Source organism: Pleurodeles waltl, chromosome 7 (genome assembly GCF_031143425.1).
Source record: "Pleurodeles waltl isolate 20211129_DDA chromosome 7, aPleWal1.hap1.20221129, whole genome shotgun sequence".
Classification (NCBI taxonomy): Eukaryota; Metazoa; Chordata; class Amphibia; order Caudata; family Salamandridae; genus Pleurodeles; species Pleurodeles waltl.
The window spans coordinates 1,287,723,831-1,287,868,009 of NC_090446.1; the positions used below are offsets into that span (position 1 = coordinate 1,287,723,831).

General features: G+C 46.4%; 1 protein-coding gene across 1 annotated transcript; it reads right to left on the reverse strand.

The window, feature by feature from the left end:
* Positions 1–215: 215 nt before the first annotated feature.
* LOC138247040 (extracellular calcium-sensing receptor-like) lies at positions 216–118,417 on the reverse strand. The gene is made up of 8 exons (XM_069201790.1): positions 118,311–118,417; positions 90,778–90,866; positions 48,762–48,894; positions 39,508–39,799; positions 33,687–34,514; positions 24,188–24,415; positions 2,706–2,829; positions 216–1,138 (listed from the first exon to the last, which is right to left on the reverse strand). The coding sequence occupies exons 1-8, from the start codon at positions 118,415–118,417 to the stop codon at positions 216–218; spliced, it is 2,724 nt and encodes a 907-aa protein (XP_069057891.1).
* Between the last annotated feature and the right edge of the window lie 25,762 nt (positions 118,418–144,179).

Sequence of the window (144,179 nt, forward strand, 5' to 3'; positions counted from 1 at the left end):
GAGGTGCAGTTGCTTATCATAAGTGACCTGTTCGTCCAGTAGAAAGCTTAGCTTATTTTATGTGGAGATCACACGTATTTGAGGCAGGAACGGAGCCTTGTGGAACTTAGTGCTAACCTGCATGTTGCACATGTTTATTGAGTATTCGCTGAAACTATCGGGTGCATATATTTTGTCATATATTTTGCTATATATGTATAATCCATATTGACAAGTTATTTAATTTTTTTACATCTTAATGTTTTTCTCCCCATGAGAAATTCCTTAGTGTTCATGTCAGGTCTCAAAAGAATAATGTAAGTCTTGGGGATGAAGATGCAGGCCATCAATCCACTGCTGGATGCCAAGATGGCAAAAATCTCTACAGCCACCAAATATTTTCCAAAAGCACTGAGATATGCAGGGATGAAAGACAGCCACACACTCACAAACACCAGCATGCTGAAGGTGATGAACCTCGCTTCATTGAAGCTGTCGGGGAGTTTTCTGGATAGAAAGGCAATGATGAAGCTCACCACGGCCAGCAGGCCCATATATCCCATCATGCACCAGAAGGCCACAATGGAGCCCTCATTACATTCTAAGAGTATTTTTCCTGGAGTGGTATTTGTATTCTTTATTGGAAAAGGTGGAGACATTGTAAGCCAAAGAGTGCACCCTGCAGCCTGAATAGAGGTACAGACAGTTATGAGGATTTTTGGAAGGGCAGGACCAAGCCATCTTTTAAGTTCACTCCTCGGACTCTTTATATGAAAGGCCAAAAGCACCATACAGGTCTTCCCCAGGACACAGGAGATGCAGAGTACAAAGCTAATACCAAAGGCTGCCTGGCGAAACAAACACTTTGCCAAACTTGGTTGACCAAAGAAGAGGAGCGATGAGAGGACGCAGAGAGAGAGAGCAAAAAGCAGGAGAAAGCTGAGTTCTCTGCTGTTGGCTTTCACAATTGGGGTGTCCATGTGCTTCACGAAGATAAGAAAAATAAGGAGTTGGACAAGCGAAGCCAGTGCAACCAGAATTGCCAATGTCATCCCCAGTGGTTCCAGGAAAGAGAGGAATTCTACTGCTCTTGTGCAACAGAGAGTATGTGCCTCATTAGGCCATTCATCTTCATGGCACTTGGTGCAGTCTAAAGCATCTAAAAGAGAACAACAGTAGTTAGCCAAGAAGATAAAGATCAGAGATGAATTTTAGTGAATTGTGTTATTGTGTGTGGAAAGGACCTGTGGGAGTAAATCACATTAACAGACATAATGAAAACACTGCTAAAACTCCAACAAAAGACGGTTAACAAAAATCTCACAATATTCAAAGAAACCAACAGTCCTATTTCTAAAAGGGAGGCAATTTCAATTCATTAGTAGTATGTTTCTAACTACCTGAAATATTCCTGAAAAAAATCAGTGTTTAAATTCACATTTAAAAGAATTGTGGCTGGATCTAGGGGTCCTTGCAATGGCCATAACCTTAATATTGCATTGGAGATGGCCTGGCTTAATACACAATCTTTTTTTATATGGAAATATCTAGCTAGACACTTGGTACGGCTCAGATGAAACATGCAGGAGGTCATTGGCTTAGTTGGCAGAAGCTCTACAAATATAGGGCTTACTGCCTTCCGTAAGCGAACACACTGCTGGCTGTACGAATGTCCAAAACACAACCAGGGGTAAGAACGTGTTTTGAAGAATGTCGGAGAAAGGAGAGTTGAAATTCATCTGTGTGGCTGCAAGATGCACCCGCAATTACTTCCTCAGCGTTCACGAGTTAATCCCAGTCATGCCTCTAAGAGATACTGACATGCACAGGGCTGCTCAGCCAGCAGACATCAGCTCAAGAGGTGGAGTTGTAGGCGAACTATTGTGTCAAAAAGGATGTGGATCCGGTGGTAAAGGGTATCGTATAATCAAACTGTAGGAGTCATTGATGCAGTATGGATGATACTCTGACAGTGATGGGACGTCACTGGTATGATAAGTGAGGAGAGGCATATATGAAACACAACACAGTTAGAAACTCACCAGTGTGATTGGAAATTTCACCCTCTGAACATGGCAAGCATTTGAAGCAGCAGTGAGGTTGTCCTTGGAGCACATTTTTCCAAAATCCCGGAGGACAGTCATGCCTCTAAGAGATACTGACATGCACAGGGCTGCTCAGCCAGCAGACATCAGCTCAAGAGGTGGAGTTGTAGGCGAACTATTGTGTCAAAAAGGATGTGGATCCGGTGGTAAAGGGTATCGTATAATCAAACTGTAGGAGTCATTGATGCAGTATGGATGATACTCTGACAGTGATGGGACGTCACTGGTATGATAAGTGAGGAGAGGCATATATGAAACACTACACAGTTAGAAACTCACCAGTGTGATTGGAAATTTCACCCTCCGAACATGGCAAGCATTTGAAGCAGCAGTGAGGTTGTCCTTGGAGCACATTTTTCCAAAATCCCGGAGGACAGTCATGCCTCTAAGAGATACTGACATGCACAGGGCTGCTCAGCCAGCAGACATCAGCTCAAGAGGTGGAGTTGTAGGCGAACTATTGTGTCAAAAAGGATGTGGATCCGGTGGTAAAGGGTATCGTATAATCAAACTGTAGGAGTCATTGATGCAGTATGGATGATACTCTGACAGTGATGGGACGTCACTGGTATGATAAGTGAGGAGAGGCATATATGAAACACAACACATTTAGAAACTCACCAGTGTGATTGGAAATTTCACCCTCTGAACATGGCAAGCATTTGAAGCAGCAGTGAGGTTGTCCTTGGAGCACATTTTTCCAAAATCCCGGAGGACAGCTCTCACTGCAGACCGAGCGTGGGACCTGGAAAGAAAATGTGTTGTGTTACAGTTAGAAGCATTGACCGCAGTTATTACCTATGTTTAGGATTATCTGTTCGACCTACCAATCCACTGTCAGTTGTTCTTAACCTTTTGACTCTATGAGCCCCAATGGAACACTGGGACCCCCAATGAATCACTATTGGAAGCAGGGGACACCCACTGAGTCATTACTTTCAGCAGGAGACCTCAGCCAAAGCATTTTTGATGATTTGAACCTAAACCCAACACATAAAAATACAGAGCAAGCTTTTCTCAAATAAAAAACAACATATTTAATCATTTATTCAATTCACAAACACATATAAAATCTAAATTTTAATGGGAAGGTTGGACCTTTTCTAAGTTCAATTGTGCCCTCTATTTGTTCATACTACATTCTGTTTGACGCACTTGGACTGCTTCCACTTATCAAAATGATGGTTTAAGTTTAGTAGGAAATTTTCCATTTTTTGCTTCCAGGAAACTTGGGACTTGGAGATAGTCAGTGTAAATGGGCGTTTGGAAAAATATACCTGTTGGAAAATGGGTTATTGGTAAGGGCCACTAACCTCCACTTAGGTCCAGTTAGGTCTTAGTAAATTAAACCCAGCCCAACCCTTGGTAGCTTGGCAACTGGCGTCAAGGCTTAACTTAGGAGACAGAGTGTAAAGCATTCAAATATCACAAAACAGTATTTAAATAAAACACAGGAAACAGTTTAAAAATCCAAAACCAATTTATGAAAATAGATTATATTTTATCTTTAAAATGACACCAAAACAAATAAAATCGGATAAGGGGAACCGGAGATATGAATTTTAAAAAAATAATAATTTTTTTAGCACCTAGAAACAAAATGCGCCAATCGGTTCATATGGTTGCACCTCGACCGGGCCAAAGTCAAAGTTTCAGGCCGACCACGATGGAGTCCTGCTCGGCTACAGGCCGCGGGAGGCCTCGGTTAAAAGTTTACCTTCACACTTAGGGGGTCATTCCAACCCTGGCGGTCGGTGTTAAAGCGGCGGCCAACCCGCCAACAGGCAGGCGGTAAAAAAAATGGAATTCTAACCCTGGCGGGAACTGCCAACACAGCCCGCCACTTTAACACTCCGACCGCCATGGCGGGACAAACAAACAGCGCGGAGGTCACCGCCAACAGACAGGCGGCAGACAATGTACCGCCCACCCTATCACAACTCACCAATCCGCCACCTTTTCCGGGGCGGGAGCCCCGCCGATAAAAACACGGCGGAAACAGACAACGAACGGGAAAACGCTCACCTCTATATACTCCACGAGGAATCTGGACAGCATGGAACCCGAATTAAACATCCTACCAGCTATTGTCTACCTGCTCCTCTACCAGGAGCACGAACGCCGGCACAGACGACAACGGTGAGTACTGCACCTACGACACAGGGGAGGGGGGAGGAGAAAAGGTAACGGGCACACACATACGCGACACACCCACCCCCCGCCCCCCCCAAATCCCTACACACCAATGCAGAGCAACAAGTCAGAGTGACACCCCCCAAACCCCACGGAATAATGAAAAGACAAAATAAAATGATCATTAAAATTGAAGTATATTATAGCACATTTGAAGTTAAGTGAAATATGAAATATATAAATAAAATAAATAACAACATGAACAATATATACATAGCCCAAAAGTCCTGCACATTTTGGCAACCTTCCATTGTTCGTGGGCCAGTGTGCATAAACACATGGGCAAAGCCCACACACGAGACCCGATTCCATTGGAGAGAACACTGCTGGGGCATCAGATAATAAAACTACAGGCACCTCAGGGGAAAGGGAAGGGGGGGCACCTCAGCCACATGAGTCCACGACGCCAGATCCATGAGGGGCCTCCATGCCCACTGTACCATCCTGGGAGTGCAAAGCCACAGTCTCTCAAGTCTCTACAGTGGGTGGCTTGCCCACTGCTCCATCCTGGGGAGTGCAAAGCCACAGTCTCTCAAGTCTCCCAAGTGGGTGGATTGCCCACTGCTCTATCCTGGGGAGTGCAAAGCCACAGTCTCTCAAGTCTCCCAAGTGGGTGGATTGCCCACTACTTTATCCTTGTAGTGCAAAGCCACAGTCTCTCAAGTCTCTGCAGTGGGTGGGTTGCCCACTGCTTTATCCTGGGGAGTGCAAAGCCACAGTCTCTCAAGTCTATACAGTGGGTGGGTTGACCACTGTTACATCCTGGGTAGTGCAAAGCCACAGTCAATCAGGTGGATTACAGACTCCACTGGTTATGGAGGAGGCATGTTGGCCAGAGTGCTTCGTGAAGCCCTGCCCGACACAGATCCGGCCCTGCCAATGGGCCAGCGGTGCTTGACAGGAAGGGCCCAGCAGAGCAGTTCATAGACGGCGGTGCCCAGTGGAGCGGTGCTTGACAGGAAGGGCCCAGCGGAGCGGTGCTTGACAGGAAGGGCCCAGCGGAGCAGTTCAGAGACGGCGGTGCCCAGCGGAGCGGTGCTTGACAGGAAGGGCCCAGCGGAGCGGTGCTTGACAGGAAGGGCCCAGCGGAGCAGTTCAGAGACGGCGGTGCCCAGCGGAGCGGTGCTTGAGATGAAGGGCCCAGCGGAGCGGTGCTTGAGATGAAGGGCCCAGCGGAGCGGTGCTTGAGATGAAGGGCCCAACGGTGCGGTGCTTGAGATGAAGGGCCCAGCGGAGCGGTGCTTGAGAGGAAGGGCCCAGCGGAGCGGTGCTTGAGATGAAGGGCCCAGCGGAGCGGTGCTTGAGATGAAGGGCCCAGCGGAGCGGTGCTTGGTAGGAAGGGCCCAGCGGAGCGGTGCTTGAGAGGAAGGGCCCAGCGGAGCTGTGCTTGACAGGAAGGGCCCAGCAGAGCGGTGCTTGACAGGAAGGGCCCAGCGGAGCGGAGCTTGACAGGAAGGGCCAGCGGAGCAGTTCAGAGACGGCGGTGCCCAGCGGAGCGGTGCTTGAGATGAAGGGCCCAGCGGAGCGGTGGTTGAGAGGAAGGGCCCAGCGGAGCGGTGCTTGAGATGAAGGGCCCAGCGGAGCGGTGCTTGAGATGAAGGGCCCAGCGGAGCGGTGCTTGAGAGGAAGGGCCCAGCGGAGCGGTGCTTGAGATGAAGGGCCCAGCGGAGCGGTGCTTGAGATGAAGGGCCCAGCGGAGCGGTGCTTGAGATGAAGGGCCCAGCGGAGCGGTGCTTGAGATGAAGGGCCCAGCGGAGCGGTGCTTGACAGGAAGGGCCCAGCGGAGCGGTGCTTGAGAGGAAGGGCCCAGTGGAGCGGTGCTTGTCACGGCGGGGCCGGTTCAGCGGTGCTTGTCACGGCGGGCCCTGTTCAGCGGTGCTTGTCACGGCGGGGCCTGTTCAGCAGGGCCTGTCTTGGCGGGGCCCTGTTCAGCGGTGCTTGTCATGGCGGAACCTGTTCAGCGGTGCTTGTCATGGCGGGGCCTGTTCAGCGGTGCTTGTCACGGCGGGCCCTGTTCGGCGGGGCCTGTTCAGCGGTGCCTGTCTTGGCGGGGCCCTGTTCAGCGGTGCTTGTCACGGCGGGGCCTGTTCAGCGGTGCTTGTCTTGAAGGGCCCAGCGGAGCAGTTCAGAGACGGCGGTGCCCAGCGGAGCGGTGCTTGAGATGAAGGGCCCAGCGGAGCGGTGCTTGAGATGAAGGGGTCCCGCGGAGCGGTGCTTGAGATGAAGGGCCCAACGGTGCGGTGCTTGAGATGAAGGGCCCAGCGGAGCGGTGCTTGACAGGAAGGGCCCAGCGGAGCAGTTCAGAGACGGCGGTGCCCAGCGGAGCGGTGCTTGAGATGAAGGGCCCAGCGGAGCGGTGCTTGAGATGAAGGGCCCAGCGGAGCGGTGCTTGAGATGAAGGGCCCAACGGTGCGGTGCTTGAGATGAAGGGCCCAGCGGAGCGGTGCTTGAGAGGAAGGGCCCAGCGGAGCGGTGCTTGAGATGAAGGGCCCAGAGGAGCGGTGCTTGAGATGAAGGGCCCAGCGGAGCGGTGCTTGGTAGGAAGGGCCCAGCGGAGTGGTGCTTGAGAGGAAGGGCCCAGCGGAGCGGTGCTTGAGATGAAGGGCCCAGCGGAGCGGTGGTTGAGAGGAAGGGCCCAGCGGAGCGGTGCTTGAGATGAAGGGCCCAGCGGAGCGGTGCTTGAGATGAAGGGCCCAGCGGAGCGGTGCTTGAGATGAAGGGCCCAGCGGAGCGGTGCTTGAGAGGAAGGGCCCAGCGGAGCGGTGCTTGAGATGAAGGGCCCAGCGGAGCGGTGCTTGAGATGAAGGGCCCAGCGGAGCGGTGCTTGAGATGAAGGGCCCAGCGGAGCGGTGCTTGAGATGAAGGGCCCAGCGGAGCGGTGCTTGACAGGAAGGGCCCAGCGGAGCGGTGCTTGAGAGGAAGGGCCCAGTGGAGCGGTGCTTGTCACGGCGGGGCCTGTTCAGCGGTGCTTGTCACGGCGGGCCCTGTTCAGCGGTGCTTGTCACGGCGGGGCCTGTTCAGCAGTGCCTGTCTTGGCGGTGCCCTGTTCAGCGGTGCTTGTCATGGCGGAACCTGTTCAGCGGTGCTTGTCATGGCGGGGCCTGTTCAGCGGTGCTTGTCACGGCGGGCCCTGTTCGGCGGGGCCTGTTCAGCGGTGCCTGTCTTGGCGGGGCCCTGTTCAGCGGTGCTTGTCACGGCGGGGCCTGTTCAGCGGTGCTTGTCTTGAAGGGCCCTGTTCAGCGGTGCCTGTCTTGGCGGGGCCCTGTTCAGCGGTGCTTGTCTTGGCGGGGCCTGTTCAGCGGTGCTTGTCTTGGCGGGGCCCTGTTCAGCGGTGCTTGTCACGGCGGGGCCTGTTCAGCGGTGCTTGTCTTGGCGGGGCCCTGTTCAGCGGTGCTTGTCTTGAAGGGCCCTGTTCAGCGGTGCCTGTCTTGGTGGGGCCCTGTTCAGCGGTGCTTGTCACGGCGGGGCCTGTTCAGCAGTGCTTGTCACGGCGGGCCCTGTTCAGCGGTGCTTGTCACGGCGGGGCCTGTTCAGCGGTGCCTGTCTTGGCGGGGCCCTCTTCAGCGGTGCTTGTCACAGCGGGGCCTGTTCAGTGGTGCTTGTCTTGAAGGGCCCTGTTCAGCGGTGCCTGTCTTGGCGGGGCCCTGTTCAGCGGTGCTTGTCACGGCGGGGCCTGTTCAGCGGTGCTTGTCTTGGCGGGGCCCTGTTCAGCGGTGCTTGTCTTGAAGGGCCCTGTTCAGCGGTGCCTGTCTTGGCGGGGCCCTGTTCAGCGGTGCTTGTCACGGCGGGGCCTGTTCAGCGGTGCCTGTCTTGGCGGGGCCCTGTTCAGCGGTGCTTGTCACGGCGGGCCCTGTTCAGCGGTGCTTGTCACGGCGGGGCCCTGTTCAGCGGTGCTTGTCTTGAAGGGCCCTGTTCAGCGGTGCCTGTCTTGGCGGGGCCCTGTTCAGCGGTGCCTGTCACGGCGGTGCCTGTTCAGCGGTGCCTGTCTTGGCGGGGCCCTGTTCAGCGGTGCTTGTCACGGCGGGCCCTGTTCAGCGGTGCTTGTCACGGCGGGGCTAGTGTCCTTGGGGGCAGCCGTCTCAGACCTGTCACGCCGGCCCTTCCCTGAGGTGCCTGGGGCGAAGGAGATGCCCGTCTTCCTGGCCGAGCGGGCACGGGGCGAACGCTAAGGGGCTGCTGGGAGGGCGGAGCTGGTGCGCTGGGTGGTGGCTGTACCTGTTGTAGCGGTGGGCACGGATGTTGCCGCCACCACAAGGGAGCTCCCTTCCGAGGACGTGTCGGTGTCGCTGACGTCTCCACGGGTCCCTGTTGTGGAGCTCCCCTCGCCCTCCATCTCACTGGTGAACTCGGAGTCGGTTGCATGGCCCTCCGGGGCCCTGTGATATGCAGCTCCCTCGTGCGCCGATGCCACTTCTCCTCCGCCTGATGATGTTAATGCACACATGAACAGGAAAACCAAAAAAAAGGGGGGGGGAGAAGAAATAAAGACATGTTGAGTGCATGCATTGGCGACACCGTTGGCGGAGAGGACAGACACAGAAGCCCCCTGCACTACGCTGCGCACTTGGGGTACACTACTCAATCAGTGGGACATGGCCTACAAGCCTATGGACGACAACTGCACACATAGATGACACAGGGCCATGAATAGCTGTACTAGGCACCCTACAGAGGTGGGGGGCGGGGGCACAGGGCCATGCCTCACGGAGGGGCCTAGCCTACAGAAATCGCCCTGGCCTAGGGATACCCACAGCCCTCCTCCCCCACCCAGGCACCTCCACTGCGCGCAAAGATAGCAGAATGTGCTTGTACTCACCCCCTTGTGTCTGCTGTGATGTCCTCACGCGCCCATCCAAATCGGGGTTGGCCACCGCCAGGATCCGGGACATCAGGGGGGTCAATTGCCGTGTGGCACCCCTCCTAGGTTGGGAGGCCATCCCCAGCAGACACTCGGCGGTCTTTCTGCTCCCGCATCGGATGTCCTCCCACCTCTTGCGGCAGTGGGTGCCCCGTCTGTTGTGGACCCCCAGGCCCGGACGTCCTTGGCGATGGCACGCCAAATGTCGATCTTCTGATGGGCGCTGACCTATGTGACATGTACAGGGTGGGAAAAGAAACATCATCACTTTTCTGCATGGTCGATGTGAGTGGCCCCCCCTCCCCAACCTTGCCATGTGGCACATGTTCTCATCTGTCGTGCGATGCATTCCTCATTCGCTCCCCTCCCCACCATCATTCATTCACCCCACTCAACCCAGGCATTGCCCACTAAGCATGGTCCCAGTGTACTCACCTGTTGGTCTGGAGGACCGTAGAGTAGCGCATACTGGGGGAGGACCCCATCCACGAGTGTCTCCAACTCTTCTGAAGTGAAGGCAGGGGCCCTTTCCCCAGTCGCAGCAGCCATTGTCACTTCCAGACCGAGGTCACAGCAGCACTTGCAGTATAGGTCCTCTCCTGTGGATGATCAGGTCTCGAGTGATTAAGCAGATAGAAAATGGCGGTCACGCCCGCGGCGGTGCGTACCGCAGCGGTGCGTACCGCGACCGCCGGAACACATCCTCATTGGCTCCTGAAACCCATAGGGTTCAATGTTAACCAATGCGGCTTTGCACCGCGGTCTTCGACCGCCTACCGCCACGGTGTGCCACGCCATCGCAATGAGCTCACATCCCATTGTCACACTTCACAGGTCAGGCAGCTGCCATTTCAAAGGCCCACCTGGCTTAATTTCTACTGCGTCACACAGGCCTAGGCCTTGCATTGCCACTCATACAAGCCATTCAATGCATAGAGAATCGTGTACAATGCAAGCTGTGTGAACGTACCTGTGGGTTGATTGACTCTGTGCTCCATGTTGTCCTTCCTATGCACCGTCCGCAGGGACTTCTGAGGAGATGGAGGGCTGTTCCCGTGTACAGACCGCTGGTGGACCTGTCGACAATGGAAGAACGACATGTCATACTCACCTACAGACTTGACCGTGCCACTTTACAGGAACTGTGTGCCCAGCTGGAGCCAGACCTGATGTCACCCATCCGCCAACCCACAGGGATTCCCCCTCTAGTGCAGGTTCTGTCAGTACTCCATTTTTTGGCAAGTGGATCATTCCACACAACAGTGGCCATTTCATCTGGGATGTCTCAGCCTATGTTTTCTAAGGTTTTATCCAGAGTGTTGTCTGCCCTGATGAAATACATGCGGAGCTACATTGTTTTCCCTGAGGTGGAGGATTTGGCTACAGTGAAGGGTGATTTCTATACCCTTGGACATATTCCCAACATCATTGGTGCCATTGATGGGACCCATGTGGCTTTGGTACCCCCCAGAGGAAGTGAACAGGTGTACAGGAACAGAAAAAGTTATCGTTCGATGAATGTCCAGGTGGTCTGTTTGGCAGACCAGTACATCTCCCATGTAAATGCAAAGTTCCCTGGGTCAGTGCATGACGCGTACATCATGCGAAATAGCAGCATCCCTTATGTGATGGGACAGCTACAGAGACACCGTGTGTGGCTAATAGGTGACTCTGGTTACCCCAACCTGTCCTGGCTACTGACCTCAGTGAGGAATCCCAGGACCAGGGCAGAGGAACGGTACAATGAGGCCCATGGGCGTACTAGGAGGGTGATTGAGCGGACCTTCGGCCTCCTGAAGGCCAGGTTTAGGTGCCTGCATATGACAGGTAGATCCCTAATGTACTCACCAAAGAAGGTGTGTCATATCATCGTGGCCTGCTGAATGCTTCACAACCTGGCTTTGCGACGCCAGGTGCCTTTCCTGCAGGAGGATGGTCCAGATGGTGGTGTTGTGGCAGCGGTGGAACCTGTGGAGAGTGAAGAGGAGGAAGACAACGGGGACGACACAGACAACAGGGACACAGTGATACTACAGTATTTTCAATAACACACTGGTAAGAATCAACACCAGCATTTTACAGTTACTTACAGTCTCCTGCCTCTCTACTGTCTGTCCTATTCCCCCAGTGTATGTTAACTGAGTTGTGACTTTCCCTTCAAATTTCAGAGATGTGGCCCCCACTGCGTGACCTCTGCTTTGTTTCCCCATGGACTACAGCTGTATGTCAGTGGTATGTTTTCATCACTGTGTAACTGGACATTTTGGCAGCATTATGTTTAATACATTTGTTCACAATACAGGCAGACTCCAGATTGTTTTTTGTGCAATACGTGTTTTTATTAAAAATCTGAATTTAGGGACATGGTGGGAAATCGGTGATGGGTGATGGTGGAGGAATGTCCATGGCAGAGTCCAGCTTTTCAGTCTCACAGGTGCATTGTCCATATGCCTGTAGAAGGTGGAGCAGGGGCAGTTAAAGGTTGGACAGGGTGACAATGTGGGACAGTGGGATAACATCAGGGGGTATCCTTTGCTGGCGGGGGTCTTGACATCCTACTGTCTTCTTACGAGATCTCAGGCCCCGCTTGCGGGGTGGTTCTTCTTCTGCAGGAGGTGGGGTTCTGGTGGCCTGTTGTTGTGTGGGGGCCTCCTGTCCACTAGCGCCGGCGGAGGTGGTTGCCTGTTCTTGGTCCATGCTAGTGACAGGGGCCCTTTGTGGTGCCACATGGTCCCGCAATGTGGTGACAATCTGGTTGAGTGCCCCTACAATGGTGCCCATTGCGGAACTGATGGTTCTTAGTTCTTCCCTGAACCCCATGTACTGTTGCTCCTGCATGACCTGGATCTCCTGGAACCTGGCCAGTACCGTCGCCATCGTCTCCTGGGAGTGGTGGTATGCTCCCATGATGGAGGAGAGGGCCTCGTGGAGAGTGGGTTCCCTAGGCCTGTCTCCCCCCTGTCGCACAGCAGCCCTCCCAGTTCCCCTGTTTCCCTGGGCCTCTGTCCCCTGGACCGTGTGCCCACTACCACTGCCCCCAGGTCCCTGTTGTTGTTGGGTTGGTGGGTTAACCTGGGTGCCCTGTAGTGGTGGACACACCGCTGATTGACGTGTGCTGGAGACAGAGGCATGGGCCCGCTGGGTGGGAGCTGTGCTGGTGTTCCCAGAAGGGGTTGGGTCTGCTGTGGCCAGTGGCTGTGTGAGGGGAACCGACTGTCCAGAGGTCCCCGATGGTCCGGGCTGGTCATCTGGGTCCAGGGAGACAGAGCTGCTGTCATCACTGGTGGCCTCTTCTGGGGGAGGGATGGACATTTCTGGACCCTCCTGGGTGGTGTGGTGGCGTTCGGGTCCTGCAGGGGTATAGAGGTATGGTTATTGCTTCAGTGTGTGCCATATCGGTCAATGGGTGGGTGCCCGTGTACCCCAAGGCTGGCATTCCTGTGTGTGGGCGTTTGTGAGGGTGGCTTGTGGGGGAGATGTGTATGTGCAGTGGGCATGCTTTGGTGATGGGTGTCCATGCTTTGTGGACACATGCAGGTCTAGGTGTTGGATGGGTGGGTTGTGATGGTGAGCCATTTGCAGGGAGTAGGTGTGATGGGGGTGGGGGTGAGGGTGGGGGTATGATTTGGGATGCAGGTGCGGTGGGGGTGGGAAGAAGTAGTTAAGATTTGACTTACCAGAGTCCATTCCTCCGCCTACTCCTGCGAGGCCCTCAGGATGCAGGATGTGCAAGACTTCCTCCTCCCATGCTGTAAATTCTGGGGGAGTAGGTGGGGATCCGCCGCCAGTCTTCTGCACCGCGATGTTGTGCCTTGATACCATGGAACGCACCTTCCCCCGTAGGTCGTTCCAGCGCTTCCTGATGTCATCCCGATTTCGTGGATGCTGTCCCACAGCGTTGACCCTGTTGACTATCCTTTGCCATAGCTCCATCTTCCTGGCAATGCTGGTGTGCTGCACCTGTGTCCCGAAGAGCTGGGGCTCTACCTGAACTATTTCCTCCACCATGACCCGGAGTTCGGCGTCTGAGAACCGGGGGTGTCTTTGGGGTGCCATAGGGTGGTGTGGATGAAGTGTGGGGTGGTGTATGTGTTTTAGAGTGTGGTGAGTGTGGTGATGGATATTGTGTGGGTGATGGTGTGGTTTGCCTCTGTGTGATGGTGTTGTCTAAGCAGTGCTGTCTATCTCTGGCATTCTGTCGTTTTTTTTTTTTGTAGGGGTTTGTGGTTGATGTGGGTGTGTGTTTTATATTGTATTAGGTGTGTGGGTGTTTTGTTTGTATGTGTATCAGGTGTGTGTGTTTCAAATTGTCCAATGTGGTTGTGTTTTGTAAGGGTGTGTGTATTTTGACCGCGGCGGTGTGTACCGCCAATGGAATACCGCGGTTGAAAGACCGCCGCGTGGATTCGTGGGTCGGAATGGAATGGGCATTTTTCTGTTGGCGTGACGGTGGAGGTTTGGTCATCGCCAGTTTTTCGCTGACCTTTGGTGTGGCGGACTTTTGTTGATGTCGGGTTTTTGGCGGTTTGCCAGTTGCGGGTCAGAATGACCGTGGCAGTTTACCGCAGCCGCGGCGGTGTTATGGCGGTCTTCTGACCGGCGGTAAGCGCCTTTTACCGCCGAGGTCAGAATGACCCCCTTAGTCTCTTTTTCGAAGATTTTCTTCAGCGGAGGAACCTGCCATTCCAATCCGACCTCCTGGAGCCCTTCTCCGGATACGCTTCGTGGCAATCCTCGGTGGAGATTTTTACCTTCGGACTTAGTCGTTTTTTTGAGGTGAAAATCCTTTGACCGGGGTAAACCTTGATCCGATGTCCATGGAGCCCTCCTCTGATACGCTGGCTGGAAGGTCCCGGTCAACTTTTTACCTTCGGACTTAGTCTCTTTTTCAGAGATTTTCTTTACCGGGACAAACCAGCAAATCAGGCCGGGTCGCAGTTGAGGCAAGCCGGCTAGAGTTGCTGCGGCAGGGCCGGTCCCTCTATGGAGCATTTTTTCAAAAGTTCTCCAAACTTCTCCAAACTTCTGGGGCTTCTCCCAGATGTCCTTTTAAGGTTCTTTTGAGGTCCGCAGCTCACCCCAAGGGTCCAGAAGTTCTGAGATGGTCCTTGGGGGTGTGGACTACAATTCCCAGAATGCACCAGGCGCGAACTCCTTTTTGGCCACTGGACAGTGGTCAGCTGGTCGCTTTCTTCAGGAGTTGGTGCAGGGGACTCTGGTTAGCAATTTTTCACCTGCAGCAAACAGGGAGTCCCTCCTTGAACCAGTTGAAGCCAGGCAAAGTCCTTCTTGTGGTGAAGCCCAAGTGTGCAGCTGGTGCAGTACTTCTGACTGCAGGTTCCAGGTGCAGGCCAGGGGTCCAGCAGGGCAGTCCTTCTTCTTCTGTAGTTCTTCCTTGTTGGATGTGGTAGGGAACTGAGGTGTGGGTGCAGGTCTGCCAGTTTTATCCTTGCTCCCGGGTGAAAAGCAGGGGGGTCCCGGTTCTCCAACCAGGTGCAGGGTTCTTCCCCCTGTGATGACCACTTCCTGGGAAATGTGACAAAAATCAATCCCAGGAGGCAACATTCTCCAAAAATCCATCATGGCTGAATCTGAATTTTGGAGGTTACATCTGTCTGAGCCCACCCACTGGTGTGGCTAAAAATCATAAACACACCCCTCTCCTGCCCTCTCCTAATCTAATCAAGGGGGCACCCAGTTGTCTGGGGTTGGAGGATGCGGGGGGGTTGCTGGTTGCTCCAAATGTCCTTCTCTGCCTTTGAAGACCAGTTTGGCAGCCCTCCCCCTTCCTGCCTCACCATCTGCTGAGGGGAGATTCCCTCCCACAGGCACATTCCTTTGTGTGAAGCCAGGCCACTTCACACCTCATCAAGGGAGCCTGACCAGGCTGCTAGAGACTGGCCAATCATGGCACAGCAGCAAAAACAATGCAGGGCTGAAATTGGCAACTTTTCAGGAAAAGTTTAAAACTCTTTACCTGATCAAGTTATATTAAATCCAACAACTGGAAGTTGTGGGGTTTACTATAACAATTAATATGATACCAAACTCTTGGTATCCATCATTAAAGGGGACTTTAAAAATTAAAATAAAGTCTCCCCATTCTAGCCTATGGAGGCCAATCACTACAATGAGGGGAAAAACGAATTTGGCTGTTTTTACCTCACCAGGGCTTATAAAACTATTTTTAGAAGGTCCCTGCTTATAGTTACATGGCACCCAGCCCTAGGGGTTCATAGGGCACACCTTAGGGGTGACTTATATGTAAAAATAAGGTAGTGTAAGACTTTGGAACTACTTTAATTCCAAAGTCGAATTTGCATATAACTTTAATTTAAAAGCAGCCAGCAAGGCAGGCCTGCCTTTAAAAATGACACTGGGCACCTCAGCAGTGCACCTATGGGTGCACCACCTATGCTGTGGTCCCTAAACCTACATGCCCTCCCATATACTAGGGACTTATAGGTAGGTTAACTTAGCCAATTATAATTAACCTAATTTGCATATACATTTTACACAGAGCACAGGCCCTGGGACTGGTTAGCAGTACCCAGGGCACCATCAGAGTCAGGAAAACACCAGCAAAAAGTGAAAAATGGGGGCAAAAAGTTAGGGGGCCTCTGCAATCAGCCCTGTTTTCTCACAATACCCAGGCTGCGAGGACCAAGAAAGGACAGGCCTTTTGGGGGCTTTCTGTGTAGGTATCCCATAAACTGAAATTTAGAACAGAACAACTGAGGGTAGCAACACCAACATTTAATGCCCAGCATGTGAGAATTGGATTGTCGGACTCTGTAGATAGAGTGATTGATATAGTGAATGTTTACATTCTTCCGGAATGGTCCCCACCTCTCCAAGGTATATGGGAAAAGTTAGTGTCATATAACAAGAGCATCAAGGAGGAGGCGGCTAACTTGAAGCGACTAAGGGAGGGCAAAACAGTAAAGTATCTGCTCCTGGCCTGCAGTGATTTCAATCCACAGTCATCCGAGGTGATCATTAATAATGAGGTTTTAACTGGAAGATTGCTGGCAGGGTGTTCGACCTGGCCCTTTTTGCAAGGTCACCCTCAAACCTTTTGCCTCCTTCATCCTAATTTTTCTGACCAGTTTTTGTTGGCTTTGGGACTCTCTGCACTTTTATCACTACTAGCCAGCGCTACAGTGCATATGCTCTCTGTGTAAATTGTTTTTGTGAGTGGGTTATGCATTATTGGCATATCTGATTTACTAGTAAGTCCCTAGTAAAGTGCACTAGAGGTGCCCAGGGCCTATAAATCAAGTGTTATTAGTGGGCCTGCAGCACTGATTGTGCCACCCACATGAGTAGCCCTGTAAACATATCTCAGACCTGCCACTGCTGTGTCTGTGTGTGCAGGCTTGCACTGCCAATTCGACTTGGAAAGTGTACCCACTTGCCAAGCCCAAACCTTCCCTTTTTGTACATTTAAAGCACCCCTTAGGAAGACCCTAGGTAGTCCCATGGGCAGGGTGCAGTGTATGATAAAGGTGGGACATTTAGTGATGTGTTTTTACATGTCCTGACAGTGAAATAATGCCAAATTCGTTTTTCACTGTTGCAAGGCATAGCTCTCTCATAGGTGAACATGGGGGCTGCCTTTAAATATCCTTAAAGTGCAGTTTCCCTGTGAGAGCAGATATAAATATGGAGTTTGGGGTCTCTGAACTCACAATTTGGAAATACATCTTTTAGTGAACTTGGTTTTTAGATTGTTAGTTTGAAAATGCCACTTTTGGAAAGTGGGCATTTTTCTTGCTTAAACCATTCTGTGAGTCTGCCTGTTTGTGGGTTCCCTGTCTGGGCCAGACTGACAGTTGGGCTGTTTCTGAATCTTCTCTAGACATTGACACAAAGGGAGCTGGGGTGTAGCCTGAACATCCTGATGAGCCATCTGGGCTAGAGTGGAGGGAGGAGTGGTCACTACACCTGAAAGGGCTGTGCCTGCCCTCACACAATGCAGTCTCCAACCCCCTGGTGTGTGTCTAGAACCTGGCCTGGGCAACGCAGGATCCTGTAAACAACAGAGACTTTCCTTTGAAGTTGGGCAACTTCAAAGGTAGAAAGGGGTATAAGTATTGGACCCAAAACCCCAAATTTGTAGATCACTTCTGGATTCAAGTGGAACCTCTGCCAAGGAGAGGAGCTGATGAGCTGAGGAGAAGTGCTACCCTTGCCTGTGACTGTGCTTTGTTGGGCTATCCTGTAGATGCTGTTTCTGCCTGTGAAAGGGGACAAAGACTGGACATTGTTGTGTATTCCTGCTTGAGAAGAACTTGGACTGTTTTGAAGTATCAGGGCCAACAATACTTTCTCTGCCAGCACCTTGACTCTCTACTGAGACTCCTGCCCTGCCAGGTGGTGCCCCATCCAGTCCCTGGGACCTTGAAAGGGGAAGTTGGCAGAACCAAGACTGAAATCCACACACAGAACACCATGCAGGGACATTTTTGATGCACCACCTGTGACACATCTGATAAACGACGTGCCACCAGCTTTGCAGCTAAAATCAACGCTCCACATGCATCTCAGCTGGGACATCGATGCATAATGGCTGCTTGTTGCTGCTGATAACGATGCAAACCCCATGCAGTGCGGTTTTCCAACATGGTGTCAAAGTCACCATGAACCTGTGCGGATCCGAAGTGCCCTGTCCGAAAATCAACGCATCACTCTCTTGTGAGGGAGATAAACAATACATTGCTTACCTGACTGGAGAAGAAGTGACGCACGCCTGCGTGTGTGGCTTTATTTTTGACTCAACCCAGGTACTTTGTGTAACAACAAAGTTTCCAGTTTTTTCTATGAAGTAAGACTCTTAGGGCCAGATGTAGAAAGTTCAGAATTTGCGATTCGGATGCAGAACGGTGTCTCAGACACCGTCTGCGAATCGTTATGGGGTCGCAAAGACCAACCTCATTAATATTAATGAGGTGGGTCGCATTTTGCGACCCCACAGCGAGTCCCTGCATTCACAGGGATGGTGGCCTGCTGAAGACAGCAGACCTCCATGTCTGTGACTGCTTTTTAAATAAAGCTTTTTTTTTTTGTATTGCAGCCCGTTTTCCTTAAAGGAAAACGAGTTGCAATACAAAAAAAATAACGAAAACATTTGGTTTTGTTTTTTCAGAGTAGGCAGTGGTCCACTGGACCACTGCCTGATCTGAAAAAAATGTTTTGCCAACATTCACAAAGGGGAAGGGGTCCCCTGGGGACCCCTTCCCTTTTGCGAATGGGTTACCACCAGTGTGACACTGGTGGTAACAGCAAATTGCTTTGCGACTGCGTTTGCGGTCACAAAGCAATTTGCATCGCGATGCGAGTCGCAAATAGGAAGGGGACACCCCTTCCTATTTGCGAGTCGCATTCACATTTTGCTAGTCGGTACCGACTCGCAAAATGTGAATGAGCATCGCGATGAGCATTTTGCATGGCACAAACTGCGATTTTCGCAGTTTGCACCATGCAAGATGCTTCCTACATCTGGCCCTTATTCTTTTGAAAATTCATATCTTGACTTATATATGTTGGATTTTTGTCATTTTGGTCTTGTTTGATTCAGATAAATATTACCTATTTTGCTAAACTGGTGTGGTGACCATTTTGTAGTGTTTCACTGTATTACTGTGTGTGATGGTACAAATACTTTACACATTACTTCTGATTTCAGCCTTTCTGTTCGTGCCAAGCTACCAAGGGGCTGAGTGGAGGTTAACCAGGTGGTTTCTCCTTTGCCCTGACTGGAGTGAGGGTCCTTGCTTCTACAGGTGGTAATCTGACTGCCAACCAACAACCCCATTTCTAACACAGGGTATCCCCAAAACAGCCATGGTTAATTTTAAACCTAATAAGAAGGGGGGTTGTTCCCTGATCTTTTGATAAGTCATCATCTCGTTTTATCAATGGCTGCACCCCATCAGACTGCAGCGTCATGGCCACTTTTGATAATGAGAGAAGCCTGACACCTATCGATTATATCCTAATCAACGTAGAGGGGTGAGAATGTGTTTACAATTTGACTATTGTGAGAAGGGTGGACAGCGATCATGACCCTGTGGTACTATGTTTAAAACTTTGCTCATGGTGAACAGGCAATGTGGACAAGTCCAAACGGGTTACTTTTGGTCTATTGATCACTCCATCGAATAGTAGATGAAGAATACAATGGAGCACTGAGAAGTATCAGCATGATCTCCCTCTCCATGATGACATTTGAGGCAGATTTGGCCCTATAAATCTGGACTCCTGTTGTACCGGCAATGCGAAAGTGATGGTAGCTTATGAAGAGATGGTGAGGGAGCTGATTGCCCTGTGGTCCATACCCCATGCTTTTAATATTATGGGTTATAAGGGAGGGAGAAGAAGTGTTGGGCCTGTTGGTTTGATGATGAATGCTATACAATGAGGAAAGCTGTTTCTGTTGCCATGGTTCAGTGCCACTCCGGTAACAAGTGTGAATTGTTGTTTCAGGACCTCTGGTGAAAGCACAAACACCTGTTGAAAAACAAGAAATCACTGTACAAGCTGGCACTCTGGGAGGAATTGAGGGGGCCTTCGCACAGGAAAGATTCCAGAAGGTTCTGGGAGTTGGTTGCACGGGCTTAGAATGGAGTGGTTACCAGTGTAGAAACCCACATCGGTCCAGTGGTGTGGACCAGGCACTTTAGTTCTCTGTATTGTATTAACCCCACAGCCCCATCAGACCTGCACACACCTCAGGAGAGTTTTCGTACTGACCCCCTTACAATGATAGTCATTCTGGTACCTGAGGATGAAAGAAATGAAAATACACAAGGAGCAGGGCCCTGATTTAGTGCCTAACAATATATATGTGAGGAATCCTACCGGTCGACTAGTATCCTCACTAAGGTGTTCAATGCTCCATTAACTGGCAATGCTGTGTCCCCATCTTGGAGCGCCACTATTATTGTGCCAATCTTCAAGAAGGGAGATCAGGATTGTCCATCCACTTACCACCCGATCTCCTTTCTTGATGAGCCGGGTAAAGTGCTAGGGAAGGTTTTGTTAAATTGTCAACAGGGATGGGTGGATGTTCATAACATCCTGACGGAGTACAAGCTGGTTTTCGGTCATGACTAGGGATCATTGACCAGGCTCTTAGGATTTATATGATCGCCTATGCATTTACGATAGTCAGGACGTCATCACTGTACCTTATTTTCATATATATTAAAGTGGCCTTTGATCAAGTGGATAGAGAGAAATAATGGAGGTCCCTGCAGGACTTAGAGGTAGACTCATTATTAATATCAGCTATAATGCCCTCCACATTATAAATGCAACCAGAGTTGGGTATGGCCTTGGGAGGATGTACCGACCCTTTCCTGGTTGAGAAGGGGGTGAGGCAATTGTGTGTGGTGGCTACCCTGCTCTTCAGTCTGTTCCTAAATTATGCTGCAGAATATTAGATGGAGGACCCTCAAGATATCCCCATTACAGATGGAAAAAACGGTGCCATTATTGCGGTATGCGGATGGCATAGTATTATTGGTGGGTACTAAGAATGCCACCCGTAGGCTTTTGCAGCAGTTTGGGGAATACTGTAGTAGGAAATCCCTGACTATCAATAGTAGCCAAACAAAAAGTATGGTACTCAGACCGTTCCCCAGCTTTAAGCAGGCACCTCTGATGGAGGAGCCCATTTAGAAATTGTTAAGCAGTTTGATTACCTAGGTATCCGTTTCTCAGAGAACTTGCAATGGAGTTATCAGGTGCTTAAGTCGGCTCAACTCCTATGACAAATGACTGGTGGGGAACTGAAATTTAGGTGCACTGCTGGCACCAGAAGAATCAGCATATTTCTGCAAATATATAAGCAGTGGGCAGTGGCGGCTGCTCTAAATGTGGAAGAACTCTGGTGGTTTGCAAATGTGTGCCCACTCCAGGTGGCTGGGAACAACCGTCTTAGAGCCCTGCTGAGTTTGGGGCCGGACACCGCACTGGTGGCTCTAAACTTTACTCCAATCTCTGAAACTACAATGTTAAGACTAATCATGTATTGGGTCAGACTGATAAGAAACCCAAAGGGGGTTCTTTATTTGGAAACCCTGGAAAATGCTACCCGCAAAAAGGAGTGCTGGGGAGAACAAGGTCAGCTCATGTCCAGAATGTTTTAAATGATTTACAGATGGGGTCCCTCTGGGCTGCTCCCAGCAATGTCAGGCAAAACACTGCAGACGTAATTGAAGAGTGATACCATGTGCATTTGATGATGAAGACATGCCGGGAGCTCAGGCCTGTTTCCATTACACATTGAATTGCTGTAGTGACACCTACAGTCCCATGTGTAATGATTACTTTGATCTGCTATATCCTCAGTTTAGAAGAACTGTGTATATAAAATTCTGGTTGGGCATCCTGCTGACTAGGAACTACCTAACACACACCCACAGGCTTGCCGTGGGAGGGCACCGCTGCAACTGTAGCTTTGGTGGGATGGACATCATAACCCACCACTTTCTGTTCTCTAATAAACATGATTCCCCCCGACGGTGCTAGCTGATCTCATGATTTTATGATTGTTGTACTGGGACATAATGTTGTATTTATTATGACAGTGTTTTTAAATGAATCATGTTTAGTATGTTCTCTTTCTCTCTTTTTAATAAATTGTATTGTATTTATTGTATTTTTTTAAATTGTGTTTTAATTAATGTGTGGCTGGCTGGAAGCTGAAACAATAAACTTAACTTGACTAATCAAAATGAGGACACTAACCTAATTTTTAGCCTCCATTTATAAATTCCTTCACATTTATAGAACATTTGAAAATGTTCAGATTTGCATTTTTTTTTTTTTTTTAACAAATTATATACCCTTTATTAATCTGATAATATTATTTAATTTTCTAACCAGTTGCAGACCCCATGAGAAGGCTTCCTGGACCCCCAGTGGTTTCTGGACCACAGGGTGGGAACCACTGCATTAAGTATTACCATGCATCACATGGTATCAGCACAGTACACATGAGCACTCAATAAAGGAACTTACCACATTGTGAACACCAAGGTTATTTGGAAACCATTATACAGAGTAGATTCCGTGTTGGTGTGTGGAGGCTTAGAAGAATCAATCCTCTTTTGGAGAGTTTAATGGAGATAGTATTAAATTCCTGGCTACAGAGTTCAGGTTTCCAAATGAGACCAAACACCTTTTTTTCACAGCATACTTTTCCAAACATATTGGTTATTAAGCTGAACCTGCCCAGGTGGAGAGCAGAGATAGAATAATAGATAGAAGAATAATTGACAGCAGGAATAACCAGATGTTGCATTCACCCCCAAACAACCAGCTACCAAGGAAAAGCAGCGAACCTCAATAAAGTGCACACATCAGTGGATAAAATTTCTCCAACGTAAAGCAATAAGGATTGATTTTTGGAAAGGCATGACAAAAGGTGGGGGAGGACTCATACACAAGAAACTTGCTTGAATGACACAGAGATTTAATGGTTCATTGCATAAGTGATATGGATGATGGGCATGACTTCCATATAAGCTAGAAGAAAGGAAAAAGCACCCTCAATGTACATTATGGGGATACTGCAAGTCTTTTCATAGTTCTGTGGCCATTAAAGCCTTCAAACTGTTAACGCTTTCTGACATAATGTTCAAAAGCTTATCTATGAACAGTGGTTCATGGACATTAGCCATAACAGTATGTAGAGTTGAAATCAGAGTCCTCCAGGGCTCCATTTAGAATCCATAATTTTATATAAAGTCTCATCATAGAGCCTGATCAGGAGAGTGTTCTAAATGAAGAAGTACTTTCTTCATCTGCTTACTAAAAAACTCTATTGGGGTACTTATAAAATAAACAGTCAGGACCTTCCAGAGTAAGGCTGTCATTTAAAGTTTGGAGAATAATTTAGAGTTTCCTGCCGGGTCGACAGTAAAAGCTCCCACCTAGATTGCAGGAGCCATTTTGAATTATGAATTGATATTATTTGGGTTGAAACAAGTATTTTGGTAAATAATAAATTATATATTGTTAAATTATCTAGGCTGTAGCATGCATGTCTACTTGTGTCTTCTGTACGCTTGCGTAATCTAGTTGAAATCACATATTCTATTGTGAGTGAAGGTTCTGAAAAGGGTTTTCTCCCTAGTATCAAAATTATAGGTGGGTGAAACTGACTCAATTCTCTCTTGTGTAATTACCCACAATTACCTCAAAATTACTCATAGTTATGTGTAATTCTTTGAGAAGTTTAAACCAGAATTTAATACTATTTTCTTAGTGCAAAAGACACCATTGCACCCAAAATGCGCCAGAGGATGCATTTTGCATTAAGGAAATGGCACTAAGCCCCTCATTACGAGGGCCTCAGTTGAGGTCAGACCGCCGCAAATGTGGTGTTTCAATAGCCCAATTACGACCCTGGAGGTTGTGCCACTCTTGGACCACAAGCACTGCCATTTCTCATCTGCTGGCGGTCTTAATCCTGCATCAGAGCTGCTCTGGGGATTACGAGTCCCTTCTCTGCCAGCTTTTACATTGCTCTTTTCACGGTCTGCAAAGGGTGCACCCTACACATGCAACATTGCAGCTGGTTTGATTATGAGCCAGCATCAATGTTGTGGCCTGCTTCCCGCTGGGCCAGCGGGTGGAAACTCTGTTATAAGGGCCGCGGGAAAGGGACCTCACTGGCAGTAACGCGACCTCAGGACTTCGGCAGACTGCCTTTTCCGTCCGTCGAAGTCTTAATGAGGAGCTAAATGTTAAAAATCATGAACAGCAGTAGCCTGCAGCAACCTGTTTTCTTAGTTCGTTGTTTCCGTGCTGCTGTGGTAGAATTTCTGCCCCATACTCCTAATTACTCATCACAAGAATATTGCGTAAATTAGTGAAATTACTCTGACTACTCCAGCGTAATTAACATTTTGCCTAGGCCTATTCAAAATGCATTGAGCTAATATCATAACATAACATAACATAACATTGGTATTGTACTGAGAAAACCAGTGGGCAGGCAGATTTATTGAATACATCATCACTAGAGACAAAAACTCACCTGTCTAAGTCCTGTATTCCACATAATGGCTTCTTCATCGAGCAGTAAATCCAGTCCTAAAGGCTCTCTAGAATTGAATTGGCCAACTTTGACATACACAAAGGAGCCTTCAGTAGTTGGCTGCCAGTTCAGAATTTTAAAGATCGCTGGTGGGTTTCCATTGGCATCAAAATAAACTTCGTCACCCACACTGTTCTTGAAATGGACAGCTTTGATGTACTGGAGTAACTTCAGTGAGAGGATAGAGGAGTTGGCTGTTAATGCGCTCCACATATACATGAACGTAAGAGTGAAAACTGATGTATACAAAAGCCATTGAATGACCCAGTATTTCCAGGAACCTAGTTAATATGCGTAAACAAAGCACATACATTTTTCTAAGACAATACTGAGCAAAAACCCCTTGTTTAACTAGTCAAGTCATAAAGTGTCAGCAGAAATAATTTATTTATGTTGTTTGTACTTAATGTTAAATTTATCTAATACACTTGGAAAATTAGATGACTGCATGATATTTTGAACACTAGCTTTTAGAAGCACTTCATTCACACCAGGTCACTTATCCTGGCTTATGGATCATTGTATCTCTAAGGTTAGAGCTCTCACTTTTTTAAATTGTTCAGTACAGTGCACAGGTTTCATTGTTTAAACCATCTATATTACAATACAGATGTATTTTAGTTTCTGTATGCCTTCTCCTTTTTTAGGGTTCTTGATGTGGATAATCTCCAATTTTCAATCAACTTACCCTGTATGGTAGGGTTGGGTAACTATCTCTTGATCTTGCATGGAATGCATGTGCATGCATAACTCCTTTTCAGTATAGGTTAGGAGTACAAGGGTCTAAGAGCTCCTGATGGAATCTGCAAATTTTGCGAAGTCGATGAAGCTTGCTGCTTGGAGTAGACACACTGGCTCAATAAATGCTCTTTGCATCATGCTATGTTTTTAACTTTAGCACAAGGCCCCTCTTATTAGAAAAATGGGTTAGGGTTCCCTGGAGATATTTTTGGCACTTTCTGCCCTAAGATCCTACTAAGAATATAGAGAATATCAAAGTGCTCCCTCCCACCGTGAGGTTGAGCCCACCTGGTGGTGAGTACCTCGCAAGGTAAGGCCCTGGTGATGAAGCATGCCACATGATTAGCATGTGGGTGAGGGTCTTGTGAGAACATATATAGTATGCCTGGTGAGCACTAAGGAGTAGGCCAAAGTGACTGCTTGGTTTGGGGGACACTCTCCGCTTTTGGTTTATGTGTATCAGTTTGGGCATACTAAAGGCCTTTCCCACATAAATATTCCCTTCCCCTCTCACTGGTTTTGGTAAGTTAAAATAAGCCTGTGTTTTCTTTTTTTTTTTTTAAATGAAATGTTGTTTAAGTATTATTTTAAAATATAAAACATTTTACTGTAGACATGTGAAGTACAAATATATTTAAATTCATGTTTACACAGGTTTTTAAAATAATATTGTTTACCAGATTGCTCCTTGTCGGTCTCCAATAACAGGAGATCTATAAAATGGTCACATGTAATAAGCACTCTGAAATTTTTGCTAACATCTTCCTAACATCTGGATGTTGCAGATATTGTGGAAGTACTGCTACAGCAGCAGTGAGTGAACATTCATGGCTTACAGTAAACCCTGCCCATTTTAAGTTATTTACAGCGCTTGAAGCACACCTCACCTGAGCTAGCAGTCCCAATCAAACAAAGAGGGATACAAACCCATGGTTCTCCGGGGAATGCAGAAAGGCAACATGGCTCATAATTAAGTCAATAAAAAAGGGGGACTGGGACTAAATAGAACATGCCAAGGCAAACTATAAAAACTAATTAGGCTCAGAGTAGAACTGTTGTGGCAGGTTGTGGGAGAAAACGAATTGGTCCAAACTTATTGAGGGGGCAAAAAAGTGTTTGGCAGCTTATAGCCCATGTCAGTGGCATGTACAGCAGCAAACACAGTGTTAAATACAAACACACTGCTGGGTGAAACACTTTGGTGACCCCCAGATAAATGCAGGTGTGAAAGAATTGTCACCTATCCGAATGACAATGTACACTGTCAAGGGCCTAATCTTCACACTAGAAGACACTATGGGGCATATTTACAAGGAACTGGCGCATCAGCTCCGATGCGCCAGTTCCTTGCGTCACCCTGTACCCCCCTAATGACACGATAGTTATGCTGTATTTACAATACAGCACACCAAGGTGCATGTTAGCACAGTAGCATCAAAATTTGTGATGCTATTGTGGCGCTTTGCTGGACTAGCACAAAACATTTTGACGCTAGTCTAGCAAAGTTTTGAAAGTCCCATAGAAAATAGCATAGCGTCACTTTAATGCCTGCCCCAGGCAGGCATTAAAAAATGACGCTATAATGATGCAGTGAAACCTTGTAAATTTTGCTCTGCCATTTCTTGGGGTCTCCCTATAAGGGAATGCCCTCCTTGCATACATTATACCTGGCACAGGTATATAGCGGCGTAATGATTTATAAAGTTGTGCAATGCTTGCCTTGCACCACTTTGTAAATATGGTGCAGGGTAAAAGCCTATTTAGCTCTGCCACAGCCTAAAAAAAATGATGCTACAGTCGCACTAAGGATACTGATATATAAATGGTATAGAGTAGGGAAAGATACACAAATATTAAACATCACAGTGAAGACATTAATTAATCACTAGAAAAATGTTTTAATTCTAGCACTCGCACTTTGTGTGCACAAATGTATACTCGTCTCACTTTGTCTTGCTCCTCCTCCTAAAAAAATGCATATAATATATAGAGTTGACACAATGCATGACACTAAACTAAAATATATATATATATACATTACATCACAAAAATATATACATCACAATTTCCAGACAAAAAGGTACTGGGAGCATAAGCACTCAAAACTTTCAGCGCTATTCGGAAAGGTGGGCTGCCAAACGCTTTTTCCAGGGACAGTCCTCTGTGAGAGGTAGTGATGATCTATACTGTCACTGATAGCAAAATGTTCATACTAAGTAGGAACGGTATAGTACTCTGTCTTAATCTTTCAGCTTATAAATTCATTGCACTCCTTGAGTTGTTGGTCATTGCGTTTAGCCCTTCATCTATGGGCCTCATCAGGACATAGGAAGTGGTGCATATCTATAGAATAGCAAATATGTATATTCATTCTTATAGCTGTGCCTATGTTATCAGCAATACCACCAGGGTCATATAACACCCTGTTCACCGACAACTATATTCTTCACCTAGTGGGCAATTCCATTTTGTTCTTAAAACTCAAGATCCTGTGATGCTTATTGACAACTTAACATATGAACATACTTATTGAACAATAAAAGAATTTAGAGAGATATAGTGAGGTAAACACTCATAAGAGTGCACGTTATAAGATATGGTGAGGTGAGGTAACCACTGCGTTCCCAAAAATACCAAATCGGGGAAACATTTGTTCAAGTGAATTACCTAGAGTGAAGCATGGACCCTAAAGAGAACCTTATTCCTCCATAGTGACAAGTACAAACTAAATATCAAGCGTGTGGTTTAGGGACACACACTGACCTTTATAGCGGTCATGAAAATGAATCTGACCATACAAATGTAAATGAGTGAGACCAGCTGAAATTCTTCTAAAACATATATCTATGTAAGCGCAGGAAGGCATCGCTATCTATCATATCCTGACGTGAGCTCCAAAGGCTTTTTGTGGGAACCTGATTGTACATATCAAAATAAAACAAGTTATCCCATATGGAGTTTTTGATTCTGCCTCTGGTTCTTTGAGAATCCTGAATGTAACTAAAAGAGATGTATAAAGTCATGGTATTTGGGGCACAAGTGAATCTCGCGCTCACGTGTGCTTGGCAATAAAGTTTAAATAAGGGTCATAAAGGGCAATTACAGAAAAATGACTCATCTTGTAAAGCCCTGACCAGCTGATAGCTGGCGGCAACATTTAACTATACATTTGACAACTAAAAAAGGAAGAAAAACTACAATTACAAAAAATAGTTTTGAGGGAATGAGTATTAGCCTTACCGATATTTACACACTGTCTCAACATTTATGCTGGCAGCCATGTTTGACTATGCATTTGACTATTAAAAAAGTTAGAATCTTAAATTGAAAAAACGTATACACCATAATGGTATTGGGGGAAAGAGTGTTGAACTCACTGATATTCATCTTATAGCTATTGGAAACATGCAGCAAATTACTGAGAGATGTAAAATATATTAAAATTTACATCAGGACACCCCAATAGGATGCTTTGCCTATATAAACACCAAGAACATTTTCTGAGGAGATATTCAGGAGTTTATCAAACCTCACCCATTTGGGAAATCAAAGTAATACATATACAAATCATGGACATTTACAAATCTGAAAAGGAATACAAGAATATATCAGACCAGACCCTGTAGGGTACACCAAATGTATGTACACAACCAGGCCATTTGCATATCTATGGAATCCTGATTTCTAACATTGTATCAAGGACCACATATCATTAACATCATTCAACCCATATCTGGCTGTGCCATGTTTTTCAATGAATCTGGCCTCCATTTTGTCTAGAATAGATATGCCCTCATTCCTTGGTTCTTTGTCTCTGCCACAAATAATACTGACCAACAGATGTCATCCTCTTTATGGTCTCTGTTCATATAATGTTCTACAAGAGGGGCGCCATGTACAGCGCATCTGATCCTAGATCTATGCTGTAGAAAACGTGATTTGACTGGTTGTACAGTCTGACCAATGTATGCTAACAAACAGGGACATCTTATGCAGTATATAACAGATTTTGTATTGCAATTAGAAAAACTGAGTTGTTTATGTATTTTGCCATTGATCTCAATGCTTTTTGTGTTCTCTGTGAACCTGCAGGACGTACACATGTTACAACTGTAGTGTCCAATTACAGAGGGAAGATTCAGCATTTCTATAAGATCTTTTTTCTTCGTGCCTGGGGTGGAGGCATGAACCAACGAGTCTCGTAAGTTGCAACCTCTTTTGAAACAGAAAAGTGGTGTCGTTATAAAAATTAACAGTGGAGACATTAATTAATCACTGGAAAAATGTTTTAATTCTAGCACTCGCACTTTGTGTGCACAAATTTATACTCGTCTCACTTTGTCTTGCTCCTCCTTCTAAAAAAACGCCAACAATACATAGTGTTGACACAATGCACGACACTAAAACATATATTTACACATTACATTACAAAAATATATACATCACAATTTCCAGACGAAAAGGTACTGGGTGCATAAACACTAAACTTCCAACGCTATACAGAAAGGTGGGCTGCCAAACACTTTTTCCAAAGACAGTCCTCTGTGAGAGGTAGTGATGATCTATATCGTCACTCATAGCAAAATGTTCATACTAAGTAGGAGCAGTATAGTGCTCTATCTTAATCTTTCAGTTCATAAATCCGTAGTACACCTTGAATTGTTGGTCAATGCTGTGAATCGGCCATTCGCCATTCACAGCCCAATTTGGAGAAAGGTAACTCGACCTTTCTTCATGTAAGCATTGCTACAGTGCTCAGAAATAAATTACTGTACAATAAACACAATTTTGCTTGCTGCCAGTCTTTCTACTGTAATATTATCAAAACGTGGAGAAGTCCTTACTGGATTGGAACGCATGATTTGGGTTACATATAGATTGCAACTCTTAACAATCCCTTGTAACAGTATGCACACTAAATAATACCACATATGTCTTCGATATTCAAAGGTAGTTGATATTGTGTGATATTATTGTCTGCTGTACATGAAGGAAACCCACCAAGGACGTAAATTACAAGCACCTTGCCTAGGATAAACCAGTGCACAAAAAGTTTTGTGAGTGTTGCATTGACCCGGCGGTTGTGCCTATTCCCAGTAATGGACAGAGAGTTTTCTGATGAAGTGAGCCCAACACACACGCCCCAAAGCTTACTATCTGACCCAGCTAACCATGTTTCACTTCCATTTTCAATCTATTTGTAACTACCACTTTGTTTATAAAATCATTTTAAATCAACCAGTCTGTCCAACATTATATATTCATTATATCAAGAGAACGTGTTGGGATTAGACTCCCACTTTCAATACAAGAGGGTTTTTTGGTCACATCTCAGTTGGGAATCGTCTAGCTTCACTACAACAGGTACAGCCAACCCATTTAACCTCTTCAGCATCACTGATCAGAATATGTGTCCCTCTTTCATCCAGTAGAACTAACTTTTGGAAGGTCTTGGCTACAGCACAAGCTTTCCTACTGAGATCTTCCACGAGCGATGGCCAGCCAGAAATGTGACATTTTCCTGGTATAGTCACAGCTGGTCATACAACTTCAAGAACTTCGGTCAGAAAGTCATCCCTGTTCCTTATGAGCAGAGTGCAATATGCAAGGACATTTATCAGATTTTAATAGACAAAACTGGGGACACTGGGCATCCTAAGTGTCACTGTTATTGAGCAAACGACTCAGGAGATTGTTGGGGTTTCCCACAAATAATCTCTTTTTGTATCCAGGATATATTAAAGATAATTGTAGTGTTTCAGAGTTCACAGTTGCGAGAGCGGTAGAATACACATATTTTGGTCACATCAGGGGCGGCTCCTCCGCTATGGCAGATGAGCGTTGCCCCACCCCCACCAGCAGCAGCAGCTGCAAACCTTTCTCTATCAAATTTTAATAAATGACGTTTCTTATTGTTTTGTAGTGAAAGGGGCGGGCCATGTGGCTGTGATGGGGACAAGGGGGAATGCATAGCACTCCCTCTCATTGCCCATGTGTGTTTGGCAGGCCGTCTAGGGCCGGCCAAGCACACATGTGCACTGGGCTCTCTCCAACCCAGAATCACAGGCACTGCATTGCTGGGTTCGAGACAGCAGGCAGAGACTTTCACTATGCCATGGAGCGCCCTGGATGGGCACTCCATTCAATCCTAATGCTGCTTTGATGCTGCCAGCAACATGAAAGCAATGATAGGATTGGACCCAGGGCAGGCTGGGAGCCTGTGCCTGCAGTCTAGTATAGAAGCGGATGGGAGCAGCGAGGTACAGCGCGGAGTAAAACGGTACATTTTCTTTTCATTATATATATATTGTTTTATGCCGTGTTCCCCTTCGCCCATCATGCACCACACCACGCCACCCCCACCCCCTTTCCCTCCTGCGAGCCGCTACTGAGTCACATTATTCTCTTGGAGGTTGTGCTATAACAAGCAAGCTGTGGGTCCATATTTGAGGGCAGGCTGAGAGTAGTGTCTTTCGTAATGTCCCCAAAAGCTGACCTCCCTCCAGTCCTGAGGCGGGTAGGTGATGCCCCACAGCAGCAAATTGAAGTTCCCACCCAGCGGCCTCACTTAGAGGGTTACCAGATCTTCCAGGTCATACTTCACTATAAAACCATGCCTTCAACACCAGATGGCAGATCCAGAACCCCTATCTTTCCAGCACTCAACGGGTTCATCTTTAAACTCATCATTGGTATGACAGTTCTTGTGGAAAACTAATAAACACTTGTGTTCTCCCTCTCAGTTGGCAAAACTGTGAATGCTTTTTGGGCACTCCATAATATTATTTTTGCTATCCTAGATGATTACTTTTTTATTATCACTATTATTATTATTACATTTGCTGTAGAAACAAAGCACTATAATCCTGTAAACAAATACACATCTAGTAACGCAGAACATGTCTGGTCAATCCAAAAACACTGTCAAAACAGAAAAAAGTAAACTGACTTGAGGCTGGCATCTGACTACTAACCTGTGGAATAAAATGTTGAGTGCTACCAACCTGTTTAGCATACAAAGGTGTGCCATTCCATTTATGTGATATTCTCTTCCTGAGATGCCTTTGAAAACATAGCCTAAGGATCTTGCCCACACCTCCGAAGGAACACAGTCAATTATTTATTGCCAAACCATTTACTTACTCACCTGTACTAGATCATTGAGGAGACCGTTCATACTTGTTAATTCACTGGATTATTCACAAAGGTGCATTTACATGTGAGTAAATCTACACGTGTAAATTTATTCTCACAATTTGTAGTAAAATTGCTATTATTGGTTATTCACCTCTTATGAGTATACATTTACAACAAAGTGTAGACTTAAATATGCATAACCCATGAAATCAGGGGGTGGAGCCAGCTCTATTAGTGTTAGGTTACTACTAATAACTTTGCACATGTAGTCAGAGATCTCAGCCACTGCCACCATGTCAACGTTTATAAAACTTTAAAAAAAGCAAAATGACTAAATATTAAATATGAATTAAAATGAATGACTATGTAGCTATATTTTCCTTTTAATGTAGAACACATGCTACAGCACTATTAATTTAATTTTAAATTCTAAATAAATATTTGAGTAATCTATATTCATAAAATGAATTAAAATTGTTTTTTAAAGTTGTTTTTGAAAATCTACCTAAAATAACATTTATTTTTTTGTATGTATTAAAAGGTAATAAAAACAAACTATGTATAGAATTAATTTAACTTAACTTAATTAGTTTTAAAAAAGAAAGATACCTTTGTTTGCCATTTTAAAAGATTAATAAAATATTACAAATTAAAATACTGTTTATGTTTTATGTGAACATTTGTTAACATTACATCACATTTACATTCATTTTTAAAAAGTAGAAATACATTTATTTATTTATTGTTGAAATATTTCCTACGGTATTCTATTTTAAGTCGCTATCTGTTTTTTTCTATAGGAGGGTGTTGCAGCACCAGTAGCTGGGCCATGTGTTGTGGTCAACTTACTCAGAGCGTGGGCATACTTATGTCTGTTTTTGATCCTTTTTGATGAATTGCAGTTTTTAAATATAAATGGGCTTGCTCTTTTGTTTGTTGGTATATGGCCCTCCTGGAACCTCTATATGGTATTAATTTGACACCCTCTTACTCTGCGTAAACACCCGCCCTCTTAGTTGTAAATATTCCCCATTTTTCAGCCACTTCCCCTGTCCTGCCTGCATTCACTACAAAAATGAATACCTTTATGAATGGTGATCTCTGCAGTCGGGGTGAAGCTCTCTGCACATAAAAGATAGGAGAGGCAGAGACCTCCGCTCTTAGGTTTATGACAAGCATTTGTAGTACTACTACACATGCTAAAAAATACAGTTCATGAATAGGCCCAGGCCCAGCAATCTGGTTTTAACACAGCATGACCAATTTACCACAATGACTTCTATGCCTGTATATATATTTTTGTGTTTTTACACATACAAAATATATTTAATATGCACCAAACACAACAATATCAATGTTATGATTCACCATATCTATTGCCTTGGTTTGGAAAATTACCTTCTTGTAAACTTTAGTATGTTGAGGTGAAACTGGCACACAATTCTTTACTATGAACAGAGCATTCAGTAACCCTTTGGAATAAGACTGGTTTTGATATATATTTTCAAAGAATGAAACTTATTCTCGGTTGATTATTGAGCTAGTAATGTCTCCAACTTACCTTCCAAGGTTGGAAACTGCACATTTTGCTACTGCCATTGCCTACCTCTTTAATGTTACAGAGCTGCATTTCATGCACAGCGTGTGCTATGGCATAAACTGCATTATATATATTAAAAGCTGCCCATAGCTGATCTGCGCTGTAGAAGCTGTCATTGAGCACTTTCAAATCCTCCTTTCCTGTGCAAGCTTTTGATTTGACTGCAGCACCAATATTTGTTTGGTTTCTGCCATTGACATCCCATCGACAACCAAAAATCTCTTCCCAGAAGGCTTTAATGAACTTATCCTCCGTAGCTCTGAAAGGATGGACCTGGTAGAGAAAATCATCAAGGCCTGGAATTTTGCCTGATATTGGTGATAATCCAATGGTGCCTTGGAGGGTGTTCTTTTGATATGGCTTATTTAGAATAGTGTTGATGGTCCATCCATCACTGGCTAGCCAGACTTTACCTTGAACTCCATCTCTGGCTAAAGCATCCATGACAGGGGCAAGAAAATAAACTGTTGCAAAGACCATGATAACAGTAGCAGTGGATGTTTTGATGATTTTCACCAGACTATATGTAGTTTCTCTTGAGATTACCATGGGCAGAAATTTGAAGAAATCCACACAGTGTCCAGCTTCTTGAAGCTGGTTGTAGAATACTTGGCTCCCTTGCACACCATAATCACTCTCTTCTGCCAGAATTCCAACCCACGTCCATCCAAAATGGATAACCAGCCTGGCCAACCCATAGGCCTGATCGACATCACTCGGCGTGGTCCTCAGGAAGGAGGGGAACTGGATCTTGTCACTCAGAACTGGGACTGAAGCAGCAAAGCTGATCTGAGACCAAGCAAAATTAATTAAATTTACCACTGACCAGCAGCTAGCACGGCTGGAACTGAAATCATTATCAAATAAATAATTCCCCAAAATTAAAAGACTTTTTAGTGCAAAGTTGTTCCAAGAAGGAGGAGCATTGTAGATCCATCAGAACTCCAACTGTACTGTTTGTCAGGAAACTTAGGCTGAGGAACACGTGTAATCAATGGTGTTTTAAAACATCAATGAAAGCACGCAAACATTCAAACAATAATGGTGAAACTTTCTTCTATCTCACCTGGACCCCTGTGGCTAATGTTTCCTCAGTAACAGTTGTAGTAGCAACAATGGAAATCGTTTTACTATCGGCTTCCTACATGAGTACCATATCCTGATTATCATCTTTAAATGGAACCTAGAGGTGTGGGCTAAAACATGAACTTTAATAATTTCTAGTAATATATTTAATTATGAAAACAACTGAGGGATTTTAGTGAGACCAGCATCTTTACTCTAATAGCGTTTTTACCCTCAAGATGAAACATCTTCACTAAGGTAGTGTTGCATAAAAAAAAGTTCAAAAACTGACAATATAATGGGTTTGTCTTTGGGAACTATAAAGGCAAAAATGGAAAAACAACAATCTATTTACCTGTATTATTAATTAAAGTACAGCACATTATTGTAGTCCCAACTTACATTTTGGGGAACTTAATACCAACAATTTGGTAATATTTGATTCAACCTCTCATGGCCTAAAGAGACTTCAGACTAAACTTTAGATTTATAACTTGGTAAAAGTTGCATTGACTCTAGTTGTGAAATGTACTGATTTTCTTGCCTTTTAATTTGTGCAGATTATGTATTAGTAAACAGTTTAAATCTGACATAGTCTTTATGTTAATATATCATTGACACCTTTTCAATCGAAAGATGATTATACCTTAAATCACATTTCACAACAATTGCAAAGGATACATTTGGAAGTTTTTGTCTTTTGCATACTCCACTTCTCCATTTTAATGCTTTATGGGATGACATTTAAAAAAACACATAAGTAATTTTACTTTATCTGTGGCTAATGTTGAGAAACAATCAATCACATTCTTTGCTCATGTCAATAATTGTATCATAAAAACACGAAGCTCCTGAGGTAGATCTTTGCAAAGGCAGATTGTCTCCCAAACCGGATGACTAGCAGAGTGGCCAAGTTACATTTTCAGAGTTTGATAAGAAAAACAGAATTACTTTGAGTGGGAGATTTTACTTCATGGGCTTCCCATGACTACATATTATTTTTAGTTCTATGACTAAGTTCAATGATCAACATGTTGAGGGGAAAGTGTTCAGCATTAATATTTCCAAAATTACCACCGCAGCAATAGGCCGCCATTTTGTTACATATCATGACTAAGAAAATGATCTAACGTAACATGATTCTAGGGTTTGCATTCACTGGAAATATTTTTAATTGCATACATTTTAGATCGATGAGCATGTTGCAAATACTGCAAGTTTATTCTCTACAAATGGGTGAAATTTTTGCATTTTAGGGAACCATTAAAATAGGAATTCTCCCGTTGTGAAAATTCCATGATAAAACTTTATTGATTCAGTCTACAGCTACCCTTTACCATAACCTTAATCTTGATTTCATCATCTATCCTTTATAATACAAAACAATGTGCCCTAGACATGTGAATGTGACCATGCTACAAACAAAATGATGAATTATTCCACACAATAATCAGATAAATGTTTCTTTATAAACACATTCCATTATGGTGCAGTGGGTGTGAGTAAAAAACATGTTCAGTGCTCTCCCACCAGTGATGCACAGGTGACAATAGTAATTAAAAGTGTGTATCTAAAAAGAAGAATAGCACAGCCCATTTTCGATAATCAACAATATAGATAATGGTCCATGATTCCAGTCGGCATTTCGATCCATAGGGTCATAATGGGATCACCATTAGTACTCTAGATATAACCAAGCTAGAGAATCATAAGTACATTGGGACCCTGCAACAGACTCAAGAGGTTTTGGGTGCTAGTCACTGCAAGGACCTATTAGCTGTACATTTCTACATGCCCTACCTTTAAATATCAGACTGCAGTGGCAGACTTGGGGTATTGCTCGCCTGGTCAAACTAGGGGTTGGCACAGTAGTGCTGTAGACCATACGTGACATTTATCTTTCCATGCCCTGGATACATTTTGGGGAACTATACTACAGACTTATAGAAAAGTTAAGTAGGCCAATTAGGTGTTAGCCAATTTTAAATGTTCTAGGGACCAGAGCAAATACACTGAAGCCTGGTTAGTAGTGTACTAGTTCACAGAGTCAAAAAACCAGCAGCATCAATCCACAAAAAATATGGTTGACCACACAAAAGAGGCACTTTCTCCCAATGCCTCTTCGGAGCCCTCTTCTCTTGTCTATTTGCTAATTAGCTTATTGATGATTCAAGCCATACAAACCATTGTTTGCATGCACTCACTGAATACTCTGGTGTGCATTTGTGTTTATTAATCAGCAGAAACATTTATTGTACATTCTGATAGTATGCTTCTCATTCATGTATTCAAGTATTCATTTAAATGGTTGATTTTTAAGGAAATGCATAGTATATTTAGGCTGAAACATGAATGTATAAATATATTATCACTACCATTATGACTCATGGAGAGGGCTTTTTTAAAGTGATCAGTTTGGTTGATGTAAATTGACCATTCATATTCCTCTCAGGGAGAGAGTGGGACTTTGATCAAAAGTTAAGCAGAAATAAGAGCAATTGCTTTTGAGATTGTCCCGTCCATTGTCTTAGAAAATTCTAATTCACACAGAAATAATTTAACCTTTATCTGGGAGACAGGCAAGGGACTGGAAAAATAGAGGAAGTTCAATAACACATGTGTGATGATAATACTGAAATGCTGAACCTCCATAAAACAGTCACTCTGCGATACAAATATTCAACATGTAGGGATCCTTAAAATGCACCAATCTGTTAATTAGTGCACTCTGTGTATTTGCTACAATTGTTTTGATATTGGCAGTAATACTCTTGTATTTAGTCTGCATTAAAATTGGCTTAAAATAAAGGGCCTGACGTAGAGTGTGATTACTCCATCATGTCGAAGATGTATTTTATTTGACGGAGTAACTGCACTTCAAATTTAGAGATGTCCCTCCCTTAGTAGGCTTCTCTTGCATTGGGGGAAACCACCATCACAGCTGTTCCTGTCAATGCATTAAAAGTGTGTGGTACATACGGCACATATTCAATTTATATTTTTATATTAAAAAAGACAATCCCAAAGCGGGATTTCCTTTTTGAAAATTAAAAGACACAATAACTCACCTCCCTATGGGAGATTTTTCCATTAGGTTTGCGGGTTATTGAAATGTTTTGGATGGTGGTAAGTGAAATTAAGAACATGCTTTTGTTTGCCAACTCTAAATAGGGCAGGCGGACAAATGTCAAAACCACCGATGTTTCATACTCCATTGGGCCACCGGAAGAGTATGTCAGTGGCAGGCACAAAGTACTCTCTACTGACATACTGAAGGTCACCAAACTTTAAATGAGGCAGGCGGACCTTCAATATGTCAAAACGGATAGTCTCTTACCTTTGCATTCTAGTATCCTTTCTACTAACCAGTAAATTAGGCCCAAAGCCTTAAAAATAAGGATCCCATTACACCACCAGACTTGAAGTGGCAGTCCCACAGCCAATGGGCTGGCGGTGAGGACCGCCATATTATGACCATGGCAGAGCCACCTCGGCCGGACCGCCAACACCGCCAGGCTGCCGGTCCCGGTGGTTGTAATCCATTGCGGTTACACTGCCATGGAAAGGCTGGAAGAATAGGGGTGTTGGGGGGCCCCTGGAGGCCCCTGCACTGCCCATGCAGCTGGCATGGGCAGTGCAGGGGCCCCCATGCACAGCCACGTTGCGCTTTCCACTGTCCGAATTATGGGCAGTGGAATGGGTGACGGGTGCTGCTCCACCCACCGCACTGCCACATTGCCGCCAGCTCGATTACAAGTCAGCTGCAATGTGAAGGCCCTGTTCACCTCAGGCCTATGGGCAGAAACGTCGTTTGGGCCCGCTGGCCCTGCAGTGAACCTGTAATAGGGTTGGCGGTGTGCTGCCCGCACTGGCGAGCAGGTGTCAGCAAAGATTTGGAGGGCGACTGAGGCCACCCACCAAACTCGTAATGAAGGCCTAAGTGTACATTTCTTGTCTGTAAAGTGGTTGTGTGAGGGTTTGATAGTATAACCCTTTCCAGAGTTTGACAGTTAGAAAGTCTCTTAAACGTATGGATGTGTGCGTGTGTGCACTTGAGGTAAGGGGTTGCCAGAACTCCCAACAATAAATCAAAATGCATGACAGTTTCTGGCAGGTTTTGTTACAAGCCTAGCACATAGTTCCTACAGGTAAGTTGACAGAGATGTGTGGGCCTTAGCTTATCTGATTTTCCTGTCCAAACTGGTAACTTGGCACATGCCAATGTTTACCTGGTGGCTTTAGGAGATGTAACTTGGTAATGATCATGTGAAGGTTTTGATAGCAAGACACTTTCTAGTGTATGACAGCCAGTGTCTGTGGGTGTGCGTGTTTAATGGCATAGCACAACAGACCTGAACAATCACTAAGCTGTGATTGACTTCTGAGATTATTTATCTGAATCTGAGCTCACATACACTCCAATGTAATTGTATACTAGAAGGCTTCTTTCAATTGGTGACAGGAACCGGTATCTGCCACAGAAATTATATTTTTACTGTTAGTACAGTGATTTTGGCTATAGTCCATACTCAGTTGTGCATCTTTAATCTAACAAGGTTGTATCAAATATATCCACCCACATTATTTTTTTGCAGCATGGCACTCATGTTCAGCAATAAGCAGGAGACATATTGTTTTAATTAATAGGTATCAATGCAAGATTAGTGAGCACATGTTAGAAACCTCTGATTAAGATATACCAGATGATCTCTTTTACCTGGGGAAATCTGTAGATTCCAAGTAGTCTGGCGACAGGGATTGTCATATAGGACTTGTCATCTCCAACTATGGCAGCCAGTGGAGGATGTGCTTTGCAGCAGAAGTTGGCTAAGGCTTGCTTTCGGCCTGTTAGAAGCCGCATTACACCCCTCAGTGCTTGCTCCACTGTGTCACACGAGTCTACGATACTGAAGCCCAAAGTCAGATTTGGTAAGAGATGAGGGTTTCTGTTGATCTCCTCCACAGAGAAGACCAGGCTTTGAGCCATCTGGTAAAATATTTTTTCAAGTCTGTAAGATTAACCAAGAAAGTTAAATTTCACTCAAAATAAGTTATGTTTTGAAATGAATGTTGACATTGTAAACAAAATAAAAAAAATTCTCTCTATACATAGGGTTAACATCATTGAGGCAGTCTTGAGGGAATGAGTTCAGCACTCACCAAGAGAAGGTAAAGTGGAACTTCGTATGGAGGAGACTGTTTTAATTTTCAAAATGCCAGCAGGGCTCCAGGGTTCTATCAAAATGCTTTGTCTCTTTGAGGAGCAGTAAGAAGCGTGGTGTAACAGCCTGATCTGCTGACTTTGGATCTGGGAGAACCAGATTTGAGTCTCGGGGTTGGCTCAATATTGTGTTTCTGGCCAAATCACCTAATCTCCTATAATTCAGCACCTTGAGATCCTCACAGTTGATATCCTACACTTTACAAATCCAGGATGTGTTATTTAAGTTTCACCACACATTTACTGAAATCCCAAATGGTGTTTATAGTCCCTAAAGTGTAACACAATGGATATTAAAGAGGCATCATATAAAATAGTAGAGGCCTTCCGATAACATTTTATTCTTTAATTAGGCCAGGTGCTGACTACAAGAAGACAGCAATTTATGCAATCCTTGAAAACAGTTTTCAGATTCACAGCTAAATTGGGAATTACATCTTTTCCCCAAGTGTTTAAACACAGAGCTTAAAAATAATAATCTACTAATATAGTTTGAGCTGTGAAAAGATAACCATACTTCAGGAGCAGGGCAACAGATTTCCTCACCCGTTATTGGGTGTATCCCTGTTATCAGTGCAATAAATGGGAAATTAAAAAGTGGGTGACAGACAGAAGCTTGTACCAGGAAAAAGAAATGATATTTCTGATGGAAACTCTATCTAACTGCAGCTCCCTCACCTTTAGAATTTTTCCTATTGTCAGGGTAGCAGTGCTTTGTGAACAAGTGAACAAATGCCTGATTTGCAGCCCAGCAGATGTTTAAACTGGTATCCCTCATATCAATGATGTTGTAGCAGCATTGTCTTTGGTGGAAAGAGCCCACAGACCTTCAGGGGGGTGCCTTGAGGCCAGTACATAGCAGATTTTGATGAAGAGGATTATCCACCTTCATAGGGTCCTTTTCTTTAGCACCTTTCCTTTCTTCGCTCCAGAAAATTCTGGGCATCCACATAATGGTAATTGTTTACAGTTTCATATACTCTTTTAGAGAGGAACCAGTGGAACCTCTGGTGGAGTAAGAAGCATTGGCAGAGTAATGGATTAAGACATAAAAAGGGATCAGAACATGTACTGAAAAAGCAGTCAGGTCCTCCACACCAATTTGCCTTGGAAAAAGGTGGTGTAATGTAGCTACGCCAAAAGTGCATACAGGGTCACTCTTGAGGTGATAACAAATAAGGAAGACAATCTTGAGTGTCAAGAGTTTCAAAGGGCAATTCTGCATTAGTTCAAGGTGTGTGCAATAACAAACGTTAAGGCCAGATTTAAGGCTCATTGGGGTATGACAAATGGCTTCAGGGAAAACATGGGAGTCAGATCTTATTTTAAAACACATGACAAAAGGCAATATGAATAAGGAGAGGTGGCAGGTAAAGAAAAAGGGCTGATAAGCAATCTTCCACAGTGTTCAGTGGAAAGCCCTAGTGGGACAACAAAAGACTAAACATTAACGCATCTAAATGTTTGGCATGCAGATGGTCAGTGTTTCTTTCACCATGATTCCATGGCAGGGCCTGCATATGCAATCTGCTATCCAGCACCAGGCCACAAGACCAGGCAGTCCTAGAGCCATCTTCACCGACACCCAGCATTGAGCACAAAACTTCAGAATATATCCTACATGTTTTGAACTGTATCCCCTGTTTCTTCCAGTTTACAATTTCACCAACGTTATAATCAATCACTTTTTCTGATTTACAATTAGTTCAGTTTGCCTTTACTTTGTATTCAATGAGACCTAATATGGATTGCAAGTACATATATACCTATCTTATGTGATGGATCATCAGGTGGGAAAGAAAATAGTGTTTTCAAACATGTGAAGGTTTTCTAGGTTTTCCTCTATGCCTGCTGAGTTAGGGCCCAAAATTCACAGCTACCCACATTTTAAAAAAAGGGTGAGTTATCAGTGAAACAAATGTGAGATGTTGTGCTGTGTTTAGGGCCTTTTCTTTTCACGAGTACTAGGACTACCCCACACAAGCAACATACTATTTTTATGGGAGACCTGTGGGAAGACAGAATAGTAGAATATTTGTTATCACCAACTGCACTTCTCTGCATTTGTGCCTTCCAAATGTAAGGCAGTGTGTAAGAAAGAAAATGTTTGGATAAATGCCCTCTGAAACATGTGGTAGTATGGGCATCCACAAATTTAGAGATGTACGAATAATTACTACTCATAAACTCTGTATCTGGTGTTTATTTCAGAATTATATAGGTTTCCTTGCTACCTATTTTTCACACTGTATTTTACCATATTAATTGCTCTATACCCAGTACACAATGAAAACCCATTGTAAGGTCCGGTTAAGTTGTTGGCTCTGGGTAACTCAGGTTCATGGACAACCTACAAACCCTAGGTACCCCGGGTTTTTGGAGAACCTACAGACCCTATATATCCCCACAACCAGAAGGAGCTAGCAGTTGTAATGGTGCACTGCTTTTGTAAATCAGCCACTGTGACAAGAAGTTACAAATGAAATTGTCTCAAATCGCCATTTTTTCAACCTCATTTTTTATTTTATTTTATTTTTGAACAGTTCTTTTGTTTAGGAAAACCATGGAGGATCAACAAAAATGACCACTTGCAGAATTTAGAATTGTGTCTACATTTCATAACGTTATAGCTTTTCCAGATCACCCATGGGTTTCACCTTAGTTTCTATTACAACTGGAAGTAGATTGAAAACACAAAAATGAAGAAAAATGGGCTACCTCTTTTGAAAATGCCAAAACTGTAGTAAAACATAATGTTTTGATTCAGCTCTGCATGTTCCTGATAGCTTGGGAAATGGTGACTTATAGCACAGCAAACATTTACTTGATGCTATTTTTAGAAAACAAAAATGAAACTATTTTGTGAAGCACTTTTTCCTATTTTACCCCAAAACAACCCTAATTGTGCTATAGTTTGGCTATCTTCATAGTTCTCTCCAGAGAAATCCACAAACCCTGAGTGACTTTGGATGTTGGAAAAAATTGAATACATTTGGCAAAGCTACCTTATGTGAAAAAAAGTTATGGATACTTAAGTTCGAACCAATCTCAATAGCCAAAATGTGCTAAGCCTGGGGGTAGGGCAGGGGATGAGGTGGCAGAGATGGGGGGGGCAGGTGAGGTCCAGCAGCAAAAGGGCTAAAATAGAAGTTTTAGGAAATGGTTTATTTTGCCAGGTCTAAATCATGGACTCCAGTTTGGCACAATGCCAGGGACAGCGGAAGTAACATCACACACTGTTCGGTAGGAGGATGGGGGCAGAGGGCAGGTGATGTGAGGTCTAGCAGCGAAAAGGTTAACGTGGACGTTTTAGGCCTAGCAAAAGGTTTATTGTGCCAGGTCTAAATCATGGACTCCAATTCGGCACAATGCTAGGGGTAGCTGAAGTGACGTCACACACCGTTCAACCTTCGTTTTCACATGCAGACACATACACACTATGTCACATCAACATACTCTCACCTGCAAACGTGCACACAACATACATTTAAAAGCATTTTTACTTGCCTCAGCAGCCAGGGAAAGTTCTATTCTGGTTAATTGTACTCCATTTCTATTACAATAATAATAATGAGAAATGTAATTTTCTTCACTATTAGTGCAATAAAAACTTGATAGAAAACAAGGAGAATGGCGCCCCATCAGAAATCCATAAGGACCTGCTATGGAGGTGCTGATGCTCTATTCCAGACACTGATCTTGTCCAATCCTGAGGCCAGGGCTCCCAAAGGAAGTGCCAAGGGTATCAAGGGCCAAGCCAGGTGTCACGGTTGTGACCACAGGCAACCCCTCAATGACGTTCATGGTCTAAATGGCAGTTTAAAAATGCACTACAAGCTGTACTGGCAAAAAACGATTATAGTTGGTGGCACAATTTGTGTTGCTGCCCACCAGTAGCAATTTGTACAGACCCTGGATACATGTAGTACCATTTCCTAGGGACTTATAAGTGAATGAAATGTGCCAAATTAAGTGTGGACCAATTACCATTTTTAAGGGATAGTCAGAGGTGGTACCTCCATTTGGGCGGCGAAGCATCACTTCCCTGCAATTGTAACAGCAAAAGTAAACAATAAAATGTTAATAAAGTGGCTTTATTATCATTTTATTTTTTGCTCTGCCAGCCGGAGCTGCGTGTGACTACTGTGACTATTGTGGGCTACTGTTGCAGACTGGGAGCAGGGAGGAATGGTGCATGGCTACACCTGGTTTAAACTGAGCATCTCACTTTGGACGACGGACAGCATAACATGCGCAGTTTAAACTTCTCCTACCCGAGCTGCCTTAGACAGCCAGGTGGATAGACAGCACAGGCCCCTAATGCCAGTACGAGTGCTGGGCCAGACCTCTCCAACAGTTCCTGGTGCTTCTTTCATTCTGGAGAGTTGGCTCTAGGGACCTGTGCACGGAAAACTGAAGTGGAGAGAGCACCAGAACCGGAGTGCAGCCAGAGGGCAAATTCGGTTAGCATTTATTTTTTTTATTTGTATATTTAAGTAATATTCCACGAATTGAATTTAAAAAGTCCAAGGGTGCTAAATATGTTCCGTACACACTGCCAATAGCACTGTACATTGCAGGGTGAGCAGGGAGCATCTCAGGCTTTTTAAAAACGTTTTCTAGCTTTTTTAGAAACACAGAAATAGAATAGTTGAGGAATAATCACACAGGTGTAGTAGTGGCGTATCTTCCATTGCTGCAGCAGGTGCAGAGGCACCCGGTTAGAGGGGCCCACTGAACCCAGATTACTACTATATTTTATCATAGGGGGAGGCTATTTCCTCTGTGCATTAGGGCCCATGAAATACGGTTGTTGCAGGACTGGACTGGGACCCAAAGCAACTCTAACAATTTTGTCAGACCAGCCCCAGGGTCAGAGGGGGGAAGACAAAGCACTGCTGCTTTTGTTTTTTTGTTACTGGGGCTGATATTGCAGCACTACTGCAAAACCGCCCCCACCCCCCCAGTAACAAAACAGGCCCTCAAAATTAAAAAACTGGTCCCCACCCTTTAAGGGAGCCGATATTGCAGTACTGCTGCAAAACCAGCCCCCAATAACAAAAACGCCCCCAATCATTGGAAAATCAGCCCCACATCCTTCCAGCCTACCGGGAAAATGCCCGATGGCTGCTACAGCCAGTATAGCCCTAAATTGTCGCATCGGAGTTTTGAAAAAGTTTACTAAACACCTACTGCATGACCCAGGCACCTTCCACTTCATCAGTGCAGAGTTGTACTGTGTCCCTCTGTCTTTGGCAACTGGCTCCTGAGCTGCACATCATTTCTAGAATTGGAGCTGCAGACAGAAGGCTAAACCAGGCAGCCAGGAGTACTGGAGCCACTGGAGCTGGGGAGTATGCCCAAAAAGAAGAGGTGGACAACCGGCATTATTACCCATCAACAGGCAGCAAGAAAGGACAAATTGCACAAACCATCTGCAGCCAGGGAACGTGAGTGACACCACTATACATCCAGTAACAGTGTAGTTACCCATACAGCCTAACAAGGACCTTGTCTACCAACAGACACTGTGTGGCTCATCAGTCATTATCCACAGCCCCAACAGAAAGAGGGGATTGTGCACAGGCCATCAGACAGCTAAGCACTGTACCCCCAATCCTTAGAAAACACATTTAGTTGAGAGCACAATGGGAATCATCAAACAGTAACTAAGTCATTGACATGTTTTACATTAACATTTTAACTTTAAAACATTACTTTAATGCAAGACAGCAATTTAGTTATTTATTGCATACACGTGTTTTATTTAATGCTGCAGGGGATGCCAGTTGACACTTTGCATTTAGCCTCAGCTACAGAGTTCTCAGTCATGGCTCGTTATAAACCCTAGGGTATATTTACTAAGTTTTAGCATGTGTTTGCATCACAAAAGTGACACAAATCGACGCAAAATCTGTTTTTACTAATTTACTTTCCAGCGCTAAATTTGTTTCATGCAGGAAAATCTCTCAAAAGTAGCACAAAGCAGTGCATAGTGCTGCTTTGCATTACTTAGCATCATAGGTGGTGCATGGGCAACCACATAAGGCTTCTGATGCTAACCTTATTTGCTTAAAAAAGTAGAAGGGTTTCAATTGTGTCAGCAAATAGCGCACACTTCAACCAGGCGCTATCATGGAGAAACGCTTTCATTTCTTTTTTCTATTTCCACTTTGCATGTGTGCTGTACTGTACAACACACATGCAAGGTGGGAAAAGGTTTAAGGTCAGTCTAACCATGGACTTTTGTACTGGAAGAATATCCTTTCAACACAAAACCTATGCTAGACTCAAGCGGACACCCTGGCACTATGGTGCAAAGACGTGTGTGTGTGGCGCACAGCAGCTAATTTCAGTGCCGGCGCTAGGGAGAAGGGAAGGGAGTGCCATATTCCTGTAAAGATGGTGCTCTCCTGCTCTCTCCTTCTCGTGCAAAGCAGCACAGCACCGCTTTTTAGGCTGCTGCGTTGCGTGAGATTTTTGTAAATCTTCCCCCTGTTCATATTGAGCCATGAACACTGAGCCTAAAGGCATTTCTGGGTTCTCTCAGTGGAAGTTTGATCGCCCCGGAGCCTTGAGACCCCCCACGAGTGAGTAGCCACACTTTACAAAAACAGATTGATTGTTTGCTTATTGGTTGTGGCAATTGTCTTATCGATTGTTGCACTTCACATCAACTGCCAAGAACTTCAGTATCGAATGGGTGAGCATTTAAGGAGTAGTCTAGAGATGAGAGTTTGGAAATTTGATTCAGTAAAACGCAAATACATAGCACTCAAAAAAAGTTATTTTCCAGTTACGGCTATGTAGAAGAGATACTTATAGAGCAACATGTAGAACAGCAAAAGTAAACAGACACTCAAACAGAAGGGCCTGCTGCCTAGAAAGATGGAAATACAACCTTAAACATTTAAATAGTATTTGCACAGCAATTCAATGCAGTTCCAAAGAACATGCCCAGTGTTATTTTAATGTAGGAGATGTCTTGGATCTCATTCTTAAACCTATTTGCACATGTAAGAACAATGTCAGTACAATGAGCGTCATTTATTGTCTAGAACAGTTAGAAGATTTTTTCATTTTTAAACAATTTAATTTGCTGCTTTGACAAAATGTTCTTGTGACTATGCCACAGCTATATGCCCAGTTGAAGTATATATGCCCCTTGAGGTAAAGGCCCGCCAAATGGCACCATGCAAAGGCTGCACCACTGCATAACATGGTCACTCATAAGTTAGCACATGGGTGGCGCTTACACAAGTTTTTATTTCATTAGTAGTTTTTTTACTTTTTTTTATTTTGTGCTTATTAAATCATAGTGATGTCACTTCCTGTGATCATGTTCACAGGTCATGTGGAATAATTTCCTGTGATGTCAAGAGAAGGTCCACATGGTGTATGACATCACTTCCGCTATCCCTGGCATTTTGGTGAATTGAGATCTGTATTCTCTGGTTGGAAGTTTGGGCACACGAACAATTGGCAACTTCTTGAGAATAGTTCTGTCTCTCTTTGGTTTGTACTTTACTTTGGACCTGTCTATTTAAAGCCTAGGGTAGTGACACATTCCTTCGTAGCTAGGGCTGCAAAGCTCCAAAGGTTATCTGGAGGCATCAAAGCTGAAAAGAAGGGGCTCAGCCTCCAATGCATCACCATTCTGTAGAAGTAACGGCTCTCGGCCTCAATTGTGAGTAAAAAATCGGCTCACACGCTCGCCCATGCGGTGTTGTTTTTGATGCGAACCAGGTACTTTGTGTAACATCAACGCATCCATTGTATTCTATGGAGTAAGACTCTTTTTAATTTAAGAATTCATATTTTTACTTGTGTATGCTGGATTTTTGTTGTTTTGGTCTTGTTTGATTTCAATAAATATTGACTATTTTTCTAAACTGGTGTGTGTCCATTATGTAGTGTTTTCACTGTATTATTGTGTGTGTTCGTACAAATACTTTACACATTGCCTTTGAGATAAGCCTGACTGCTTGTGCCAAGCTACCAAGGGTGTGAGCAGGGGTTATCCTAAGTGAGTATCTCCCTTGCCCTGACTAGTGCGAGTGTCTCTGCTTGGACAGAGTGCAAACTGGCATGGACAGAGTGCAAACTGGCTACCAACCAGAGGTTCCATTTGTAACAGGACCAGTTGGAATTTATGAGTAAACTAGCAGGAAAATTTTACATAAACCCTACCCTTCTGATAGAACCTGCTCATGGAGCACTTTAACTCTCACTAGTGCAGGCCCTGGTAGAAAAGTAGGAACAAACATAGGGGAGTAAAGGAAGGCACGACTGTTAAAGGATGTCATAAGCTCTTAACTAGCAGAGAAGGATACTTCAGAATATTACACAGTGTCAATAATTGAATACCTAAATACAGGATATGCATTCACTTACCAGTTGGTCAGGCTGTGACGAACTCCCTGGAATACTAGGACACTTCCTGCAAATTGAGCATCAATGGAGAACACTAGAACCCTAAATAGTAATGTAAACGTCTCCACCATATGAAGTGCCGCAAAAACTATTCCTCTGTCAGCTCAGACTTGTACTTTGGTTGTACACACTTCCAGCTTAAGCCGCCTTGACTACTATGTCTCTCTTTTCTTGGACTCAGGCACTGGCCAGTTTTCTGGAGGATTCGGATATCAGCAGCAAATCTTGCTCTTCAGAGTCCATTAGATCTGGATGCTCTGCAGTGGCTCCCAGTATCCATGCATATCATATCGGAATCACTTTATCCCGTTTCACACCTTCCAGCAATATGGCCCTCCATTTGCAGCAGAACTTCAGCAAATATGTTCCCACGAGTATCTTCCTTCCATTTCCTTGTAGTGCCCAGCTTTAAGTGCTGTGGAATTGCTTGTCCTTTGTTCTCTGTCAGGGCTGCAATATTAATATATTAAAAGGAGCTGTCTTCACATTTGCACCTTTGCAACCAGATCTTGCCTTCCAGAAAAAGCCTGAAAACTTGGCTTGATTCTCTGTAGGCTAGGGCTGGCTCATACCTTGGTTTTTGCTAGTGTTTTATCATCACTTAGACACCTTTTAGGTAACCAAGTGCTTTAAAGAAACCTATTTGCATTAGATTACAAATAAGTTTGTTAAACACATATATGTGGTTGTAGCTTTTAACTAAATAGACTGTGGTATACTTGATTGATCAATCGGGTTGTGTGTAAGAATATCAAATCAAATCAAATCAAATCATTAGCATTTATAAAGTGCGCTACTCACCCGTGCGGGTCTCAAGGCGCTAGGGACAAAGGGGGTGGTTATCGCTGCTCGAACAGCCAGGTCTTTAGGAGTCTCCGGAAAGCGGAGTGGTCCTGGGTGGTCCTGAGGCTGGTGGGGAGGGAGTTCCAGGTCTTGGCCGCCAGGAAGGAGAAAGATCTCCCACCCGCCGTGGAGCGTCGGATGCGAGGGACGGCGGCGAGTGCGAGGCCAGAGGAGCGGAGGGGGCGGGTGGGGACGTAGAAGTTGAGCCGTCTGTTGAGGTATTCCGGTCCCTTGTCGTGGAGGGCTTTGTGTGCGTGGGTGAGAAGTCGGAAGGTGATCCTTTTGCTGACTGGGAGCCAATGCAGGTGTCTCAGGTGTGCGGAGATGTGGCTGTTGCGGGGTACGTCGAGGATGAGGCGGGCTAAGGCGTTTTGAATGCGTTGCAGGCGATTTTGGAGTTTGGCGGTGGTCCCAGCGTAGAGGGTGTTGCCGTAGTCCAGGCGGCTCGTGACGAGGGCGTGGGTCACGGTTTTTCTGGTGTCGGCGGGGATCCAGCGGAAGATCTTGCGGAGCATGCGGAGGGTGAGGAAGCAGGCGGAGGACACGGCGTTGACTTGCTTGGTCATGGTGAGAAGGGGGTCCAAGATGAAGCCGAGGTTGCGGGCGTGGTCTGCGGGGGTCGGTGCGGTGCCGAGGGCCGTGGGCCACCAGGAGTCGGCCCAGGCGGACGGGGTGTTGCCGAGGATGAGGACTTCAGTTTTTTCAGAGTTCAGCTTTAGGCGGCTGAGCCTCATCCAATCTGCGACGTCCTTCATACCCTCTTGTAGGTTGGTCTTGGCGCTGGCGGGGTCCTTGGTGAGGGAGAGTATAAGTTGGGTGTCGTCGGCGTAGGAGGTGATGATGATGTCGTGCTTGCGTACGATGTTAGCGAGGGGGCTCATGTAGACATTGAAGAGTGTCGGGCTGAGTGATGAGCCTTGAGGTACGCCGCAGATGATCTCAGTGGGTTCTGAGCGAAACGGAGGGAGGTAGACTCTTTGGGAGCGGCTTACGAGGAAGGAGGCGATCCAGTCCAGGGCCTGGTCTTGGATCCCGGTGGAGCGGAGGCGGGTGATTAGGGTGCGGTGACAGACGGTGTCAAAGGCAGCCGAGAGGTCGAGAAGAATGAGGGCGACTGTTTCACCGTTGTCCATCAGGGTTCTGATGTCGTCTGTGACTGAGATGAGGGCGGTTTCTGTGCTGTGGTTGGTTCGGAATCCGGTCTGTGAGGGGTCGAGCAGGTTGTTGTCTTCCAGGAAGGTGGTCAGCTGTTTGTTGACGGTCTTCTCTATTACTTTGGCTGGGAAAGGCAGAAGGGAGATGGGGCGGAAGTTTTTCAGGTCGCTCGGGTCAGCCGTAGGTTTCTTTAGTAGGGCATTGACTTCGGCGTGTTCCCAGCATTCGGGGAAGGTAGCAGAAGAAAAAAAAGAGTTGATGACGGTCTGGAGGTGCGGGGCGATGATGTTGTCGGCTTTGTTAAAGATGAAGTGCGGGCAGGGGTCCGAAGGGGCGTCGGAGTGGATAGAGTTCATGATGGATTTGGTTTCTTCCGTGCTGATGTGGGTCCAGTTGTTGAGGGTGATGGTCGGGGATGTGGGTTCGGTGGTGTTAGGTTGGGTCTGGTGTCCGAAGCTGTCGTGGAGGTCGCTGATCTTGCGATGGAAGTAAGTGGCGAGGGATTCGCATAGATCCTGTGAGGGCGTGATGGCGTTGGCGTTGGCGCTGGGGTTGGAGAACTCCTTGACGATGCTGAAGAGTTCTCTGCTGTTGTGGCTGTTTTTGTCCAGTCTGTCGGTGAAAAAATTCCTTTTGGCAGTGCGGATCAGGTGGTGGTGTTTGCGGGTAGCGTTCTTGAGGGCGGTCATGTTGTCAGCGGTGCGGTCCTTGCGCCAGGCTTTCTCAAGTGCGCGACAAGTTTTCTTTGATTCTTTGAGGGTGTCAGAGAACCAGAGGGGTTTCTTGGTGTTGTTCTGTCGCTGCGAGCGTTTGAGGGGAGCAAGGTTGTCTGCGCAGTTGGAGATCCAGTTTGTGAGGTTGAGGGCTGCGACGTTGGGATCGGTGGTGAGGGTGGGTTGGTTGGCGGCGAGTGCGGCGAAGAGTTGCTCTTCAGGGATCTTGTTCCACTGTCGCGAGGGATGGGTTGAGTGCGGAGGTGGCGGGTCTCGCGTCGGAATGTGAAGTGGACGCAGCTGTGGTCGGTCCAATGAAGGGCGGAGGCGTGGCTGAAGAAGACGTGTTTGCTGGCAGAGAAGATAGGGTCGAGTGTGTGTCCGGCGATGTGGGTGGCAGTGTTCACCAGTTGTTTGAGGCCGAGGTTGGCGAGGTTGTCGAGCAGGGTGGTGGTGTTGGGGTCGTTGTTTTGTTCCAGATGGAAGTTGAGGTCGCCTAGGAGGATGTAGTCCGGTGAGGCGAGGGCGTGCGGGGAGATGAAGTCGGCGATGGTGTCGCTGAAAGGGGCGCGGGGTCCGGGAGGACGGTAGACGAGGGATCCTCTGAGGGTGGTCCTCGGGTCGGTGCGAATCTGAAAATGCAGGTGTTCAGCGGCATGAGCTTGGAAGCAGGTGTTGGGGTGAGCTTGGAAGCAGGTGTTGGAGCGTCCTGGGTTGAGGGCATGGAGGGTGGTGGGGTCATAGCGGATCATCGGGGCTTGGGAGAGCTGGGGACCAGGGGTCATGGCGCTGGGCGCGGGCCAGGCACGGACGGGCGCAGACGGGCTTGCCTCTGGCGCGCCAGTGCCGCAGTCGCGCAGCGGCCGCCATATGAGGTAGGAGGGGGGGGAGGGGTCAGCTGGGGGCGAATGGGAGCTGGGGGGCGGGGGCGTGCAGGAGGTCGCGGCGGGAAAGCGCGAGGGAGGGGGGGGACAGGTAGAGTGAGAAGAGCTGGGGGAGTGGGGTTTAAGGGTGGAGGGGGGAGAGTGTTAGGAGGTTTAGGAGATTAGGGAGAAAGATAGGTGTAGGGTTGTGAAGATAGGGGAGGGGGGGTTGTAGAGGTGGGTGAGGGTGAGAGGTAGAGTGAGGGGATAGGAAGATAGGTAATAGAGGGGGTGGCGGGAGGGGGGGAGAGATAGAGAAATAGGTAGAGAGAAAAGGTAGATAGAGAAATCGATAGATAGGGAAAAGATAGAGAGATAGGAAGATAGGAAGATAGGAGGAGGTGGAGAGTGAGGGAGTTGGATAGTGGGATCGAGAGATGGAGAGATAGGTAGATAGGAGGAGTGAGGGAGGTAGAAAGTGAACGGGTTAGATAGGGGAGATAGAGGGGGGGATGCGAGTGGGGGAGGGGGATGAGGCAGGAGCAGGAGGGCAGGCGCGGGGAGAAGAGGACGGAGGAGGCAGAAGAGCCGAAGGCAGAAGACAAGAAGACAAGAAGAAAAGAAGAACAGAAGAGCAGAAGACCGGAAGGACTGAAGACCGGAAGAGCAGAAGACCGGAAGAGCAGAAGACACACAGAAGAACGCAGAAGAACACAGAAGAACAGAGAGGAGTACAGAAGAACAGAGAAGAATACAGAAGAACACAGAGGAAGACAGAAGAACACAGAGGAAGACAGAAGAACAGAGAAGAATACAGAAGAACACAGAGGAAGACAGAAGAAGACAGAGGAAGACAGAAGAACAGAGAAGAATACAGAAGAACACAGAGGGAGACAGAAGAACACCGAGGAAGACAGAAAAACACAGAGGAAGACAGAAGAAGACAGAGGAAGACAGAAGAAGACAGAGGAAGACAGAAGAAGACAGAGGAACACAGAAGAACACAGAAGAACACGGAGGGAGATACAAAAAACGAAGAAACAGGGTGCAGAATACCACAGCAGAAGATGAGGAAGAAGAGAAGAGGAGAGAAGACGGGGAGAAGAGGAGTACAGAAGAAGAATACAGACGAGGAGCGAGGAGGAAGAACAGAGAAGAAGGAAAGAGGAAAAGAAGCAGGAGCAGGAGAGAGAGTGAGTAGCGCGGGGCAGAACGAGGGGCTGGGAGGTGGGGGGTACTTACTGTGGGGTGGGTCTCAGGAACTCAGGAACCTGGAGGAGCTGCAGCGGCAGGGGGAGCGACCTACCCTTGGGTCAAGGGTCGCTACCACTGTCGCGCAGCGGCCGCCATATGAGGTAGGAGGGGGGGGAGGGGTCAGCTGGGGGCGAATGGGAGCTGGGGGGCGGGGGCGTGCAGGAGGTCGCGGCGGGAAAGCGCGAGGGAGGGTGGCGACAGGTAGAGTGAGAAGAGCTGGGGGAGGTGGGTTTAAGGGTGGAGGGGGGAGAGTGTTAGGAGGTTTAGGAGATTAGGGAGAAAGATAGGTGTAGGGTTGTGAAGATAGGGGGGGGGTTGTAGAGGTGGGTGAGGGTGAGAGGTAGAGTGAGAGGATAGGAAGATAGGTAATAGAGGGGGTGGCGAGAGGGGGGGAGAGATAGAGAAATAGGTAGAGAGAAAAGGTAGATAGAGAAATCGATAGATAGGGAAAAAGATAGAGAGATAGGAAGATAGGAAGAAAGGAGGAGGTGGAGAGTGAGGGAGTTGGATAGTGGGATAGAGAGATGGAGAGATAGGTAGATAGGAGGAGTGAGGGAGGTAGAAAGTGAACGGGTTAGATAGGGGAGATAGAGGGGGGGATGCGAGTGGGGGAGGGGGATGAGGCAGGAGCAGGAGGGCAGGCGCGGGGAGAAGAGGACGGAGGAGGCAGAAGAGCCGAAGGCAGAAGACAAGAAGACAAGAAGAAAAGAAGAACAGAAGAGCAGAAGACCGGAAGGACTGAAGACCGGAAGAGCAGAAGACCGGAAGAGCAGAAGACACACAGAAGAACGCAGAAGAACACAGAAGAACAGAGAGGAGTACAGAAGAACAGAGAAGAATACAGAAGAACACAGAGGAAGACAGAAGAACACAGAGGAAGACAGAAGAACAGAGAAGAATACAGAAGAACACAGAGGAAGACAGAAGAAGACAGAGGAAGACAGAAGAACAGAGAAGAATACAGAAGAACACAGAGGGAGACAGAAGAACACCGAGGAAGACAGAAAAACACAGAGGAAGACAGAAGAAGACAGAGGAAGACAGAAGAAGACAGAGGAACACAGAAGAAGACAGAGGAACACAGAAGAACACAGAGGGAGATACAAAAAACGAAGAAACAGGGTGCAGAATACCACAGCAGAAGATGAGGAAGAAGAGAAGAGGAGAGAAGACGGGGAGAAGAGGAGTACAGAAGAAGAATACAGACGAGGAGCGAGGAGGAAGAACAGAGAAGAAGGAAAGAGGAAAAGAAGCAGGAGCAGGAGAGAGGGTGAGTAGCGCGGGGCAGAATGAGGGGCTGGGAGGTGGGGGGTACTTACTGTGGGGTGGGTCTCAGGAACTCAGGAACCTGGAGGAGCTGCAGCGGCAGGGGGACCGACCTACCCTTGGGTCAAGGGTCGCTACCACTGTCGCGCAGCGGCCGCCATATGAGGTAGGAGGGGGGGGAGGGGTCAGCTGGGGGCGAATGGGAGCTGGGAGCGGGGGCGTGCAGGTGGTCGCGGCGGGAAAGCGCGAGGGAGGGGGGGACAGGTAGAGTGAGAAGAGCTGGGGGAGGGGGGTTTAAGGGTGGAGGGGGGAGAGTGTTAGGAGGTTTAGGAGATTAGGGAGAAAGATAGGTGTAGGGTTGTGAAGATAGGGGAGGGGGGTTGTAGAGGTGGGTGAGGGTGAGAGGTAGAGTGAGGGGATAGGAAGATAGGTAATAGAGGGGGTGGCGGGAGGGGGGGAGAGATAGAGAAATAGGTAGAGAGAAAAGGTAGATAGAGAAATCGATAGGGAAAAAGATAGAGAGATAGGAAGATAGGAAGATAGGAGGAGGTGGAGAGTGATGGAGTTGGATAGTGGGATAGAGAGATGGAGAGATAGGTAGATAGGAGGAGTGAGGGAGGTAGAAAGTGAACGGGTTAGATAGGGGAGATAGAGGGGGGGATGCGAGTGGGGGAGGGGGATGAGGCAGGAGCAGGAGGGCAGGCGCGGGGAGAAGAGGACGGAGGAGGCAGAAGAGCCGAAGGCAGAAGACAAGAAGACAAGAAGAAAAGAAGAACAGAAGAGCAGAAGACCGGAAGGACTGAAGACCGGAAGAGCAGAAGACCGGAAGAGCAGAAGACACACAGAAGAACGCAGAAGAACACAGAAGAACAGAGAGGAGTACAGAAGAACAGAGAAGAATACAGAAGAACACAGAGGAAGACAGAAGAACACAGAGGAAGACAGAAGAACAGAGAAGAATACAGAAGAACACAGAGGAAGACAGAAGAAGACAGAGGAAGACAGAAGAACAGAGAAGAATACAGAAGAACATAGAGGGAGACAGAAGAACACCGAGGAAGACAGAAAAACACAGAGGAAGACAGAAGAAGACAGAGGAAGACAGAAGAAGACAGAGGAAGACAGAAGAAGACAGAGGAACACATAAGAACACAGAAGAACACGGAGGGAGATACAAAAAACGAAGAAACAGGGTGCAGAATACCACAGCAGAAGATGAGGAAGAAGAGAAGAGGAGAGAAGACGGGGAGAAGAGGAGTACAGAAGAAGAATACAGACGAGGAGCGAGGAGGAAGAACAGAGAAGAAGGAAAGAGGAAAAGAAGCAGGAGCAGGAGAGAGGGTGAGTAGCGCGGGGCAGAACGAGGGGCTGGGAGGTGGGGGGTACTTACTGTGGGGTGGGTCTCAGGAACCTGGAGGAGCTGCAGCGGCAGGGGGAGCGACCTACCCTTGGGTCAATATCTAGCGCAAAATCATTGTTCTAAAAAAGTATCACAGCGAAAGTATCGGCTACCAAAATATATTGAAGGGAATTATAAATAGGTAAGAATAGCTTTAATATTTGTATGTCACTATCTGCATACTTTGAAGATATATACATCTACAAGATAGATATATGCTGTGTTAAGTATAATAAACCTGTAGTCAGGATTGTGTTGATCAGGTATATGTTTGGGCAACCTAGAGGTTCTCTATATAGCACATGAAGCACATTTTTTTTCAGTACTATGGATGGTTATTTAACCATTCTACATCCGGTTAGAAGGCTTGCTGACCTACTTGTCATGCATACGTCTGCCCACCTTTCTCCAGCCATGCTAATAAGTGTTCAATAGTGTCGCCCGTTCAACATAATCCTTTTTTGTCTAGCCGGATTCACCATCACTTTTTTACTGGCACTCATGCATATTCTTCAATACGCCAATCTTCTACAACCTCAACAAGCTCTGTTGACCACCTTGCAGTACTACCCCCTTTATCTCTACAATAAAGCCTACCATCTTACTTGAATTAGAACAAACCACAAGAGACTGAACTATTGTTGCCTACGCAAAGGGGTTGGCCGCTCACCAGTCTCTCATCAAGTAGGTAATCTAACATGAGATTGTGGTATATTGAAGTATGCTGTTATGTTGATTGAACTTTGAGACACACCTATTGAACCCAGGAATATTCTGGTGAAACTTCCCATTTACGCCTCTTAACTATAATGAAAGTAAGTACGTAGTCACAGAATGTCCTTGATTACAGTATGTTTGGACTTAAAAGGTGGCCTTGGAAATTCCCACCTCAGAGTTCAGACTACCTACGAGTTAGTGGTCAGGTACCAGAGTAATGATGCTTAAATATGTTCTAAAAAAATGATGGCTAAATATCGCTGGCAAAAATATTGACCCTTCACAATCAATAATAGAAAATCTATACCCAACGGAGAAATTTGTTGTTAAACAATATTTAAGTCTCAATATGTATTTTAGATATCATTATTAACAATATTACGACACACAACCAAATGATTTGTGAAATTGTTAACGGAAAAAGTTACTGTCGCCACTCACCACAGTTATGCCCCACCTCAATGAGTATCCTTCAGAATGTGTATGTATGTAATGAACACTTGTTTGGAACTACAAGATGGTAAATAGGTATCTCTCCAAAATGTATTGAGGGGCAGATTTAATAACCCCTAGCGCTTCCTTCCGCCACATTACCATCATTTTTATTACACTAACTTGGCCCAACAAGGCCAAAATCACAGTGCCAAATTTACAAAGTGGGGCAATGCATGCATTGCACCACTTTGCAACCCTTTGTGCTACATTATGTGTGCACCAGGCATAATGTATGCAAAGGGGGCATTCCCCCGTTAGGGGTGCCAAAAGAAATGGCACAAAGAAGTCTATGAGATTTCTTTGCATCATTTTTTGGGCACTTTAAAAGGAGACCCTATATGTTGTGCACTTCAGACCCTACAAGAAATGTGCAGCTTTTTACCGTACTCTTGTATTTGCAATGACAGTGGTATTTTCATTTATTTTGTTTTGGCTCACTGATCCATCTTGGGTGTGTATACTAATTAACTTCTTGGGGTCAGAGAACATTAGAACATTTCACCAGCATCAGAGACGGGGAGGACGTTACATGCAATGTCTTTGAATAAACTATGGTGTACTTTGGGGAAAACAATCGTGCTAAGGAAATACCTCTTTATTGAAATTAAGTGGCGTACAAGTACAATAATGCCGTGCAGGGGGGTGGGGGCTACTTCATGGTTCACATGAATTAGAAGAAACACAACGAAAGACAGAGGCTATCGGTTCACATTTCAGTTGTGCTGGTTAATTTAGATTAATTAAATAATGTATGGAGTGGAAAACGCCGAAATGAATATGGAAATTGATTCACGCGGTGGTAATTTGTGAAGTTTTTCAATGTGCAGAAAGTGGGGCAGCGCCAGGGAAAACAGAGGAATGGAGAGAGAATCCAGAAAATGTAATCAATGCTGAGGGTTAGGAGCAGAAGCCACAATTAGAAAGAGAAAGTTTATACTCTCATTAGAAGATGGTTGGGTGTCACAATTTCACTATCAGAATATAGACCTGCAACTACTCAATTTCAATTCTCGCTTTATTGTCAAAGAAATAATATATATATAAAGAGAGAAATATACATTTAGGATTCACAACTCTACATGTACTTACTTGGCTAATACAGTTGTAGTAGATATTGTAGAGTTGCTATTGTTGCAGGTCCATATTTTATTTTGACCACAACATTGTCATCCCCACCCTAAATACACTGAATACACTGATAAAAGAGCTGAGAGAGAGACAATGTAGTCACTGAAGAGGAGGTGGAGGACCAATAAGAGGATAAGGAGGACCAAAAATATAACACGGAGGACCAGTAAGAGGAGATGGGAGGACCAATAAGAATAGATGGTGGACCAGTAAGAGGAGATGAAGGACCAGTAAAATGAGTTGGAGGACCAATAAGAAGAGATGGAGGACCAGCAAGAGGAGATGGAGGACCAGTGAGAGGATGTGAAGAAAAGTGACAAATTGCGGCGATTGTGACAGTGAAGCACGTTGTCCTTTCTAGTGCTGCCAAAGGTGGAGGTGAACTGTTTTGTGGGTCTGTCGAGGCTTGCAACCTTATTCCCAATTGCATGTTAGGTTGAAGTTTGTGGAGAGATCCTGCCATAAGAGGCAAACTCAAAGCTTATAATAGTAGTAGAACTGTGGTGGATTCGTGTTTTTGGGTTGCTTATAATGTCTGGTTATAGGGCTCCAACAGGGAAGTTTTTTTGTTTTTTAGGGAGATCTACATGCACTAGGTCAGTGGACAGAGTTTACACAGACAATGGTAACTTGCTCATAAGTGAGATGTAAATAGGATAAGAACCAAATTTGGTATGAGAAAACTGGGAAGCAGAGTTCATGGGGGGGTCATATGTTGAATGATTGGGAGAGGAAAGGGTAGTGATGGTTGTAAAGGTGTAGTACTGGGGGAATATGGAGATAAAGTGAATGGCCCCTGGAAGACTCATGTCCTTAATGTTGTTGATCCTTCTTTGGTTGCTGGTCAACCCATCTGGTAAACATCTAGTGACTGAAGGTTCAATGCAAACGCAGCAGATGCTGTGAATCATCTACTAACAGAGTCATTTTATTCACAGAAGAAATCTTTGTCAATAAAGGAGAATCAGGGGTTCCACGACTGGCTTGTGGATGTCACCCTGTAACTGCTCCACTGTGCTGATTTTTGTCTAAAATAGAGCAGGATAGAAAAGCAGCAGCACGGTCGGCATCAAGGGTAGATTGTTAAAGAGAGTTTTGTGCAATGCTGCCACTATTTTGTGAAGTTACTTACAAACTGAGTACCCTGCTCAACATGTGCTGGAAACATCTAATGTCACCGTATATTCCGGGACAGGATCAGGACCGTAGAGTTCATGGCTGAGAAGAGTAAACTCTTCCACCAATTGGAGCAGAAGAGATGGCGCAAGGAGAGGACTCCAGCTCCTGGTGGGAATGAACAATGAAACAGTGGTGTGGGTCCTATAATGTCAGGTGCAAGCAGATAAAGATTGGCTTTGGGTAATGGGGGCTTGAGGGAGCAAGAGAGTGTTGCTAAATGTACCCTCAATGCTGCTGCCTTTTACGTTGTTTGTTTCTCAAAATGTGTTAAATTTATGATGGCACGTTTTTTTCCTAGAACTATTTATTTCTGCCCTCTTCTGCCCTTCTTTAAAGAGGGGAGTTGTGTTACACCTAAATGAGGATCAAACAAGTATTGGAATGGGACGTGTGGGTGTTTGATTAGCTAGCTGCCTCGCAAGGCCAACCTGGCAAGCTGATTTGGATTGTGGAGAGTAAAACTTTTCTGAAAGTTCTCTTTGAGCACGGCATTCTTCACCTGATAGACAGGAGCACTTGTAGCTCTGGAAGGTGTTCTTTTCGGTCTTTGCTTTCTCTTCTTCATTGTTCCCAATTGTTTTTGTCTCTCTTCTGTGCGATCTAAAGCGGCAACTGAAAACTTACTCCTGAGAAATTACCAACGTCCGTACAGTTGGCGGGGGTGCTAGGTACATCAGACACAAAATATCTACTATGAAGAGATTGCACTCTTTACTACGATTTCAGAATTGAACCGGAGTGCGATTAAATACAGAAGAGTAGCGAGAGAAGCTGCTACTGGACACAGAGTACATTTTTTTTTTTAAAGTTACAATGCCAAATTTCAAATTTGTTCATGAATGTGTTTATATGAAGCACTTAATATAAGCATTCTTTTTTATCCAGTAGGGGAGGCTGTTCTAACCCCAGAATGCTTAGGGAGATGCCTATTACGAATCTGAGTCTTCAGTTGTATATTTTTGTAGACATTGACCAAACACGTGAACGATAAGCAGAGAGCTGTCCTACCTTCCACAGGGTGCAGGGTCCGGGGGCTCCTTGAAGCCGGTGTCTGGTGCATCACCCTGGTAGTGGATTGGAAAGAGACCTCCAATAATAATATCCCCATCGCGAGAGTAGACGTCGGGAGTTAAGCTAAGATCCATGCATGGCCAGCCCTGCACAAAGGAGCCTCTGAGAATGAGCACACATAGACAGCCGGCTGCAACTGCAAGGGTTATCTTACACTTTCTAAACTGAAGAACCATCACAATCAACACCACCATCATCATGCCTCCAAGTCTATAGTGATGCTAAAATTCCAAAAGTGTTATATCCCATGAAAGCACTTTATGTGATGAGAATATTTACATTTAAGGTCAAGTTCCCTGGCATTCACAATAACCATTCATAACGTATAACTTTGGGGAACAGCTGTAAGAACATTCTCTTCAGGCCATATCTATTATATATTTATATGTATTTTTCCTGTGGAAATAAATATAATTAGAAATAATTTTGCTATAAAAACATACCTCACAAACTCCAAAAACTCTCTCTGGATAGCGTGTTTTGCAGTACAGTCCTTTTACAATGGAGAATAACAGAGTCGAAAATGTTTCTGAAGAACAATATTCAATTTCTGTTTCCCTCTGCTTGAAGGTCATCTCTCCCAATAAAATCACCTGGTTTAGAAGTATTCATATTGTTATTGTTAACTGGCACATGTATAGCACTCAGTGTGCCAATGAAGTACAAAACCTCATGAGAAACACATCATTTGACAATCTCTCTACATAAAGCTTCATTCGTCCTCTACAATCATCTTCTTAAATAAGACCATTGCCTGAAAATACCCTTTTTGCAAAGATATTTGTTGGGTACCACAACACATCCCCACAGGATACTATTTCTTAGAATGATACTTTAGTTCAACGCGAGGCATGGATTCTCGTTTCTACTGAAAAATTGACAAATTCTGATTGAGCTCTCAATGGTTGTTGAAAATTGTTGTTGACCTAAGGTGAAGACTGTGATTCCTATGAGCAGATCTAGGTGGAAATCCTACACACCTGTGTGTCAAAGAAGCATCATTAAAAAGAACCACGTTTCAGTCCTCCACATCTAAATAGTGCAGTCCTTTAGGGCTTTCCTGCAGTCACATTTTCATATCCTTAATCAAATTAATGAGTTCAGCATTCACTCTACACTCAGTAAGATGCTCACCCTACCTTGACGCTGGCCTGAAATTTCACACCTTTTACGAAGCTCATTCCACAGACAGACGTACATGCAGGAACTTATCTCACACACTATACTGTTTCCCTACTCTTGGTCATCATTTGATGTCTATGTATCATTTGGCTGGCATAAAACTCTGTGGTCATGGAATGATAGGAATAATGGTTGCTGCACTGCCAACCTCAGAGAATGAAATGGTTTGTTTGATGCGGTATATATAGAGCTGCATCTTTTCCTTCTCTCTCTTTGCAGCAGGCAGCACATTGTCATTTCAACAATTATTTGAAAATTACTTTGAGACTGTTGATTTCTCATAAGAAGTTAATGGTAACTAGGGAGCCTTTGCATAGAGAGGCAGTGGTCATGATATGCCAGCACAGCGGGTTAGTCTTCTAATGCATTCCTCCCAGTGCTCTCAGTCACCAGGTGGGTTCTTATTCTACAAGGGCATTTCTGATGTGACATCTGCTGTCACAAGAGAAGTAGGTATGAGGTCCCTATAGAGCAGTAATCGCTCAGCTCTAGTAAATGCTGTGAGAGCAACCACGGATCAGTAGGGCAATCAATCACTGAAGCACCAGCTGATTTAATCAAAAGAGAATATGTGTTTTAGCTGAATTTGCTCAAATATTATCTAAAGTAATACAAAATGACTTCTCCTTTATTGGACACCAATTTAAAGTTGGATGTACCACAATTATGTTGAAAAAACAATTTCATTATTTATCATCAACGCACAAAGCCACTTGCCAATGCTTGTGCCGTAAGATCCCGCATCTACTATATTTACTCTTTCTTAAGTATATAAGGTCATATGGCTAGGAAAACAGGGCCAGATGTAGGTAAGTTTTCGTTTGCGACTTGCAATTTGCGAGTCATAGCGACTCGCAAATTGCAACTCGCAAACGTGCATGCAGAAAGGTGTCTCAGACACCTTCTGCGACTCGCTATGGGGTCACAAAGACCCACCTCATGAATATTAATGAGGTGGGTCGCAATTTGGGGCCCCATAGCGAGTCTAGGCACTCACAGGGATGGTGGCCTGCTGGAGACAGCAGACCACCATGTCCGTGACTGCTTTTTGAATAAAGCAGTTTTTTTTTTCTTTTTGCAGCCCGTTTTCCTTAAAGGAAAACGAGCTGCAGAAAGAAAAAAATCCGAAACCATTTGGTTTCAGTTTTTTCAGCGTAGGCAGTGGTCCATAGAACATCTGCCTGCTCTGAAAAAATATTTTTAATGGCATTCACAAAGGGGAAGGGGTCCCATGGGGACCCCTTCCCTTTTGCAAATGAGTTACTATACACTTCAAGTGGATGGTAACTGCGAGTTGGTTTGCGACCGCATTCGCGGTCCCAAAGCAACTCTACATGACGATGCGGTCGCAAATAGGAAGGGAACACCCCTTCCTATTCGCGAGTTGCATCCCCAAATTGCGAGTCGGTACAGACTCGCAATTTGGGGATGGGCATCGCGTTTGGCCTTTTGCGCCTTGCAAACTTTGTTTTTTACCGTTTGCGAGGCGCAAAAGGCTTGCCACATCTAGCCCACAGTTAGTTCTGTATTTTTTGTTAATTATTTATTTAGTTATTGCTAGACCTGACAGCCTTAGGGTGATCACCCCTAACTTTTTGCCTGCCTCCCACCACTTTTTGGATACAGTTTTCGCTGGTTTTTAGACTCTGCGCACTTTACCACTGCTAACCAGTGCTACAGTGCAAATGCTCTCTCCCTTTAAACATGGTAACATTGGATCATACCCAATTAGACTATTTAATTTACTTATAAATCCCTAGTAGAGTGCACTATGTTTGCCCAGGGCCTGTAGATTAAACGCTACTAGTGGGCCTGTAGCACTGATTGTGCCACCCAGTTAAGTAGCCCCTTAACCTTGTCTCAGGCCTGCCATTGCAAGGCCCGTGTGTGCAGTTTCACTGCTAATTCGACTTGGCATTTAAAAGTACTTAGCAACATCACAAAACAAAATAAAATGAGTGACGGAGTGTTGAAACTTTTCAAACACTCACCCCCAGTCACAGATCTGGGTTTAATATATTGTTATTTTGCTCGCCACATCACCCCGGTTTGGACCCAGCCATATGCAAATCAGTCTTGACCCTGTTCCCCATGGGAACAGTCCAGCCTGAGCTGCTAGGCCAGGTTCTCCCTGGACAGGAAACAAGCATCCTAGGACCAGTTTAAACCCAAACTGGTCCAAACTGGGGTGGCGTGGTGAGCAAAAAACGATGGATTAAACCCAGATCTGTGACTGGGGGTGAGTGTTTGCATTCTTCAGCCCTCCGTCCCTCATCCTTTTGTGTTGCATTTAAAAGTACTCGCCAAACCTAAAACTCCCCTTTTTCTACATATAAGACACCCCTAAGATATGCCCTAGGTAACCCAGAGGTCAGGTTGGTGTGTAGGCAAAAGGCAGGGCATGTACCTATGTAGTTTACATGTCCTGATAGTGTAAAACTCCTAAATTCGTTTTTACACTGCTGTGGGGCCTGCTCCCTTCATAGGCTAACATTGGGGCTGCCCTCATACATTGCTTGAGTGGTAGTTGCTGATCTGAAAGTAGGAAGGTCATATTAAGTATGTCCAGAATGGTGATACAAAATCCTGCTGACTGGTGAAGTTGGATTTAATATTACTATTTTAGAAATGCCACTTTTAGAAAGTGAGCATTTCTCTGCACTTAAATCTTTCTGTGCCTTACAACCTACATCTGGATTGGTTAAGTTGACAGCTCCTTGTGCATTCACTCAGACACACCCCAAACACAGGATACTCACTTGCATACATCTGCATTTTGAATGGGTCTTCCTGGACTGGGAGGGTGGAGGGCCTGCTCTCACACAAAGGACTCCCACACCCCTACTGGGTGTCAATATCAGGACAGTGCACGCTCTACAGGCGACTAAAGTGCAAAAACCCAGTCTTTATGCAAAGGCATAATTCATGCATTATGTTTATATGCAGTTTGTTAACCATTTGCATTGCAGATTTTAACCTTGAAAACCACTGTTAATGATGTTAATACCTGTACATTTTCAAGATATTACTGCAGGCTTACCAAGTGTTTCAGGGTGTGGTCTCTTTCTAGGACCTTCTAGAAGCTTTCCCTGCCCCATGACTGGGTTTGGTCTGTGGGCTGGGCTTGACTCTATATAAGGGAGTCAGCCGAGTTCCACATGCTCACTATTCAGAGGTCCAGGTGCAGAGCAGCAGCAACTTCCTCAGCTCCGGTCCCAGAGGCCTACAATGATACTTCCAAGTCTGCCCTCATTATATTGACTATCCTTTAGCAGGGCAGTCAGGCGGAGGTCGGGCCGATCCCCGACCCCTGTTTTCAAAGACATTCGAGTTTTTGGGCCTAGTTGTGAAACTCCTTGTGTGTGTGACTGTGTTTTCATGACATTTACATATTCTTGTTTGAATCGGCAAGGTGCGTGATTCAATTCTGAGATATGATTCTTGACATTCAGATCGGCAACAGGGTGCGCAATAATTTTGTGATATTTGCATTGTGTATTTTGAATCAGCAAGGTGCGCGATTCATTTCCTGGCATTAAACTTTGACATTCAGATCGGCAACAGTGTGCGCAATCATTTCATGATATTTGCATTGTGTATTTTGAATCGGCAAGGTGCGCGATTCATTTCCTGGCATTTAACTTTGACATTTAAATTGGCAACAGTGTGTGCGATCATTTCATGATATTTGCATTGTGCATTTCGAATCAGCAAGGTGCGCAATTCATTTCCTGACATAAAAGCTCTTGACATTCAGATTGGCAGTGTGCGCGATCCTTTCATGACATTAGCATTGTGAAACTTTGAATCAGCAGCAAGGTGCGCAATTCTTTTCTGCAGTAAACTCTTGATTTTCAGATCGGCTGTGCGTGCGATCTTTTCATGGTATTGAATACTTTGGTGTGCAGTGTTTGTTGAGGTGCACACATTTATCCTGCGCTTTTGGTTTTCTCGAAACGCTCAATTCAAAGTGTGGCATTCTTTGTGCTAATTAAGCTCCTAGTACATTTCCTGTTGTTTTTTCATGGAATGTTCATATAGCCTTTGTCCTCCTGTAAAAATGCAATGTTTATCCTAAACTATTTTGAAGAAGGTTCTTGTATTCTAGACAGTATATGATATTCCCTGAAAAGCTCAGATGAAACATTGAATTAACTCATTCTTGATCCAGGTACCTAGATTTCTTGAGGCCTAGTTATAGTCATGTCCTAAGTTATCCATGATTACAGTACAAGAATTCTTAGAACCATAGTCTATTGAAAGTCAATGTGATTATATCTTGACATTGTGTTGTTTAACCTCTTGCTTCCTACAGGTTTCCTTCCCAGCTGTTCCCTACTTAATCCCCTTTTCCCCCACTTGGACTCTCAGGCTCTGTGGTGTATCTATTGGAGTTTTGGAGCTGTCTGGTGGTGGACATGTTGGGAACATGCGCAGGCCCCAAGGATCTGGTCTGCCCCTAACAGCACACGCTTGACCTTGAAGGTCGACTCTTTTCTGCCACAGAGAGATTTTAAGTGCTTATGCACATGCTTGTAGTTCTTCAGATAGAGGCACGGTTTGCATTTGATTAGTCTTGTGAACAAACCAGTGCAGCAATGTATTACAGTAGCTGTGATTTTGCAAGCACTGTAATGGTTGAATTATAGTACTGCAGTAGAGGAAGTAACTTCTGCAGCATGCTTGGTTAAGGCTCATTCATCTAAGACTTTTAGAGATGAATGTTAACTGTGTTTCAAACCTGATGCCCAAGATGTTCGGTCTTAGGTGTTAGAATTGCTTATCAACCAGAGGCTTGGGCCATTTGCTTTAACATTATCTTGCTTTACTGACCAAATTAAAAACCATTCACTACCAAGCCTGAAATCTCATCTCTACAACACAAATTACTAACTACATGCTTTCTATCAGTGAGTCCTAAACTAGAAGCTAAGGGCCAGATATATGAATCTGGCCCATTGCGATTCGGTAACTGCGATTTTTAAGAAATCGCAATTACCGACTCGCAAAGGGCCATGTATCACATTTGCGATTTGGTAATTGCGATTTCTTAAAAATCGCAAATGCAATTACCAAATCGCAAATTGCGATACTGGCCCCATTTGCATTTCCTAAATTGCGATTTCTGAACCAGAAATCGCAATTTGGGAAATGCAAAAGGCCAGGGTGCTGGGGGCCTAAGGCCCCCTCTCCTGCACCCCCAACATTTTTTTTTTACCATGTAAAGTACACACATGCCAAAAGGGCATGTGTACTTTACATCTGAAATTTAAAAATGCAGTTTTACTGCATTTTTAAATTTTGCACCAGGTTACCACCTGGTTGCAGACAATGGTATTTTGCATGTGCAAAATACCATTCTGCGAAAAATTGCCATTTGCAATTTTTTGCAGAATTGCCTTGCGACCTGGATTTTGCAAATCGCAAATTGCGATTCGCAAAATCCAGGTCGCAACGCCGAAAATCGCAATTTTTTCGATTTTTATTTTGTGGTCTGCGAATACCTTTGATGCATTGCAGACCACGATTTTGCACTCGCAAACGGCCGATTTCGCCGTTTGCGAGTGCAAAATATTTTGATACATCTGGCCCTAAATCTCTAAGCATTCATGCACTGCATCAAAACCACCCGACGCCCACTAATATAATTTTCTGCCTACAAGGTCAAAGCCATTAATAGCTTCTTCATCAAATAAATCAACAAAACAGGTTATCTCTTAGGAAGAGGATTTCATCCACTCTTCAATCATGACATTTATTTCTGGAGCATGCCCACAGACCCTTAACACAGTAAATGTCATCCTTATTCAGTGCATTGTATGTTCTCTAAAGCTCTGAAAAATGAGCAGATCCCACCGTACAAAAACAACTAGACTTGACCCGGATGGCCACAACTACTAATGCCATATCAAATATTGACTCTGTCTTGGCACGATAACCAAAAGAATAGTTTCAATCCAGTTGTACAAAAAAATAAAGAACCATAAGCAAGAAGTAACACCAAGAACAACTTGAAGTAGTCCCACAATAGTAAACAACCATCCAGTAAGTCCAGTAGGTACGTGAGTCCAGTATTGTTAGAAATGGGGTCTCCAGTTGGCAGTCAGTTTGCACTCTGTCCAAGCAGGGACACTCACTCTAGTCAGGGCAATGGAGATACACACTCAAGATAACCCCTGATCATCCCCTTGGGAGCTTGGTACAAGCAGTCAGGCTTATCTCAGATACAATGTGTATAGTATTTGTATCGACACACACAGTAAACAATGAAAACACTACCAAATTGACACCAAACCAGTTTAGAAAAATAGGTAATACTTATCTAAATCAAACAAGACCAAAATGACAAAAATCCAACATACGCAAGTCAAGATATGAATTTTCGAGGTAAAAAAAATCTTACTCCATAGAAAACAATGGAAACATTGATTTTACACAAAGGCCCTGGGTTGTGTCAAAAATAGAGCCACACGGGCGAGCGTACATCGGAAAAGTCAGCGATGCAAGTGAAGCCATGTGTCGTCCCTTCTCGGGTCCGGTAGGCGATGTGTCATTTTTCTCCCTCACAAGAGAGAGATGCCACGATTTCCAGACAGGGAACCTGGGATCCACGTAAGTTCACAATAACTTTGAGGCCCAGTCGCGATGAGTGAGAAATCCGGTTGCATGGTGTTGGAAAATCACACTGCGTGGGGTTTGCATCAAGAGGGTTTCTCCAACCACGATGCGTCAATCTCCCAGCCGCGACGCAGGTGGAGTTTCGATTCTAGCCGCGAACTTGGGTGGAGCGTCGTTTTTCAGCCGCATTGAAGGTGGTGTGTCGAAAATATCCCTCCACGGTGTTCTGTGCATGGATTTCAGTCCTTGTTCTGCCAACTTCACCTTTCAAGGGTCCAGGGACTGGATAGAGCACAGCTTGACAGGGCAGGGGCCTCAGCAGAGAGTCCAGATGCTGGCAGAGGAAGTCTTTGATAGCCCTGAGACTTCGAAACAAGGTGCAAGCTCAGTCCAAGCTTTTGGAGATTCTTCTCAAGCAGGAATGCACAACAAAGTCCAGTCTTTATCCCCCTCCACAGGCAGAAGCAGCAACTATAGAATAGTCCAATAAAGCACCACTGTCAAGGCAGGGGCAGCACTTGTCCTCAGCTTTTCTCCTTGGCAGAGGTTCCTCTTGAATACAGAAGTGATCTTGAAGAAATCTAAAGTCTGAAGTTTTTGGTTCACTACTTATACCCCTTTCTGCTTTTGAAGTAGGCAAACTTCAAAGGAAAGTCTCTGTTGTTCACAAGATCCTGCCTTGCCCAGCCAGGCCTCGGACAAACAACAAGGGATTGGAGACTACATTGTGTGAGGGCTGGCACAGTCTATTCAGGTGTAAGTGACCACTCCTCCCTCCACTCTAGCTCAGATGGCCCATCAGTATATGCAGGCCAACCTCCAGCTCCTTTTGTGTCACTGTCTATAGGGGATTCACAAACAGCCCAACTGTCAGTTTGACCCAGACAGGAAACACACAACCAGGCAGAGTCACAGAATAGTTTATGCAGGAAAATGCCCACTTTCTAAAAGTGGCATTTTCAAACTGACAATTTAAAAAACAACTTTACTAAAAGACTCCACATTTAGATCTGCTCCCAAAGAGAAACTACACTTAAAATATATTTAAAGGCAACCCGATGTTAACCTGTGAGAGAGATAGGCCTTGCAACAATGAAAATCAAATTTGGCAGTATTTCACAGTTAGGACATATAAAAACATCAGTACATGGCCCACCATTAACTTACACTGCACCCTGAGCATAGGGCTTCCTAGGGCCTACATTAGGGGTGCCTCACATGCATAAAAAGGGAAGGTTTTGTTGCTGGTCTCTAGAATGCAAGGGATGGAGATGAGGAACAGAAGTGCAGGAGGAGATGAGGAATGGAAGCAGAACCCCCGAAGCAAGACCACGGACGCAGCTGGCACAGTCCGTGCACCAGTGCTGTGTGCACAGGTGTTGCTGCGTGTTGTGGCATCTTGCGAGACCGAGGACCAGAGCCGGACTGTCAGCCCTGCCCACCCCAGTCCATGCCCGGACCCATTACTCCAGGTATTGTGTACTAGCCTGGCCAGCTTCGTCCCAGCTACCGGCCTCTCCTCAGCGCTAGTCACTGCTGGGCGCTCACCTCCTCCCCCCTCCCCACAGTGGCGTCCTCAGCGCCGGGCAGGATGTGCTGCCGACCTCCACCCTGCTGTTTGAGCAGCAGGAGGCCCCAGGGGACCACATGGGGGGGTTCAAGGGGGTCACTGCCGCCCGTCACTCTGCTTCTTCTACCTGCCTTGCCCTGCCTTGTCAGGTCTTCCGTAGCAGCAGGGAGGGGCTACCAGCAGAAACACTGTAGCTACACTGCAGCAGTATTGTTGATTAACCAGGGTTACCGGACTCACAAGACCTTGCTGATTCCCAGGGTTCTTGAGCACACCCCTGTCCTGGAACAACTGGGTTGGTTCATAGAATCCCCCCCTCCAGCGTCACCCAGCATCTCCCTTTTGCCTTTCGCTGAAACCCACACCAGAACCTTCCCATCATATGTCCCTGCACAGTGCTCAGACCCCAGGTTGGCTAGGGTTGGCAGCTGGACTAGCTGGGGCAGGAGGCAGAAGGGTGTTCTTTGAGTGAGAACTTGCCCAGTTGGTTAGTTGCCCTTTGATCCTCCAAAACTCAGAACCCTTGGAATACTTAGAACTCTCTGGAACACTCTCAACACACGGAATATTCAGAGCACCTCCAGGAACAACTTTGACCTTACTGACTGCCCTTCTGACTGCCTCTGTTAACCTTGAAAACTGTGACTAGTCACTCTGAGCATGGACTGGAGCTCTTTCAGCAGATCTCACAAGCCAGGTGGCTGCAGTAGGTGAATGTAGTGACTGTAGGCAGTCACTGCGAAAGGTGTGCCCATGGCCATTGCAGAAGCGGCCCGGCTAGGCTGGGTGCGGCTTGTCGGGGCCTGGTGAGCCTCACTTGCCTCAGCCACTAGCCTACCCCCCACACTCCTACTACCACCTACCCAATATTGACTGAAGTTGGTCAGGAGTGGTTGGGCAGTGCTGTGCCTTAGAGACTTTCACAGCACCATGCACCTCCATCAGGTGAATTAAATGGAACAGGCCCAGAAACTAAATAGGTCCAACAATACAAACCACAAGACCTACAAGAAAGCACAAAAAAAGCAACATAGGGAAGGAATTATGCAGTCAGGAAAAACAAGAAAATGTCCTCCCAACAAAATTGCAGCAGAAAAGCGGAAGAGGAGACCCCAAGAATCAGCGAACCACTCCAAAACTCAGGCAGCCCCTCCGCTCCTCGAGATAGAAGCGGACAAGGAAGAAGTGAGCCTCAGTGCCACTGACAACTCAGAACAAGCAAAACAATGCTGTATTGCTGATTTCCAGCCAAACATTTACACAAAGTTCCTCTTCTTGAAAAACACCAGATCAGCCATTTTACTCAAGTGATAGCAATATTTAGGGGCTGCAGTCATTGCTACAACCTTCAATTTCTTCTACCCACCTGACAGGTAGTTTCCCCTGACAAAATCTTACCACAATGGAAGACGTTTTAGGACAAAGTCAAACTACAACTACAAACAAATTCCTACCATCTGGGAATGAGCAGATTATTCAAGCAGAGCTCCATGCATCACTTTGGCAGGACACAGAGGCCCAGGTGTTTGACCCCCTCCAACAAAATAAGAACCTCCGTAATGCCTCAGCCCTTAGTGAACCTGTAATGGTACTGACCAACTTTATCTTGCAAGCAAGTCCAATGATCTGTGCAAACCAAGCTCACAATTCGTCAGTGCTCTCAGTGAGACCAAAGGCAGTGGAAGTTTCCACAGCAGAGGACGAAGAGATACTATCATGCCTAGGCACGCAAGATTAGGAGGATATGCTGACTCCATACTCTCAAGACTTCTCTTCACCTCACAGGGTTACTCTTGGCAAAGAACTCTGCTCAACAATTTATAACAACGTCAAGGGCATCAAAGCGAGCCCAATCATAAGTGTCACAACACCAACAGGAATTGACACAAATGTTAACTCTATGGAATATAGGGTAAGTACAAAAGAATTTGCGACTTGCAAATTGCGAGTCCTTCCGACTCACAAATTGCATCTTGCAAACTGGTATGCAGAAAGGTGTCTCAGACACCTTCTGCGACTCTCTATGGGGTCTCAAAGACCCACCTCATTAATATTTATGAGGTGGGTCGCAGTTTGCGACCCCATAGCGAGTCTAGGCACTCACGGGGATGGTGGCCTGCTGGAGACAGCAGACAACCATGTCCGTGACTGCTTTTGAATAAAGCAGTTTTTTTTTCTTTTTGCAGCCCGTTTTCCTTAAAGGAAAACGAGCTGCAAAAAGAAAAATTACTGAAACCATTTAGTTTCGTTTTTTTTCCAGAGTAGGCAGTGGTCCATAGGACCACTACCTGCTCTGAAAACATTTTTTTTTTTACATTCACAAAGGAATGCGAATGAGTTACCATCCACTTGAAGTGGATGGTAACTGCGAGTTGATTTGCGACCGCTTTTACGGTCACAAATCAACTCTACATTGCGATGCGGTCGCAAATAGGAAGGGACCACCCCTTCCTATTTGCGAGTCGGAAACACATTTTGCGAGTCGGTACCAACTTGCAAAATGTGTTTCTGCATCGCGTGAGGCCTTTTGCGCCTCGCAAACTGTGTTTTTCGCCGTTTGCGAGGCACAAAAGGCTACCTACATCTGGCCCTAAATACTGATGGCACATGGGCATCTCTACTACAAAACATGCAGCTTCCTATTGAAGCTCTTAAATACCAATCAGATAAAATGGACGTTCAATTAACACTACTCAATACACTGGCAGTGTTTGTAGCAGGAATAGATGGGAATTTAGGGGATCTGAAACTTCTATTTATGCAGGCACAATCTGATCTGGCTAGCAAACAGGCTAACTGCCCAGTTGTAGACAAACTATCCACAAAACCTTCCATGCTCAGCAATCTGTTCCAGTAATCCTCCTCCTCCCATTTAAAAGCCTGTACTCCAGTCCAGGACTTGCCCGAAAACCATCCACGCACAGTAAAGAGTGCAGAGGGCTAGGTTCGGGAACTAGGGAATTACCTGACACCACCCTCAGCGGAATGATCAACCATTCTGGGTCTGGCAGCCGGTAACGCTCAACCTCTGGTAAACACCCAACCACTTTGTAGCCCAGTGGACAGAAAAACAAATGCCAAGCAAAGACAGCCTCAAAGGAGAAAAGGACGCAATAAGGAACCTCCAGGAAACAGCAAGGACATTGCTCTCATCTTCAAGGTTACAACTGGCCCCAAGCCCGGCCCTCCTGCAACAGAAACCTTTCATGTAGCAATGTCCCCACTGATCTCAGGACTAAAGCCAATACAGAGCAGACCTGCATGAATGCAGCTAGCCACTGAGGGGGCATGTCCAATACAGCGCCTGTGCCTCCCGTAACTACAGCACAGGAGGCCCATACAACATGGCTCATCAGGAAAGATCAAGCATCCACTGTAAGCAAGCCAGGAGAAGGGGTGGCGTCCTTAACACCAATACCACTACAGTCAACACTGCATTGGCTACACTAGTTAACATGGGTAATATCGCTACTTTCAAAACTGCGCAGGTTGCGCAAACTGCAGAGACCCCTGCTAATGGAGCCCATAATCCATCTATATGCCATAACTTACTGGTCCCCATGGTCACACCGCTGCAGGAACCCTTACAACCCAACCTTTCTTTCCCTAAGGGAAGATCTCAGAAATCGATAACCTGTATTCAAACCAGGCCCAAACAAGATACACAAGCTGCTGATAGCTGGCATGACTAAAACAATCTCTGGGAACAGAACATGGGCGGAGTACTTAATCAATCACCACAAAAACGAGAGACGCCCACTGAGCAAGTAGATACCAACATTTTCATGTTATGACTGTACTACAAATCAAGAGGCACGTGTGACATCTTGAACAGGGGTAACATCCTTCGACTGTTATCACATATCCCAGCCATTGTTGGTCTGTGCACAATGGATCTCCTGGCTGTAGAGTTCACTTACCCAAATGTATTATCATCATATGAAGCGACTAAGGTCACGTAGCAGTCAAGCTTAAAAGCCCAAACAATATTTTCGGAAAGTGCCATCTTCAAGCAATGGGGTATAAGTATTACCAAGCACCACAAAGTTGGGGATTCACTCCCTCTACTAATGGCTGGCCTTAATATCAAGCCAGAGCCTCTGGTCAACAAACCTCCTCTGTCCTCAAGGGTGCCCTGGGACACTCACTGCGGAACTCAAGGTCCAGGACAATTACCACATCAGTTATTCACTGTAGTTGCCTAACACCAACAGATCTTCAACAGCCTAGCAATGACCCAAGGCGGATCTCCAGAATGATTTACAATCATAATGGGTTCCGGTGACAAACCTTAGATAATAGAATGGGCACCTCAACAACTAAGGTCCCTTTCCGTCTCTGCTCATGGAATATGAATGGCCTCCTTGCTGAAACCTTGGATCAAGACTTTCTCCAGTATATCACCACCTTTGACATCATATTGATGCAGTAAACATGGCTAGATGTACCTTTCTGGTTCTGGGATGGTTCTCCATCAGTTGCCTTATACTTCCCAACAACTACCTTTAGAGCGATAGACTACTCTTTCATCTCTCTGCCACTGTTTGAACAAGTCGCTATCTATCACCTAGGGGACAGGGACGAGAGCGACCATCACCCAAAGGAGTGAGCCCTTTTATTGACAGTCCCCAAATTTAACAGAATAAGAGTCTTCTTTAATACCAACTATACTACAAACTACAAATGGGTCAAATGTGTCCAACCTGACATAGAGCACTTCTCCCACTCAGCAATGGCCTTTGAAGCCGAACTGGAAGCCACAAGCGACAGTGGGGTGGCAAAGTGGGAACTGCTAACTACTATGCTACATGACAAGTTTGCAGTATATGCCCCCACCCGATTATTCACAGCTCTCCCAGTGACCACACACATGGCGCAGGAACAAAGGGTCAAATTATGAGAACTCAAAAGGAAAATTAACACCACCATAAGCATCTCCGAAGTAGTTAAACTCAGTCCTGCTAGGAGCTCTAAGGCACCAAAAACAGACAATAAGTAAGCTTCAGTGGTCAATCAACAGATCACATGAAGAAGAGTTATTTATGGATGAAAAGTGCAACAACAATGCACGCTTCAGGCACACAATATGCAAACATGTGCACCCCTCACATGAAGGCATCACATCACACATACCAAAGATGTCTGGGCACAATACCTTGGTGATCACTTCAACTGCCACCATGCAACCTCTATCTCCCATGAAATGCCTACACAAAGACTGACAAGCTTAGGAACATCCTGTCTCCGTATGTGCTCCCAGGAGCCTCCATTTATTACAATTGCAACATCTGCCTTGAACCCTAATGGAATGAAGTTGTTAACCAATCAGATAACCAAGGGCAGGAGGGAAGGAGCCCCGGGACCAAATGGCCTTCCCCCTGCAGTCTTCAAGCATAACAGGACTTTCTGGGGTACAACTTTAGAACCTCTCCACTCAGAATTTGGCCTCATTGACACAATTCCATCGCCTTGGAAGGGATCCATCATTTCACACATTTTCAAAAACGGGGACAGATCACTTCCTAAATAAATACTGCTTAATTGCTTAAAATTCTAATGAAGCAGAGTACTTCACAGATCTCCCGCTGAAGCACCTGTCAGCATGGATTGCCAATGAGAGACTAATCCCCATCACTCAAACCAGGTTCTCAAAAGCAACTGGCACAATAACAAATTATTATCTCACTTCTCATCGACAAAGCAAAGGCACAGAAACAGCAGCTCCTTCTAAGCTTTGTTGATTTCAGGGCTGCCTTTGATCTTGTGGATAGGCACTTGCTCGGAGGAAATTAACAAACTGTTTTTAAGGTACTGACTGGGGCTTCTACCATGTGCATTAAACACAGCCTCTTGGTTGAGAGATCCGGCAAACACTTCCTGCCACCTGTGTGCCGCTGGCATAGAATATCTTCAACATCTGCTTTGCACTTGTGAAAAACTTGCACTTGAAAGGAATGCACTTTAAACAATTTAATGAATGGGTCCTATGAACGAGGAGACAAGCTGGGCTAACATGTTTTGTTCCAGGGGACCTACAGCTAAACCGTCGACTGGTTACATTTTTAACCCTAGTAATTAAAAAGCAACAAGGGCCAATATGACAATATTGTAAGAGCAACCTGTTTTACACATTTTCCATGTCCTTATACAAACTTTACCACATTTTTTTATCCAGTTCATTATCTGTAAAGGTTGCGATGAGCCAATAAGATATCCAAATAAGCCAGCGCACACTTGTACAAGACATAGGCATTGGCTGACTATGCTATCGGTTGCCCAACGCTACCCTCTACAGTTAAGAATCTGAAGAAATGTTTTAAATATTGTATTAAATTGTGAATATCATTTTAATGCAATGGTTTTTAAGTAACTATGCAAATAAAGTATCTATCATTACTGGTACTCAATTATGGTGCAATAGGGGGCCGGGATGCAGTATTAGAGCTCCATGAATGTGTGAAAATATTGGGAGATCCAATTAATGTCTCAAAACTGGCATAAAAGTGGATGGTTCTGAACAGTACTCATTACGTTATGACTACATTTAAACTGGGGACATGATTCAAGAATAAGAAACTGCAGTCTATACATGTTGTAGGGTTCCTGTTCCTGCTGTAGAGCGTGGCACGTAACTCGGAAATTACTTGGTTGTGTCCTAATAATAATGTGAGTGCATGTAGCGATGCTTGTAGAAATCCTTCTGTAACTCGCTGTTTATGAGTAACAAATAATGCTACTCAAGTGTTCTGTTGGTTATCATATCTGCACATAACCAGGAGAAAATAGACTTGAGTACTGTCTAGATGGGTGAAACACTCCTAGATTTTGTATAAAGAACAGCTTTCATTGCAAATTGTGTTAGCCGAATATGTTATTGACTACTTATATTTATGCAATAGTTATGTAATAGTATTAATGGGAGAGAACACTGACATTTGAACTAAACTGATGTCTGTGTAGCTAACTTAAACATTATTCTTCTCACAAATCAAAAATAGTTCATTTTGTATGGTGTGATACATAAATGGCCATTATTATCATACCCATATTCAAACACATATCTACATATATAATATGTTTTGAATGGACTTGCTATTTTCCTTCCTTGTACTGAAGAAACAATGCATCTCATAACTTGCTGCAAGTAATTGCAGCTGCCTCCTATCTTTGTTCTTCTGGCATAATCAAACACATTTTTGTAGAAACCCTTCATTACGTTTTGCCTACAAATAACAGTCTGTTTGCCAAAGTCCTCTTGGGACCGAACACTTACAGTGGGCTTAGCACCTGTCATTGCTTACCGTTGGTTGACCTTGTTGTCACTCTCATTTGCTTGATTCTTATTTGATAGTGTCAACATGTCTGTTTGTCCCTGCCAGGGAGCCATAACCTCTTTTCCTCACATTTTAGAAGGTATCCTTTCATTAAGTATTACGTAAGAGTGTGTTTTCTTGCTCTGCTTTGCTGCTCCCCTCCCCAAATACCTGTTCCACTGCTGCTCCCACACCATTTTCAGAAACAAATTGTGATTTTCTGCCCATCAAATAATGGTGGGCCTGTGGCCCAGTGTTCTTTTTCTTACACTAATCAGGGATGTTTCCAAGAGATAAGCTAGTGTTAAGTCTGTATGGACAGACTATGGCCCTCATTTTGACCCTGGTGGTCTTCGGGCTGCCAGGGCTGCGGTTGCGGTCTCTCCGCTGGCGGGCCGGCAAGGAAGACCACCACATTATGAGTGTGGTGGGTTGGCTTCTGCCAACCCGCCACATCCCCACTTGGACCACCAGGGCGGTTGTTCTGCCGAGCAGGAGATTAGCATCTCTGACATGGTGGTCCACTGAAGACTGCGGGCGGTATAACAAGACCGCTTTCTGCCAGGGTTTCCGCAGCAGTAGCACTATAACGAAAACCCTGGTGGAAAGGTTACGGTGACAGGATGTTTCTTTCTTGTCACCGGCAGACGAATCCCCCCTGCAAACCCAATACCCCTAACCCCCCTTCCATACCAGCACCCTCCTCCCCACCCCTCCTTCCAGAACAGCACCCTCCTCCCCCACTCTCCCTTCCATACCAGCACCCCCTGACTCCACCCCCCTTCCAGAACAGCACCCCATCCTCCCAACTCCAGCCCCCTTCCTGCATACATACAAACATACAACCAAACGTACCCTACATACACTCATTCACTTACACTTACATACACACATTTACTCACACGCATCCGTACACGCATTCATTCACATGGATCCATACTCGCATTCACACAAACATTCAACACGCACTCACTTCAACAACCATTCATGCATTCAAACACACATGCACACTTACATTCACACATGCAGACAACATCCACTCACACACGCACACACAACACCCCCTCCCCTGTCGGACGATCAACTTATCTTGTCCAGCGAGGAGTTCATCCGACAGTGACCAGGGACAGGCACTTCCACCGCCGGCAGTGCCCCACCATCAGGACACCGCCAGGACATATTACAGGTCGTAATGTGGCTGGCGGAGTCCTTTCGGCAGGGCCGATGGTGGAACGCCCCTGCGCCTATGACCCCCAGCACCACTACTGGTGGATTTCCTCCCAAATTGTGGCGGGAATCCTTCAGTACTCGTAAAATGGTGGTCAGAAGACTGCCAGCACTGGTGGTCTTCTGGCACCCGTGGTTTCGGCGGTCTTCTGAAAAGACCACAAAAGTCATAATGAGGGCCTAAATGTTAAACAAAATACTTGTCTGTAGGTTAGTGAGCTGCATAACATACACAGGGGCCAATCAGTGGTGCACTGGTTATATGCTGGACACGTATGGTTTAAAGAGACAGGGAGGAATGCTAAATAATTGTCGAACTCTCATGAAAGGGACACTGAAGTTAGTATGTTCCCCTATACCTGCAGTTCTCACTCACACAGTGGAAGCTGTGTGTGATGGACGCCTTAAACTTTGCAAATGGCTTGTGATTACCTTTACCAGCTGTGAACCATTCAATGTGAATGCAGGATTGGTCACAATATGCTGACACATTCTTTCGCAAGTTGATAGGAGGAGAATGCCCCACCACCATTTTTCGCTGGCATTCTAAGTGTAGACACTGCAGTTCGCAAATATGTTTGTGAAGTGATTTTAATGTATTGCACTTTTTGATTTGCATATGCAATTATAGCACTGTGTGATGCGCTGATTCTACATAATAAAGACGCCCTTTATCAATATTGCAAAGGAAGAAGATTACCACACAAGGTACCTATGATTGCTACTCCTCCAACTTAGAAAGGAATTAGAAAGCTGCATACTAATGGAAAATTCTGTGCAGCATTGGCAGAAACTACTTGCAGCCTACTCTGTGGATTTCACATAAACAGTACATTTTCCTTATTGCCAATCTTATTTTTTATACTTATGTGTAAAGGGCTCCACTGCTCTTTGGCTAACGTTGCACTACATAAGTATCAATATATATACATGACTGGATATATTTATCAAATGTCTCTGTAGCTGGAACTGCAACCTGCATAATTTAACGAGCTTCTGAAGGGTACACATAAACTCTGAATAGTAGGGGTCATAACAAGAGAGAAATTCTAACACGTAGCGTACATGACTCACACTAAACCAGTTCTCCAACTATTTTTCTCCTAAGCAATTATAGGTTTGAAATCGTGCCACCATCACAGGTCCTGCAGAGATCATGGCTATAACAATGTGGAAACACTAGAAGTAATCAGACATCCATGACAACGATTGGGCTTTGAACCTCAGAAACTAATAAAGATTATATCACTAAAGGCAATGTACATTAGCCATCCACAGTGCAAGGTTGAAAATAACACAGATGCCTGCCTTGACAAACTGGAATGTAAACTGCTGGAATTTCCCAACTTTGGTAAGGATACACGTAACTCACAGAAGAAACTGACAGACATGGAGAAGAAGAGTATATGGTATGAGTCTTCGGGCTTCCCAAAAAAGGTGGTAACATGCTGAAATTCCCGGCTACACTTTCACCAGACCTATTGAGTATAACTTCCAACCCTCCCCTTGAACTTCAAAGAGCTCATTAAGGCATGCTCCCGTAAATCTAATGCACCAAGACTAGTGATAGCATGTTCTACAGCATCAACATACCGCAAAGAACAAAAGACACAAAATCTCAAAAGTAGCTGATTTTTCCAGAGAAACGAACATCATATAGAAAACATTTGTGGCCTTCTGACCAACCCTTAGGAAGTGGAACATCACATATGGCCTTCTAGAAACTGCAAAAAGAACAAGTGATGGACAGAATGCTGAACAATGCAAATCTATCTTGACCCTGCTCCCTATGGGAACAGTACAGCCTGAACTGCCAAGACAGGTCCTCCCTGGACTGGAAAAAAGCAACCTGGGACCGGTTTCGGGAGAATCAGCCAGGCTAGCTTGACTCCAGTGGCATGAGGGAGCAAGGGACCCATGTCTGGGCATACGCTCCCCACTTAGGGCAACAAATGCAAAAAGAACAAGTGATTGATGGAATGCTGAACAATGTCAAACATACATCCCCAGTACAGATATCTGGGCCTAAATCCATTATGTTTTTGCTATCCATGCCATTCCAGTTTGAATCCAGCCATATGCTAACCAGTCTTGACCTCGCTCCCTATGGGAACAGTACAGCCTGAACTGCCAAGCCACGTCTTCCCTGGACTGGACACAAGGATCCTGGGACCAGTTTCAGAGTATCACCCTTCATCAGCCAGGACAGCTTGACTCCAGTGACATGGGGGGGGGGGGGGAATCAAGTGACCCACATCTGGGCATACCCTTACCACTTAGGGCGAAAAAAGGAAAAAGAGCAAGTGATGGACAGAATGCTGACCAATGTCAAACATTCGTCCCCAGTACAGAGATCTGGGCCTAAATCCAGCATTTCTCTGCTACCCATGCCATTCCAGTTTGGACCCAGCCATATGCAAATCAGTCTTGACCCTGCTCCCCATGGGAATAGTCTGGCCCAAACTGCCAAGCCAGGTCTTCCGTGGACTGGAAACAAGCATCCTGGGACCGGTTTCAGGGTATCACCATTCATCAGACAGGCTAGCTTGACTCCAGTAGCATGGTGCTGAACAATGTCAAACATTCACCCCCAGTACGGAGATATGGGCCTAAATCCAGCGTTTGTTTGCTACCTAAGTCATTCCAGTTTGGACCCAGCCATATGCAAATCAGTCTTGACCCTGCTCCCTATGGGAACAGTCCAGCTCAAACTGCCAAGCCAGGTCTTCCCTGGACTGGAAACAACCATCCTGGGACCAGTTTCAGGGTATCACCCTGACATCAGCCAGGCTAACTTGACTCCAGTAGCATGGGGAGCAACGGACCCACATCTGGGCATACCCTTCCCACTTAGGGCAACAAATGCAAAAAAAACAACTGACGGACAGAATTCTGAACAATGTCAAACATTCACCCCCAGTACAGAACCTGCCACAATGATTATAACCATGGATGGATGAATGAGGGAATATTACAACCCTGAGGAACTAAAATTAATATATGTCAATGGATGCTGAGTTAATGCCACCAGCAGCCTCAAATAGTGATCAGTGTCTACCACCAGAAGCATCATTCCAGGAGAGAGGACACACCCAACAAGGAAACACCTTGTCAGGAATAAGGCCATGCGTGGTCCCGGTCTCGCCTGAAACTCCACTGCGTGGCTCTGCAGCGCTTTATGCACACCACTTTTCATCCCCTCTTGTTCCGAAGGTGGTCATCAGCGTCATCTGCCCTGTGGCAAAGCTCATAAAGCTGCAGGTTCAGGACATTGGTGGACAAGATGCACTTAGCAGTGCTATTCCATGAAGGGACTACAATTCCCATGTTTTCAGAGGCAGCAGCCATCTTGGGGTGTGGCAGGCCTATAAAACCCAGCCACACCCAAGCATGTTGCCCACTATTTTGAAGACTTAGATGCAGTCACTCCTCGTGGGGGTTTGTCTGAAGAAGAGCAGAGTTCCTGAATTGCAGAGTGATATCCAACCGAAGTATCCTTATTCCCATGGTGCATTAAAAAATGAGTAGGTCGTACACGTAGCTGTGAGGTCTTGATGAATCCAATTCTGGAGGAAGTTGTTACTTCCAAAAGTAAAGCAACCCTTAGCGCAACGAGCAAAGCATTTTCAGTTTCCAAAGCACAGCGGCCTTGGCGCAACGATCAAAGGCGTTTCAGATCACAGGTGTAAAACGCTCTTTGGACAGCAATTCAAGCATTTTAGTTCACAGATGTAAAGCGCTCTTGGCACGGCAATTCAAGCGCTTCAGTTCACAGATGTAAAGCGCTCTTGGCACGACAATTCAAGCGATTCAGTTCACAGATGTAAAGCGCTCTTGGCATGGCAATTCAAGCTCTTCAGTCCACAGGTTGAAAGCGCTCTTGGCACGACAATCAAAGCGCTTCAATTTACAGAAGTAAAAGGTTCTTGGCACAACAATTAAAGTGATTCAGGCCTCTTGAGTAAAAGCATCCTGTTAGAAATGGGGTTTCTGGTTGGCTAGGGTATGCACCTCAGCCAGGCAGAACTTACCCACTCTAGTCAGGGCAAGGGAGTTACATATCCAAGATAACCCCTGCTCACCCCCTTGGTAGCTTGGCACGAGCAGTCAGGCTTAACCTGGAGGCAATGTGTATAGCATTTGCACAACACACACAACACATGTGATGCAATATCCCCACCACAAAGGAAACACAACACCAGATTATATGAAAATATACTGTATTGTACACAACGCAATTATCAGACCAAACATCACATATTAGTATTATCCTGCTACCTTAGCAGTTGTCAGAACGTTACACATTAGTTACTCTGCAAATTAGCAGTAGTCACACATAACACACAGGTTACTCAGTATTCTGCAACATAAGCAGTAGTCAGGAAACACGTTATCACATTAGAACCCTTATCATAAGAATATCATAAAACGCCCATAGTAGGAACATTAGAAAACCTATGGCAAGTTAGGGAAACATATTAGCAAGTCATGCCCATAAAAGGAACATTTGCACACATGTATAAAAACATCATAGAACAGGTAGGCAATATATAATGCAATAAAGTCTCTAGTAAGAACTTGTGGTATATATATTGTCACTTAGAAGTACCTAACTTGATGAAGGCACCGACAGTGCCTATTGAATGAAAAGAAATGGGGGCCCCAGCGCTCCTCTGCGCAAAACGGGGGCCTCCTGGCAATTCTGGGTGAGAGAGGGGTGGCACACACCCCCTCTGTACTCCTAATGGGCCCCTCCTGGGGCCCGCGATCCCTGGGGGCCCTGGACCTCCACTGGCCCTCCTGAGGGGGGGGGTCACCATCCAGGGAGAATGCCAAAAGGAGGGGGTGCCACGCATCCCCTCAGTGTCAGGGGCAGGTCCCTCCTGGGACACGCGGCCGTTGTGGGCCCCCTGGGCCTTAACTGGCCCTCCACGATGGGGGGGGGGCAAAGAAATCAGTATTGGCCCACACAAGGCCCAGTCAGGGACTGGCGTCGCAGGCGGCCTCCGGCGAGGCTTCCTCCCTGCTCGCGATCACCAAAGAGCAGGATGGCCTCGTTGGGGCCGGAGGGAACCTCCAATGAGGTTTCCTTCCCTCCACCCGGCTTCAATTGAACGCGGCAGCCGGCCAGGCCATTGGAGACGGAGGCAGACACCAAAGCCGGTGCCTGCCAGTGCCCCGGGGACGCTCCACGGAGCGCGCTTCTCCCTGGGGGCAAGACAGCAGCACTCGTGCTCCACGTTTGTTTTTAGATGCCCCGGGGGCACGGGGAGGGGTGCGCCAGCTCCTCCCTGCTCACCAACAGTCCCCCGAGGCTAAAATGTAGCGCGATCCAACACGCTTCAGGATTGCATGGGACCCAGCTGTGGCGATGAATCGGGGAGCAAAAATAAAGCGCTTTTCACAGCGCTAAGGCCACATCTGCAGCCTAGGCTGCGGCGGTGATTTGTCCTCCGCAATTAAGAGAGCGCCTTGTCAAAGCGCTTCGGGCAAAGTTGCAGAGATCGTTTGCAGGGGTCAGGGGCCACAGCACCCTGCCCCTGGGAGCAAGCCAGACAAGAAAAAGCACAGGACTGGTGGGCCCAGTTACAGGCCAGCACAAGGGGTTACCAGCAGTGGCAGTTCCTCCTTGTGACCAGGCAAGTCACAGGTTAGCACAGCAGCAGCAGTCCAAGGTGGTTTCCTGGTGAGTCCATTCATCAGCGTTCTGTGTCCAGTTTCAAGTTCCAAGAATGTTCAAACTGTGGGGAAAATTCCCCTGTACTTATAGTCAGTTCTTACAGTGTTTTACAATGGTAGGGAGAGGAGGTTCCAGCCAGTTACAACTGATTCTGGGAGTGACCCCTCTCTCCTTTCAGCACAGGCTCCAAACATGAGTGGGGGGTTAACGACCCTATTGTGTGAGGCCAGGGCACAGCCTTTACAAATGTAGGTGTGCCCCGCCTCTCCCTTCTCTCAGCCCAGGAAGACTATTCAGTATGCAGATGTACCTCTGTGACTGTTAGGGTTTGTGCACCGCAAAGAGCATGTCCCCTCTCACTGCACTAGTGGGTTCTGTAATAGCTCCCTTTTAAACTTACTATTGAAAGCCTTTCTTGTTATCTCACCTTCCCCCCCCCCTAGGCTTCTGTGTATGTTGTTTAATGTGCTGTTTTGTTTACACATTGGGCCTTGCTTTTACCAAGGCTTCTTTAAAACACTCCTCCCTAGGCCATGTGTTAATTCAACTCATTTGCATAATAACTGAAACCCTGCACACCTTTCAAGAACATGTGCAGCATGTGAGGACCACACCCAGCTCTTCAAACCACACCCAGCTCTGCTCACCTTTCAAGAACATGTGCAGCATGTGAGGACCACACCCAGCCCTTCAAACCACACCCAGCTCTTCGAACCACACCCAGCCCTGTCTATAAAAGGCAGCCCCCGAGCCTCACCCAGTGCTTGTGCTCGTCTACCTCCCGCTTACCTGAGAACAGATCCCTCGGCGCTGGCACTCCTGCTCTCTACAGACTTTCATTGGCTTCAATGGGCGCAGCTGCTGGCTCTTCCTTCTGCCGGTTTCCGGTTCCTTCCACGAACATTGTGATTCAAACTCTTTGTTACAAGAATACTTTGCGGAACTTTGTGAAGCAAACATTTTTTTTTAATGGAACTTTTAAGAACCATTAACAGCAAGGCAAACAGTAAATCAAGGACTTGCACAAATGACATGCTGTATTTTGATGTAAAAGTACAGTATTTGTTTTATAAAAGATTCTGGAAATATGGGAAAAGTGAGTCTGCTATTGGGAATTTAGGCTTTAGTTATATTAAGATGAATGTTTGATATTGGTAATTCTGATAACGGTATTTGTTTAATGTTTTAGAAGCTTTACAGTAATAGAAAGCACATTCCAGAGCAGTAACACATTCCAAACCTGGAAACTAGAGACCAGGATCCAAGAGATACTTTTAGAAGAGAATTTCTAATAAATAAAGGGGTAGTCAGGAACCCATTTAGGAATAGGTTGCATTTATCTGTTCTTTGTTTATGTTTCATTAGGCACCAGTTTCTACAGAAGTCAGAAAGGGCCGCAGATTTGTGCAGCACTTCAACAGTGGAAACGCAAGAACGGTGTTGTCTCTCTATTTTTTATTTTATCCACTTCCCCCCTTCCCTTGAGCTTCTGTTCTTAGTGCACTGTGTTTAAAACTAGTGTGCTGGAACAAGCAGTTTCAGGGTGGGGTCGGATTGTCTTCAACCTCCATCAGAACTGAACAAGAACTCAGGTGAGCTGGGCTTTGACAGAAGCACAAGCCTTAAAAAAAAAAATCAGTTCTGGTGGATGATGAATACCGGGGAAGAAATAGAGGGCATTGACGTCACGGATATGGCGCAGGCCCTAAATGAGGACTTGGCTCATAATGAATCAGTGTCTGGCATCTTGCAACATATGCAAGAGGAAATAGAGAAATTAAAGATGGAGAATACCTCTTTAAAACAGGATTTAAGCAGGTATAAATTTAGGGAATCTCAGTGGAACACAGCTTTTACGCCTTTGTTTAAAACCTCCTCAGAGACAGGGGCGCCATCAAAACATACAACTTTGCCTCCCCCAGTTGAGGTTACTGTTAATGTTCCTAATGCTGTGCCCTTAGCAGCACCTGAACGTTTTCATGGAGATAGTAACAAATTCCATGTTTTTATCAATCAATGTCAATTACACTTCGTTTGTAAGCCACAACAGTTCCCTACTGATGCTACGAAAGTGGCATTCGTCTTGTCTTATTTGGGTGGCACAGCAGCCAATTGGTCAATTCCTTTCGTGGATAGAGATGATCCCATCCTCCATAATTGGAATCAATTTAAACGTACCATGACCAGCCTTTTTTCAAAACACACTTTCATGCAGGCAAGTGATAATGAGCTTTTAAATCTTAAACAAGGTAACAAGGATTTATTGACCTATCTCACTAGTTTTAATCGTTTACTCACCGAGACACAGTGGCCAGAAGAAAAGCGTGTCTCCCTTTTTTATAAAGGTTTGAGAGACGAGTTAAAAGACGCGCTGGCTCATATCGTTGATTTGCCAGAAGACTATTCGGACTTTGTAGATTTAGTTGTGAAATTAGAACATAGACTAGGAGAAAGAAAGGGAGATAAATACAAACTGGAATCACGGTTAACTTTTATTAGACACGAGAAGAAAGACACAGATAATAAACTCCCTGAACCTGCGCCTATGCAAATAGGGACACTCAGAGGTCCACTCACATCAGAGGAAAAAGAAAGAAGGAGAAAACTTCAATTATGTTTATATTGTGGCAGGGCAGGTCACTTTGCCAGAGAATGTCCAGTAAAGCCTAAAACTCCACGAAAGGGTGCTGTTTCCTCCACCTCCTCAACTGAATCAGGAAACGATTAAGCTCGACAAGGGGAGAGGTTACTTGTTCGAGAAAACATCTTAATCAAACCTCTAATGCTGCAGCCTTCATGGTACCGCACATACCTAGACATTTCATAATTCAGGTTGTTTTAATTGTTACTACCCAAGTGAGGCATTCTCTCCCTGTCCTACTGGACTCAGGCGCGACAGGAAATTTTGTGGATAATAAGTTAGCGAAAAACTTAGGACTTCCTATGTGCCTAAAGCCTTGTCCAGAAGCAGTATGTGCAGTGGATGGGTCAGATTTGACCTCTGGATTAATCACAAAACAAACAAGTCCACTTGTTATGGTCTGTCAGAACGGGCACACAGAAGTGAATAACTTTGATCTGATAGATACTCCTAATTTTGGTTTGATTCTCGAGGTACCCTGGTTAACAACTCATAACCCAAAAATTGATTGGGTGAATAGAACTGTTACTTTGGATTCCTCTTTCTGTAGAACCAATTGCTATCAAGAAGCAGGTACAGACCAGAGCACAGTATTACACTGTGCTAGTGTTACACAAGATGAACCAAGTCTCCCTCCTGAATATTCTGACTTTAAAGACGTCTTTGATCCAGTAAAGGCTAGTGTGCTGCCCCCACATCGGTCTTATGTCTGCCGTATAGATCTTATCCCAGGGGCCCCTTTACCTAATAACAGAGTATATGCTTTGACTGACGAAGAAACCAAATACTTAAGAACCTACCTAGATGACCTACTACAGTCTGGGTTCATCCGTCATTCCACATCTCCGGTATCATCTCCACTCTTTTTTATCTCGAAGCCGGATAAATCCCTGCGCGCGTGTATCGATTATAGAGGACTAAATAAGGCTACAATAAAGAATAAATATCCTCTTCCTCTAATACCTGTGTTGTTGGATCAATTAAGACATTCTACTGTATACACTAAACTAGATCTGCGGGGAGCTTACCACCTGGTCCGAGTAAAAGAGGGGGATGAGTGGAAGACAGCTTTCAAGACAAAGTTTGGTTTATTTGAGTACACAGTAATGCCCTTTGGGTTATGTAATGCCCCTGCGGCCTTTCAGTTCTTTATAAATGAGGTCCTAAACGAATTCCTGGACGTTTGTGTCATAGTATACATAGACGACATCCTCATTTACTCTAAGAACTCAGAAGAACATACCCAACATGTTCGTGCAGTATTATCAAAGTTAAAAGAAAATCATCTTTTTGCTAAGTTAGAAAAGTGTACTTTTAATGTCAGCAAGGTGGACTTTTTAGGATACTGCCTGTCACCTCAAGGAATAACTATGGATGTAAAGAAAATCAGTGCTATTGCTGATTGGCCAGAACCATCCTCTGTAAAAGATATTCAGAAATTTCTGGGTTTCGCCAATTTTTAGAGGAGGTTTATTGCACATTTTGCAGACATAGCGGCCCCAATAACTACCTTGTTGCGGAAAGGGCAACGATTTCTTTGGACTGATGAGGCGGCACACGCCTTTCAACTCCTAAAACAAAAGTTCACTTCAGCCCCCATTCTGAAACATCCTGATCCTGACTTGCCCTTTTTTGTTGAAGCGGATGCTTCACAAGTAGCTTTAGGAGGAGTTCTCTCTCAACGAGATGCAGTAGATGGCCAGTTACATCCTATAGCCTTCTATTCCAAAAAGTTATTACCCACTGAACAAAATTACACTGTGGCTGAAAGGGAACTACTAGCTATCAAAGTAGCCTTTTCAGAATGGAGGCATCATTTAATGGGAGCCAAGTACCCAGTTACAATCTTTTCTGACCATAAGAACCTACAGTTTTTTGGATCACTTAAAGCACTAACACCACGTCAGATGCGCTGGTTAAATTTTTTTAGCACATTTGACTTTGTTATAACCTATAGACCAGGTGCACAACAAATTCAATCTGATGTGTTATCTAGATACGGACATACCTCAGACATGAAACAAGATAAAATAGGAGAACCCATTATTCTTCCCCAAAACTTTTTGGCACCAGTACAACAGAAGGATTTCATCACAGATCTATATAATGCACACATGCAAATAGGACCTCAGGATTGGTTAAAGGATTCCCATAACACAATACAACAAGGTTCATTGTATCACGACAACATGCTGTTAGTGCCCACCTCTGAATTACAAACACAGGTGATAATTTGGCATCACGCCTCACCGTTGGCAGGTCATCCTGGTTGGGTAAAAACCCTGGAAAATGTGCAAAAACACTTTTGGTGGGATACTATAAGAAAGGACATTAAGCAATTTGTCACTACCTCTCCAATTTGTGCAAGACATAAATCTTCTCATAAGGCCCCTGACGGCTTGTTAATACCAATGCCAACACCCAAACAACCTTGGCACACTGTGAGCGTAGACTTTATTGTAGGTTTACCACCTGTAAAATCCTTCACAACAGTGTTGGTTATAGTGGATTTTTTATCTAAAATGGCACATTTTGTACCATTATGGAAATTACCCACGGCGGCAGAATTTGCCGATATTTTTATAAGGGAAATTGTGCGTTTACATGGTTTGCCAAGCAAAGTGGTGTCAGACCGAGGAAGCCAGTTCAACTCTAGATTTTGGAAAACATTATGTGAAAAACTGAAAATAGATGTGGCATTATCCACTGCTTTCCACCCAGAGACAGATGGACAGACTGAACGACTGAACCAAACCTTACTTCAAACGCTACGTTGTTTATTGGCTGATTATTCTAGTGAATGGTTGGAAGCTCTCCCTGTAGCGGAGTTTGTTTATAATAATACTGAGCATTCAGCTCTACTTTGCTCACCATTCTATTTCTTGCAGGGGTATCATCCAAGAGCTATACCCATTTTGTTAGAAGATTCCCTGTTGCCTACAGTAACGGATAGACTAACGAGGTTAGGTGACATACAAGACAAAGCCAGGAAACATTTATTAAAGTACAAGGAAAGCATGAAAAGACAAGCAGACAAACACAGATCTGAGGCCGCAATGTATAAAATTGGTGACAAGGTATGGCTCTCCACAAAGAACCTAAACATAGAGGGATCCCGAAAGCTGCAACCACGTTTCATTGGACCCTTTAGTATAACTGCCATAGTAAACCCGGTAACAGTAAAATTAGATTTACCAAAAGAATATCCAGTACATACTACATTCCATGTGTCCTTGCTTAAGCCGTACAACCCAAAAACTCGACCTGAACCACCACCTCCACCCATACCAATTAAGGGAAATCTAGAATATGAAGTGAAAAGCATAAAAGACGCAAAAAGAATTAGTGGACGTCTGTTTTATTTAGTAGAATGGAAAGGATATGATGAATCTGAGAATTCATGGGAACCAGCATCATATGTACATGCCCCACAGCTGATTAGATGGTTTTATTTAAAAAATCCAGGAAAACCCCGTCCTGTAGGAGGGCCTTTGAGGGGGGCAACTGTTAGGGTTTGTGCACCGCAAAGAGCATGTCCCCTCTCACTGCACTAGTGGGTTCTGTAATAGCTCCCTTTTAAACTTACTATTGAAAGCCTTTCTTGTTATCTCACCTCCCCCCCCCCCTAGGCTTCTGTGTATGTTGTTTAATGTGCTGTTTTGTTTACACATTGGGCCTTGCTTTTACCAAGGCTTCTTTAAAACACTCCTCCCTAGGCCATGTGTTAATTCAACTCATTTGCATAATAACTGAAACCCTGCACACCTTTCAAGAACATGTGCAGCATGTGAGGACCACACCCAGCTCTTCAAACCACACCCAGCTCTGCTCACCTTTCAAGAACATGTGCAGCATGTGAGGACCACACCCAGCCCTTCAAACCACACCCAGCTCTTCGAACCACACCCAGCCCTGTCTATAAAAGGCAGCCCCGAGCCTCACCCAGTGCTTGTGCTCGTCTACCTCCCGCTTACCTGAGAACAGATCCCTCGGCGCTGGCACTCCTGCTCTCTACAGACTTTCATTGGCTTCAATGGGCGCAGCTGCTGGCTCTTCCTTCTGCCGGTTTCCTGTTCCTCCTTGCCTCAGCCTCTCTCCTACAAGCAACCTGCAAAAGAGAAAGAAGACAAGGTTAGACTGATCAGTATCTCTTGCCAGCAACAAGTAAGTGCAAAACCTTTTATTACCTGAAAGAACTGTGACAACAATTTCTGGATTCGTGTATAGACAATTTGAAACAAGATACCTTCCACGAACATTGTGATTCAAACTCTTTGTTACAAGAATACTTTGCGGAACTTTGTGAAGCAAACATTTTTTTTTAATGGAACTTTTAAGAACCATTAACAGCAAGGCAAACAGTAAATCAAGGACTTGCACAAATTACATGCTGTATTTTGATGTAAAAGTACAGTATTTGTTTTATAAAAGATTCTGGAAATATGGGAAAAGTGAGTCTGCTATTGGGAATTTAGGCTTTAGTTATATTAAGATGAATGTTTGATATTGGTAATTCTGATAACGGTATTTGTTTAATGTTTTAGAAGCTTTACAGTAATAGAAAGCACATTCCAGAGCAGTAACACATTCCAAACCTGGAAACTAGAGACCAGGATCCAAGAGGTACTTTTAGAAGAGAATTTCTAATAAATAAAGGGATAGTCAGGAACCCATTTAGGAATAGGTTGCATTTATCTGTTCTTTGTTTATGTTTCATTAGGCACCAGTTTCTACAGAAGTCAGAAAGGGCCGCAGATTTGTGCAGCACTTCAACAGTGGAAACGCAAGAACGGTGTTGTCTCTCTATTTTTTATTTTACCCACTTCCCCCCTTCCCTTGAACTTCTGTTCTTAGTGCACTGTGTTTAAAACTAGTGTGCTGGAACAAGCAGTTTCAGGGTGGGGTCGGATTGTCTTCAACCTCCATCAGAACTGAACAAGAACTCAGGTGAGCTGGGCTTTGACAGTGACACCTCCACCCTCCCTGTTTACAGGCTGTCTGAAAAGTATGCACAAAGCCCCAACTGTCACTCTGCCCAGACGTGGATTGGAGTCAAGCTGCAAAACACCAGAGTCATAAGCACAGATAAATGGGCACTTTCTAGAAGTGGCATTTCGGTGATAGTAATAAAAAATACACCCACACCAGTAAGCAGCATTTATTATCACCATCACAACCATACCAAACATGCCTACGCTACCCCTCATAAATCAGACAATACCCCTTACACATAAGGCAGGGCATTTCTAATGCAATCCTATGAGAAGGCAGCACTCACAGCAGTGAGACACCAATTTAGGCTGTTTGTCACTGCTAGGACAGGCCATGCAATATGGCACATGTCCTGCCTTTCTACATACATGGCACCCTGCCCATAGGGCTAGCTAAGGCGTACCTTAGGGGTGACTTACATGTAATAAAAGGGGAGTTCTGGGCCTGGCAAGTACGTTTATATGCCAGGTCCCTGTGGCAGAAAACTGTGCACACAGGCCCTGCGCTAGTAGGCCTGAGACAGGTTTTGAAAGTCTACTTCAGTGGGTGGCGCAAGCAGCGCTGCAGGCCCACTAGTAGTATTTAATTTACAAGCCCTGGGTATAGAGATACCACTGTACAAGGGACTTATAGGTAAATTAAATATGCCAATTAGGTATAAGCCAATCATACCAACTTTAGATGGGAGAGCACCTGCACTTTAGCACTGGTTAACAGTGATAAAGTGCTCAGAGTCCTAGAGCCAACAGCGAGAGGTTAGAAAAACCAGGAGGAAGGAGGCAAAAAGACTGGGGAGGACCCTGCGTAAGGCCAAAAGTCCAACACACCCCCTTAGCATAAAGAGCATAGCGCTTTAAGGCAAGACACGTAAAAGCACTTCCTGGTATTAAAAGTAAAGCGCTTCAAGTTCACTGAGTAAAAACTTTTCGGCCTTTATAGTTGTGAATGTGAAAGTATTTTTGGAGATAAGCAAATCATAGTTTTCATTGTTCTTAAGCTTAAGATGTGAAAAGCATATTTAATTCTTTGAGATTTTCTAGGTCATGATAAAAGGTTTATGTTTTGAATTCATAGATGTTTCAGGATTGATATTCTGAGTATAATCATAGTCCAAAGCTCTTGCCTTCTCTTGATTCTGAGGTTGTAGTTTACTCTTATTCCATGTTTCAAAGAAGGGGCTTTGCCCTCATTTCAAAAGGGGTCTCCATCTGATATATCGGATACGCATTTAGTCAAGAGTCTATTGATGAGTTACATTTCTATGAATGAGTAAATACATATTTGTTCTAACCTTTTCTTTTCAGATCTCTCTCCCTGCTGTTCCCTACCCTAATTCCCTTCCCCCAGACTGGCTTCATCAGAACTCTGTGCTATGATAGATTTCTGAGTTGGTGATGCCTGAAGGTGGGCCTTTTGTTCAGCGACATGCAGATCCCGAGGAAAGGACACTGTGACACACCTTTCCAATGCATCAACTTCTACTGCATGGTGGAGAAGATCCGGGAGCATCATATGCTCCGAGGGACAAAACCTCTTTCCCACTGACTGGGAGAGTGCCTGAAATGTAGTATAAGATGTCATCCATTAGTCATACCCTGCATATATTTCTATTTTCATCAAATAATGTGCTCCTGAAACCCTTTAACACTGAGAAGAAGAAATGCAGCAGCTTACTATTGGTCTATGCTGCAAACAAGCAACAACTGCAGTAATGTCAACAAAGGACTTGCATGTCTTATCTTTGAATGTTAATTGTCTGACTGGCTATGACGGGAGAAAACAACATTTTCTCTCCTTAGCAATGGAAAAAAAACAGATAGTGCTCTTCTCAAGATCACCCGCTTTGTAATGCAGGAATCAGCCAAACTCATATATCGGCTCAATAATCAATATATGCCCCAAATGGGAACAAACTTTTTTTTTCTGCCTTGAACAGATTCATAAAATTGGCTGAAATTGATTACACCACGCTATTTCCGTGGGTAGTGTTAGAAATGGAGTCTCTAGTTGTCAATGGTTTGCACCCTGTCCAATTAGGGACCCTCACTCTAGTCAGGGTAAGGTAGTCACAAGGCTAAGTTAACCCCTGCTCACTCCTTTGGTAGCCTGGTAGTCAGGCTTATCTCAAAGACCATAATGGTATGAGCAGCCAGGCTTATCTCAAAGGCAGTGTGTAAAGTATATGTACACACTGTAAGATGCTGGCCTGGTTTGTAGTGGGTACCAAAGGTACTTACACCTTATACCAGGTCCAGTTATCCCTTATTAGTGAAATGTAGTCAGTGTCTAGAAGCCATGCTGTCTAGGGGGAGCTGTAGCTGAGTAGCCAAGGCTTATCTAGGAGACATGCAAAGCTCAAGCAATACCATTGTAGTCACACAGTACTTACAAACATGACAGAGTGTTACAAAATAAAAGGTACTTTATTTTGGTGACACAAATGCCAAAAATACCTTAGAGAATATACTCCCTTAGGAGTTAAGTAATATACACAGTATATACACTAGAATGCAGTAATAGCTGTAAAAACGGATAGAATACAGTGCAAACAGTGAAAATCACAATAGATACCAATGGGCTTAGGGGCAACACAAACCATATACTAATATAGAGGAATTCGAAAGTCGGTTTCGCACCTAGGCAAGTGGAGTGTGTAGAGGGGCGCTGGGAGTGTAAGAAAACACCAAAGGTAAGTAATACAACCCACCCCTGAGCCCAGGAAAGAAGGAGTAAATCACAGTAAGGTTCCTAGAACACACAAGAACACATGATAGAAGATTATGCAAGAACCAGAAGAGACTGCAATACACCAATGATGGATTCCTGACCTGAAGACATGTGGAAGAAGGGGACCAAGTCCAAGAAAAACTGAAGAGTCCAGGGAGAACAGGAGCCCCTGCTAACCCAGATGGAGGTGCAAAAGAAGAACCAACGGTGAAGAAGAACAGTCAGTACTGCACCCAAGAAGAAGGATGTGGGTTCCTGGTTGGTGCAGATGATGTCCCACGTCAGATGGATGATTGCAGTCTAGTTTGTGTCACTGGATTCCGCCAACAGGCCTTGACACATGCAAAGCATGTTGTTAGAGGAAAATGGCGCTGCCTAGGACCAGGAGGGACATGGTGGCCTCTACCCAGGAGGGGGAGACAGAGGGGGCTCTCAGCAACTCAGAGAACCCTCAGAAGACCAGGCAGTGCACACAGGCGTCCCACAGCATGGGGACAAAGTAGGGACAAATGGAGGCCCATGCAGCATGACACAAAGGGATCCCACGCCACCGGAGAACCATTCAGGAAGCTGTGCATCACAGGATGGAGTGCTGGCGGCCTAAGCTGTGCTGTGCATGAAGAACTTTGTGGAAGGTTGCACACAAGCGCTGCCAACTGCAAATCACGCGGTGCACAGGGGTACTGTCTTACGTGGGGAGGCAAGCTCTTGCCTCCACCAAAGTTGGACAGCTAGACCTTAGGACTATCAGGATCACTTTAGTCCACCCCCGTGCTGCAGGATCCATACTTGTCATCAGGAGAGGGGACCCACAACAATGGTCGTCGCTGCAGAGGGGTGCCTGCTAAATCAGGGAAGTGACTCCTCCACTTCAAGGGAGATTCCTTCACTTCTTCTGGTGCAGGCTGAAAACAGGCAGTCCTTAGAGGATGCACAACCTTAAAACAGTTGCAATTTGCTGGCAGGAGCTAAAGATACAATGTTGCAGAAGTCACCCTTGCTTCTTTTTTGCAATTTGTCAAGTTCCTGGAGGGTCCAGATGCATTTCCGTCAGTAGAAGATGAAGTAAAGGATGCAGAGGATTTGTGCTGGAGTCTTGCAATCCAAATCTGAGGAAACACCCAGGAGCAAGACCCTAAATAGCCCTGAAAGTGGGATTGGCTAGCTACACATGTAAGCACCTATCAGGGGAGGGCTCTGATGTCACCTGCTGGCACTGGCCACTCAGATGCTCCCAGAGTGCCACACCACCTTGGAATCCAAGATGGCAAAAACCAGGGACACTCTAGAGGAACTCTGGGCACCTCCCCTGGAGTGGGGATGGACAGGGGAGTAGTCACTCCCCTTTCCTTTTCTCCAGTTTCGTGTCAGAGCAGGAACTGGGAGTCCCTGAACTGGCGTAAGCTGGATTATGCAAGGAGGGCACCATCTGTGCCCTTCAAAGCATTTCCAGAGGCTCTGGGAGGCTGTCCTCCCATGTCTGTAATACCTATTTCCAAAGGGAGAGGGTGTAACACCCCTCTCCCAAAAGAAATGCTTTGTTCTGCCTTCCTGAGATCGAGCTGCTTGAGCAACAGGAGGGCAGAAACCTTTCTGTGAGGTGGCAGCAGCTGCATGGAAAACCTCAGAAGGCTGGTATGGCAATGCTGGGGGTCCACAGTGGAGTCTTCAGAGTGCATGGAATTGTAAAACCAATACTGGGGTCAGTATTGGGGCACAATTAACAGATGCTCGACACCTTACATGGCCATATTCTGAATTACCATTGTGAAGCTGGACATAGATACTGACCTCTGTCCAGTGAATGTGTAAAACGGTGTCCCAGCACTCACGAAGTCCGGGAAAATGGTCCTGGATGACATGGGGGGCACCTCTGCTAGTGCAGGGGTGCCCTCACACAGGTACCTTGCACCCAGCCTTCAGCGTTGGAAGGGCTGACATATTGGTGACTAATAAGTGACCTGGTGCAGTGTAAATGGCTGTGGAATGGTGCATGCACTGTTTCACACAGGCTGCAATGAGAGTCCTGTAGAAGCCTTTGCATGGGATCCCTATGGGAGGCAAAAGTAATGCTGCAGCCCATAGGGATCCCTGGAACCCCATTGCCCTGGGTGCCTAAGTACCAAATACTAGGGACTTATCAGGCAGCACCAGTATGCCAATTTGGGATGAAATACTGAGTTACCAGTATGTAGTGACAAATTTGGGAAAAGAGAGAGCATAAGCACTGGGGTCCTGGTTAGCAGGATCACAGTGACACAGTCAAGCATACTGACAAAGAGTCAAACATACTGACAAACAGGGCAAAAACCATAAGCACCGGGGTCCTGGCTTGCAGGATCCCAGTGACACAGTCAAACACACTGACAAACAGGCCAAAAAAGGGGGTAACCATACTATAAGAGGCTACTTTCTCAGACTCACACACACTCACACACACACACAGTAACACAGTGAAAACAGCACAAAAGTACTCCACACCAGTTTAGAAAATTAGCCAATATTTATCTGGATAAAATAAGACCAAAACAATAAATGTCCAACATACACAAATAAAGATACACATTTTTAACCTCTTAGCTGCTGGGCCTTTTCCACCCCCAGTGCCGAGCCCTTTTTTGGCTATTTGGGGTAGTTCGCGCTTAGGCCTTCATAACTTTTTGTCCACATAAACTATCCACGCCAAATATGCCTCCTTTTTTCCAACATCCTAGAGCAGCAGTGGTTATTTGCCCATCTATGAATTCCGGGGTGCCCATACTAGCATGTGAATTACAGGCCAAATAGACGTCTTTTTTTACACACTGTCTTACATTTGGAAGGAGAAAATGTAGAGAAAGACAAGGGGCAATAACACTTGCTGTGCTATTCTGTGTTCCCCCAAGTCTCCTGATAAAAATGGTACCTCACTTGTGTGGGTAGGCCTAATGCACGCGACAGGAATGGCAACATGGACACATCACATTTTGACAAAGAAAACAGAGCTGTTTTTTGCAAAGCGCCTAGCTGTGGGTTTTGGCCTCTAGCTCAGCAAGCACCTAGGGAACCCTAGCAAACCTGCACAGTTTTGAAAACTAGACACCTAGGGAAATCCAACATGGGGTGACTTGTGGGGCTCTGATCAGGTTCTGTTACCCAGAATCCTTTGCAAACCTCAAAGTGTGGCCAAAAAAACACTTTTTCCTCACATTTCGGTGACAGAAAGTTCTGGAGTCTGAGAGGAGCCACAAATTTCTTTCCACCCAGCGTTCCCCCAAGTCTCCTGATAAAAATGATACCTCACTTGTGGGGGTATGCCTAGTGCCCGCAACAGGAAATGCCCCAAAACACAACGTGGACACATCACATTTTGACAAAGAAAACAGAGCTGTTTTTTGCAAAGTGCCTAGCTGTGGATTTTGGCCTCTAGCTCAGCAGGCACCTAGGGAATCCTGGCAAACCTGCACAGTTTTGAAAACTAGACAGCTAGGGGAATCCAAGATGGGGTGACTTGTGGGGCTCTGATCAGGTTCTGTTACCCAGAATCCTTTGCAAACCTCAAAATGTGGCCAAAAAAACACTTTTTCCTCACATTTCGGTGACAGAAAGTTCTGGAATCTGAGAGGAGCCACAAATTTCCTTCCACCCAGCATTCCCCTAAGTCTCCCGATAAAATGGTACCTCACTTGTGTGGGTAGGCCTAGTGCCCGCAACAGGAATAGATCACACAACGGTCAATGTTGGTACTTACATGAGGCAACTGTCGACCCTGGGGTGATCCATTCCTTACGCAGGCACTAGGTATAGGCACTCAAGTGGGGTAGTGTTTTTATCAGGACAGGTGAGGAATCACTGGGTGGTAGGAATTTTGAGGATCGCAGCATATTCCTGTAGTTTGTGTGACAGAAATGCAAGAAAAATAGAGTTTTCATTCAACATTTCAGCTTTGCAGGGTATTCTGGGTAAGAAAACTTTGGGAAATCCACACAAGTCACACCTCTGTGGACTCCCCCGGATGTCTAGTTTCCAGAAATGTTTGGATTTAGTAAGTTTCCCTATATAGCCGCCGAACCCAGGACCAAAAACACAGGTGTCTGCCTTACAAAACCAGTTTGTTTTGTGATAGATAATTTTGATGTCTCCACAATACAATTTGGGCAGTAGAATTCGGGGCTGAACTAAATTGGGGAGATCCTAAGAGAGCACCCTCTCTGTGCTTGCCCCCGTATTCACCTGCTCTCTGGGTTGGGCTAACCCACTATTGCCCTGTTGCACAGACTGTGCTTGGGAAGGGACAACAGGACTGCCCTCTTCACCTCCCTCAAAATTTACTGGAAGGAGTTATCCAATGGGACTCATCCAACTAAAAAATCACTCCCAGAGTCTGCGCCATTGTCCTATCCCTCAGATGCTGTCTCAGTATCTGCTGTCTCAGTCTCTGATCCTATGTCAGAGCTGTCCTCTATAACCTGAGTAACGTCAGCAGCAGTCATCCATCAAGATGCCATCTCTGCTATTGGCTAAACTGTTGCTCTAAGACACTAGCCTACATAGACAGTCACAAAATTGCTGGTGTGTGTGTGATACGTGCAACAGTAGAGGCCACCTTACCTGCGCTTCTTCCCTCAATCAGCACGTTCTTTCAAGACACTCAAACACCTTGTCACATACCGTTTGGCACACTCTTTAGCACCTCCTGCGCACAGTCCAACAATCATTATTGGTGCTCCCACACCCATGTCCTCCTCCTCAGATTCCCTCATTACCACCCAGCAAACGTGCTCTTCATCTCTCCATAGCCACCCCCACCTCACACATGCATTTCATTTGTATTATAGCGCAGGTAGTGGCTGACTTACTAACGTACTCAGCAATTGACTTAAAATACAGATTTGCTCTTTGCAGTAGTCATATAAACCTTCTGCGCTTCTTTATGGCACTAAAACTGCCACTAGACAAAAGTCTGATCCTTTTGTAGCAGAAACATAATCACAAGACTTACTTGACTTCTTTATTGCTGCCTAAAAGCTGCAGTTGAAATGCATCAGTTGAAGTATGTGCACTTTTGAAGACGCAAGCTGCAACTGCAAGACAACTGGTGACAAATATATATATATATATATATATATGTATAAAATATATATATATATATATACATATATATAAGATATATATATAGATCACTTTTAAATGCGAGTCTGGTTTTCCTGGGGGCCGATTGCAGCCCCCAGAGAAACCACACATGCACTGACAAAAGTGATATATATATAGATATATCTATCTACATGGACATATCTATAGATATATATAAATATATACATATATATATAGATCTTATATATATATATATATATATATATATATGGATCTATCAGATAAATCCATGTAGAAAGACATATCTATCTACATGGATTGATATATATATATATATATATGTATTTTTTTTCTAGTTGTAGGGTTTCCTTGGGGCCAAAATGGCCCCCAGGGAAACCCTACAACTACTAAAAAAAAAAAATTGCCCCCACGGGGGGCCCTGCCTATGGGTGACCCCCTGTCAATGTCCTTATCGTTTTCTGAGGGGGGCCGACCCCCCCCCCAAGGGAAATCCCTGGCGTCTAGTGGCGTTTCCTGGCCCCATATCGCAGCTGTGCTGCAATCAGGGGCCAGGAAATGCGTTCAGGAAGGCCTCGTATGAAAGGGGAGAGTCGAGGCCTTTCCGAACGTGGGGAAGGCCGTTTGAGGCCATTTTCCCCATCAGAGCAGGAAGCGGCCCCGATGGGGAAAACAACACAGTGACGTCGGCACGTCTCACGGCACGCTGACGTCACAAAGAGGCGGGTGGGGGTTGGGGGGAGCCACGGAAGCTCTTCGGTGTCTCCCAGGGGTAAAATAAAATAAAAGAAAATCCTGGATGCAACGCACCCGAGGATTTTCGAAACCCCTCTCTGGTGTCGGCCACTGGTCGTGACCAGCACCAGGGAGGTAGTGCGGGCGTCGGCCACTGGCCGACGCCCGCATCAAAGGGGCTAAAAGATTTAGGTGGTCATTACAACCCTGGCGGTCAGTGTTAAAGCGGCGGTAAAACCGCCAACAGGCCGGCAGAAAAAAAATGGAATCACGACCGTGTCGGAAACCGCCAACGTAGACAGCCACTTTAACACTCCGACCGCCACGACGGTACAAACAAACACCACGGCGGTTACCGCCAACAGACAGGTGGAACACAATGTACCGCCCACACCATTACAACCCACCAATCCGCCACCTTTTCCGGGGCGGATTCACCGCTAACAAAAACACGGTGGAAACAGGACTTCGAAGGGAAAACGCTTACCTCTACACACCCCACGAGGAATCAGGATGCCATGGAACCCGAGCTCCAGGTTCTGCCAGCCTTTATCTTCCTGCTCCTCTACCAGGAGCACGAACGCCGGCGGCGAAGACCATGGTGAGTACTGCACCTATGACACAGGGGAGGGGGGAGGGAAAAAACAGTGACACACACACACACATCACGCAACACCCCCACCCTCACCCACTAAAACACACACGCTAATACTTATTTATACATAACAGTTACACCTCCCAACCCCACCTGGAAGAATGCAAGGATAAAAGGAAATGAGTCGAATAATTGTCATATATTCAATTATATACATCAAAAATATTTACAAATATATACATTTATACCATATACAATTATATATACCAAGAACACAAGTCCAAGGGATTCCACCATCATAGTCCGTGGATCACTGGGCCTAAAAGGCATGGGCGAGGCCCACACTCAATACCAGACTCCAAACAGAGAGAACACTGCAGGGGCATCAGTTAGAAATAAAACAGGCACCTCAGGGGGAAGGGAAGGGGGGACACCTCAGCCGGTTGAGTGCATGACGCCAGATCCACGAGGGGCTCCACAGTTCAATCCTGGGGAGTGCAAAGCCACAGTCTCACAAGTCTCTAGAGTGGTTGGTTTGCCCACTGTTCAATCCTGGGGAGTGCAAAGCCACAGTCTCACAATGCTCTACAGTGGGTGGTTTGCCCACTGATTTATCTTTGGGAGTGCAAAGCCACAGTCTCTCAAGTCTTTCCAGTGGGTGGTTTGCCCAGTGCTTTATCCTGGGGAGTGCAAAGCCACAGTCTCTCAAGTCAATAACAGTGGGTGGTTTGCCCACTGCTTTATCCTGGGGAGTGCAAAGCCACAGTCTCTCAAAGCTCTCCAGTGGGTGGTTTGCCCACTGCTTTATCCTGGGGAGTGCAAAGCCACAGTCTCTCAAGTGGATGCCTTTCTCCACTGGTTCTGGAGGGGGCTTTGTGCCCAGAGTGCTTCATCCTGCCAAGGACTGATGTAGTGGATGCCTTTCTCCACTGGTTCTGGAGGGGGCTTTGTGCCCAGAGTGCCTCATCCTGCCAAGGACAGAGGTAGTGGATGTGATACTCCACTGGTCCTGGAGGGGGCTTTGTGCCCACAGTGGTTCATCCTGCCAAGGGCAGATGTAGTGGATGTGATACTCCACTGGTTCTGGAGGGGGCTTTGCGTCCAGAGTGCGTTATCCTGCGAAGGACAGAGGTAGTGGATGTGTTACTCCACTGGTTCTGGAGGGGCTTTGTGCTCAGAGTGCTTCATCCTGCCAAGGACAGAGGTAGTGGATGTGATACTCCACTGGTTCTGGAGGGGGCTTTGTGCCCAGAGTGCTTCATCCTGCCAAGGACAGAGGTAGTGGATGTGATACTCCACTGGTTCTGGATGGGGCTTTGTGCCCAGAGTGCTTCATCCTGCCAAAGACAGAGGTAGTGGATGCCTTTCTCCACTGTTTCTGGAGGGGGCTTTGTGACCAGAGTGCTTCATCCTGCCAAGGACAGAGGTAGTGGATGTGATACTCCATTGGTTCTGGAGGGGGCTTTGTGCCCAGAGTGCTTCATCCTGCCAAGGACTGAGGTAGTGGATGCCTTTCTCCACTGGTTCTGGAGGGGGCTTTGTGCCCAGAGTGCTTCATCCTGCCAAGGACTGAGGTAGTGGATGCCTTTCTCCACTGGTTCTGGAGGGGGCTTTGTGCCCAGAGTGCTTCATCCTGCCCGTGGCAGACTCAGTAGCGTCAGAATCATTGGCACTCACTGGCCTGCGGTGCTGCTGGCGGTGGTGTCCTGGGCAGCAGTTCAGCTGGTGGCGGTGTCCTGGGCAGCGGTTCAGCTGCTGGCGGTCCTGTCTTGGGCAGCGGTTCAGCTGCTGACGGTCTTGTCCTGGCCTGCGGTGCTGCTGGTGGCGGTGTCCTGGGCAGCTGTTCAGCTGCTGGCGGTCCTGTCTTTGGCAGCAGGACTGCTGGCGGTCGTCTCCTGGGCAGAGGGGCTGCTGCTGGCGGTCCTGTCTTTGGCAGCTGGGATGCTGGCGGTAGTCTCCTGGGCAGCGGGGCTGCTGCTGGTGGTCCTGTATTTGGCAGCGGGGCTGCTGCTGGCGGTCGTCTCCTGGGCAGTGGGGCTGCTGCTGGCGGTTCTGTTTTTGGCAACGGGGCTGCTGCTGGCGGTCGTCTCCTGGGCAGCGGGGCTGCTGCTGGCGGTCCTGTCTTTGGCAGCTGGGCTGCTGGCGGTCGTCTCCTGGGCAGCGGGGCTGCTGCTGGCAGTCCTGTCTTTGGCAACGGGGCTGCTGCTGGTGGCGTCTCCTGGGCAGCGGGGCTGCTGCTGGCGGTCCTGTCTTTGGCACCTGTGCTGCTGCTGGCGGACGTCTCCTGGGCAGCGGGCTGCTGCTGGCGGTCCTGTCTTTGGCAGCGGGGCTGCTGGCGGTCATCTCCTGGGCAGCGGGGCTGCTGCTGGTGGTTCTGTCTTTGGCAGCGGGGCTGCTGCTGGCGGTCGTCTCCTGGGCAGCTGGGCTGCTGCTGGTGGTCCTGTCTTTGGCAGCGGGGCTGCTGCTGGCGGTTGTCTCCTGGGCAGAGGGGCTGCTGCTGGCGGTCCTGTCTTTGACAGCGGGGCTGCTGCTGGAGGTCGTCTCCTGGGCAGCGAGGCTGCTGCTGACGGTCCTGTCTTTGGCAGCGGGGTTGCTGGCGGTCATCTCCTGGGCAGCGGCGCTGCTGTTGGCGGGTCCTGTCTTTGGCAGCTGGGCTGCTGGCGGTCATCTCCTGGGCAGCGGGGCTGCTGACGGTCTTGTCCGCCGTGCTGATCTTCCTAGACTTGCCGGTTTTACTGTTCCCCTTCCCCACCTTGGATGGTGTCACAGCTGTCTCCACACTCCCAACTGTACCCCTGGGAGCGGCTTTGGTGGCTAATTTCCCCTCTCCCGCCGGGCACTGTCCAACTTTTTATGCTTGACAGGTGGGGGACTGTTCGTGCTGTGGCTCCTTGCCACACTGGCTGCCCTGCTGCCTGGTGCACTATAATCCGGTGACTACTGGCACCACTGGTCCCGCCGATGTTGTGGCTGAGGTGCTAGGTTAGGACCTGGAGAGTCAGGCCCTAGGAGACTGAAGGGGTGGGGGAGGTGAGGGAAAGAGGTTAAGGTTGTACAGGAAAAGTTTCTTAGGAACACTAGGACGGGTAGCTGGAGGGGGTTTGGGAGTGGATGAAGAGGTTGTGGTTGTAGGAGGTGTACGTTTGCTGACTTTGGGTGAAGGTGCATGGGCTGGAGGCTGTCGTGAGGTGGATGGCTGTTGGGTGGATGTGTGGCTGCATTTGTGTACCTTGGGAGGAGGCCTCACAGACACACTGGGAGAGGACACAGGGGATGTGTGAATGGTAGTGGGGTTGGTGACTGCACATGAGCGGGGTGTGGTGGTGGGTGTGCTGGTGATGGACATAGTGGCTCAGGATGTAGTGCATGCAGGTATGAGTGGAGATGAGACTGGGAGGGAGGGAGGAGGGAGACGAGGAGGAGGGGGACACAGTGGAGGCTGTGGATGTTGTTGTGTCTGCATGTGTGTGATGCTTGTGTGAGTACCTGTGGGATGTGTGGTGCTTATGTTTGCCAGAGCTTCCCTTGTGTGTTGAGATGTGTGCATGCTGGTCTGATGGTGTGCTTGGATTAGGCTGAGGTACAGGGGTGTGGGTCTGGGTGGAGGAAGTTGGAGGGGGAGGCTAGAGACAAGGACAATGGCTGCCATCAGTGCTGAGGCCAGAGTCTGAAAAGCTTGTTGAAGGGCTGCCTGACCAGAGTGAATGCCCTCCAGGTATGCATTGGTTTGTTGCAACTGCCTCTCTACACCATGGATGGCATTCAAAATGGTAGAATGTGCAACAGTGAGGGACCTGAGGAGGTCAATGGCCTCCTTACTGAGGGCAGCAGCGGTGACTGGGGTAGGGGCTGAGGTGCCCTGGGCAAAGGTGATGCCCACCCTCCTGGGTGAGCGGGCACCGGGCAAACGCTGAGGGGCTGCTGGGAGGGCGGTGCTGGTGTGGGGGGGTGGTAGCTGTACCTGTAGATGCGGGGGAACAGATGGGGCCGCCACTGCAAGGGAGCTCCCATCAGAGGAGGAGTCCGTATCGCTGGTGTTAGCTCCTGTCCCCGCCGTGCATCTCCCCTCGCCCTCCGTCCCACTGGTGTATTCAGACTCCGTAGTGTCGCCCTCCAAGGCCATGAGGGATGCAGCTCCCTCCTGCTCCGGTGCCACTGCTCCTCCGCCTGATGATGCTAATGCACACAAGAACAGGGAGACCACAAAAAGGGGGGGGGGAGACAGAAGAAAGACATGTTCAGTGCATGCAATACCGCTACCATTGGCAGACATGACAGACACAGAAGCCCCCTGCACTACGCTGCGCACTTGGGGTCCACTATTTAATCCCTGGGACATGGCTTACAAGGCTATGGCCGATTTCTGCACACATGGATGTCACAAGAGCCTGACTAGGTGTAGTTGGCACTGTACACAGGTGGGATGGGGTGCCGCAGGGCTTGCCTGAAGAAGGGAACTTAACTACCAAACTCGCCCTGGCCTAGGGGAACCCACAGCTCACCTCCCCCACCCAGACACCTACAACGTCATTGGCGCATGGGACCCATAGGGTCCAATGTTAACCAATGCAGAATTGTGCCGCAGTCTTTGACCGCCTACCTCGACGTGTACAACGCCAGCTCAATTACCCCATATCCCCTTGTCCCACCTTACAGGTCAGGCAGCCGCCATTTCAGAGGCCCACATGGCATTATTTTTGACTGTGTCACACATACCTAGGCCTAGCCTAAACACTCATACATGAAATTTTGTATTTATTAATATTTTCAGAGTAAGCTGTGTTTACGTACCTCAGAGTTGGTTGACTTTGTGCTCGCCGTTCTCCTCCATAGGCACCCTCCGCTGTTGCATATGAGGAGATGGCGGCATCCCCCGGTGTACAGACCGCTGGTGGACCTGTTGACAATGTAGGAAAGACATGTGATCATCACCTATAGGCTTGATCGTGCCACAATCCATGAACTGTGTGCCCAGTTGGAGCCAGACCTGATGTCAGCTATCCACCATCCCACAGGAATCCCCCTCAAGTGCAGGTGCTGTCATTACTCCATTTCCTAGCAAGTGGGTCTTTTCAAACAACAGTGGCCATAGCATCAGGGATGTCCCAGCTTTCCAACGTGTTGTCCAGAGTGTTGTCTGCCCTACTGAAACACATGCGCAGCTACATCGTTTTCCCTCAGGTGGAAGATTTGCCTACAGTGAAAGGTGACTTTTATGCCCTGGGACATATCCCCAACATCATAGGTGCCATTGATGGGACACATGTGGCCTTGGTACCCCCCCGCAGGAGTGAACAGGTGTACAGAAACCGGAAGAGTTATCATTCCTTGAATGTGCAGATGGTGTGTTTGGCAAAACAGGACATTTCCCATGTTAATGCAAAATTCACAGGCTCGGTGCATGACGCTTACATCCTGTGGAATAGCAGCATCCCTTACGTGATGGGGCAACTACAGAGGCACCGGGTGTGGCTATTAGGTGAGGACATGGACCCAATACAGTGTGACTAGGTGTCTGGGTCTGGGGATATCCCTAAGAATTAGTGTGTGTCTAACAGTTGTCCCTCGCCATTTGCAGGTGACTCTGGTTACCCCAACCTGTCATGGCTACTGATCCCAGTGAGGAATCCCAGGACAAGGGCAGAGGAACGCTACAATGAGGCCCATGGGTGAACTAGGAGGATTATAGAGCGGACCTTCGGCCCTCTGAAGGACAGGTTCCGGTGCCTCCATATGACAGGTGGTTCCCTATTCTACTCACCAAAGAAGGTATGCCAGATCATCGTGGCCTGCTGTATGCTTCACAACTTGGCTTTGCGACGACAGGTGCCTTTTCTGCAGGAGGATGGTCCGATGGAGGTGTTGTGGCAGCTGTGGAGCCTGTGGACAGTGAAGACGAGGAAGCAGAAGAAGAGGACATCGACAACAGGAACACAGTGATCCTGCAATACTTCCTGTGAGACACAGTTAAGAAGGCTACACTGCCTGCTACATCTAATTTAAATCTAATACCTCTCTACCGTCTGTCTTTTTCACCCAGTGTATGGTCTCTGAGTTGTCACTTTCCCTTACGATTTCACAGATGTGGGTCCCACTGTGTGACATCTGCTTTGTTTCCTCATGGACTATAGCTGTGTGACATAGGTATGTTGACATTACATTTGAAAGAGCATTTTGGCACTGTAATTGCTAATACACTATTTCGAAATCACAGACAGACTCCAGATTGTTTTGCGCTTTAAGGGAGTTTATTTAAGTGCTCAATATTGGAGGGGGTTGTAAAATGGTGAGGGGTGATGGTGGAGGAATATCCATGGCAGCGTGCAGTCTATTAGTCTCACAGGTGCATTGTCCAAAGGAGCATAGGAAGTGGAGCTGGGGCAGTTTAAGGATGGACAGGGTGACAAGGTGGGACAAATGGATGACAATCAGGGTGGTCTCATTTCTTGGCGGGGGTCTTGGCATCGTTCTCTGTCTTTGTCCTGGATCTCAGGGACTGTTTGCGGGGTGGTTCTCCCTCTGCAGGGGGTGGGGTGCTAGTGTGGTGCCTCCTGTCCACTAGCGCCGGCAGAAGTGGTGGGCAGTTCATCGTCCAGCCTAGTGTCAGGGGCCCCTTGTTGTGCCACAGTGTCCCTCCTGGTGTTGACGAGTTCCTTCAGCACCCCTACAATGGTGCCGAGGGTGGAATTGATGGTTTTGAGTGCCTCCCTGAAGCCCAAATACTGTTCCTCCTGCAGCCGCTGGGTCTCCTGAAACTTGGCCTGTACCGTTGCCATCGTCTCCTGGGAATGGTGGTAGGCTCCCATAATGTTGGAGAGGGCATTGTGGAGAGTGGGTTCCCTGGGCCTGTCCTCCCCCTGTCAGACAGTAGCCCTCCCAGTTCCCCTGTGTTCCTGGGCCTCTGTCCCCTGAACTGTGTGCCCACTGCCACTGCCCCCAGGTCCCTGTTGTTGTTGGGGTGGTGGGTTAGCCTGGGTTCCCTGTAGTGGTGGACACACTGCTGCATGACGTGTCCTGGGGACAGAGGTATGGGCCCGCTGGGTGGGTGCTGTGCTGGTGTTTCCAGAGGGGGGAAGCCCTGTAGTGGCGTGTGCCAGTGTGAAGGGAACCGACTGCCCCGAGGTCCCAGATGGGCTGGGCTGGTCGTCTAGATCCAGTTGGACAGAGCTGCTGTCTTCACTGTGGGCCTCTTCTGTGGGTGGCGTGGAGATGTCTGGACCCTCCTGTCTGGTGACGTTGGGTAGGGGTCCTGCAGGGGTGTAAAGGCATGATTATTGCATCTGTGTCTGCCATGGTGTGCAATGGGTGGGTGACCGTGTACCCCAGTGCTTGCATTCCTGTGTAGGACCTTGTGTGATGATGGTTTAGAGGGGTGTATAGGTATGTGCAGTGGCCATGCTTTTGTGATGGGTGTCCATGCTTTGGCGTTGCATGCAGGGCTTGGTGTTGGGATGGGTGGTTTGTGATATTGGGACATGTGTGAGGAGTAGGAGTGATGGGGGTGAGGGCGAGGGTGGGGGTATGTGATAGCATGCAGGTAGGGTGGGGGATGAAGAGTAGTGAAAGATTTGACTTACCAGAGTCCATTCCTCCAGCTACTCCTGCGAGGCCCTCAGGATGCAGAATAGCCAAGACCTGCTCCTCCCATGTTGTTAGTTCTGGGGGAGGAGGTGGGGGACCGCAGCCAGTCCTCTGTACCGCAATGTGGTGTCTGGAGACCACGGAATGCACCTTCCCCCGTAGGTCGTTCCACCTCTTCCTGATTGCAGCCCTAGTTCTTGGGTGCTGTCCCACTGTGTTGACCCTGTCCACGAATCTTTGCCATAGCTCCATATTCCTAGGTATGGAGGTGTGCTGCACCTGTGATCCGAATAGCTGTGGCTCTACCTGGGTGATTTCCTCCACCATGACCCTGAGCTCCACCTCAGAGAACCTGGGGTGTCTTTGCTGTGCCATGGGGTGGTGTGGGTAATGTGTGGGGTGGTGTGTGTTGTGATGTGTGGGGTAATATTTAGTGGTGTGTTGTGTGAGGTGCGTGGATGTTATGTGGGTGATGGTGTTGAGTGCCTGTGGATTCTCGTTTGTAGATGGTGGTGTCTCTCTCTGGCCTTCAGTCGCAATTGTTGTTGTAGGAGTTTGTGGGTGATGTGGGTGTGTGTTTTATATTGAATTGGGTGTGTGGGAGTGGTGTATGTATGTGTATCAGGTGTGTGTATTTCGAATTGTCCAATGTGGTAGTATTTTGTAAATGTGTGTGTATTTTGAGCGCTGTGGTGTGTATCACCAATGGAATACCGCGGTTGAAAGACTGCTGCGTGGATTGGTGGGTCGTGATAGTGTGGGCGTACTGCTGTTGGCATGATGGTGGAGGATTTCTTATCGGCAGTTTATCACTGACCTTTGGTGTGGCGGACTTGTGTGGGTGTCTAGATTTTGGCGGATTCCGGGCTTTGGGTCATAATGACTGTGGCAGAATTCTGCGGTCGCGGCGATGTGTTGACGCTCGTCTACACGGCAGTAAGCGGCTTTTACCGCCAATGTTGTAATGACCACCTAAATCTAAAAAAAACACTTAGAAACACATTAGCTCCAACTGGGGCTATCACAATGTCGTTGACGTACTCATTCCCAACAGTCTGAAGTCACTCGCTAGGGAGTATGGGCCATACACAGAGTCGCAAGGACCCCAGGCACAGTACCTTTGGAAAACGATGAAACAAAGATGTTGCACGGAGTCGTGGAAGTGAGGAATTGCTGGAGCCAGTGCGGTGACAGTTCCTGACCACTACTGGGGAGATGAGGTGTTGGTTCCTTACTGCAAGGTAGGGGAGGTGAGGCTTTAGTTCCTTACGGTTGCAGGGGAGCTGATGCAGCATCAGTGGCGAGACATCAGTTCCTCACGACCTAGCAAGATGGATGAATCCAGTAGGTCAAGATGTGAGGCGCTGACTTTGCGGTGCTGCGATTACACTGTGGGGCCACAGGTGCTGTGATGGAGTCGCAGTCAGGTGTCTCTGACATCGGGGACATGGCACTCAGGGCTCACTCTGTGGTGAGACTTCACAGGCGCTGCAGCGGTGTCAGTTGTGGTCCTTGCTCTAAGCAGGGACCACAGCCCCTGGTGCAGGCAGCGGCATAGAATCGGAAAGCGGCGCTGATTCCCAAAGTTGCTTTGGAGTCGATGCACCTGGTTTCTTGGAACCCACTCCTAAGGGTCCAGGGACTGGATTTGGCACCACTTGTTGACTCAGGACTCTCTGCAAGAGAGCCCAGGTGCTGGTAGATGAAGTCTTTGATGTCACTGAGACTTCTAAGAGGAGGCCAGCTCGGTTCAAGCCCTTGTAGAACCTTGGAATACAGGACACAGAAAGCAAAGTCCAGTCCTTTCACTCCCAGTACAGAAGCTGCAGGCAGCAGGCCAGCACACAAAACAAGCAAACTGGCAGTCCCTCCTACACCATCTAGATCTTCTTCCTGGCAGAATGTTCTCAGTCTATAAGTGTTCTGAAGTTGTGGTCTCAGAGGTCCAATACTTAATACTCCTTTCTGCATTTGAAGTAGGCAAACGTCCATCACTCTAGCCCAGGAAGACCCATCAGTATATGCAGGGCACACCTCAGCTCCCTTTCTGTGACTGTGTAGAGTGAATTTACAACCAGCCCAATAGTCATCCTGACCAGACATGTATTCCACAGCAGGCAAAAGCACAGAATTGTTAAGCAAGAAAATGCGTACTTCCTAAATGTGGCATTTTCAAACTTACGATTTAAAAACCAACTTCAAAAGATGAGTTTTTAAATTGTGAGTTCAGAGACCCAATACTCCATATCTCTTTTTACTCTCAATGGGAAATTACACTTGAAAGATATTTCAAGCCAATCCCTATGTTACGCTATGGGAGAGATAGGCCTTGCAATAGTGAAAAACGAATTGAGCAGTATTTCACTATCAGGTCATGTAAATCACACCAGTAAATGTCCTACATTTTAAATACACTGCACCCTGTCCATGGGGCTACCACAGGCCTACTCTAGGGTCACTTACAGGAAGTAAAAGGGAAGGTTTGAGCCTGGCAAGTGGGTGCATTTGCCAGGCCAAACAGCAGTTCAAAACTGCACACAGACACTGAAGTGACAGGTCTGAGATATGTTTACAGGGCTACTCATGTGTGTGACACATTAGAGTGCTGCAGGCCCACCACTAGAATTTGTTTAACAGGACCTGTGCACACACAGTGCACATTACTAGGGACTTACTGGTGAATCATATATGCCAATCATGGATAATATGATCACCAATACCATTTAGAAAGAGAGCACTTTAGAACTGGTCAGCAGTGGTAAAGTGCCCAGAGTCCTAAAGCCAGCAAAAATGAAATTCAGCACAGGATCAAAAACAGGAGCTCAGAAGCCAAAAAGACAGGGGAAACCACACCAAGAGCTGACAGGTCTAACAGGGAGATTGTAATATAAGTCCTGATCCTATATTGGATCAATCAGTTTCACCTTCAATATTTTGAAATACAGACAGATGTCTGCTTACAGGCTTAATGGCAGATCATGCTCTCATAGAACATGGCATTGTATACACCCACCAGATATACAATACACTTTTTACCATATGTGCATGGTACAGAAACATGAATTCAATATTTCCTCACTGCCAGCTCAATCCTTTTCAACATATCTTACTGCTTAATAACTGACCATTCATTACTACAAAACCGAAGTGCATGGAGATTGTCGATAGGGAATGTCATCTCTAAAATACAAAAATACTAGTGTGAAAAACAACCAGAAGAGTATTTCAAAGAATACATGGCAGGGAAGGATGGTTCAATTTCTCTAAATGCGGTTGCAAATTTAGGGAATCGGTATTTAAGCGATTCCTTAAAATTGCACAGTGAATGCCTTTCATACATCTTGCAAGGCATTTTTGCATTCGCAAATGGCCGAATTTTGCGATTCGCACTGTTTGCGAATGCAAAATTGCTTGATGCATCTGGCCCTTCATTTCGAGTCATTATTCCATTTATGCACTAATAAACCATAAAAGAACATCATAAAAATTGTCCCAGTTGAAACTATTAAAAAAGCTCTCAATAATTCACAATTCAGAAAGAAAATTTCCACAACGTAATTCATCAATATTCCAAATGCATTAAACATTTTCTTTAGGGTATAGAGTGGAGTATAAACATAGCAACTGTATTACACACTAAAATCTAATCTAATCTACACAAATACCTCAAAGCCTCAACTCAATATTCATCCTGAAAGCAGAATGGACAATGAATCAACTAAGAAACAAACCATAAGAAAAAGATAAAAAGGCAGGACTATTTCGCAATTAGGAATAGAACAAGGTAATTTGTTAACTAATCCTTTGGATAGTATTATGGAATTTAAATTGTTTATACCTTCATTTACACATTAGAATCAAAATACATGTTACAACAAAAGAAGGACAACATTTCTCTCCAAAAATTGACTGATTAAGCGGAGACTCTCTTGAGGTTGAAATCAAATAGAAGGAAATATGAGTCACCATTAAACATATGGCAGTGAACAAAGCCCCGGGTGGAGATGAGCTACCAAATAAATTCCATAAAACAATGCCTCAACTGTGGGTCCTCTTCTCACAAAGTCTCTGCTGAACTAGCAAAATAAAATGGCCAGCGACCCAAATCAATAAACCCTCTTTACTCTAATATCAAAACCTGGAAAATAACTCTTGTCCTCTGCCAGTTGACTAGTCTTGCTTATAAATTCAGAGAGGAAGCTACTGGGAATTGGTTACAAAAGTACTTACAATGTTGATTGCCACATGGCGGTCCTCAACAAATCGCTTGCAAACTGCTATGCATCCACTATGGCAAGAAAAGCACAATCAAAAAGAGGCTCTTGTAGGCTCCCGAGATGCTAAAAAGGCATTTGGCTGAGTTGAAAGGCAATACATGCCCTGGGTCTTTTAAAGAGCTTGGTTGGGACCTACATTTAAGGAAATGTTTGGTGGTCCATACTGTAACCCAACTACGGTAATAAATAGCAGAAGCTTCATATTAAATACCTTTTAAATTCAATGACAAACCAGACAAGATTTTCTCCTATCCCCCCTCCTATTTCTACTAGAACAGGAGCCTCTAGCAATGAGAAAATCTCAGGCAATTAAAAGCCTACTTATGTTACAGGAGAAATAAAAATGTTTTTGTGTGCTGCTCTCATATTGCTGGTGATAAATCATTTTTTCGTTTATGCTTTAAACAAGGTCAATAAGTCTTTTCACCCGGCATGAAGCAAAGGAGAACTTGTTCAATCAAGATCCATTCAAACAACACAATTAATTGACAGTATGACCTGCGTGGCTCAAAAGAAAAACTCCAGTCTGAAATACGGTTTGGGGGTTTATTACAAGCTCAGAACTCAAAGTCATGTAGACAGTCCTCAAAAGAAGGTTATAAAGATGCAGAATCACCATTGGTTGACTAAGGTGACAGAAATATTCAAATTAATTAACACAACAGCAGCAAGATAATGTGATGGGTAGAACAGAAGTGCTGTTCAGCTCTTTTAAGCACTAAGGCAACTTACAGATTAGCAAGTAACAAGTTAACATGTGCTGGGCTGGAACACATGTGGACAAAAGTAAAAGAGAAAAAGACAAAAGAAATTTGGAGAAATTACATCTGGGGTAAAAGCTGACTAATCAAAGTTGGCAAAAAATAGGTAAAAAGAGAAGGCAGCAGCATTTCAGAAGCTCGGTCAAGAGTCTTCTTCCCAGGTCCAGGAAAGAAATTCTAAGTCTCAGCAAAGCATTTTAAAAGACTAAGGGTAGAGACCTCTCTGCTTCTCAGAGTAGAAGAGATCCAGAAAGATGAGAGGGCTGCAGTAGACTGACCAATGTCTAACTGAAGAACAGTATATTAAAGTCCAAAATCCAAGACATTCATCATGCCACATGACTGGGAAGGTGTAATTGTCCAATTAAAGTCCACCATATGACATCGAACTGTAACATTAGCCAAGATTCCCCTTACCATCATGTGGAAGGCATCCATCTTAGCTCGTATGTATGGGTTCGAACAATTGTATACACAGTCTATCTCCACAGTTCCTCAAAGTTCCGGATTTATTGTCACTGTAATAGACACTCCTAGTCTCCATCTGAGTTTCTTCCTTTCTTTTTCCTCTTTTTGATTTCACGTTTCAGCTTCTTACATAACTTGCAGAAACCAATTGCAGCTAAGGCACACAAAGGTATTATCAGTTTAGATCTCAGGACACTGCCAATAATTCCTTTCCCTAAACTTCCAAACCACTTTCAACGGCTGAAAAATCCACTACCTAGAGCTTCCCAGGTACCTGTTGAGCTGGTTTGTCCGATTTGAAATATACTTTCATTTTTTGGACCAACAATGGCGCAGTTACTGCTCCATATTTACAAGGTGACACATTTGTAGAAATGCGCTACTTTTTTTCCCCATGGATCATTTTTATCCTGCGAGACAACTTGTTGCATCAGGTTAAGTACGTCATATACAAGGTAGGTGTTTCCACTTAAAAACCAAAGCAGAACTGACACATTCATATGTACAAGAATATTGGAAAGTGACGTGCATCAAAATTCCTGTGCATCAAAAACCCAGGTGCAAAAATGATGCATTGGCACTTTTACATAAGCAGAACATGTGTATAGCACTATGGCAAGCTCAATTACACCATGGAGCTGCTACTACTCCTGCACGGAGCACCAACATGAACACTGGCTCCACTGCCTCCACCACCACAAAGGCAGCGCAGGAAAAGGGAGCAGAACCACCGGCAAAGGACTTCTCTCATTGACCTTAGGAAGGAGGAGGTCATCACCTTTTACAGGCTCAAGAGGGTGTCCATTGTCCAGTTCCTGCACCAGATTGCACCAAGGCTACAGACAACATCACAGAGGTGCACCAATATCCCCCTGCAGGCCAAGCTGATGGCTGGATTGCACATGCTGGCGCCTGGCTCAATCCATATCACTATACAAAAAACATCATGTGAAGCACACAAATATACAAGTAATTGATTGTCTAATATAATGGATCCAATCCATATCACCACAGTAGGAATTGCAGGAATATCGCAGCCATAATTTTTCACATTCCTCCCATCTGTCCTGGATGCCCTCATAAGCCTCACACCGCAGTATCTCATGTTCGCCAAAACACACTAGAGACAAATGGAAAACTAGCATTGCTGGGTTTCCACATGTGTTGGGGACAGTGGACTCCACCCATGTGCAACTGCTGCCTCCTGCAGCTATAGCCCACCTGTACCACAGTCGGAAACACACATATTCAATCAATGTACAAGGATTCGTGGACCATCTGGGGATGTTAATTGATGTGTTAGAAAATTACCCCGGGAGCGCTCTTGATGACTATATCTTCAGGTCCTCCATCATCAATGAGCGCTTCTAGAGAAGTATATATCAGAATGGCCTACTTGTTGGTAAGTACATCGCAAGCACATTTCCAAAAACATGACAGTAAATTATGCTGCTCAGTTTAGACATATTTTGGTTGGATGAGTTTGCCTTTTCATTTATAGCAGGTGTGTGCCTCAAAACGTGCAAACTGACACATGCTGCATATGCAATATAACCCTATAACTCACACATGTACAGACCTTGAAAACTATTGTGGCTCTCATGTACAAGAAGCCAGTACTTCTAGGGTGTCCATTTCCATTATGCTCTGCTGAAACACAGTATTTCAATCACACATATGAGGCCATGCAAAGTCACCCTGTGCGTCTTGGAATGGCCTTATATATATTAACAAAGGCATAGTGGCATAAGAATAGCCCCTGCAGCCTCTGGGGTGCTGTGCAGTGAAGGGGACCCCCAAGCTCCAGGGTACTCTCCAGGCACTGTGCGTGGGTCCCTGGCCTAATTGCTCCTAACTGGGTCCGAGCATGGGGGCAGGGTTTGCATGACCAGTGCACTGACTTTGGTTTGGGGGCTGTTAAAAAGATACATAATGAGTTTAGAGGCACTGATCTTGCTTGTGCATCCACCAGTTTTCAGCAAACAATAAACATTTCAAGTTAACTCTGGTGAAAAATGTTACTGCTGGTGAGAGCTCTGAATTTTCCGTAGTGGCAGTTTTTATTCATCATAAAGTATTGTATTGTATTGAGTTATTTATAAAGCGCATTCTGGAACGAAGCATTGAATCGCTAAACTGAGCAAGGAAACGGGAAAAAAAGTGCTCCTCCAAAAAAGACAGCGTGCCCATTGAGACAAAAGCCAAGTTTTCAGATTTTTTCTAAAAATGGTGTGGGTGGCTGTTTGAGGAAGCGCAAGAAGTAGTGCATTCAATAGTCTTGCGGCTTCTACCGTAAACGCACGGTCCCCCCATCTACCCCTATTGCATCGTGGAACCACATAACTAAAGTAGCACAGAGGGTCAATGTGCCTGCTGTAAATACTGTGTACCACACAGATCACAAAACTGTGAGTGAACTTTGAGTAGTGCTACACAAAAAAATAGAAATGTATGCCACAGAGGGGCTATGGAGAGGTGAGGGGAACTGTTTGGGAGTGCTACTGAGGGAATTTGTGGAGAAGGAGGTGTCCAACAAACACCGCTGCACCAGGCCCCACCAGCAGTGAAGGCAGCCATATGTCAGTGATCCCCATCATGTATTGTGCAGGGCCCCCCTCAAGTTTTGATACACCACTGCAAGTGCAAGTTTGTGCACAGTGTTGTATTACCTTACTCTGCATCAAGGATGTGTCACATGGGCCTCATGTTGAGGTTATTCATGCAACACCTAAGGTATGTTACATTTCCAGATGTGCCAGGACATGGTGATCTGCACAACATTCCAATATATGTGCCTCCCTGGAGGAGGTATAACAAGGACATCCTTTTTACATTTGTATCTTAAGTTACTCTTCATATGTGTGCTGCATTCTGTCTCACACATTAAAAGTGTCATGAACCTACCTTGTTTATCCATATGCATGATGATTTTTCAGTGGCATTTTAACAAGTGAGTCCAAAATGCAGATACATCTGCACCATGATTTCAAGAGGGCATGTGTTCCCACCATTCACCAATCTGTGATAATGTGCATGCAGAAGAAATACAAATGTGCTGTACATCATTCATATAACACATTTATTAACGTTTCAGGTAATGCAGAGCATTGCAGCTAAGTGACCCCCTGTGCTACCCTACAGCTACAAACTGGAAATGATGCACTGTGTGCGCTCAGCTCATCAGCAATGCAACTATATCTAAAATGATGTGTAACAATACTGTGTGCAAGGGAAGGCCTACTTTTTTGCTATCTGTGTGTCCACAAGTAACGTTCATGGTCACGAGCCATGTTAAGTATCCAATACCTTGGTAACAATTTAAGGAAAAATAAATATGTCGTACCCAAAGTAGCCCTTACGCCATATTGACTCACCTGCAATCCTATATCTGATTAACATTGCGATCCAAGTACCAAATCTAAATGACAGACAAGGCTTCCCAATGTGAAGCAAGGTAGTCCATTTGGCACAAAGTTTAGTTTACACACCAGGCAGCCGTGCTTTCACTGTGTCTACATTTTGCATGTCTAGCTGCATTGCTGTCCATTCTCTGCAAGTTCCGATGGCAAACACAGAAGAATGTGTCTTGCAAAACATTTGACAACACTGTCCCCAGTAAGTGATGCAGGGTAGTGCTGCAAGTCTCACAGTTGCTCTGCATAGCGCAAAACTTAAAAACAATCTCTCATGTTTAGCAGTGTCAACGCAATAGACACAGTGCACTGCCCTGTGTAGACTATCATGTAGTATGATAACATGCACTTAGAAAACCTTCACGGCAGTAGCTAATGACAGTAGTTAATGTAGCTAATGTATAACAGAGAGTACTACTAATACAAGCATGAATGGGACAACATCATCAGCATTTGTCAAATTTTTATCCTTACGACATGTATGAGTCACAAAATGCCAACATAACTTTGAACAGAAAAAAAAAAATTGAACTTTGATATGTGTCAGCTCTATTGCTAAATTGACATCAATAGGAGAGCAGACTTGCCATCGGCACAGCATTGGCACTCATAATTTTGATAAATAGTAAGTGTAACACCAAGGTCACTACACTTGTATGTGTTGTACAGTGTCAGTCATACCTAATTTTTAAGTGCATGCGTGTCAAAAAATGTCTACACCTCCATTACTGTGTGAAAAGTTAATGAGTCCTTCAGGAAATAAAGCAGTATATAAATGATTGTGGGCATAGCACACATTATGAACATCATCTTATTGTTTCCCGTCTGTCTTTACAGCCATAAGCATTGACCCCTCATGCACATCCCCAGATGGAGGCACAGCACAACTACAACAATGACCCTCAGCAGTACCTGATCCATTGTTGAGTATGCATTTGGGATTCTGTAATCTTGTTTCCGGTGCCTCGATTTGTCTGGCGGAAGATGGCTGTACTCTCCCCAGTGGTCTGAAAAATCATCCTGGTCTGCTGCATGCTGCACAACATCTGTGAGTGGACCAATGTGCCCTGGGATTATTAAAATGTGGAGCAGGGAGACCCAGATGATGAAGAAGGGGAAGAAGACGGGAAACAGCCATATGTGGCCTCAAGTGCTGGTTCACACCAAAAAGAGCTGATTGTAAAAAATGTCTTCACAGAGGCATGAGAAAAATCAAGTCACAAATAAAAATATTGTGGACCACAGTACAGGTCAATAAAAATGTACTTTATACAATTTGCAATGTGTAAGCATTCTTAATTCAAAATTACTGTAAAGCACAAAACGTGCTAATCTTAAATAATGCTCATTGGCACACAACAAAGGTATGTAGCAATGTAGAACAAACAGGGCTGGAATACATCACATAATTAAAAAATAGAGAGCTGTGGCTAACACAGCTCTGTTGAGAACACAGAACACACAAATTCTCATATAATGTGTCAAAGTCAGGACTGATCTTCATAATGTGGTATATAGCATTGCAAATAACGCCAGACAACACAACTCCATCACAAATTGGCTTAAAGGTCATTATTCTCCTAATACTATGTGTATGTTGGTCAGCCACCTGGTTATACTGCCACACACTTGGTAAGGATAGTAGAGTGAACTCATTGTGGGGATGGATGTCATTTGAGGCACTTAGGGCCAACGTTATAGGCTGTGTACGCAGGGCAGTGCCACAATCTTTCTATCAACAACAAACAGTGCATTCTTCTCCTTATCCCCTGAACTGGAACACAATGATCTACAATGTGCCTATGCAGGCACCCTTGCACCAAGCTGCAAGAGTGCATGCATTGCAGGGATGATTGTTTTTGTGCAGAAGAGGTATTTCTCCTTGTTTCACCTGCCTAGCGCCTCACTGGGGGAGGAAGAGGCTTTCAACACATTTGAAGTGTGAAAAACCTCAGATACATTTAGGAATTAGTCAAATGCCAACACCCACCATAACACCCATGGAACACCTCCCTGTGTCAGGGTAAGCCAATGCAGGCACTTATGCTATATTGACTCAGTCCATATCTTCAAGGCCATGAAAAGCCAGGCAGGGTGGATTTAAGTGGCCTTGTAATTAGGGGCCAGCAGGGTGTACCAACAGACTGTCACTAAAAGTAACATTCCTGATTCACAAAGGCCCTTGAAAATATGGCCTTTAGTATGTACATAGGAGCACAGTCCAAGCCATACAGTTGTCATATGCTTCGACAATGGATCTAGGGGAATATGAAATACATTCTGACATATCACAACACACATATCACTTGCAACAGATTAACATGGCAGTACAAGATCAACTATCTACTGCCAGTGCTGCCACGTCAGTCCCACTATGGGATTATGGAAATGGACCAAGCATGGATGTCACATACCATGTTCATGTGCGGCACACAGATGAAATAAATTGGTCAACTTCTCTGACAGCATGATGTGTGTGATAATCAAAACAAAACACAAAGAGTCTAATCATGTAACCCATACGTACAAGAAAGGATGTACTGCAAGCTAATAGTACTCATGGAACCATATACTGATGCCTTCTAGGGCAGAGTGGCAAAATGTGACAAACAATGCACTGCTTAAAAACTATTATCAATGTATACCCACATCCGAACAACAAGAATCCTCTCAATCTTTCAACATAGGGTGATGCCAGCCAAAGGCAAGTGGATACTTCCTTGTAAAACCTCAGGTCCCTTTATTGCAAGTCAAGCTGGCCTCATCAACACAAAATGGATGTTGAAGACATGTAAATAAAAGTATTGCATAATGGCACTGTGCACAATGAATACATATTCATCCAGACTCAGGTTCATACTGCAGATGTGTGTGTACCATGATATGATACAGTGGTTGATCAACATGACTTTATGGATCTTGTTGGTATGCACATCTCAACATAAACCTTATATGGCACATGCATCACAAACATATTCAGGATGGTTTGTCAAATCATCCTGTGTGGTCACTCTGGGCACATAGCTGTCATGGAAATCAAGGCACATCAGCCTTGTGTGTGAACTTTGTGAATTACATGGTGTTTTGGCAGCCACAACACAGAGATGTGCAGGTTGACTGCAGCAAACTGAACAAGGAAAACATGGAGTAGCAGAATCGATTTATTCCTTGACCTATATGAAGTAAACTTTCATCCAAGTCACTTATGCACATTCATGCATGCAAAACATACATGCCTGTTTTCTTCATGTTGCTGGATACAAATAAATATGTTAGACAAACATGTTTCCTTAACATTCACCTTGTTACACCTGTTCTGGGGATGTGTAAACATTAGTGTTGTAAAGGGCCCTTTCTGGGTGGTCAGCCCCCACTTTTTGCTGTTGGATGGTTTGTTTTTAATCTTGAAGTGCACGGAGGTCTGATAATCATAGCCCAGTGCCAGTATGTATTTCTTTAAAATGTATCTTGATTGTTATCCCCAATTTGCAAGGATGTTAAGACCCCTGTAATCCCCTAATAAATGGTTTCAGTGGCACCAAGGGCAGGTATGGTAAAGGGGTAACCAGATCTGCAGCACTGATTGTGCCCTCCCTGCTTCACCTGAGTAAAAGCAAACCCTTCAAAGCTGCCATATTAGTCTGCACAAGAAGCCTGCCTGTTCAAGTTTGACTCCGCCCACACCTTAAGAAGGCTTCCTAAAGCCCAGGAGTCATGGTGCATTGTGCTTTGAGTGTAGATATTGTTGTGAAAGCATATATGACGCTGTGTCAGCATTTGAAACATAATACTACTGCAAGTGACTGACGGTCCATTGTATAACACAGGCTGGCACCCAGGCAGACCCCAAATGTCCAGCTCCATGATGTGCCAAACAAATCCCCCTGTGTTTTGTATGAAACATTGTGCTATTTGATCCCTGAGCACAATTATCATGACCAGGTTTACCTAGCATTTACCCATATGGCATCCTCACAGGGTGCCTACCTGAGTGGCTCGCTTTCTCCTGCCTTGGTGGGCTTCCCCAAGTGTTTGCCTCCAAAACAGAGTTTTGACCTCATGCTGTTGAGTACATGAGTATGTGCACATCCACCCTGCCAAGATGGCTAGTAAATGGACCAGTTACAACGTAGAGCTTTAAAGACTGCACTGCTGCTGGACAAACAAATTTGTCCACCACTCGAGGACAAACCCGCCACCTGTCCCAGGCTCCTTTTGAGATGGGCATGTGGGAAATTTAGCTAGTCAGGAGGCAGCCACTCCCCTAAGGCTGATCGCACCTCTAGGGTGGGTCAGCTGGTGTGGACCATGGCAGATACCTGGTGCCATCTTGAAAAGGCTCACCAATAGTGGGTCCCGGGTAGTTCTGTGACGCCCTTATACTAGATATGGTCATCTCAGGGTCATGTTAGCTGAAGGGTTAGATGCCCATTGGCCACTGGTCCTCACTCCCCTTAATGTCCCTAAATGTAAGAATTAAGGGTCACCCCTGACACTATAACCTCAGATCTGCTGTGAAACAAGAAGATACCGAACTCCAAAACAAGGCAGAACTCCAGGAAGAAGAGGCGCAGTACCTCTGCTGAACCCGACTTGCAAGATACCTTTGACTAAGGTGCCACTCGAGGACAAAGCCACCACCTGCCCCATGCTCCTTCTGAGGTGGGCATGTGGGAAATTTAGCTAATCAGAAGGTAGCCACTTCCATAACGCTGATCACACCTCTAGGCTGGGTTAGGTAGTGTTGGCCATGGCAGATGGGCGGTGCCATCTTGAAAAGGCTTAAGAATAGTGGGTCCTGAGTAGTTCAGTGACGCACTTATACTGGATATGGTTTTCTCAGGGGCATGTTAGCTGCAGGGCTAGATGCCCATTGGCCACTGGTCCTCACTCTCCTTATTGTCCCCAAATGTAATAATTAAGGGCCACCCCTGACACCAGAACCTCAGATCTGCTGTGAAACAAGAAGAGACCCAACACCAAGACAAGGCAGAACTCCAGGAAGAAGAGGTGCTGTACCTTCACCTGTGGCAGCCACTCTGCATGCCTCTCCACTTCAACTCGCACTCGTTCAGAGACTGGTTGCAAAAGTAAAGTTGAACCCTCTACAACTGGGCCCCTTCACCAGGACTACCTAGAACTAAAGGAAGTATTCCTCTTACGACAGCAGGAGCAGACTGTGTTTTCTACAACAACTGAAGTACTGTCCACCAGGTCCCAAAGGGTGGCCAATCAAAAGTAACTGGTCAGGAGGTTTCAGAGAACTTCAGATCAGACCCTCAGTGAGGACCAGCTTTAGGCATCCTTCACCTGGTCTTCTGGAAGTAGATTTCTCAAACCGCTGTGTTTGCCGGCACCAAGGCTTGTTCTTGGTCAGCCTGAATACTTTTGAGACGGGGCTACTTATCTGGAAAGCAGGATGTCTGCAGGGGCATTGGTATGCCCCCTGACCTCCTGGAACACCTCTTGGTACTTCCTGGTAGACACAGACACACCAGCAGGTGTCCCAAAAGGAAAGGGGGAGTGGAAGAGAAAGAAACAAAACACTGCCACGGCTTGCCGGTCCAGCCAGGCACCCTGTATCTTCGGCGTGCAGGTTCTTGTTGATGGAGTGGTAGTAGAATTAATGCACTCAACTTCCTTGAAACTGAATCTCTCTTTCTCATATGGGCACGGGGTGGTAGAAGAACACCGGTATGCTCCAACACTTTTCTTGGATAATAATAACTGTTGGCACAATTACTAACACTGCATTACCAAAAACCCAAACTGAGTACCATAACAATAAGTACTGCAACACTAGGGCTGGCTTCACAGAGATTCACGGTTGCACACTACAATTAGAACTGTGGCTGCACTTATCATGCACAAGAAAGACAAACAGGAGCATTAATTATATCACGTATAACTTTCCTGCATGCATAGGGTTAAACTAAAAGGAGCAAAAACAGTCCAAGAAATACAAATGTCCACTCTGGGTTTTAACAGTTAGGGTGGCACAGTTTGATTTGGTTTCACTGTGTGTTAAAAACCGTTCAAAAGCAAATTCCTCAAACCTGAAACACAGGCATGAATGACACAATTTAAATCCAAGAGTTATGCTATTAGTGAAAGGAAAGTCACTTAAATGCTCTTTTAAAATTGCACTGTCGGGGCGTGGCCAAGATGGCGGCGTGAGCGGACGTGTTGGTCCGAGCTCCACCGCCTGGGCCCTTAATTAGCTATGTGGCTGCGGGGCTGGCCGGCTGGTGGTGCCCCACCGTGACGCCTGGGACCGGAGGGGGCATCGGGGGCTCTGTGCAAGCCCAATTTCGCGAGGCTGGTGCTGCCGTGGGTAAGGCTCCGAGAGCTCCGGGTCGGCGTCTGAGGCTAGAGACCGCAGAGGGCCGCGGTCTCGCCACCGTGGTAAGCCCGGGCCTGATAGACAGCTGGTTGGGCGCCGGGGGATCGGCGGCGCCTTGGAGGAAGCTGCCCCCCGCGGAGAGGTGCCGCCCGGGCTGGAGGCCCGGTGGAGGCCTGGAGCCGGGGCTCCGGTGACGCCCGGGGCATCCCTGCTGGGCCGTCCGGGGGGAACCCCAAAGAGGAGAAAGAGCTGATCAGGGGCCTGGCGGTCGATTGGAGCTGGTGCTGAGGTCCCTGAGAGGCGCAGTGGACCAGTGCTGCAGTCCAGCGTTGCGGGCGGCACGCGAGGGCCTTACCCAATGCAGAGGTGAGCGCGGCTGCGAGGAGGCCCACGGACTGTCCCGCGACAGAAGGCTGGTGACCTCAGTGACGGTCTGAGGCCTGGAAGATGTGGCCTACAGTGACATTGCGTAAAAGGCCAGTCTGGGATATTCGAGCACCTCCAGTTAGTGGGCAGAGGGGATGGCGACCTCCAAGCCTAAGCGGGACCGGACGGTGCGAGATATGCTGACCGGGGGACGCCAGGTGCCAGGACGGGCTCTGGTGGAGCCTCCGACCACGGGGACCCCGGAGACAAGAAGGGAGATGACAGAAGACGAGGCAGCTCCCGTAACTAACGGCTTTCTTACCTCCTTGTTCGAATCACTCAGAAGCGACCTCTAGGAACTCCGCAAAGACATATCTCATGAGGTGAAGGAGTTGAGAGTTGAGCTTTCATCCTTGGGTAAGCGGATGATGCAGGTTGCGGATGGTGAAATTGCCCGCGGCGAGGAGGTGGCGGACCTGCAACAGGAGGTTGTATGCCTGCGGGAGCAGCAGGATCTCCTACAGATGACGGTGGAGGACCTGGAGAACCGGTTCCGCAGACATACCATCCGCATCAGAGGATTGCCGAGCGGGGCTGAGAAGGAGGACATTGGAGGCTTTGTGGTGGCATTGTTTCGCTCGGTTCTGGAGCTTGAGGAGTCACGAGAGATCACCCTCGACAGAGTCCAACACTTGGGCTGCCCTGGAGGAGCTGGGGATTGCCCGCCGGACATACTGGCATGTGTCCACAATTTCAGGCTGAAAGAAAGCATACTGCAAAAGGCGCGCAATCTTCCACAGGTCCATTTTAGAGGACATCAGCTTCAAATATACCAGGACCTTTCGCTTTGGACTTTGCAAAGGCGGCGGGAGTTTAAACCCATCACAGAGCATCTGCATGAGCGGGCGGTGTCCTACTCGTGGGGCCACCCATTCCACCTTGTTTTTCGCTGGAAGGATCAGCTTTGCCAAGTGAAGTCAATATCGGAGGCTAACCGGATCCTGGGCTTGGAGGAAGATGCCCCGGTTTCGGGTTCGAAGCAGGGACCGATCGACGGGGACCGCCCGCGTTGGTGGATGAAGGAAAGAAGAAAGAAACAGCAACGCCCAACTGCGTTGGAGCAGATTTCGGAGTGCCAGTCGGCAGTGAGCAGTGTGGCAGCTGGGACAAGTGCCTAAATTAAGAGTTGTGAGGGCCCGCTGGTCGGCTGGAGGCCGCTTGTCATGGTCCTGTGGCTGAGTGAAGAGGGTCTGGGCGGGGGAGCTGGTGGACCTGGTGGATGAATATGTGTGGTTCTATGGCCCAGTGGAGACTTTTACCTCTTAGGATGTGTGAGAGAGGACTTTTTTTATATGAGCACCCGTTGTGCATTTTAGTTATATGTTTGAATGCTTCCCTGCGAGCTCGGTCACGAATGGTCTCGGAGGTTTGGCTATGTGAGTTGGAGTGGCAGAGGAGCTGCTCTGGATCCTGGCCCTTCCGTAGAAGTCCTCCCCTCCTGAACAACTGTTTTCCCGAGCTGTATGATGGTTAGGTGTCTTAGTTTAAATGTCTGTGGGCTGAATAATCCGACCAAGCGATTAGCGATTCTGTCAGGTCTGGAGAAATCTTGGTGTCATATATGTTTATTGCAGGAGACACATTTATTGCATAAGGACACATTCCGCATGTGCTCAAGGTGGTTTCCTAGGCAGTTTTGGTCCTCAGCAACTACAAAGCATGCAGGGGTGGTGATATTGCTTTCCAGGACCTTCTCTGGGGAAATAGTGGGGAGGGTACATGAAGTACAAGGCAGGTTCCTGGCCATTAGAATAAGACTTGGGGCTTTCTCTTTCACTATTGCTTCTCTTTATGCTCCAAATGCCCAACAGGAGGCTTTCCTGAGACAGGCGATCTCCCCAACACTTAGCTCACCAGATAGTGCTATTTTGGTCGGAGGGGATTTTAACTTGGTGATGGATAACGAGCTTGACCGCTCAGGCCAACGCTTTGGACAAGCGGGGGCCTTATCGGAGGTGGGGCGTCAGTGGCTGGTTGATTGTGGGCTGGAGGATGTGTGGAGAAAGTTGCATCCTACTCTCAGGGATTACTCCTTTTACTCGGCGGCAACCAAGACTTACGCTCGACTTGATCTTTTCCTGGCCTAGCAGGAATTTGCCTCCCGGGTCAGGGAGGCCACGATTGAACCCAGCGCTTTGGCCGATCATGCCTAAATTACCGTGGAGGTTTCTGTGGGGGTGGGATGTGTGGGCACCCCGAGCTGGCGCTTTAGGGATTCCCTGCTCCAGAGTGAGACAACGGTAGAGTCACTTCGACGTGCAATCGCGGACTACCTTAGCTTTAATGATGATGGTAGCACCTCAATGGAGACAGTATGGGAGTCTATGAAGGCAGTGGTGTGGGGCGAGGTGATGGCACTGTCCGCAAGAGATAATAAGGCAAGGAGGGAGATAAGGGAGGAGCTGGAGCAGAGGGTGGCGGTACTGGAGCGTTCCCACAAGTTAACGGGTGCGCCTCGAATATGGCGGGAATTGGAGAAGGTGAGGCAACAGCTGAAGAGGCTGGATTGGGATAGAGCGGAATATGCGATAGTGAGACTTAAGCACAAATTCTACGTTGGGAGCAATAGGTGCGGTAAGCTATTGGTGCACCGGTTGCGAGCGCAGCGCGCAGCGTCCGCGATAAAATTTATCCATTCCCCTTCTGGAATGGAGCTGTGTACGAGCAATCAGATTGCAGAGGCTTTTGCGGAGTTCTACCGGGGTTTGTACGCAGCTGATGCGGGGGATGACGCGGCATCGGATTCATTCTTAGAGGATATAGCAATTACGCCCCTTGGTGAGAAGGAGGCATCTCTGTTGGACCAGCCGATAAGGCTGGAAGAGGTTATGTCAGCAATTTCTCGACTAAGAGTTGGGAAGTCTCCTGGCCCTGATGGGTTTACGGCCTTATTCTATAAGACTTTTTGCGTGGAACTTGCTCTGCTTCTGGTGCAGCTCTTTAACTCTTTTCGGACGTCAGGAGCCCTGACACCTAGCATGTTGGACGCTACTATTGCAGTTATACATAAACTGGGTAAAGACCCAGAGGAGTGTGCCTCATATAGGCCGATCTCGCTTCTGAATATTGATGCTAAGTTGTTCACTGGCAAACTTGCCTGCCGCCTTCATTTCTATATGCTGGGTCTTATTGACCCAGATCAATCAGGTTTTATACCAAACCGACAATGCAGTGACAATACGAAGCGGCTCCTGCACCTGTTGGATAAAATGGATCAATCCCTCAGGGAGGCGCTTTTCCTCTCTATCGATGCTGAAAAAGCGTTTGATAGGGTTCATTGGCCCTATCTCTTTAAGGTGCTGGAGCGATTTGGACTGGGCCCCGTCTTCAGGTCCTGGATCAGTTGCGTTTATCAGTCTCCCAGGGCGGCGGTTCGAGTCAATGGCATGCTCTCCCTGCCCTTCCCGGTTGGGCGTGGGACCAGACAGGGATGCCTGCTTTCTCCCCTTTTATTTGCGCTCTATATGAAACCTTTTGTGCAGCGGTTACGGGACAGTCCCTTGGTTTCAGGTGTGAAGTTTGGTGGAGACCACCACCTCATCACCCTCTACGCAGATGATGTGATCCTTACTCTGGCAGAGCCCGCGACCTGCCGGCGCTCATGGAGATAATAGCCGAGTTTGGTCAAGCCTCGGGATTTTGGGTTATGCAGAAGTCTCAGGTTCTCGGTCTGTCGGTGAGACCGGATCATGAGGCAGACCTGAGAACTAGATACCCCTTTCTCTGGTCGTCCTCGAGTCTCTCCTACTTAGGAGTTGAGTTAGCGACCTCTGCTGCTAAGACAGCGAGTTTGAATTATACGACGTTAGTTCATGAAGTACAGCAGGACTTGGAATCGTTGGGGGGGCATAAACTGTCCTGGCTGGGTAGAGTGGCGGCGGTGAAGATGACAATCTTGCCGCGCATTCTTTATGTGTTTCAGGTGCTTCCACTGAATCTGCCTCCGCGAACGATAACCACTCTCCAATTGGCGATTCTGAAATTTATATGGGAGGTGCGACTGGCGCGGCTATCGCGACGGGTTCTGTACCGCCGTAAGAATGGGGAATGTTTGGCGATTCCTTGCCTTCTGTGATACTTTCAGGCTACATAGCTGCGCGCTGTCTTTTGGAGTGGAATCGCCCGCTCACTGAGAAACATTGGTGCTTCATGGACCAGGCAGTGGCGGGCTCGCATATATGGAAGGAGCCTTGGCTTCAACATCGGCACAGGGCAACCGGACTTTATTCCTCCCCAGTTATGGGGGCAACGCTGCGCATATGGGATACAGTGGCCTGTCGATCGGGGTTGACGTCCTTTCCGTCCCCGATGACCCTCATCGGCGCAAACCCTGACTTCGAGCCCGGGCTTCGTCTGGAAGCTCTGAGACATTGGCACAAGGGGGCTGTAAAAGGGTGGGAGGTCTCTTTGATGAACAAGAAGTCCTGTCTTTTGATCAGATGAGGGAAGCACATGGTTTGACGGAGGCAGATAGACTTATGTATTACCAGAAACGGCACTGGGCTCTGCAGCCGGCGAACAGAGCGTTAATGGATAGGCCTCTTACGCCATTCGAGAAATGGCTCTTGTGAAAAAAAGATGATGAAGGAGTCATCTCAGAACTTTATTGGCTTCTGCAGGGGGAACAGCGCCCACCTAAGACTAGAGGGCAGCTGCGATGGGAGAGGGAGTTGGAGAGGGAATTCTCAGGTGAGGAATGGGACAGTATTTTCTATAGAATACATCACACAGCCTATAACGCAGCAGGGACGGAGACGTCATACAAGGTGGCCTCCTATTGGTATTACACCCAGGCGCGTATACACGCATGGGACCCCGTTAAGTCTGACCTCTGTTGAAGGGGGTCCGGGGCCACGGGTACACTTGTGCATCTGCTTTGGCATTGTCCCAAACTTCGCTATTGGGAGGGCATTATTGATGAGATTGACATAGCGTTCCACACTAAGATCCCCAGATTTCCATCATATATCTTACTCGGACTGCCCAATCCCCTTACCTTTCCCTTGAGGTCGCTAAAAGGGAGACAGATGGCCCTGGCATTTAACGCAGCCTTACAGCTGATCCTAGCTATGTGGGGTACGGATAGGGTCCCGACGCTTAACTTGTGGCTCCAGAAGCTTTGGTTTATCCTTGCCATGGAGAAACTCACACTGGCCTCGCAGCAGCAGATGGGTAAATTGAGTGAAGTATGGAAGCCATTCCTGCAGATTCTATCTGCAGAATTTACAGAGTTGACATGCCCGGCTTATTTGAGAGTCCTGAGATTGACCTGAACCTTGACTAGAATGCTTGATTGAGAGATTTCAGAGGGTGGCGATAACGTGGGAGGAGGGATGGAGTGGGGGAGAGACAGGAGGATGACACGGACGCTGAGGGGAAGCATTATTGATATGATTTATTTTATTTGTATGTTTGTTTGGTTCTATATGCGGGACTCGCAGTCTGGAAGACCTTTAAACGAGCTCTGCATGCTAACTGTGTCGCTAAGAAGAGACTTATAGCAAGGCTCCTTTGAGCAAGAATCAGAGACAATCTAGAAAGACTCTTGTCAGTAGACTTAGAGCTCCGGCAGCGGAGATGTATATTATTTATTATACTGTGATGTCCTGTACTTAAATTTTGTATTTTGTATCTGCATGTTTTAGTGTTTAAAATAATAAACAGATTTGATCCATAAAATTGCACTGTCACTTTTTGTAGTACTTGAGCTCAAGCAGATTTAATGAAGCACATTTTGGCAAGTAACTACATGCTTTTGTCTCTTCAAGATAAGCACTCTGCCAAAATACGAGGTCTGAAATACACCAGCTGTTCTAGGAAAGCGCAGCGCTCAAAGAACAAACTCCCTGGAGAATACTAGTCACTTAGCTGCAGTCTTTTCCAGAGTGCTGAAGGAATGCCTGGTGTCAGCTGGTACAGGAACGAAGAAAAGAATTGCCTCAATGGTCCTGAATACGAGGATGACAGCAGGGGCTGGGCTGCCAAATCAGATGCTGAGATCAGGAAGCGAAACAAAGCCAAGCAGGGAGGCATGCTTCACTCTGCTATTTATAGCCAATCAGGAAAGCAGTTGAGTTTCCACATGTGGATGAGTCACCACACCCAATTAGAAACACATGTCCATACCACATCCAATTAGAAGCATATGTCTACACCTGCTCACATTAGCAAACAAGCATTGGTACAACAAGCATTGATAAAACCAATTGTGTAACACAGCACCTTATGTTTACTTAGAAACATGAAGGTTTATCCAAGAATCGAGATATGATTTAATCCTAATCCCTAGGGATGCTGACAGATAACGCAGGAAGCACCTTGGGGATTCCTGACAAATACTACCTGCTTTACTTGATGCTCCAGGCCCAAGGAAAAGTTGTCAAAGTGCAACTACAGACCTCAGTGGCACCGTTTTCTAGTCTTTGCATCTTCTTTCAGCCTTTGTTGGCTCACTTGGTAAAGTCCGCACCCGCGGATCCTCTTCATCACTCCGGACATCCAGAAGCATCTCTGCACCCAAGTCTCACAACGCTTCACTACCTGATGATTTTTGATCTGAGGCCAGCTCCCTGCTCAAAACCAAATGTCTGAACCCAACCTGCAAGATACCTTATGCTAAGGTGCCACTCAAAGATCACAGGTCCTGCTGAGCCCCAAAACAGCCAGCACCACTTGGCATCCCGGCCCCATGAGTCAGTTAAATTATACAGACTGTTGCTGCCTGGTCTGAGGGCCCACAAGACCTTAAACCCAGGTTGGTTTCACAGAGCTCACCACACAAGTGAATGGGTGGATACTGTGTTTTCACCAATTGACCACAATGATACAGTCTGACCATGAGGTCATGCACAGCTATGCACACTTATTTTTCAATGCACAACCAGCTTGAATGAGAGTCCCGTGCACCATTACACTCAAGAAAGGTTGTTTCCTCTGGGGCTGGGTCAGTCAATATTCACAGCAAAATGACATGAAATATCTACATTAATGCCTCAATTAGCTCCCAGTCTGCATCAACATCGCCCCACTATTGTTACACATCCATTAGCCAACTGAACAAAACTTATCACATAAGCCAGGGAAGGGACAAATTGACACCCCTTGTGTGTGTCTCAGTAACATTATTACTCATCTGCATCAAGTGCTGCAATGTGTCACTATTAATTCTGATATGGAATGCACATGGCAAACACAGCCATTCTCATGCATCCACACATGTCTATCAGGCAATAACTGATTAGACAAGGCCTGTAACCCAGGTCTTGCATCTTTACCAACATGTCAATGAGGATGGTATGACCATGAGAGCAATATGTCTGAGACAATGCCATTGACTATTATACATGTGTGTGGTATTATGCAGCACACATGGGTAAAATGAAGAAACTGCATTTGTTATCTTTGTGGTCTGAAGAGGTCCCTTCCTCCCAGACATTCCAACAAACAACACCAACACCCTTGCACCATGCTGCAAGGGTGCCTGTGTTGATGCCAGTCTGCCTGCTTAGCATCTGTGAGAGGAGACCTAGCAGAACCGCTATTTCTACATGGTAAAGGTATATTAATGACCTCTCTATCACACCAAACAGAGGGCATCAACTTGCTCAGCTCACTGCATAGTGCCAAAAATTAGACCACGAGGGGGACTATGTTCTCCCAGGAAATCGAAGCTCAGTGTGCCCTATACAATGTAAAATATAGCTCTGTATAATACTTTACTGTACAGCTGCCATGGCAATGTAACTGGCCAAACCCTGGCCTTAGTTCAACTTGAAAAATGTGTGCATTTACAAAGATTAATGCAGAATGCACCTCTTGTAAGCTGTGTGGTTTGTCAATAATGAAAAATGTCCAACATAGGTTATGGGCTTATTAGAAAGTCCCATGCACTGTTTGTGCATCATGTTTTGGGACACACCAGCAGTGCAAAGTGCATGCCCATGTCTATGAGCCCATGCATTGTCAGCTTGCATGGCTTTTCCTGACCTCATACGTGTAGTGTAAGGCAGTGCAAGGCACTGGGTTGCCATACACTGCATCTGGGAGGGGTGTCATGAGCTCTGCAGTGGTTGTTTCCATGCAATATCTATGGATTTTGATGCATTACCAGATGTACAAGATTTCTGAACCCTGGGAATGCGTCAAAAGCCTCTGCCTCTTCAGGGGAGGCGCAACGGGGAGACATACCCAAATGTCTCTTTGTATAATTATTTTCCACACAAAGAAAGAGTAAAAAGCCTCTCATGATTGTTGCTGTGCAGGCAGGTGTCCCTTCTTGCACAAAATCAGTCATCCCTGCAACACAGAAACCCTTGCACCAAGGTACAAGAGTGCCTGCATTGGTGCATGGCAGCCCATTGTGCGCCAGTGCCGGGATAAAGGACAGGAATGCACATTATTTTGTAGCTATGGTACATTCCTGCCCTTTTGTTTTGATGCCCTTTTGCCCTGTGTCAAAGGATTGTAAATATGCCACTCAGCATGCATTTTTCCACACATTCATATACACCAAGCCTATCCTCTACAATAGTCTTATGCAATACACTCTTCTATAAATTTCTTTACATGAAAATCAACACACATTACACCACAAACACACATTTGCACCAGTGTGTTGAAAAAAATACACACATTTGCTCAATGCGTGCATTTTTGCAGCCAGTGCGTTATGGATATTTTACGCATCCCAGCAGATGCACCAGAAATCCTAGAGGGTGCCTTGTCTGGCTTCGTGCAAAAAATGCACATTGGCTATATATCCACTGGATGCATGGAAAAATGACGCATTAGCTATAATTGTGACTCATCAGCCCATGAAATGATGCAATGGTTCAGGCATGCTGCATGCAAGGAATTGAGGAGTTAGTTTCACTTTGCTTAACAGTCTTTCTGTCTGTGCTTGGTGGAGGTTGTGTTGTGCTGGAGAGTGTGTTGTTGATTTTTGGAAATTGTAGTTGGGGGTGCTGTCCCTATAGTTTTTTATTTTGTACTGTAATTGCGTGTCAGATTGTTTGGTGTTTTGTACTGCTGGGTGTCTATCCTTTGGGGTTTCATTATAGTTAGGGATATTTGGGGTTTTCTTGGAGTACTCAATTAGTGTTGGGGTCATGTATTTTTTGGGGAGGGTAATGTCTGGTAAGGGAAAGGCAAAGGACATGAATGCCCAGGAGTTTGGAGGTTTCCTGTGGCTTGTTTCTCATTACTTGCAAAACATGATTGAAAGTAGTGGGAGGGAAATACAGGGCTACCCCCACACAGGATTGGAAGAACCAGTGGCAGAAGGTACAGAAACACATTCAATGAATGTTTGAGTTTGAGCTGATGGTCCACCAACTGAAGCATCGATGGGCTGATGTGGTGAGCCGATGGCATGAATTGGTGCATTACCTTGCATCGAACTTGGTGAAGACGTTAGTAAGTACACATATTTGGTGGTATATTACCTGTGTGTCAATTGCCTAAAAATGTTTTGGGTTCAAACTTTAAGGTCCATATGAACATACCTTTTGATGCAAGGCAGTGCCTCAAGCCTTTTTGCTGTGCTGCCCTGCATCACAAATTAAAATGCAGGAATGCACCATATGTACAAGATATGGAGCATTCCTGTCATCATCCCCTGTGCAGACACACAACCGGCTGCCATGCGCCAGCACAGGCACCCTTGCACCATATTATAAGGGTGTCTGTGTTGGGGGGATGATTGTGTTTGTGCAGGAAGGGACACCTTCTGGCACATAAACAATCACAGAAGGCATTTTCCTAATCATATGTGTGCTGCAGCATGCAACATATAGAAAATTAATACATTTTGAGAAATTGAAGTATTTCTCCTCGTAGCTCCACCCTTATGTCTCCCCTGGGGACGGTACACGTTTAACACATTCCCAGGTTTACAATACCTTGTAAATGTGGGAGTGCATATAAATACATGGATGTTGTGTGGGAACACCCACCACAACACCCTTGGAGCGCCTCTTTGACACAAAGTGAGGTAGGGGAGCATATTGCACTGCTTTGCCTTACTCCATGAGCACTAGACCATGCCTTTGTATGGCCTTGTACATATGGGCCTGCAGCGACGATGCATCAACAAAATGATACACCATTGGCACAAGGCACTTTTAATTATATCCTTAAGTGTCAAACATATCTGAATGTAGAAAAGATTCATGCCCCCACTAAACTGTTGGACACATGTCCCCCTTGTTTACACAGGGCCACACTGCAAAAAATATTTCTGTACTGTCAGGTGTCAAAATAAAAGTGCAGGATTGCGCCATATCTATCACATATGAAGCATTCCTGACCTTTTCCCTTGCACTGGTACACAATGGGTTGGCACATGCAAACCCAGCCATCTTTTCACCACAGTGAAAGCGTGTCAGCATTTTTTACAAGAATGTTTGTGGACAGGGAGGAATACTTCTTGCACAAAGACATTCAAAGGAGTTGTTTGACTTCTGCAATGTGTGCATTGTAATGCAGCACACATACAGTACTGAAAACAATTAATATAGATGCTGATGCTCCTCCTAGTTATGACTCTACTGGATATGGCACTCAGTGATGAGACATTACATCCTCCACATTGTTAGCAAATCCTGATAAGGTGTAGAAAAACATATCTGTTGTGTGGGTCAGCAATTGCAATGTTAAAGGTATGACTTTTTCATATAGGATATAGCTACACTTTGCCTCACTCCGTACCTTTAATTGCATGGCAAGCCATGCAGGGTGGCATGAGATTGCCTAATAGACAGGAGTGAGAGAGCTGAGCCACTGGCGTGAGTCTCATAATTGACACTCCTGTTGATTATGCCTCTTGTACATGATGTCTGTTACAGGGCACCCCCCTCACATGTAAGTGTGTCACATCGTATGACAGGCTGTTTTAGACACATCTGAAAAGTATCTCATACATGTTCTTGTTAACATTTTAAATTATCATCTTTGGAGGTGCACAAGACTTATATGGAAATTCTCTGGTACTATGCAGTACTGACAGGTACTGATGTCAGCTTTGTTAGGGAACAAGCATGGTCACTGTGAGATATGTAGAGCTGAGTTATGGACATGTAAAGATGTGAGAAAAGCACAATAATTGTAATACCTTGCAGTGTGTTATATGAGTTATTTAGGTGTTTAGGGTCTCTGAACTCACAATTTAAAAATACATATTTTGTAAAGTTGTTTTTTAGATTGTTTGTTTGAAAATGCCACTTTTAGAAAGTGAGGGCAAATGTGTTTGATGGATTCCCAGTCTGGGTCAGTTTGACAGTTGGGCTGCTTGCACCTCTCCTTAGACAGTGACACAAAGAAGGCTGGGGTGTAGCTTGCATATTCTGATGAGTCATCTGTGCTAGAGGTGAAGGAAGGAGTAGGCATTCACAACTAGCTGGGCTGTAACTGCCCTTTCACAATGCATTTTCCAACCTCCAGGTGTGTGGCTGGGGCCTGGCCTGGACAAGAAAGGATCTCACAGACACTTGAGACTTTACTTTGAAGTAGGCCTACTTCAAAAGCAGAAAGGGGTATAAGAAAAGCACCCCAGACTTAGATTACTTCAAGGATTCAAGAGGAACCTCTGCCTGGAGAAGAGCTGAGGAGAAGTGCTGCCCTGCCTGTGACTGTGCTTTGTGGAGGTATTCTGCAGTTGCTGCTTCTGCCTGTGCAAGGGGACAGAGACTGGACTTTGTTGCATTCCTGCTTGAGAAGTGACTCCAAGGGCTTGGAGTAGAGCTTGCCTCCTGTTTTGAAGCCTCAGGGACAGCAAAGGCTTCACCAACCAGAAATGAGTCTACTTGCTATGGACTCTAGCTTGTCAGAGGGTGCCATTCCAGTTCCTGGAGCCCTGAAAGTGAATTCCTGGAGAGAAACCAGTCTACTGACGCCAGACAATGCCGTGTGACTTTGTGAATGATGCTGCTGCCCGGAATCGCAACAACGTTTGCCTCGAGGTTGTGGACCTCACTGAGTGCGAATCTGATGACCCTGTGGGCTGACGGCGCTACCCCAGAACCGCCTGCCTCGAGGCCGTGGAACTTGTAGAAGTCCAACGACCCTGTAGGCCTCACGTCACTGCAATCGCTGATCCCTCCCAACTTCGCTGACACCGGAGTGTCGTAAGACCGACGTCTGTGACGATTCAACCCCATCGCAGCACCTTTGGCCCTGTGATGTCATCACGACCCCGTGAGGTCACCCCGAAGCATCATAACTCCGCCAGATTCGCATCTGCTGGAAGCAAGGAACCGAATTCACATCTGACGCCGCCTCACCTCCACTGCTCTGTAGAGTGACCCGACGCCACTGCATGACGCCGCAGCCGCTCTTCCCGACTCTGTGCACTGGCCTGTTGTCAGCTTGTGCTAAAGGTAATGTACCTGCGGGTTGAATGACTCAGTGAACGACTCCGTTACAACGTGTGTTTTACCCACTTGCAGTGTTTTCACCTCAAATCAATTTTCTTGCTTTATGTGCTAAATTCGTATTTTTAACTGTACATTGTGGATTTGTAATGTTTTGGTCTTTATTGTTCAGATAAAATATTTAATATTTTTCTTAACCTGTGTTGTGTCATTTTGTAGTAGTTCACTGTATTACTGTGTGTGTTGGTACAAACACTTTACACCTAGACTCTGAAGTTAAGCCTACCTGCTCGTGCCATGCTACCAAGGGGGTGAGTGGGACTTAACGGAGTGTGATTCTTCTTTACCCTAACAAGAGTGAGGGTCGTTACTTGGACATGGGGCAATCTGACTGCCAACCAAAGACCCCATTTGTAACAAAAAGAAACTCCACAACATGTTATATAAAAATAAACTGTATTGCATATAATCATAGATCAGAACAATATACATTACTATTATTTCTGCCATAAAGGCAGTGGTCAAGTCATCATAGTTCTGGGAAAATAAACATTCCTACATTGCACAGGTCCTCAAAGCATCATCACAGAGTAGATTATACAATCCCACCATGTATCCTATGTTTGCCCTGACTACATAAGGAATAGAATAACACATTTCAGTGCACACTGAAGGCATAGCAGGCAGTGGCTGGATGTCAATTGAAAATTAGTCAAAAGAAACATCACCTTATCCATATGAGTTCTATCATTTCCCCAGCAACCTATGGGTCATGGGTTTCTGTGCTTGTTTTTTGAAAGGTACAGTGGGTCACAGCCCACCATGCTGGGACCAGGAGCTCCTGTGCTCCTATTACCATGAATGCCATACTTCAATGGGAAGCAGTCTTGCTCCACTCACGGGGGCTGCCTCAGAGAAAACAATTCCCAGCAAACAGTAAACTATACTCAAACGGGCCGGGCCTCCCTTGAGGTTTCTGTCCCATCCTGCGAGGAGTATTTATGAAACACAAAGCCCTGTGACCAAGGGTAACTCCACTACCTGGGGGAGGGAAGCACACAAGGCTCCCACAATGGCAGGGGAACCTTGTGGGGTCTCCTCCGTATGCCAACAACCAAAAATAGCCACCCACATTTGTGCGTCTGTCACGTCAGGATTCTTCACGGGGACACTTACTTCTCTTTCTGGAAAGCCTGCTCTCTCCCGGTCACTGTTCGCTTCCCAAATCCTAGTGGCAGGGGGCTCCAGGGCCTGGTGGTGAAAGGGGTCAAAGAAAGAAAAGAAATTAAACCTGAGTAAGTGGAGTGGAGCGCAACCATCTCCTGCAGCTCCAACTTCAGGCTGAGGCCCTCATTATGACATTGAGAGTAAATCCCACTTACCGACATGCTGACAGCCATCAACTTACCGCCGGCCTGGCGGATATCCGTTCACCAAATTATGACACACATACACCAATCCGTCACTATTCAGTCACAGACACAAATCCACCACACCAAAGGTCAGTGATAAACTGGCGGTATTCATTCAACGGCAGTAAACCATTGGCGGTACATTCCACTGCGCTCAAAATGGACACACACAAACAAAACAGCACCACATTGGACAATTCAAACAACACACACTGACACCCATACATACACCACACCCACACCACTATAAAATACAAACCCACAGTACCCATAACCCCTTACCATTACAAACAATTACCATCAGAGAGACGGCAAGACCACTGAAACAACCAGAGCCACACACTACTCACACCTATACACTACTCACGCACCCCACATCACACACCCCAACACTTTACCCAACACACCCTCACCTACACACCGCACACAACAACCATGACACCACAAAGACACCCCACTTCACAGAGGAGGTGCTAAGAGTCATGATGGAGGAAATCATCAGGGTAGAGCCACAGCTATTTGGAGCACAGGTTCATCAGATATCAATAGCTAGGAAGATGGAGCTATGGCAGAGAATTGTGGATAGGGTCAATGCCATGGGATAGCACCCTAGAACTAGGGATGACATCAGGAAGAGGTGGAACGACCTATGTGGGAAGATACGTTCCATTGTAGCAAGACACCAGCTCGCTGTACAGAGGACTGGCGGTGGACCCTCACTTCCTCCCCCACAACTAACAACATGTGAGGAGCAAGTCTTGGCAATCCTGCATCCTGAGGGCCTGGCCGGAGTAGGAGAAGAACTGGCCTCTGGTATGTCAACTCTCCACTATTATCACCCCTCTACCTGCATGCCATCACATACACCCTCCCTCACTCCCATCACTTCACCAATTCCTACACACCCCATCATCACATTTCACTTATCCCAGTGCCAAACCCTGCATGCTCTACCAATGCATGGATACCACTCACAGCCCTGCATGGACACTCAGCACTAAAGCATGCACACTATAGACTAATCATCCCATCATACACGAATGTACACAAGTGAAAGATGCCAGGGCAAATACAACCAAAGTGGGCAAGTCACGGATTCACAATATGTCAGACACAGAAACCATAACACATCATTTACATCCCCACAGGTACCCCAGCCAATGTCAGCGGAGAGGAGGTGCCAGCAATATCCAGTCCCCGACAGAAGAGGCCCACAGTGATGACAGCAACTCTGGTCTTCTGGATCTGGATGACCAACCTGGCCCATCAGGGACCTCTGGACAGCCAGTTACCCAAGCCCAGTCACACACCACCACAAAACCTCCCCCATCAGGAAACACCACAACAGCACCCAACCAGCATACCCACACCTCTGTTCCAAGGACATGTAAATCAGCAGTGTGCCCACCTCTACATGGACCCCAGGTCACACCTCATACCCAAGAAAATCAGGGACCTGGGATCAGTGGCAGTGGGCACACGGTTCGGAGGACAGAGGCACAGGCCAACGGGGAAACTGGGAGAAGTGCTGTGCACCAGGGGGAGGATAGGCCCAGGGAACCGACTCTCCAGGAGGCACTTGCAGAGATCCTGGGAGCATATCAGGACACAATGGGCCAGATCCTGTACAGTGTGCAGGAAAACAGGTGGCTGCAGGAGGGCCAGTACCAGGGGATCAGGGAGGACATGCAGGCCGACAACAACACCCTGATCACCATAGCAGGGGTGCTGGTAGACATGGCCAATATTATGAGGTAGGCAGTCGTACAACAGTGGGCCCCTGCTACTAGCCAGACATCTGAACAGCCTTCCACCGCAGCTGCCGCTTGTGGCCTGGAGGCCCCGCCACAGGGCTCACAGGCCACCAGCACCCCTACCCCTGCAGAAGGAGAACCAACCCCAAACATTCCCTGTGATCCAGACACAAGCCAGAGACACTTGCCAAGACCCCCACCAGGAAATGAGACTCTCTTGATTGTCACCCTTGTGTTCCACTCAGTCACCCTGTCCACCTTGAACTGCCATTGCTCTCCTTCCTATGTCCCCTTGGACAATGCACCTGTGCTACAAACAGACTGGAACAATACCCTGGACATTCCTCTATCATCACCTTATCCCATTGCACTTGCCCCTCTATATTTTAGCACTTCAATAAACACCCTTGGGAAAAAAGTATGTATTCACTGAAACAGGTACAAACATTGCAATTCAACTGTACAGAAAAGTAGCATAGATTAATGACCTGTAGCTTGCTGCAGTGATCACACCAGGAACATTTGTGAGGTCACCAACATCTGCATAATGAATTTGCAAAGGGTACAGAACGTGGACATAGAAGTGTGAAAAAATAGCATGCCAGTGCCACAGATATTCAAACATAGAAATGTGAAGTAACATTGCCTTACCTGTGTATCATTGGAAGTATTGTCTGATCACCGATGTTCTGTTGTCTTCATCCTCACAGTCCACAGGGTCCACTGCTGCCACATGGCCATCTCCAGCCACCTCCACTTGCAGAAAATGCACATGTCATCTCAGGGCAAGGTTGTGCAGCATGCAGCATGCAGCATACCACTACTATCTGGCAGACCTTCTTGGGTGAGTAGCACAGGGATCCACCTGTCAGATGCAAGCATCTGAACCTGGCCTTCAGGAGGCGGAAGGTTCTTTCAATTATCCTTCTGGTTCACCCATGTGCCTCATTATAATGTTCTTCTACCCTTGTCCTGGCATTCCTCATAGGGGGTCAGCAGCCATGATAGGTTGGGGTAACCTGCAAATTCTGAGGGACAACATTTAGCCACACACTATCCCATATGGCCCACATCATACCCATACCCCAACATCTATTGGGTGGGAACCAGGGCTCACCTGTTAGCCACACCCTGTGTCTCTGTAGTTGGCCTATCACATTTGGGACGCTGCTATTCCTTAAGACAAAGGCATCATGCACTGACCCAGGATACTTAGCACAGACGTGGGTGATGCACTGGTCCGCCAAGCACACCATCTGTACATTAATAGAGCGAAAACTCTTCAGATTTCTGAACACTGGGGAGGACAAATGCAATATGTGTTCCATCAATCACCTCAATTATGTTGGGGATAAGTCCCATTCCATAGAACTCGGCTTTCACTGTGGCCAAATCTTCAACCTGGGGAAATACAATATAGCTGCACATGTGTTCAATCAGGGCAGACAACACTCTTGTTAACACTATTGAGAACATTGGCTGTGACATTCCTGCTGCCAAGCCCACTGTCACTCGGAAAGAACCAGTTGCCAGCAAATGGAGCGCTGATAGAACTTGCACAAAAGGGGGGATCCCAGGGGGGGGACGGATAGCAGATATCAGGTCAGGCTCCAATTGGGCACACAGCTCTATGATTGTGGCCCTGTCCAATCCAAAGGTAAGGATAATGTGCCTGTCCGCCATTGTTGCCAAGTTCGCCTGGGGTTTGTACATGGGGGAATGTCTTCATCTCCTATTCATCAGCAGCAGTAGCAATCTATGTGGCAAAAGAGTGAGGAGCCGGTCAAAAACTAAACAATGGGGCTACAGTAGAACTTTGCATGCTGTTAAATTGTAATGGGTCAGTGTGATTTGTACAGTATGTCCTAATTTCACCAGTGACGCAACAATTATCCAGGGCCTGCTCCCCCCGAATGGCAACAGATGATTACACTGTAGGCATGATGCATGTGGCATGAATGCATGGAGAAATGTGTGTGAAGGCCTTGTGTAAGGGGGTGGGTGGATGTCCTCTGGGCGGTGTATCGGTTGTGTGCTGGGCCATGTGTGTGTAAATAGTGATGAGAAGGGATATGGGAGGTATGGTGGGTCATAAGTGTAACATGCAGGACTGTTTGACTAAATCCATTTTCCTGTCTGAATTGCCTCGCAGGAAAATGTGACATGATCAGCATCCATCAAAAGAAGGGTATATGGCGTGCCATCGCCAAGGACGTGCCGACCCTGGGGGTCTACAGCAGGTGGAGCACGAACTGTCAGAAATGGTGGGAGGACCTGAGACACTGGCCACGGATGACGGCTGAGGCCCAGCTGTGGATTACCTCCCAACGAGGAAGGGGTGCCCGTCGCACCCTGACCCCCCGATGGCCCACATACTGGCGGGGGCCTATCCAGAGCTGGATGGGCACTTGAGGACATCACAGCAGCCACAAGGGGGTGAGTACAGTGACCATCATTACAACTTTCTCAAGGTAGGGTGGTATCCGGGTGGGGGATGTGTGTCAGTGGGTGCCCCTAGGCCAGGCCTGACATTGCAGCATAGGTCCCCTGGTGGCTAGGGTTCAGAAGGGAGAATCTTGCTACCTAGCTCGTAGGCATCCACAACTGGTCAGGGCTGGGTGGGTTCCAGGTGTGGTGCATATGGCGGTGTGTGCCCCTCCCCATGGCGTGGCTGCTAACTATTTCTCTGGTAGTGCTGTGGCATATTGCGTAGTGCTGTTCCCTGTGTGTGAGGGTGGTGTGTATGCCAACGGTGGTGTTGGTGCAGCTATTGACCCAGTGTATACTTTGCCTCTCTAACCCCTTTCTTGTTTTGTCATCCTGTCCTTACGTGCATTAGCATCATTTGGCAGAGGAGCAAAGGCAGTGGTGACGGAGGGAGCTGCATCCCACAGGACCCAAGAGACAGAGTCCACCGATGCTGAGGGCACCAGTGGGACGGAGTGCGAGAGGAGCACCATGGCTGAGACTGGAGGGCTTAGTTCTGACACAGATACCTACCCTTGCTGATGGAAGCTCCCTGGTGGTGGACGGACACCTCTGTGACCACCCCAGCTACAGGTACCACCGCCACCCCCATACCAGCACCACCCTCCCAGCAGCCCCTCATCGAGTTGCCCGTGCCCGCACACCCAGGAGGGTGGGCATCTCCTTCGCCCCAGGCATCTCAGGCCCTGCCCCGGTGAGCCCTGCTGCCCTGAGCGAGGAGGCTATTGACCTCCTGAGATTCATCTCTGTAGGGCAGTCAACCATTGTGAATGCCATCCAGGGGCTGGCAGCCCATGTGAAACAGACTAATGCATTCCTGGAGGGCATTCACACAACAGCTTGGTGGCAGAGATCGATCCAGGCTTTGGCCTCCTCTCTGATGGCAACCATTGTCCCTGTTTTTACCCTCCCCCCTCCAACTTCCTCTTCCCTGTTCCATTCTCCTCAACCCCAACCCATCCCAAGCACACAGCCAGGCGAGCATGCATACAAGGCAAACACAAGCACCACACTTCATCCCACAGGCACTCACATAAACACCATCCAGATGCAGATAAACCAACATCCACTATTTCCACTGTCTCCCCCTCCACCTTCTCCTCCACCTCCCCCCCAGTTCTGTTTACACTCACACCTGCATGCAAAAAATCATCCTACACTACCAGCATCATCACCACACTGAGCAGAACACACTCCTCACTGGCAGACACCTCCACAACAGCCATGCACATGTCCCCTGTGTCCTCTCCCACTGTGTCTGTCCCCCTTCTAAGGTACACAAACGAAAGCACTCAGACATCCAACAGCCATCCACCTCACAACAGCATCCAGCCCATGCACCTGCACCTAAAATCAGCAGACAGACATCTCCAACAACCACTCTCTCTTCCTCCACTCCCATTCCTTCTCCCTCTTCTCACCCCAATGTCCCTAAAAAACTGTTCCTATCCACCACTGACCTCTTCCCTAATGCCCCCATCCTGCATGTATGGCCAGGGTAGGGAGAACCCAGACAAGCACCTCAGCCCCCCCAGTCCATGGTCCCAGTCATCACCACACCCACTCGTGGTGGAAAATGATCCAGGCCACATGTCCTGAAGGTGAAGGAGCCTGCACCAGGTAGCCTCAAGACAAAGGAGCCTGCCACAGCAGCCAGAAAGACCAAGGAACCAACCCCAGCAGCTGCTAAGATGGTAAAAGAGCCTGCTCCAGATGCCAGAAAGAGCAAGGAGCCTGCACCAGCAGGCAGAGAGAGCAAGGGGCCTGGGGAACGAGGCAGGAAAAGCAAGGGGCCAGGGGCAGGAACTGCGAAAGAGCCCCCACCAACAACCATGTTTTTGCAGCTGTCCGAGGTTGCAGAGGATGGGCAGGAGCCTCACCCCCAGCAGCACCACAACCTCCAGTGGGCAGCCGTCCGAGGTTGCAGGGCATGGGCAGGAGCCTCCTCCCAACAGCAGCAGCACCACCACTGAACAGCCGTCACCGGACAC

Excerpts from the sequence above, each read along its gene's own strand:
- LOC138247040 (XM_069201790.1), bottom strand. The coding sequence starts at position 118,417 with ATGATTTTTCAGACCACTGGGGAGAGTACAGCCATCTTCCGCCAGACA. Across the intron at positions 39,800-48,761 it reads GAGGGCCATATTGCTGGAAG|ACTTGAAAAAATATTTTACC; the intron begins GTGTGAAACGGG and ends TTAATCTTACAG. Across the intron at positions 2,830-24,187 it reads GGAATACAGGACTTAGACAG|GTCCCACGCTCGGTCTGCAG; the intron begins GTGAGTTTTTGT and ends TTTTCTTTCCAG.